Source organism: Natrix helvetica, assembly GCF_964273705.1.
Source record: "Natrix helvetica genome assembly, chromosome: 4".
Lineage (NCBI taxonomy): Eukaryota > Metazoa > Chordata > Lepidosauria > Squamata > Natricidae > Natrix > Natrix helvetica.
This window is the reverse complement of record NC_138550.1, coordinates 15,703,208-15,847,386: the sequence shown is the minus strand read 5'-3', so window position 1 is coordinate 15,847,386 and position 144,179 is coordinate 15,703,208. Positions and strand designations below refer to the sequence as shown.

The following is a 144,179-nucleotide window of genomic DNA, read 5'->3' as shown; positions in this document are numbered from 1 at the left end:
CAATGCATACAGGGAGGTGCAGCTTACCTCGGCCCTCCGCAGAGGAAGAGGCCGAGTCTACCAGCCATTCTGGGAAAGCTGCGTTGGGGTCACCAACGGTGAGGGAGTTTTGACGCCGGGCAGGCATACGAGCAGTAGCGCGTGGCGGCTGTGGAGGTTGTTGTGAAGGCCGTCAGTCAGTAGGTGTGGAACGGCAAACGGCGGCAAGGTGTCCTTTTCTGCCGCAGTGGTGGCAGAGCGCGGCTCTAAAACGGCATTGGGAGCGTTGGTGGCGGCCGCCACAACTGAGGCAGGAACGCGCATCTCTAGTTGACAGTGATTGCAGGCGGTCGATGGCGTGATCCACTTCAGTTTGGAACGAGGAAGCTGTAGATGGAGCATAGGCGGAGGCATTAGCCGCATAGGAAGAGGGCGGCAGATAGGCAGATGGAGGTAGGTGGCTGAGGTGGCTGAAATCCGGCGTGGATTGGTCAGCCATTTCGTAAGCCCTGGCGTCGTCGACTGCAATTTTTAGGGTGAGCTCAGGGCGAGCCAGGATCCGTCTATGCAGTTTGACGTCGCGGAGGCCGTAAATAAATTGCTCTAGCAGAGCATCGTCGAGATCGCTGAATTCACAATGTATAGCCTCCGCACGGAGGGCTGCTATATACTGAGCGATGGTTTGGCCGTCCTTTTGGATGCAGCGACGGAAGTATTGACGGCGGGCAAAACGAGATGGGGCGGGCTCGTAATGGTGTTTGAGGCGGAGAATTAGCTCGTCCCACGGCAGTGCGTGGGCAGGATCCGGGGAAGCTAGAGCCCGGGCTGTGGCAAACATTTCTGGCCCGCAATAGTTCAAGAAGATTCCTCTCTTCCGTTCCATGGATAGGCTAGTGAGGTCGTGGGCGATGAGGAAGCATTCAAATCGTTCGAGAAAAGCTTCCCATGCCTCAGCCTCAGGGCGGAACGGGGAGAAAACGGCGTTGGAAGCCATTGGTGGCACCGTGTGAGGGTCCGTGTTGTCGCCCGTCCTCGTCGCCAGTGTTAGATTCTCAATAACGAGTCTGAGGCGGCTGTCAGTCCAACAGGTTTTATTCTGCAAACAACTAGCTGACAGGAACACAACGCGGGCCGTCTGACAGCTATTTATACTTGCAGCTGTCAGACGGCTTAACCAATGAAATCTCGACAATTCTCCCGCCGGCTGGAGCCGCGCCTTGGCCAATCAGAGGGCTCCCTGAACGCCCTCTGCTGGCCAGGCTCGGCAGAACTCAACATATGTAACCTTTCCTCTATACCTACAGGTGTCAAACTCGATTTCATTGAGGGCCGCATCAGGGTTGTGTTTGACATTGGTGGGCTGGGGTGGGTGTGGCCAGGGTGGGCATGGCCAGCTCAACATCACTTGTGTCTGATACATCTGTGGTGGCCCGAGTGCTCTGCCAGTGAAAACAGGGTCCATAGTTCAGTTTTTGGCTGCCACGGCCTCCTGCAACCTTCTGCCAATGAAAATGGAGCACAGGAGGGCCCTCCCAAGCTACATTTCTATGGCAGAGGGTTGCAGGAGGACATAACAGCAAAAATGGAGCTTGGGACCCTGTTTTTGCTGGCAGAAGCACTGCGGGCCAATCCTTCACTGTTCCCAGGGAGGCCCCAAGGGCCAGAACTAAGTACCCCATGAGCCAGATCCAGCCCCCAGGCCTTGAGTTTGACACCCCTGTTCTAACACATCTGGGTTTGGAAAGATTGAAACTTTCAAACAGGTAATTATGAAACTCACCCACAACCAACTCACAATTTTCTTCAGAGGCAATTAAAAAGTTTGCAATGGTAGCAACTTGATCCCTGCAATAAAAACATTGCTCAAGGCAGTTGACTTAGTGCTGGAGAAAGAAAAGTTTTGCATTTTTCCCTACCAACACTGATTGAATTTGATGGGGGAAAAAGTTTTCTTTGCTTTCAAAATTCAATCAAAGAAGAAAATATTTTGGAAGTACTTCCCAGGGCAAAATGTAGCGATGTTAATGCATTTATGAAGTGGCTGAGATTTATCTGGAATGACTGATTTTTATTTACAAAGTCTGTGTTTTTATTTACACAGTCTTCTCCAGAACTTCTCTGGCTTCCTATACGTCCGTTAAATCCCAGCTCCTAAGAGAAGTCGTCCCAATGGGCTTTTTCAGAAACAATTTGGCTATAACTGCTTGAGTGGGTCCTGCCCTTGAGAAATTATGGGAGAATATCATCTGGTCGCCAATGTCTCTCCATGATTTTGTTGGGAATTTGTTACAATCTCTTTGAAATTGGTTCTTTCCCCTAAGAGATGTTTATTCTTAGTTCTTCTCCATTCGTTTTCCATTAGAGTTCTTCATTACTTCTTCATCATCAGAGGTTTGTTCTTAGTTATTCAAAACAAAGGTGAGGAAATATTCTTAAAAACACGTATTTGTTTTTAAGCAGAAATCAACTGTTTGCCTAAAATGCTCTGTCATGGCATTCTTCCTCAAAACAAAAAAACAAACCAAAAACTAAAGACTTTTTAAGAATGAACCCTACTGAACCATTGCAAAAGGAGTAAGGCTGCTTATGTATATGATTGACTGATACCTTATTATTCTGGCCAAAACTATTACAGAATTATGGAGCAACAGTTTCCTTTAAATGTTTATAGTATGCTACCTCAGAAAATTGAGTCATGCAAGATTACAGTTTTCCCCCTCATGCCATCACTCTGCTGAAAACCTAATTCCCAGAGTATTGTCTTATATCTAAGGATATTTACCCATGCAGTATAGTTGTATTACTGTTATCCTTCTCATCTTTTCTATTCCAGATTTCACTGTCCCAACACAACTGACACTCCATCAAAGAAGGCTGATGGAGCAGCAAAAATGACTTTAATGTAATTAAATTCTTTTAGTTTGCAGATGTATATTTTTTTATAAATTAAAAAGGGATAAATGGAGTTTGTAGATAGAAATATCATAAATGCATTAACATCGCTACATTTTGCCCCTGGGAAGTACTTCCAAAATCTTTTCTTCTTTGATAGAATTTTGAAAGAAAGAACTTTTTTTCATCGAATTAATTGAGTATTGGTAGGAAAAAATGCAAAGCACTAAGTCAAAATAGAACTAAATCATATGCAGTTGTGAAATTCATTATTGTTGCTGCTGCTCCATTAAAAAATTGATATTTTGACTAAGTGCTTTTGGACTATTATTAAACCTGTAACTTCTGTATTTCACATGTAAAAGGAAAATACAGTGGAAATATTAATGCAGCCTCCCCTTCTTTACACATTATCCAGTTCCAAATGTTTCCACCTCGTCTGGCCAGCTCCCAGAATTTCCCAGCCAGCCATGGAATTCTGGGAGTTGAAGTCCACAAGTCTTAAAGTTGCCAAGGTTGGATAACCCTGGATTAGAGCTTTCAGATTATTAGTGCAGCTAGGCTAATGAAATTCTATTGGGTTTCAGGGTCAACAACTACCCTGAATCATAGGTAGTTCTTTTACATAGTTTTAAAGGAGCTTGTTGATTTCTTATGTGGGAAGAAGTACAGGATTCATTTCACAGAGTTAGCAAAATCACATGACAGAAGCATTAATGACATCTAGGCATCCTGATATCTTCTTAGATTGGCGGTCCACAACCCCTGGGACATGGGTCATTACTCGGCCTTGGGCCATTTGGAACTGGGCCACAGAAGGAATGGATGAGTGGTGCAAGCAAGCACACCATTTGATGATTGGAGAACTTTACCTTGGATTATCATCTCTACTTTATCAATCAAGAAAAAGCTACATAAGGGTGATTTAACCAATATATTTATTTGTTTTATTTATTATTTTATTTATTTTATTTGTTTTATTTATTATTTTATTTATTATTTATTTTATTTATTTTATTTAGTTTATTTATTTTATTTATTTTATTTATTTTATTTATTTTTTATTTTTTATTTTTTTATTTTATTTATTTTATTTTTTATTTTGTTTATTTTATTTATTATTTGTCAATAAGTACAAGGAAACAAGTATGAAAACACATGAAAACATGGCACAAATGTATATAAATTAGCAAAACATAGGCATAAAGACATAAAAAGAGTACATATAAATGGGACAGTAGGACAGGGACGGTAGGCATGCTCGTGTGCTTATGCATGCCCTCTTAGGGACCTCTTAAGAAATGTGTAAAGTCGGTAGACAGCTTAAAGTAAAAGGTATGGAGGTTAGAGGAACTAACAACAGGTTCAGGTAGGGTGTTCCACACGTTTACTACTCTATTGCTGAAATGGTTTTTCCTGCAATCAAGATTAGAACGGATTGCATTGAGTTTGTACCTATTGATAGCTCTTGTGTTATTGCAGTTGAAGTGAAAGTAGTCATTAACAGGTAGGATGTTGTGGCAGATTATCTTGTGCACTAAGCTCAGGTCGGAATCTGCATAATAATTAAACTCTACATGGACTTTGGATAAATAAATATTGTATTGAACATATTGAGCTGTTGAAGCTCTACAATTCTGTGGATGGATGGATGGATGGATGGATGGATGGATGGATGGATGCATGGATGCATGGATGGATGGATGGATGGATTTCTATAGCCACCCATCTCAGTAAATGACTCTGGTTGGCCACAGAAATAAAAGAAATAAATAAAATAAATGTATACTGACTCTCAATAATTCCTGGTAGATTACAAAAACATTAAAAACAAGGAAAAAATACAGATGAAAATGTCCACATTTAAGTGCCCAGGAATCTCCAGTGTATTTTGGGCAGATGTGTCAGAGTCATATATAAAGTGTGTTAGTTATTTTAACACAGTTATTTCAACCCTGGAGATTTTAAAGAAGAGATTGGACTACCCTTTGTCTGAAATGGTATAGCGTCTCCTGCTTGAGCAGGGGGTTGGACTAGAAGACCTCCAAGGTCACTTCCAACTCCATTGTTCTGATCTGTTAACATGGTTTAATCATGGTCTTTTTTAATTGAAAAGACAGATATAATCAGATAATTCATTCTGTTGCTTTCACCTCTTTAGGGAAATGGCATCATCATTCTACAAAAACAACTTTATTATTTACATACAGTAACAGCTCGTCATCTGCAATTGGTTAGATTATCCCCCTCTATAAGGGCTACAAATTTATGTATATATTACCCCCAACCCCAGCTCAAACAATAGAAGTAGGTGAGAGAAAAGAAGGAAAGGAAAGAGAAAAGGAAAGAGGAAAGGAAAGGAAGAAGAAAGGAAAAACAATGTTTTAAAAGACATATTTTTTTCTGAAATTTGGCATGTTTCAGACTCTTAAAATAATCTTCAGTTTGTCAAAATAAACTTAAATGATGACTATGGAAAGGACACAGAAAGACCTTGTAACCAATCGACACACTGTGTGTAGTTGAAGAGGCTTTATGTTATATGTGTTGTGTGTTTGTGTTTGTCTGAAAATAAAAAAAATTATTTTAAAAAAATCTCCAGTTTGCCTGCAAAGTCCATCCCATTCTGCTGAAAAAGCAAATAACAAATTCATGAATAAATAAACAAATAATCGCCATTTGTTTTCTCCTGACAGTCTGGCCATCTTTTATCAGTCTCCAGATACAGTGTGATATCAATCTCCCTCAGCTGCAATCCTGACTAAGTTGGGAATTGGGCCCCAAAGTTAGATGAGATCACATCTGTGCAGCCTTAGTTTGAAGATGATTAAGAGTCTGTTTCTTCTTCAAAATAAAAGAATCCCCTCATTTGCTTCCTGTAGTGTAATGTGACATGCTGCTCATCATTTTCCTGATCTTTCAGTCAACACCAACTTTCTTCGTGACTTCCAAATATCTCAATTTAGGTTTGTGTGGTTCTCCAAGGTCTAAAACAAAAGCATGTCTTTGTATCGCTTTCTCGTTCATCATTTTAATTGGTGATACTGGCAATCTGCAATATGCCTTACAACAGAGCTTTGGTTGGGCCTCCTGTAGGGAAAAATCTGGCTTCATTTCCATTTAGAATTTAATTTTGTAAAAAAATATCCACAAAAATAATTGCTGCAAACAAACAAACAAGCAAACTAACTAACTAAGAAACACTAGAGCTGCCTGCAAGAATTGTTATCTGCAATCTTATTTTGAAGACTCCTTACTCCATTTGGGGGCATATTTTGCCCTATTTTTGCTGGTGAGTAGATCGAACACTTTCAGGCATTGTGTGCTTAGAAAGAGTTGTCTTTATTGCGTTCATAGATTGAAGGGGGCTCTACTCCCGTGATGGCGAACTTATAGCACACGTGCCAGAGGTGGCACACAGCTTCCTCTCTGATGCCACATGAGCCATTGCCCCAGTTCAGTTCCTCTGGGCATGCACACATGCCTCCCGCCAGCCAGCTGGTTTTCGGGTCTCTGCCGAAATGGATGTGCGGAGAGTGGATCGCAGGGTTCCATCATACTGGAAGGGGAATATAAGAAAATTCCAGATGAAGAGCAGCTATATCAATGCAAGCTTGATCTTATTGAAACCATAGCCATTTTCCTACATTATATTCTCTATAACACGGGTGTCAAACTTGATTGCATCAGAGGTGGAATTCAGCAGGTTCTGATCAGTTCTGGAGAACCGGTAGCAGAAATGTTGAGTAGTTCAGAGAACCGGTAAATATACCTCTGACTGTCCCCGCCCCCATCTATTTTCTGCCTCCTGAGTCCCAGCTGATTGGGAGGGAATGGGGATTTTGCAGTATCTTTTCCATGCCACGCCCACCAAGCCACACCACACCCATCAAGCCACGCCCACAGAATTGGTAGTAAAAAAAATTGAATCTCATCACTGGATTGAATCTTGTGATTTATTGCGACATATCACCACTTTTTTTTGAGTTTGCGAAGCCCAGGTGGGCATTGCGTGTGTGTGATGCATATGGCCCACAGGCTGCCAGTTTGACACCTCTGCTTTATAAGGAACAGTTGCACAATGTAATGTGTTTCCAAGATTTGTTTTGTTTTACTATCACAATGACTTCTCTTTTTTTCTAAGTTCTGCTATATTGTCTGCAGAATGTGTACAGCCAGATTATCTAGTTTTTAATCTTTGTTGAAGTTGACCTTACTTAACTACAATAAATAATTAATACTATTTCTCAGAGTCTTATCTTACCAATGAACCAATGTTGTTCCATATTTCCCGAATATGTCAAACCTATCCTACATCAATGGCACTAGGCAACTAAATAGTTATTTGCTTGTCATTAACAGTACTGTGCATTTCTTCTTCTTTTTTATCTTTGATTACAATAAATAACTAATACTATTACTTTACCACTGAACTATTCCATATTTCCTGAACATGTCAAATGTATCCAACATCTATGATACTATGCAACAATTACATCATTATCATTTGCTCATCATTAACAGTTGTATACACTTTGGCTTTTTATTTTTGATGACAATAAATGACTAATATCATTTCTCAGGGTACTTACCTTACCATTGAACTGTTGTGCCATGTTTCCTGAACATGTCAAACTTATCCAATACCAATGATCCCATGCAACAACTACATAATTATCATTTGCTTGTCATTAACTGTTTTGTACATTTCATCTTTTTATCATGTCCAGTGGCTTTTTGAGGCGTCTGTTTATAATTCCCTTCCTTTAAAAAAAACCAACCCCTTGTTGTAATTCATTGTTATAATCTTGCCATTCCCATAATTTGTAGCTGCTTATAAATGAATTTTAACATGTCTTTAAAAAAAGAAAAAAAGCACTTGACTCATTCTTGAGAGCAGCCCAATAGTTCCACGAAAGATATGAGATACAAACAGGATGATAAATAGTCATCCGGGGATATTAGGATGTGGGATACATTGCCCCATTTTGCAATTCTCTGATTTTTATTGCAACTCTTGTGAAATTCCCAAACCAATTTTTGCAGAAGTAGGCAGAAGTCTACCGTCAGCTAGCTATATATCCAAAGGTTGTACCAAAAAGAAAGCATGTTGTGCCATCATTGAAAAATGATGCTAGCAAATGTTCTACACCAGCGAAAATAGCGAAAATGTTTCTGGACTGTTCACTGGATTGTTGGAAATGTAGCCAGGCCCACGGAACATTCTATCATATGTGGTGGACGTGTACAGCAGCAAAAAATATTGGAGAAGAATAAATAACTGGCTGGAAGAGATAACCACCACAATCAATAGAACCAATTATGGATTTAATCTTTTTTAACTTTTGGGATGTGTGTTTTTTAATGTTGTATGCCGCCCTGAGTCCTTTTGGAGAAGGGCGGCATATAAATCCAAATAAACCAAACCAAACCAAACCAAACTAAAACCAGAACTATTTGTATTAGGGATAACTACAGGGAATTATAAGAAAAAAATTCAATATTTAATACTATATGTAATAACTACAGCAAAGAATCAAATACGCACAAAATTGGAAAAACAAAAATATACCAACAGAAGAAATTGTGATTTTAAAAAAAGTATTAGAATGCATTGAAATGGACAGACTTACAAAAGAAATAAAAGACAAAGGAGAATCTGAGTATTATTTAGTATGAAATTTATGGTAGAAATGGCTAGAGGAAAGGTGCAAAGAATAAGAAAGCATTAAAGGAAAAAAGATTAAGAAATTAGAAAACAATCATAAAACCACATAATTAATAAGAGGGGGAAATGAAAAATAGTTATAAGAGGAATATACATCCCTGCGGCCAATACGCTCACACAGGGAGGGACTTCTCCTGGTGCCGTCCACTAGGCAATGCCGAGGAGTAGGGCCTTCTCTGTGATGGGCCCAACCCTCTGGAATGACCTCCCCCCTGACATTAGAACCACTTCTGACCTCCGCTCCTTCCGGCAAAAACTGAAGACCCACCTGTTCCGACTAGCAGGCCTAGCATAATTCAACTGTCCCTCCTGGCAAATGTATTATATCTGGTTATTTTAGGGGTTTTTTAATTTACTGTATTTGTTTTTAGGGGTTTGAATTTATCTTATATCTGCTTTGTACAGTTCTTTTAACTACATTTTAACCTCCTCCATGTCAATTGTCAACTGTACCCACCTGTTCCGACTAGCAGGCCTAGCATAATTCAACTGTCCCTCCTGGCAAATGTATTATATCTGGTTATTTTAGGGGTTTTTTAATTTACTGTATTTGTTTTTAGGGGTTTGAATTTATCTTATATCTGCTTTGTACAGTTCTTTTAACTACATTTTAACCTCCTCCATGTCAATTGTCAACTGTACATATTTAATTTAATTTTATTGTATCCTGTTATATTTTGTATGAACTGTACACCGCCCCGAGTCCCTTGCGGGAGAGGGGGCGGTCTAGAAGCATTAAATATTATTATTATTATTATTATTATTATTATTATTATTATTATTATTATTATTATTATTATTATTTAGATAGATATAACATGTATTGTATAGAAATTAAGTACATTGAAAGAGTAATATGTATAGGAAAATATAAGTATAAATTACCATATTAGTAGATGGTGTGTGTGTGTATGTGCGTGTGTGTGTGTGCGTGTGTAAAGGTACACATATACGGATAAAATGGAGGCTTACAGATGTGGAAATGTTGCAAAGATGATATTTGTTTAAAAAATGGGGAAAAAAACTGTTTAATAAAAACATTTTAAAAGAAAAATGATGTTATTGGTTTGAAGTAAAAAAAAAAAATTTGCTCGCCTGTTGGCAGGAATTATGTTACTTAATTTGACCAAGCCACTAAATCGTATTTTATCTTATTCATTAGTTAGAACAGGGCAAACTTTGTGGTTGCCAGAAATCTCACATAGCATTTGGGAGAAGTCCTTAATTTTACAAAATGGACAAGGCTACTACCATACCCCTAAAAACAGATCAGTTTGAGGCTGGATTTTAAGGTTTCTTTGTTTTGTTAATATACTTATTTGATGGATTTCAGATATTTTCCTTATCAAAGTAACAAGCTATTTTCAGTAGTCAATGACAAAGAGGCCTCGGAAGTCATATAATGGGGATGGAGGAGTAAACAGCATTTTGAACTTTTAAAAAATCCAAATTATTGAGGAGGAGCCAACGTCGTGACGATACGGACATGCGGTCTCGATGCTCCAAGACCGCAGCCGATACTTTTGCTGTGAACAGGAAGAATATGTCTTGCTGATCTCAGGGACATCGCAAAGTCCCTGATTGATCCCAGAGAAGTTCTTCAAGCCAGCGACAAAAAATCCAGCCAAGGCTGATGAAGTCAGGGCGGCTCCAAAACAGAAGGATATGGAAAGAGAAAGTGTTTCCAGCTGGTGAGGAATTTTTACCATTTTAAAAGAGACTGCCTATAAAAAACTTAAAATTAATTTAAATTGGAGAACAGAAGAAATAAGCGGCGGAATTAAGTTTGGAATGGTTTTGGAGAGTGGGTTATCTTACTTTTTAAATGCTATGTTCATGGATGGAATTTATGCGAGCCTTTTAAAATGGATTAAGTTTTCTTCTTCTATTTATTTCTTTTATTATTCTTTGTAACCTATGGACTAAAATTCTCCTCTTTCATTACTGTGGGTGTTTTTTGAACTCATTCAAGAATCAGACTTTTTTTTAAACTTGAAATACAAAAAAGAAACAAAAAGAAACAAAGAAAATTGCAACAATAACACTGCTACTTGGACCCTGGAGGTTTGTGTATTGGAAATGAAACACTTTTATTTTTCTTACTGATTATCCTGGCTTGGCACTTCAAGATCTCACTGCTTGTTTATGGAGAGTGATAAGAAGAAAAGCATACAGTTGTCCTTTTGAAGTATATCTTCAACCAGAGAAAAATGAAAATAAAACTTTATTGAGAATCTATGTTTAATCTTACAAAAACCTTCCAAGCTAGAGCAGCAGTGTTTGTTAGCTGGAGATAATGGCACAATTTCAACAGCAAAAAGAAACTTTAAGTCTGCAAAATATATTCTTAGAAATTCAGAAATTATCAAACACATTTGAAAGGACAGAGAAGAAGTTGGAAGACTTAGAGCATCTAACTGTAAAATATGATGAAGAAGCTGGATATGTTTCTCAAGTGGAAAAAGTGGAGGTTAGAATCCTAAAAACCGAAGAGGAAAATGACCATAAAGAAATTAAATTTGCTGATATTTATGGTGATTGTTTTATTTCTGGAAATGGAAAGAGTGGAATACTGAAAGAGGAATTAAATGGAAGGGAACTCTACCCCAGATGGCAAGACACAGAAGAAGAAGAAACAAAAGAATTTATGGATTTAAAGAGAGAAATTTTATTAGCAACATCATTGATAACATTACTGACAATCAAAGATAAGCTGATTAAGGAAATAGAAGAAGGGCATCGAAATTGCATGAGAGCTTCTATAAGCAAAGATTTGCTAAGAGGAGTCCATACAAATTTGATTAAGGAGATGATTAGAGGACTGACAGCACAAATGGCAGAAGACATGAGACTGTTTTGCTACTGGAAAGATACAGGTTGATAGATGGAAGGGTATAATTTAAAACTAGTTAAACTTAGTGAAATTTAGTGACAATAGATATAGTTAAATAAATAATTGATAATGATAATAATGTATACAATGTGTAGTGTTATGATAAGTAATAATTGGATATGAATATTGAATGGTACCCATGAAAGGAAGATTAGAAATCCTTTTGGATTATATATAAATGTTAATAAAAAAGAACTAAGTTAGATTCAGTTAAGTCAAATCAAATCAAATCAAATCAAATTTTATTTGCTTAGCCGCACCCTCTCCAGAAGGACTCGGGGCGGCGTACAATTAAAAACACATAAAATATACAAATATAAACAGTAACATATGCATGGAGGAGGTAAACAAATGGATAAAATAGAATTAAAATTTCAATTTAAAATCCCCTCAATTACGATACAAAATACACAATTAAAAACCCGTCAGGAGCGATATGATAAAACTATGGTTGAGCCAGGCCAGCTACTTGGAAGAGATGGGTCTTGAGCTTTACGCGGAAGGAGCGGAGGTCAGAGGTGGTCCTGATATCAGGGGGGAGGTCGTTCCACAGGGCTGGGCCCGTCACAGAGAAGGCTCTGCTCCTAGGTGTCGCCCCCCGACACTGTCTGGTGGACGGCACCTGGAGAAGTCCCTCTCTGTGCGAGCGAATTGGTCGCAGGGATGTACGGGGCAAGATACGATCCCGCAAGTAACTAGGTCCTGAGCCATGGAGCGCTTTGAAGATCGTTATCAAAACCTTGAAACGCACCCGATAGACCACAGGAAGCCAGTGCAGCTCGCGCAGGAGAGGTGTCACATGGGAGTACCTCGTACTCCCCATAATCACCCGCACGGCCGCATTCTGGACCAACTGGAGTCTCCGGGTGCATCTCAAGGGAAGCCCCATGTAGAGAGCATTGCAGTAGTCAAGGCGAGACGTCACCAGCGCATGAGTGACTGTGCGTAAGGCATCCCGGTCCAATAGGGGGCGCAATTGGCACACCAGGCGAACCTGGTGGGACGCCCCCCCTTGCCACAGCTGTCACATGGTCATCCATGGACAGCCGGGCATCCAGGAGGACGCCCAAATTGCGCGCCCGCTCCACGGGGGCCAGTTGTACGCCCCCAATGGCCAGAGATGGAAATAACTGGTTGAACCGGGGGGGCGGAACCCACAGCCACTCCGTCTTGGAGGGGTTGAGCTTGAGTCGGTTGTCATCCATCCAGACCCGTACGGCTTCCAAGCACCGGGACATCACTTCGACGGCCTCGTTGGGGTGGTTCGGGGTGGAAATGTACAGCTGAGTATCATCAGCATACAGATGATATCCCACCCCAAAACCACGAATGATCTCACCCAGCGGCTTCATATATGTGTTGAACAGGAGCGGTGAGAGGACCGACCCCTGTGGCACCCCACAGATGAGGGGGCTTAGGGTCGACCTCTGCTCCCCTCCCCAGTCTTGATTATTAGGGGGGGGAATGTTATGATACAGGATATAGTCAAATAAATGAGGGATAATGAATATGTATGGGTACAACATAAGGAAACTGGATGTAAATTGTAAACAGTGATTTGGAAAGGAGGATTAGAAAATTTTGTTATTAAATATTATGGATGTTTAGCTAGAATAGGACATAAGGATTCAGTGTTATTGGAGGATTTTAGAAATAGTAAATGAAATGCCAGTATGTGTTTATGTATTAAATCTTGATATATTTTATGATGAAGGACGTTTAAACAATTATAGTCAAATTAAAATGGAGGTATGATGATGGTAACATGTATAAATATCTGAGTTAAAATACTTGAGTTAATATGAATTATGCTTGATGACTGTGGAAGAGATGCACGAAAGCCTTTTGTAACCAACTGATACACTTTCTACAGTATGTAAAGAAGGAAGATTTTATGTGTTGTGTTTGTTTTGAAAATAAAAAAAATATTTAAAAAAATAATAAAAATCCAAATTATTAAATGGGAACGTTAAAAAGAAAGGACAGTTCAATAGTAGAATTTATAATTTTCAGGCAAATGTATACTCTTCTAAGTAAAACTATGAAAGGCGAAACTTTAACCTTATATAGCCTTCAGCTGTTTGTCTCCTGGAAATGAATTCAATTTAAGAAATCTGTTTCTGCATTTCAGTTCCTTTCTCCACTTTTGCAACAGTGACGGCTTGGTGTTTACGCAGCCCTTAATTGCTAGATTCCCCTACTTCTTTTTCCCTCCAGCCTACACCAGGAAAGCCAGTGCCAATGCTTTCCGTTCTAAAGGCAAGTCTACATATTTTAACAGCAGCCAGGATTGTATACGCCCAATACTGGAAAAAGAAACCCCCACTGATTATAATACAATCAAAAAAATTCTGGAATGTGCAGAGATGGATAGTTAACCCTAAAAAACAAAGAAGAAGACTCGAAATATATTTATGATATGGGAATTTTTTTACAAATGGCTAGGTGATAGATATAGAGGTTAGGTGAGTGGATTTATATGAAAATATGGACTACATGGGAAAGAAAAACTGATTAGTAAATACTTTGATGGCTATACAATTGATGTCAATATAGAAGATAGTATATTTTTAACAACTATCAATATTATCAAATATATGTTGGTATGTTGGTATGATTATGATGATTATGATGATGTTTATATTTTAACACTTTGGATACCTAGAAAACGCACTGTTCAATATAGAAATGGAATTTGCGATAAGGCAAGTCTTATGAGGATGGGTTTAAAAAATGAAAAAGACAAGGAGAAATAATAGCTGCAGTTTCATTGCTCTTTCAGTTGCCAAGGCTAGGAGGGAAACTCGGCAGAACTCGGTCAATTTTACCCCATTAAAGTAAACAAAGCAAAATAGTATGAAAAGACCATCAAAGATGGAGAATGGACACTGTTGGCAGGATTGTCGTGTTTAGGGGAGAGATGATAGAGGTATTCCAATATTTGAAGGGCTCCTAAAAGCTGAGGGGGGGCTCAAGCTATTTTCCAAAGCCAGTAGTACCAGTAGTAAGACAAGAAACAATGGATGGAGAGAAACAGCCTAGAGCTAAGGAGAAATTCCCTTACAGTGAGAGCAAAAAACCAATGGAACAGCTTGCCTTCAGAACTTGGGAGTGCACCATCACTGGAGGTTTCTTTTAAAAAAAGACTGGACAACTGTTGGTCTGAAATGGTATAGAGTCTCCTGCTCAAGCAGGAGGTTGGACTAGAAGACCTCCTAGGTCCCTTCCAATTCTGTTATTTTATGATTCTAGGAATGAAGGGGACATACCAGTGGTGGGTTTCAAATCCCTTTCAAACCGGTATGGTTGGAACAGGTCTCATGGATGCGCGCAGTGCATGTGCACATCCACACAGTTCACACATGCGTCTTAGCGCCTTCACGACGCTCCAACTGCTCCATGGAGCGTTGCACAAGCGCTGTATGTAGCATGCACTTGCGCAGAAGCGCAGAAGCCTTAAAACACAGGTAAGGAACTCAGGCGGGCGGGTGGGCCCCTCCGGAGCACCTTACTGGAACTGTATCCGGTGCTCCGGGCTGGCTCCAGTACGCCCGTACCGGGGCGTACCACCTACAACTCACGTATGGGACATACGTATCTGCCAAGGCACAAATGAGCAAAATAGAATGGAGACATTTGCAGAAACAGAATGAAGCTGAGCAAGCAGACCAAAGTCTCCTGCTTGTGCATAGGGGATCAGAGGCTAAAACATATGAAGAACGGTTGCAGGAACTGGGTATGTCTAGTTTAATAGAAAGAAGGACTAGGGAAGACATGATAGCTGTGTTCCAATATCTCAGGGGTTGCCACAAAGAAGAGGGAGTCAAGCTGTTCCACAAAGCACCTGAGTGTGGAACAAGAAGCAATGGGTGGAAACTAATCAAGGAGAGAAGCAACTTAGAATGGAGGAGAAACTTCCTGACAGTTAGAACAATTAATCAATGGAACAGCTTGCCTCCAGAAGATGTGAATGCTCCAACACTGGAAGTTTTTAAGAAGAGATTGCACAATTGTTTTTCTAAGCAGGGGGTTGGACTAGAAGACTTCCAAGGTCCCTTCCAACTTTGTTATTCTATTCTATTCCTTCAATATTACCTTTCAAGTGGAACTAAAAATCTGGGCAGTAGTTACTCTCCCAGTTAGCTAAGGAGTGGATTGAGGATGACATCACTCACTTCTGCTCTCCCACAATGGTAAATGGCACGTTCTCATGCTGGCATCAGCAGAAGGAAGTGTGGATCAGCTCCTAGTCATTGGTGCTCAGTCGTGTTAGATAGACAGAAAGGTCAACCACAAAACCTTCAGCAGCCATATCCCAAAGAGGCTTTTTTCAAGAGGCAACTGAAGTTTTCCTTTGAAGACATTTCACTTCTCATTCAAGAAGCTTCTTCAGCTCTGACTGGATGCTGGGGAATGGAAGGATTTATACTCCTTGCAGACAACTGAACATTTGCATTCTTTTAGAGGGTCATTAAGTCACATGGAGGTTTATCTGTGTCCTCAGGGTCACCTGAGTGGTGCAAATGGGTGTGGAGCCTTCTTGGAACTGTTGAACGGACTTTGTTGTAGATTGGAGATAGGTGGTGTCGTATCCCTCCTCCTCTATTGAGAGAGGGCTGTTCAATTTTGACATCAATGGTCTCTTTGAATCCTCCATGGTAGAGAATCTCCATAGACCTTCAGCAGCCATAAAAATAAAGAGAGACTGAAAAGTGACACCAACATGCGCACACGGTTCTATAAATAAATGGTAAAGGTTCCCTGCACATGCCTGGTACTCATTTCCAGCTCTGGGAATGGTGCTCATCTCAATTTCAAAGCTGAAGAGCCAGAGCTGTCCGAAGACATCTCCGTGGTCATGTGGCCGGCATGACTAAACGCCGAAGGCCAACAGAGCACTGTTATCTTCCCACCAAAGGTGGTCCTTATTATTCTACTTCCATTTTTACATGCTTTCAAACTGCTAGGTTGGCAGAAGCTGGGACAAGTAACAGGATCTCACTCCGTTACATGGCGCTAGGGATTAAAACCACTGAACTGCCAACCTTTCTGATCGGCAAGCTCAGCATCTTAGCCACTGAGCCACCACATCCTTTTTTATACATATACATATTCCCAATTGCTAGAACATCACCGTCCTTTTTCAGATTTCTTTAGCAAGATTTGCATGGAGATTAAATCAACTGCCTCTTCTCTTACCCAAATCACTAGGAATGGAGAAAGTTGAGTTTCCACCATGTCCCTAAAGCAGTGTTTCTCACCAACTTCAGCAACTTTAAGACCTCTGGACTTCAACTCTCAGAATTCCCCAGTCAGCATGAAGTCCATATAGCCACAGGTCTTAAAGTTGCTGAGGTTCACGAGAAACACTGCCCCAAAGTAATAGGATTAAGTGAAATACTGTCTGGTGGGGAGATGGCTAGAAATATTCAGCTGCTTGCAGTGTAGGAATAGCCAATGTTGTCCCTAGCACAAGTGACAACTGTACTTCTGAATGACACTCCCTCTTCCTCTCCTCTTGTAACATTTGGACTTCAACACATAACAATGTAGTAAGATTCCTGCTTATTTGGATAGGCCTAGAAGTAGATCTAGAATAAAAAATTTACAAGAATGCTTTTTTTTCACTTAGCACCCAAGAACTAGAAACAAAGTAAGGTTCTACATTTAGGCAAGAAAAACAAAATGCACAGGTACAGTATAGGTCACCAACTGGTGGTCCATGGATTACTGGTGGGAGAAAATTTTGGTGGTGCGGAGAAAAATTATTTGCATTTTTACATTGCACTAAATACTATTTATCTTTTTTTTAATTCTTATTAGTGGTCCGCGTGATTTAAAATTATGAATTTAGTGGTTCCTGAACTCCAAAAGGTTGACAACCCCTGGTATAGGTGGTACCTTGCTCAACAGTAGTAACCGTGAGAGAGATATTGGAGTTCCAGTGGACAATCATTTAAATATGAGCCAGCAGTGTGCAGCAGCTGCCAAAAAAGCCAACACAGTTCTAGGCTGCATCAACAGAGGGACAGAATCAAGATCACGTGAAGGGTTAATACCACTTTATAATGCCTTGGTAAGGCCACACTTGGAATACTGCATTCAGTTTTGGTTGCCACGATATAAAAAAGATGTAGAGACTCTAGAAAGAGTGCAGAGAAGAGCAACAGATGATTAGGGGACTGGAGGCTGAAACATATGAAGAACGGTTGCTGGAACTGGGTATGTCTAGTTTAATGAAAAGAAGTCTAGGGGAAACATGGCAGCAGTGTTACAATATCTCAGAGGTTGCCACAAAGAAGAGGGAGTCAATCTATTCTCCAAAGCACCTGAGGGTAGAACAAGAAGCAATGGGTGGAAACTAATCAAGGAGAGAAGCAACCTAGAACTAAGGAGAAAATTTCTGACAGTTAGAACAATTAATCAGTGAAACAATTTGCCTTCAGAAGTTGTGAATGCTCCAACACTGGAAGTTTTAAGAAGAGATTGGATAACCATTTGTCTGAAGTGGTGTAGGGTTTCCTGCCTAAGCAGGGAGTTGTACTAGAAGGCCTCCAAGGTCCCTTCTAACTCTCTTATTCTATTCTATTCGCTACTCACCAAAAGTCAGCTCCGATTTTAGCTTGTCGGTGCAACATCATATTTAACCACAAGCCTGCAATAAAGTTCTTTTTCAAATGTGTTTCATTTTAACTTCACATTGAAGGCAGACAATAGACTTAAAGTATCCTGTGCTAGGAATGCAGAAGTCCAGAAAGTTTCAAACCCCAAGGCTCAGTATCAAAACATACTTTATGAAAATAAAAATTTCCTCTCGGTTAGATTTTTCAACCTAGGCATTAAAAGATCCCTTCATGAATGTTTACATTCAGTAAAACTTTTATCTTGGACGCAGCCCGCAGTAGGAAGGATCATCTTCCCAAAGTAGGCAAACAAACAGTATTTAAGTAAGTAGAGCCTTAGAAAAATGCCTGCTGACATTTGTTTTTCACACTCCCTGAGTATCAGACAAGATTCAGCAAGATTTTTTTTTTTTTTACTGCCAAGGAAACTGAACCATCTCTTGAACTCTTTTGGAAATAACAACTGTATAAAAATCCAAATGGACACCCAGCAAAGTTCTGCTACTGATTTACCTCTTTCACACTTAACTAGTTTAATATATAGTCCAATGTTTGACTCTGTTGATCTAGATGTTGCTAATGCTATAACTCTCTCTCTCTCTCTCTCTCTCTCTCTCTCTCTCTCTCTCTCTCTCTCTCTCTCTCTCTCTCTCTCTCTCTCTCTTACACACACACACACGGACACGGACACATACACACGGACACGGACACACATGGACACACAACTCTACCTCCCAAAGAGAACTTTGCAATCTTTGTTGAACCTCCACTTTACTTGAAAGTAACAAGACATGAGAATGCAAGCACTCACAGACTGCGGAATGGGACAACTCGCCACAGACAACTCCCCACAATCCACTCGCCACAGGACAACTCACTGCAGGACAATTCAACAATTCAATTTAATTACTTAAAATAGTTTTAAAAAATATGTTAATTTTTTTTCATTCGCATTTTGTTTTATCCCTCCTTTGGCATCCTTTCTTTAACGATTCTGTTCCTCTATTTCTTCATTATTGTAACTCTTGTCCTGTGGCAAGTTGACCTCGGCAAGTTAGCTGTGGTGGGTTGGCTGTGGTGAGATGGACATGGCAAGTTGGCTGTGATGAATTGTCATAGACCCCACAAACCAGTAGTGGGTGGGGTGGCCATGCACGTGTGTGGAAGCACCAAAGACTTAAAAGACCGGTGAGGAGCTCGGGCGGATGGGTGGACCCTCCAGAGCATCATACCAGAATGGTATCCAGTACTCTGGGCAGGCTCCAGTACGCCCATACTGGGGGTACCGCTTGCAACCCACCACTGCCACAGACTGAAGGTATTCTTCATCTCACTCTATCAAAAGATAAGGCTAGGATTAACTAAAATATCAAGCTTTTTTGTTTGACCCAATTCTGCTTTCTCCACCTCATCAAAACTTTCTAAAAAGATAAGCCTTGCTTGAGCTGGCATGACTCCAGATGGCTTCATGGACATATCCATGTTGTTTTCTCAGTACAAAATAAGGTTGCTATTTCATGGTTCTGTGTTGGTTTCTTAATTTTCTAGTCTAATCGCCAGTCATGGCAAATGTGCTCTCCCAAATATTAATGCCACTTCCTGTAATCATGCCTCTTTAATATTTTGTTCCTATGCAATCTCTTTACAAGTTATTTACAGAACTGGTGGGTTTTTTTTTCCCAGTGAGATTTTGATGGTGCAGTCATTCTCATCTGCATGTGTGCTCAAATGCACAAAATCTAATACTCCTCTGCTCATAATAGAATCCCTTATGCCCCCAGGCTCGAAATTTTGAGCTTAGACAATCTGGAACTACACCACCTACGGTCAGATCTAACCATAGTACACAAAATTATCTGCTACAACATCCTGTCAACGACTACTTCAGCTTCAACCTCAATAATACACAGGCAAACAATAGACAGAAACACAAGGTTAACCACTCCAAACTTGATTGCAGAAAATACAACTTCAGCAACAGAGTGGTCAATGGCTGGAATGATCTACCTGACTCCATTGTTACATCCTCAAACCCCCATAGCTTCAACCTTAAACTGTCTACTGTGGACCTCACCCCATTTCTAAGAGGTCCTTAAAGGGGGCATGCATAAGCGCACCAGCGTGCCTACCGACCCTGTCCTACTGTCCCCATTTATTTGTACTCATTTCCTTGTTCATGTCCATGTTTATACTTATACCTGTTATCTTGTACATGTTCGACAAACTAAATAAAATAAAATAAAAAATAAATAAAAATAATACGTTTTTCACTGAGCATTTTCTTTAATTCCAAACAGGAAAGTTGCTGATTTTACAAGAGGTTACATAATCCCAAATAAGAGCAAAAGTTATAAACTCTTCTGATGTGTAATTTAACGGTTGAAGTGTTGGAACAGAAGCAGAGAAGTCCAGCACTGAAGCTCACTGATGATTTTAAATCAGTCCTTTTCTCACAATCTACCTTTATAGAGGTGCTGGGAAAATAAAATTAGGGAGGAGCATAAAACCAATACATCGTATATGTCACCTGGAGCACCCAGAGGAAAGTCTGTACCTGTGCATAATAAATCAGCAAAATATTCATTGTGTGCGAGTACAAACACGATACAGGAAAAAACACTTTTCTTAATTTTGGTTTATTGAGCAAGCAGAAGCATTTCGGATAATTTTTCTCAAGACAGCTGAGTCACAGCACAATTCATAGAAGAGAAGAGATGTTCGGCGGTAAGAAAGAGACACTTTCTGACACACAAGTTCCTTCCAGATATTGCAGTTGTTGGCAGTGTCGCGCTGAATATATGGGCAGTTATTGGGCAGTTCCCATTTCTAAGGCATTGTTCATCATTTGGTTCTTATACAAGTCTAATTCTTTCAGACAACCTCTCACTTAGCAATTTGATATGACTGGAATGTTTATTTCTATTTTTACTTCCCCATGTCTGCTTCCTTCACCTGAGTTTATTAGTAATCTTATAAAAAATAGCTTCTTAGAGAAATATTTCTCCCTGGCAGGAAACCAAGTAGTAGATGATGGAAGTAACAGTGGCCAAACCAGGCTCCTGAGGCTGTAAAAAACTGGATAGTGCATAATTTTACTGTGGTCTTTCCCCCCCCCCCCAACCTAAATAACCTCTAAACCAGCAGTGTCTTTGAAGTCTCCCTCTGCACATCAAATTCCAGCAGTAAAACCCTAATCTTGAAATAAAAATCCAACAAAATAACCTTGTAAATCCCAGCCTCACATGTATCTTTAGGACAGGGGTGTCAAACTCAAGGTGCTTAGATCTGGCCCACAGGGCTGGACTGGAAATAGCAAAGGACCGCCCTGCGGTGCCTCTGCTAGCAAAAATGGGAGAAGGGGGGGCACCTGTGCCCCATTTTCTGCCTGGATGGCCTCCTGCACCACTCTGCCAGCAAAAACGGGGGAAGTGGGTATGTGCAGCCCAGTGGTGGTTTTCCATTTTTTATTACCGGTTCGCTCGTAAGGAAACTCGCATGTATGTGTGATGCTTTTGCACATATGCAGAAGCATCCGGCAGGTGGGTGGAGCCTCCCACTACCGCTACTACCGGTTTGCCAGATCTGGGCTGGACCGGAAGCAACCCACCACTGGTGCAGCTCCCCCATGCCCCATTTTGTCTGGCAAAGTGCTGCAGGAGACCATCCAGGTCGAAAATGGGGAGCGGTGAGGGATGCGCACATCCCCCCTCGCTCCCTGTTTTGGTTTTGGCCAGCAGAGTGCTGCAAAAGGCGTCCATCCCATCTCCCCTACCCACCTGCCTGACCCACAGAGGACAACTAATCTGGCCCTTGAAGAAATCCAGTTTGACATCCCTGCTACAGAGAAAGCAAAGGAGAATCAGAGTGACTCAAGCAGAAATGTGGCATCGCAACACAAGGCCCACCCTTTCCTATACGCCTTGCAACATGGCACACAAGGCCCAATGGAGTTGGCAGCATGATACATCTTCCTCATTTTGATAAAAACAGCCTCAGCATGATGCTCACATATATGATACTGCTGCCTTATCCTTTCAATGCTATGCGGTCTTCTCCCACCTAAAATTATTAGATGCTGCCATCAAAATCTTGGTTGTCTATCTTACCCTGTCCTGATGTAAACATCGTATTTATTCCCTAGGGTGCTTTTTCAAGAGGCAAATGGACTTTCTGGTTTTTCTTTGAAGCTTCCTTGAAGCTTCTTCAGTTCTGACTGGATGGTGGGGATTGGCTGGATTTATACTCCTTGCAGACAGCTGGACATTTGCATTCTTAAAAGAGAATTCAAGGAGTATACATCCTTCCATTCCCCACCATCCAGTCAAAGCCGAAGAAGCTTCTTGGATGAGAAGCGAAAGGTCTTCAAAGGAAAAACCAGAAAGTCCAGTTGCCTCTTTAAAAAGCACCTTTGGGACAACCTTGGATGACTGAGAATATCCACAGACATCATATTTACTCATTTGTTTGTTCATTTTATAAGGCTGCCCCTCTTGTTAAACTGACTTAAACAAGTGACCTTAACAAATGGTATACTTAAATAAAATATTAAAGGATTAAAATAACAATGTAAATATTAGTAAAAACTAAATAAACAGCCAAGAAAACTTAAAAGTAAAAAAAAATGCCAAATCAAACAGACCTCACTAACTAGCCAACTCCTATGTCTGGGCAAACAGCCAGGTCTTAAGTGTTTTCCATAAAATCAGCAGAATGGGAGCCAATATGAACTCAGATCCAGAGGGCACCACAAAGAAGAGACAGACTTCCTGGGATCTGCTAGATGGTGCTCTTTAATTGATGGACCCCAAAGTATTATTTAATTACTCTGTCTTCAACTGAGATTATGTTGGACCTGGATAAGAGCATGTCACCTTTCCGAGACTGGTTTTTGCACAAAAATGGAAAAATAAAGAGACTCCCTCAGAACAAGACATAATAAATAAGATACTGATGTGCGCAGAAATGAATAGACTGACTAAAGAGCTCAAAAACAAGGGTGAGATGGAATATCACGAAATCTAGGACAAATAGTACCGATGGTTAGAAATGAGGGAAAAAGGCCAGGACACAAAAACACAGACAAGTTAAGAATTGGAAAATATGGTATTAAGAAGGTGTGATAGGTAGGAATTGGATATGTATTTGTATGGTTAGTAATTATAAAAAAGAAAGGATTAATGGACAGGTAATCTACACATACTTATGTAAAGGATCTAAAATGTAATCGTTGTAAGATCCAATCACTATATGGGAACGTTTATGCCAGAAATGTCGCACTATGTCCAATGTTAATTGATGGGCCCCAAAGTATTATTTAATTACTTTTAAACAATTCTGCTGCTTATCAAAGTAAGTTTATAATCACTATTACTAGAGGTGGGCATCACATAAAGTAACAACCGGTTTGCCCAGAACCAAAAATGTGAGCGCATGGCTCCCAAAATGCGGCATTCAGAGGTGGGTTCCTACCGGTTCGGACCGGTTCAGCCGATTAGGTAGTAACTTGGCCTGCCACGCCCCTGAACCGGTTGTATTGGCGCTGCCATAGGCACTGCTATCTTGTTTTTTGCTTATGTGCAGAAGCATTTTTATAGTGCTGTGTGTCACTGCATTAACTGAAGATTTATTGCGCAGGTCATAGGCCTTATCAGCAATGATTTACTGTGCATGCTTCTTAACACGTTTCTTAATACATCACACATTCCAGAGACTTTTGATCTTCTGTTCGTCTGCCAAGAAGGTGGACGACAATTGCTCTTGCCAAAATGTAACAATTAGATCGATTTGTTTATTTTTATTTTATTTTTTATATTAAAGTTTGTTTTCATTAGAACTTGTTATCGGGTTTTATTTTCGCTTTTTCTGAAGATATACTTTTTAGGAAAGCCGACGGTCTACACCTCATTAGCTCAGGGTGAAATTTCCACTGACACTGTGCTTGCGCATGAAGCGCACATCAAGCGCATGTGCGCAGGATGTCCCTGAGCAAACCGGCAGTAGCAGCAGCCGGAACCCACCCCTGACAGTGTTTATATGACATGATAGTGCTGGGGCAAGTAGATGGAGCCAGCCACTGCTCGGAACCAGTCCGAACCGGCAGCAGCCCACCTCTGACTACTACAGTTTTGGGGGAAATGAATGCTTTGTTAAAAGATATTATTTTAAGGTATCATTGATGCTATCAATTTGCAAGTTGCACAGAGATGCCAATGACCACATAACAGGAACATCAATAATGTCACAACAGATTACCTAAATCAAATGTTGAATTGGAACTCTAGCAGCAAAGAATGCTGGCAGCTGTAGTTCAGCTACAGTTTAGAGAGTTAGAGATAGGGCCAGAGGTTAAGGTTAGGGTTAGGGTTAGGGTTAGGGTTGCTTTAGGGTTAGGGTTAGGGTTAGGGTTAGGGTTAGGGTTAGGGTTCCAGGTTCAGAATGGTTCAGGGAGAACCGCTAGTAGTAATTGGACGTGGGTCGCTGAATCAGTAGTGACGGCTGGCGGCTGGCTTGCTACAACCCCAAACCAGTACGCTCGGACGCTCACCCTGCCTCGCCTTTGCCACATGCATCAACACAACTGCCTTCTCCTGCCTACATACAGGTAAGCAGCATTCATGCTAGCCTAACCTAGCAACTCCTGGCCCTTGCACAGTAAAGAAAAACGTCTCTCGAGGGGAAATGGGAGCGACTGGCGAAGGGAGGGCAGAGGTAGATAAGTAGAAATTTCAAAAAAATTCCTACCTTTTCCTGTGGGCGTGGCTTGATGGGGGGGTCATGTGACTAAGTGTGTGTGGGCATGAGTGATGTCAAGTTGGACATGCCCACTGAGTCACATGCCCCTCTCATAGACACGCCCACCAAACCAGTAGTGAAAATTTTTTAAATCCACCACTGGACAGGACCATGAGTTTTTCACACTTTTTAAGATAAACATTTGTGGTTTTTATGAGTCTTTCTGCAAAGTGCCTTGATGGAAACAGTGTGGAATAAATATATAGGAAGCAGTGTTATATAAATCAGATCAGTGGTCTCTCCATGTCAAAGAATAGGCAACCTTCAGACTATTTACACTATTTTTCGGAGTATAAGATTTTTCCCTCAAAAAAGAGGCTAGAAGTCTGGGTGCATCTTATACACTGAATACAGCATTTTGTGCCTCCTGAAACCCCGCCCCCTTTGCAAAAATGGCTGTGCATAGCCTTTAGGATGCTTTCAGTGTGCTCCTGGGGGCTGGGGAGGGCAGAAATGCTCAATTTTGCCCCCCACCCCGCCAGCCTCCAGGAGCACTCTGAAAGCCTCTTAAAGGCTATTCATATCCTTTTTGGAAGGAAAAAACGGGCCCGTTTTCACAAAAAATGGACCATTTTGGGGGGGTCTGCAGAGTGCAAAAAAAATTTTTTTTAATTTACCTCTTCAAAATCTTGGTGCATTTTATACTCCAAAAAATACTGTAATTATGATTGGGGATGGGCCATAAATTTCAATATGATGAATATACCTATTGTCAGGTTCCATTCAGGCAAAGAAAACAAACAAGACGAATAAGCAGTAACGACCGGTTACCAGTTCTATGATCGGCAGCGCCATCTTGATTTTCTGTTCTGCAAATGCACAGAACAATCTTCATTTAAAAATGTAAACTTTTATTCATTTTTTGTGGTGCGCATGAACAGACGGTTTTAAACTAAAATGTGCATGCAAGCGGGTCAAAAACTTTTACTACAGAACTGGTAGTAACCCACCCCTGATACAACTGTATCAGAATGTAACTATGATACATCAGTCAAGGCCTAGCTAGAATTGAATCTTCCCAAGCAGTTGGGTCATGGAAGGGGCCTATTACTGCCTCCCCCCTCTCCCTTTCTTATGAGACACATGGACTATGTAACACACTCCCCAGTAGTGGCCCCAGATCAGTGGTGGGTTTCAATTTATTTTACTACTTGTGCACTCGTGCGATGCTTCTGTGTCCCTGCGCAGAAGCATCCGGGTGGGTGGGCGGAGCATCCGGGTGGGTGGGCGGAGCATCCAGGTGGGTGGGCGGAGCATCCTGCTGCCGCCACTACCGGTTCGCCCGATCCAGGGCAAACCAGCAGAAACCCACCTGTGCCCCAGCTATTATGCAGTACTTCCCCATGGAAATATAGTTGGCCCCATTTCTTTGGCATTTCACAAACTAAGAAAAGCATTTGGCCCTTGATTTACTTAGCTGGGTACCTGTGAAGTTTTTTTTTAATGGTTCATTGAAAAATTTGAAGGAAGTATATTGCTGTTTTTTGCTTTAGACTTTCTTGAACAATATTAAGGTTCGGCTGGTATTAGAGCATGCTACAAATAATCTAACAAATAAATAAAGAATGAATAAGTACAACAAATATAAAATATATTTTTAAATTATATTTTTCTTATACATAGCACATTTTAAATTTAAACAATTATGTCCAATGACAAGTTTGTTTGTTTTGTCACAAAGCAATTGGCGGGGAGGGGGGTTGTTTGATTGTTTTCTCCTTGACTTTTTCACCCTCAAACTTTGATCTTGGTTTTGAGATATGATTCTTCACCAACTAACTCTTTTCGCTTGCATCTTGCTGATTTTTCTTGAAATGTTAACTAAAATAGAATGGATTAGTAACAACTCAGGCTTATCTAGGTTACAGAGAACTGGATTGTATTTCCTTATTTGGTATAATAACTCATCTCATTCAGAGTGGGCATTACCAGAGGTTCCTCAGATTTTAACTTCAAAAGAACAGTGAATGAGGTAAGTACTATATGTTAACATACACTATTATAAACATGCTGTACTCACTTTCTTCTGCCAATCTAGCTGTTCAAAAGCATGTAAAAAATGCAAGTAGAAAAATAGGGACCACTTTGGTGGGAAGGTAATAGCATTCCATGGGCCTTCGCCATTTAGTCATGCCGGCCACATGACCATGGAGATGTCTTCAGACAGTGCTGGCTCTTCAGCTTTGAAAGGGAGATGAGCACTGCTCCCTAGAGTTAGGAACGACTAGCACATATGTGCGAGGGGAACCTTTACCTTTATCTTTTCCTCACTTTCACTGGTTTTTTTTGAAAAAAATATTGTCAGGCATCCTAGTACATCCTCTTCTTCATACATTCCGAAATAGTGTTCTAACTGTTTTTGTCCAACGGAACTTGACTGAATTAGGCCTCACAACTCAGAATGCCAATAAACTACAAAGAATGTCTTTCTTGGCAGCTTTCTGAAAGCAATTGATCATCACTTGTTTTGAACATGCCTTGAGTCTTTCTAGTCCACCCGCCATTTTCCAAATAGTCTCCTTCCCAAGGACTAAGTAAGATTGAGCCTGTGTAGCATCCAAGATTAAACAAAATTGACTAGTTGTTGTTTTTTTTCCAAACATCTTCAGACCCAGCTTAGGTCATAAGGATAACTTCTTCTGCCATCTCTTCTCCCCCTTCCAAAAGGAGGACTTAATGTCGTTCTAAAACAAGACTGTCTTCAGAAAAGGCTTCATTGATTTTTGCTTTTCCCTACAGCCCTTGATTTGAATATCTTGTTGTTAGTTGCGTAGTCGTGTTTGACCCATTATGACCCCATGGACAATGTTCCTCCAGGCCTTCCTGTACTCTACCTTCCTCCGGAGTTTCATTTAAGCTCACGCCTACTCCTTCGGTGACTCCATCCAGCCACCTCATTCTCTATCATCCTGTTCTTCCTTTGCCCTCAATCTTTCCTAGCATTAGGTTCTTCTCTAGTGAGTCCTTCCTCTCATTAGATGGCAAAAGTATTTGAGTTTCACCTTCAGGATCTGCCCTTCTAAAGAGCAGTCAGGGTTGATTTCCTCTAGGACTGACTGGTTTGATCGCCTTGCAGTCCAAAGGACTTGCAGGAGTCTTCTTCAGCACCATAGTTCAAAGGCCTCAATACAAAGGTGGGTTGCTACCAGTTTGGCCCAGATTGGGCAAACCGGTATTAATGGTGGCGGAAAGCTTCACTCACCCACCCAGACGCTTCTGTGCATGCGCAGAAGCATCGCACATAAACCAGTAGTAAACCGGTAGTAAAAAAAATTGGCAGCCCATCACTGCCTCAATTCTTTGGTGCTCAGCCTTTCTTATGGTCCAACTTTCACAGCCATGCATTGCAACTTGAATATCTTTGGGCACATCTAATCAGGTTGTGCAAAGCTTCAAAGGAAGGTTTTGCTTTGGTCAAGGTTGGTGTGAAGCAGACCTTCCACACTGCTTGATAAAGCAAACAATGCAGCCTCTCAAGCAAACAGACTTTTGGTAGTAGCATGACTGAAGCTCCACCCCTTTCTGATACCCACCAGGTATCAAAGCATTCTCATGGTCTCCTGCACTGGTGTTAGCTTGGTAAAGAAACATATGCAAGCAAACAACCGAGCACAGAGAGCACCAAAATCTTCACAGTTCAACCCCTAAATATTCTCTTCTATCAATTATCCTGTTCATATTTCTCCCAAAAGATAGCAAAAGCTGAATCCCCTACATTTTTGGATAATCTCCTTGATTGTTCTGACCGAGGTTTCACAAAATCCTGAAGCAGACTCCTTATCCTGACAAAGCCCCTTTTCATTAAGCTAATGTGAATTCCTCTCATTCACTTCCAGCAAAGTCTCAGCAAACAGTCTTTCAAGGATGAATTTACAACCACAAGCCTATGAGGCTTGGAGAGCTGCCAGGCCGATATCTTCCAAACGCAATGCTGTACAAGAAAATAACTGTCAAGGAATCTCTGAGGGTCACAAACAAATCTTCACACTAATTGAAGGAACTAATCATCTCCTACAAACTCCGCTCCCCTTTTGCTCCTCTTTATTGCCTATGGGAGGGGCCATTCACCATCTACCTGTGCCTTTTTGGCCAGATTGGCCCTTGTTCCTTAACTGTTCCTTTCTCCTGGCAGCTCTGCGCATGCATACATCGGAAGCAGGCTCCAGCTGTTCTTCTGCCCCACTGAACTCTGACTCTGAAGGCAGCTGATAACTGTCAGATGGTCCTGGCCCTACTCTGCCTCCATTGCAGAGCACTCATCAGAGCCTTCCCCAGACTCCAGGACTGTTCCTTGTTCCTCCCCAACCGCCTCACTGTCTGAGCCTGCCACCAACTCCGCTGGCCACTGGCAGGCCATAACATTGACTTGTTATGTAAATTGAATACCACAGCATTTATTATTATCTGTTAATCTCTTTCCTAGAGTAATGTCAGGTCCCATAGGTTCCTATAGGGATGCTGTCATTCTTGAGGGAGCAGGCAAGTTTGGCAGGATCTCTGTATGGGGTTTCTGTTTCTATTTCTTGCTTTGCCTTGCTTTAACTTTCGGGACCTTGGGAGGAGGGGAAAGGAATGTGCCTCCAGCCAGCTGCTTTATCTCGTCTCCAGAGAAGAGCAGCAGCGTTGCCATGGAGTTTGGCCTTTGTCACCTTCTCAGCCTCAGTTTCGCATAACATTTTCACACATCGGGATTGGCTGGATGATGAATTGGACTTTGGGAGGGGCTCTGCCTGCAATGGTTTAATCTAACCATTTGAGTGGGAAAGTTTAGTTTCTGCCTACATCTCTTGCTGTAACAATCTTCCAATAAAAGTTTCCTTTTGAAATTTTGGGCTTTTGAAATTTCAAATTTTCATTTGAAATTTTGGGCTTGGACAACCTGGAACAATGCCACCTACGGTCTGACCTAAGCACAGTACACAAAATTGTCTGCTACAATGTCCTACCAGTCAATAACTACTTCAGCAATAAACAATAGATACAAACTCAAGGTAAATCGCTCCAAACTCGATTGCAGAAAATACAACTTCAGCAACAGAGTGATCAATGCCTGGAATACTCTACCTGACTCCATTGTTATATCCTCAAACCCCCACAGCTTCAACCTCAAACTGTTTACCGTGGACCTCACCCCATTCCTAAGAGGTCCGTAAAGAGGGTGTGCATAAGCGCACCAGTGAGCCTTCCATCCCTGTCCTATTGTCCCCATTTATTTGGACTCATTTCCTTGGTTTATGTCCATGTTTATACTTATACCTGTTATCTTGTACATGTTTGACAAACTAAATAAAATTAAAGAATAAAAACAAATGGCTTTTGTTTCAAGAGTTCTGCTTTCTTGTAGAAGACGGGCAAGACAGGACCTTACAAATAAATAGTAGCCTCAGTTACAGTACACCTGAGTTTCCCACATCCTGTTTCAGTGCAATAACTCCAATATCCAGAAGCATTAGTATGATACATTTCATTTCCTATATATATATTCTAACAGTTTTTTTCTTTGCTAAAGAATTTAAGAAATCAAACGAACACAGAAAAATTAACTTGATTCAATATTAAATATTAAGTTCATTAAGCGAAGAACAATGATTTCATTTTCTCACAGTCCTTTGCGGCAAACATGGTAAAACATAACATGAATGTTTAGAAATTGGCATCCTCAGCCACAGTTTCCTCATCCGGCTTTCTTGAAATGACAACTTCTGCTTCTTCCAGTCTTTCACAATCAATATCCGCGAAGCAGTTTTACAAGTAACGTGATTCCCATATATTCCACCTATTTTAGATTCCACCTTCAGTATTTAATATTGGCCAACTCATTCTTGAAGCACCAAGTACCAGATTTGATCATTTCAGATGCAGAGCCTTTATCCAATTGTGCTTTTCCATGGAACTGCAAAGCTAGAATGCCTACTTCAGCATATGACCTCACTTGATTTCATGAATGGGATAAGTGTTAAAAAAGGAAAGTGATTAAGAAACTGGATAGACACTGTTAGTGTTAGATTCAGGGGTGAAATCAACTTACCTTCGTTACCAGTTTGCAAATGTGAGCGCACGGGCCAGCTTCCACACATGTGCAGGACCTTCTGCGCATGCACAGAGCATCAAAAATGGGACATGATGATGTCCTAATGGGTGGGCAGAGCCTCCCACCACCACCGCAACCGGTTCGCCCAAACCGGATAGAACCGGCTGAATTTCACCACTGGTTAGATTCTAGTAGAGATTATTTGTTTAGTTGACAGTTAAAGGTTAGTTTATAAAAGTTATTTTATATTTTTCAAACCACTACAACAACTGAAAGTATTTTAAATATTTTATTAGTTGTGAAATAGTCCTATAAATTGTGCATTGAGGTTCAGCAATAATTAACAAAGTACATTAAGAAAAAAAAACTGTCAAATGCATATATATTCATTAGTACAACATACCCAAAAAATTGTTGCCAAAAATAAGTAGAAGTGGATCTCTGGTGACTTTGTGGACATATCTATGTAGCATCCTTGGCCACTAAATAGAAATAATTGGCCATTATTCCTCTCAAGTCTTATCTATCAGTACACCTATCCAGATAGTGGGCATCCCCTAGGCAGTGGTGAAGTCACCAGCTAATCCTTCCAATTTGGAAACGTCTCAGTGCCTCCAACACAATTGTAATGCAGTGCAATCCAGATATTTGAGTTGAGTAGCCTTCCAAATTCCAGTTGAGCAGCCTTCCAAATTCTCCCAAAGCCAGCTATGTATTACCTTCAGCTGAGGAAAAAAATTGCAAGATTGCAAACAAAAATAAGCCTGGAGAAATGGGCATAAGACAATGTGCCTAAAATCTTTACAGTGAATATTTTTTTAAAAAAAATCTCAAATGCAACCAACTGAACTTGAAATATTCACCAAACAGTGAAACTAAAAAATTGCGTACTCTAACTTTCTTCAGAATCTCAAAAACGTACAAAAAATTAAAGCTATGGTAGCCCACAAACATGTTTGAATGACATTATGTATTCAAGAAATAGTAAACTATATAGTCAATTATAAATTATTGTATTTGGCTGCCAACATTATTCTCTTGGAAACGTAGAGCCACATAATGGGAAGAAATTCTGAAGATCATCTAAGCAATTCTTAATTAGCATTATTAAATTAACCATAGTTTAATATGATAGTGTAAGCAATCCAAAGGCATTTAGTTGTTCACAAATCGGAAGGCTTCCAATATTTAATTTTCTAACATGATCATGTAGAAGAGGGGTGTCCAAACTTAGGAACTTTAAGACTTGTGGACTTCAACTCCCAGAATTCCATAGCTGGCTGGGGAATTCTAGGAGTTGAAGTCCCCAAGTCTTCAAGTTCCCAAGTTTGGATCCCCCTGATGTAGAACAATACATGTTAATACAGAGAAGGGTCACAGTTTCATGTTCAGGGACTGCATCTTGTCTTTCATTATATTTCCCCATGGATTTCCATGAGGTCATTGCTTGTTCTGTGGCAATCAGATAAAAAAAATTGGATGCTTAGAAGAGGTTTAATCGGGGAGGCCAGTGAAGAATGACAAAAAATAATTTGATTTGTTTTTATTTCATTCCATTAAAAGATGTGTTATTTTACAACAGCTTTAAGCTGCTTAGCAATGAAATAATACCTCAGGAGTACAATCGACACTGATGTCTTTTTTTAAAATTGAAAGTGAGAAAAAGTGAAACTGAATAATCCTATTACATTACTTATATTACCTTTGCAATATTCTCTTTGTTTATAGATACAAAGTAGTAGGACAACTAAGTGGGCCCTGGTCCTATACCAGTTTCTTTATCTCACACAAACCTAAGTCCTATACCATAACAAATATGTTTACCTATGACTATCAAATTTTAATCTTTCTGGCTGCCATCTTGTGATGGTTGCAGCCGGTTCTGTTTATGACTTCAGCCCCTTCCTTTCCTGGTAATGTTTCTTGAATGTTCCTGTCTTGTATTTCCACAACAACAACCATTATCTTGTGAAGTGGGTTGGACTCAGAGAGCTCAATGCATTTCTTCCTAATAAAGAAATATCTCTAGCTCAAGGAAGTCGGTTTTTCTGTGTTTGCAGTGACATAAAGCAGAGTAATACAAGAATGATGTAGATGGCTTCCTGAGTTGGGCTGACATTAGTGGTGGGTGAGGTTTTCACCTACTGTAGACTTGTTTAAAATATTACATAAACTGTTTAAAATATTGCATACATTCACAAAACCACAGACAGTGCAATAGAATGAGTCACTAAGGAACTAGCGGCAAAGCCTATGGGTATAAATCGCTATAAACACAGCATGTGGTCCTTTGGGTGGCAAGCATCGCAGATCCAAAGTCTTCTCCTTTAGCACTGAGTTTGCAATTAGGGTCATTATGAAGTACATCCTGATCTGTGCCACAATTTTACTTCCATCTTTATTTGCTATCCCAATAGATTCCGGTGCTGAAGATGGACCAAGTGCTGAAGATGCAAAACGTCTACAAGTAAGTTCCATCAAAACTTCATGTGATGTATGGGTTGATTGATTTTGCTGCTATCCTGAATTTTATTATTTTAAAACTAATTATTTACTTAGGGAATATAACTCTGTATTGTGCATTCATAGTGTGTTATTTCTGCATCCATAGCATTGCTTTTTTCCCCCCATCATGCTACTCAAGTTGATACGTGTTGGTTTCTATGGTGGCATTCCATCCATGTGCTGACTTAGCCCTTGCTTTCCTAATGAAATATTTCCATCTTGATCCGACTCTTGTAATCGTTTAACTTCTTTCCATTGTTGTTTTTGAAGTACATAATACCATATATGTATATACAGGTGAAACTCGAAAAATTAGAATATCGTGCAAAAGTTCATTTATTTCAGTAATGCGACTTAAAAGGTGAAACTAATATATGAGATAAGACTCATTACACGCAAAGCAAGATAGTTCAACCCGTGATTTGTCATAATTATGACGATTATGGCGTACAGCTCATAAAAACTCCAAATCCACCATCTCAGAAAATTAGAATATTCCATGCAATCAATAAAGCAAGGATTGTACATAGAACAATATCGGAGCTCTGAAAAGTATAAGCATGCATATGTACTCAGTACTTGGTTTGGGCCCCTTTTGCAGCAATTACTGCCTCAGTGCGGCGTGGCATGGAAGCTATCAGCCTGTGGCACTGCTGAGATGTTATGGAAGACCAGGATGCTTCAATAGTGGCCTTCAGCTCTTCTGCATTGTTCGGTCTCATGTCTCTCATCTTTCTCTTGGCAATGCCCCATAGATTCTCTATGGCAGCGATGGCGAACCTTTTTTGGCTCGCGTGCCATAAGTGGGGGGAGCGCAGGTGGGGGCGTGTGCAGGCTTGCTGCTTCCATAATGCAATGTGCGATCCCCCCAGTGCGCATGTGTGCACTACAGGTGTGACCCCCCCCATTTTTGCATGCTTTTTTCACCTCCCCAAGCTCCAGAGGCTATGAAGGAGCATAGGGAGAGTGAAAACAGCCTCCCCCACCCCCCGGAAGCCCTCCGGAGGCTTCAGGGACCTTCGGGAAGCTTCCCTGAAGCCTCCGAAGCAGTCAGAATGACCCTCCAAGCAAACCGGAAGTGACTTCTGGTTTGCTCGGAGGGTCGTTTTAAGCGCTCCAAAGGCTTCAGGGACCTTCAAGAGGCTTCCCTGAAGCTTCAGAGTATACAGCACCATTTATTAGTATCAAGTCTGTAGCAGGATAGAGATACATAAATACATGACAGTTGCCAAGCGACTGGTTTTTGTTCGCATGATCAATGGGGCTGCAGCAATGGTCGTAAGTGTGAAAAACGGTCATAAGTAACTTTTTCAGTGCCATTGTAACATTGAGCAATCACTAAATTAATTGTTGTAAATCAAAGCTATCTGTACACCACCTAGATTAAGCATTCCTTTCTGTGCATTCAGAGAAATAGCATGGTACACAAGATGCATGAAACATTTATGATTCCCCTTTTTCATAATCCAGGTTTATCTAGACAAATTCTTCCCAACATATCATAAAGATGGCCGCAGCCTGCAAGAACGGATCAGAGGAATGCAGAAATTCTTCCATTTGGATGTCACCGGGAAAATGGATAAAGCTACCTTAAACGTAATGGAACAGCCTCGGTGTGGGATGGCAGATGTCTTGGAAAGACAGAGACCTCAAATAAGAATCTGGAATAAACAAGTCCTCACATACAGGTTAATTACCATTTCAAGGGGTTTGTTTTTTTAATTAAAATTTTGTATTGGTTATATGATTTCTTGCATAGTAATATTTTGTCGTTCTTTTGTTATTCAAAGGATTAATAATTACACTCCGGATTTGCCAAGAAGGTTGGTCAATGCAGCCATAGCAAAGGCATTCCGTGTTTGGAGTGATGTAACTCCACTGAGGTTCCAGAGGGTTTACATGCCTGCTGACATTGAAATACTTTTTGCATATGGTGGTAAGACTAGCTCTCAAATCAACTTGCTCTCAAATATGCATATGTCCCTTTCTGAAGCATCATTTAAATCCTCTCCGCTTTCACTGATCACATAGGCTGACTAGAGCAGGGGTCTCCAACCTTGGCAAGCTTAAGACTTGTGGACTTCAACTCCCAGAATTCATCAGTGGCCAAAACTGGATGAGGAATTCTGGGAGTTGAAGTTCACAAGTCTTAAACTTGCTGAGGTTGGAAACCCCTAGACTAATCCAGAGGGTTTCTTTCTCCCTAGAAGGGCTGATGCTTAAATTGAAATCATGCATGGAAAATAGTAGTTCTATTTTAATCCCTATTGGTCAGACCCCAACTCAAATGGTCATCCAGTTGTAGACTCCATTAAAAAAAAAAACTTCAGATAACTGAAGAGCCCTGGATGGTGCAGTGGTTAGAATGCATCATTGCAGGCAAACTCTGCCCATCAACTGGAGTTCAATTCTGACAGGGCTCAAGGTTAACTCAGCCTTCCATCCTTCTGAGGTAAAATGTGAATCCAGATGGTTGGGAGCAATATGCAAATAATGCTTATATTGTAAACCACCCAGAGAGTGCTGTAGAGCACAATATAAGACTAAATGCTATTGCTCTTGCTAACTGGAATAGGTTCACAGAAAGATTGCTGAGATGATGTAAAAAATTTAAAAATTGTCCTGTGAGGAGATATTGATGAAACAAGATATATTTCATCTTGAGAAGAGGGAGAACATCTTTCAAAAAGCTCAAAGGATGTCACACCAAGTTGAAGGAAGGCAGATTTTGTTGACCATATCAGCAGATAAATAACAATAAGTGTGATTAATTAACCAAGGTGGGAGGTGGGATACCCCTTTTTCCTGCATCTGTTGAAGCAAAGGTTATGGAGTCATTCAACGAGATTGTTTCAATGACTGAAGAGTCTTTCCACTTCTGTGCTGGCTTCCTTTTTCACCATTTCTTCAGATCATTTCACAGATATATTAGCCCAGGCTTAAAAAAATATTGCTGTTTTGACATCACTGCAATGTCCTCTTCTTGTATGAAATGATTGATGGGTGTGATTCAGACTGCTTGCTCCTCTCTGTGAGTTCTCTACTTGGATCAAATCACTAGCTATAGTTCTGCTATCCAAGGTTCAGATGACCACTAGAGAGAAGCAGAGAGTTACCATTTATGTAAAGTCTTTGCTGATATCCACTTGGATTCTTTTTTTAAAAGTTTTTTTTTATTTTAATTGAACAAAAACACAAAAAAAGAATCATCCTTCATTACATCTTGTAGAAAGCGTGTCGATTGGTTGCAGATAACTTTCGTGCATTTCTTCCACAGTCATTACTTATAGTTCATATTAGATTATACACTTTAAATCAAAAATCTTTGTATATCTTACTATCAATGTACCACAATTCTCATTTGACTACAATTATTGGAACGTGCTTTTACCTCAAATCATTCATACTTAAAGACACAACCACAAATTGGCATTCATTAGCCATTTCAAAAAATCCTCCAATAACATTACACCTTTATGACATCTTCTAAGTAAAAGTCAATTAATAAAGTTTCTAAACCTTTTTTTCTCACTTTTTTATCTGCTTGGATTCTTGCATCTGAATATGATGTTCCTAAGAAATATTGGCCTTCTCCCTCCTTAAAGAATAAACATAGGAGAAAATCTTTAATCAAAGAATATCTCTTAGTTAATGTAAATTAGAGATATTATTCCATTTTAAAATTATACCGTATTCATTAACAAATAAGTAGCTTGGGAAAGATTACCAAATGATTAGTTTGGTTAACATTCCAATCTGCCTATCTCTCCCTGCCGAACCATCATTCACACCTTGAGAGATGGTTTGAGGTCATGATTTAAGCTCAGAAAGTCTTGTACCTAACCCAGAGGTTATCAATACATCACTGTCACCATGAGCCCATATTTCATATTGCATGATTATATGGATAATGAAAGTCCAAAAAAAGGAAATAGGTTTACTTAAGGGTATGGAAAATGGCAGCATAATGCTCCTAATCTACCATCTTATTCATTGATGGCTTATATGTTATATTTCAAATTTAGCACATAATGATCTTAAAGCGTTTGATGGCCCAGGAAACATTTTGGCTCATGCTTACTATCCTGGAGGAGGACTTGGGGGAGATACACATTTTGATGAAGCAGAGCAATGGTCACAGTATGACAGAGGTAAGTCACTCATTAACTATTTGAGGTTATTGCTCATCTATCTTATAATGAAAATTATTCGCCAAGACCATTAACGTCATAAACAAAGAGTAATCGATCACAACCTGGCAACCAGGTGATATCTGAAGACCTCTGAAATATTTGCCCCTGAATTGTAGTGTTTCTACAACTGGGAATATAAATTACAGTATATTTTATATTATACTTAGATTAAATCCAATTTTATTTTTGCCTTGGCCCCTGTTATGAGAGTCAAATGGAGTTCTAACCCTAAAAAGGCAGTAAGTGTAGCCTTGGGATATAGGTGGCCATATATCGGTTTCTGCTAATTGACACGTTTTTCTTCTCTTTTGTTTTAGAGGTCAACCTGTTCCTTGTTGCTGCCCATGAATTTGGTCATTCTTTAGGACTTTCCCATTCTAATGTCCCGGGCTCTTTGATGTTCCCAACATATAGCTACACAAACCCACATTACTTCCGTCTCCCAACTAACGACAGGCGAAGAATCCAGAGATTATATGGTAAGTATGGTATGAAGTTTCTAATTCTTATGGTGAAGAACATTTTAATTGCTCTTCAATTTTTGGCTCTACTCATGTTCTAATGGGTGCTCTTGTTGGCTAGAGGGCACCTTTAACTGGTACACACATACAAAAAATTCTAGCCTGCTTTTTCTGTTGGAGTGCATGGTGTCTTACAAGGGGAGGTTTCCCCTAATTTCATTTTGTCTCCAAAATACTGTTGCAGTTTATAATTAGGGCTAAGAGAACGTAAGCAGATTGAAACCATCTCCTGAAATCTGTGGATGAAAGGGGACTTAAACGGCAGTCAAAGTCCAACAATTTAGCCACTCATTACTCTGTACATATATTGGTTGGCTTTTTCACTGAATTTATTTTTCGCCATACCATAATGGAGGAAAATCACTATGAAACAAAAGAGAGTTATAAATATCAGTTGCCCCTGCTCGTTGCCTTACAATTGAAAAAGTACAGCCCATGAAGGATAAGAGATAAGAGATGAGCAAAAAAGAGGACCAAATAACTACCTGGCACACCATTTTTAGGTTACAAGTTCCAGTTCAGATACTGTGATGGGTTCACTACTGTCAGGTAAGTGATACTTCAGGGAAAAAAATCAGAGGAAGGGGCCTCGCAAGAGAGATCTCTCATTTCTCCTGTTGCTATCAGTCTTTGAGGTAGCATCTGGAAATGTCAGGAAGCTGCTATTTATCTAAGTAAGAGAATAACTGATTTAAAAGTGACCTTGGAGATCTTCTATCTAGCCCAACCGCATGCTCAAGGAGGATACCCTATACTCGTAATGGTGAACCTATGGCATGCGTGCCACAGGTGGCAAGTGAAGCCATTTGTTAGGGCACGTGAGGCGCTGCTCTGTCAGGCTGACTTCAGCCTTCTTTTGAGGCTATTTTTCACCCTCTGGAAAACGTGAAAAAATGGCCCTATGGGCAAACCGGAAGGTTGGAAACTGACTTCTGGTTTGTCCGTAGGGCCAGTTTTCGCCCTCAGAAGCCTTCAGGAGACTTCCCTGAAGGCTCCGGAGGTCGAAAATCGGCCCTAAGGACAAACTGGAAGTCACCATTCCCAAACTTCTGGGTTCCCCATAGGTCCATTTTTCACCCTCCGGAGCCTTCAGGGAAGCTCCTAAGGCCTCCGGAGAGCATCGGGGGGCAGGGGGCGGGGGAGGCTGTTTCTGCCCTCCCCAAGCTCCTAGAAAGTCTCTGGAGCCTAGGGAGGATGAAAAAAACGTGCCAAAAGTGGGGCAGGTCGCTGGTTGCGCACTCATGCACGGAGGGGTCACGCGCATAGCATTAGGGGTATGACACACCTACGCACGACCCCCCCTGCGCTCCCCCCCCGGTTTTGGCACAGGAACCAAAAAAGGTTTGCCATCACTGCCCTATACCATTTCAGACAAAGAATTTTCCAACCTCTTCTTAAAAGCCCCCATGATGCAGCACCCCAACTTCTGAAGGCATGCCATTCCACTGGTTAATTGTTCTCAACATTAGGAATATTCTCCTTAGTTCTAGGATTGTTCTCTTCTTCATTAGTTTTCATCTAATGTTTCTTACTAAAGCTTTATTGTTCTGTAGGGAGAACGAGGCAGATAGGAACTGAGGCAAGGCAGGTTGAAGCTAACACAACCTTTATTTACACAAGACAACAGCTCAAAATCACGGCAAACTCAGTAAGGCAAAACAGCAGGGCAAATCACAGCTGACAGGTCTTTTATACTCGAGCCGAACAGAGGCTGTCCAATCGGGAGGCTGAATTCTCCCGCCGGCTGGCTGGTGCATCTTGGCCAATCAGGAGAGGCCAAGTCAAGTCTATGGCAGAAGGCTTCGCAACAAGTAGCAAGCTAGAGAAAGCTAGGAACGCTTCAGTAATGCAGTTAACAAGCTAGTGAAAGTGAAGAACGTTTCAATACACAACATTTATAAAGCGGCATTAATACTTCACATGATCTTGATTCTGTCCCTTTATTAATGCAGCCTAGGATTGCGTTGCCTTTTTTGGCTGCCGCCACACAATGCTGCATTATATTTAAGTGATTGTCCACTAGACCCCAAGATCCTTCTCGCAGTTACTGCTATTGAGGCAAGTTTCACCTAATCTGTGCCTGTTTGGCTTTTCTTGCCTAAGTTCAAACCTTACTTTTCACTAACTGAATGTCATCTTATTAGATAGGACCCAGTATTCAACCCATTTACAATGACTACTGGCATTTTCAAGCCCTAACAGACGTAGACTTTTCAATTTTATTCATTTAAAAGATTTGTCTGAACACCCATCTTAAACACTGGGTAGCTCACGACAACAACAAAACCCAATAACTATAAAACCATAAACCAAAAACTTGGTGGCTCCACCATCACCTCAGGACACAGATAGCAAACCTTTTCAGCACTGAATGCCCAAACCAACATGGGTGTGCATATGTGTTTGTGCGTGCATGCGCGTGCCAGAGCACAGGAAGACCAAGTGGCCATGGTGCACATGCCTGTTTTTGTGGTGTTTTTAGCCTGTTTTCAGGCTGGTTTTTGGGGGGCATTTTCCAGCACTCCAGCCCCCACAAAGACCAGCTGGCTGGCATGCCAGAAACCAGAAGAGCAGCTGGCGACGAAGCATGTGCCCACAGAGCGGGGTCTGCATTCCACCTCTGGCACGCGTGCCATAGGTTCGCCATCACGGCCTTAGGATGTCGCACAGCCAGCTCCAAATATCCTCATTCTGTTTCTCTCCTCTTCCTCTTATACCCCAAAGATGCCGGGAAGAGCCAGTCATGTTTTTCTGATATTATCTTGTTTCCCAGATTTAAAGAATGTTTCAGCCCCTTTTGCTTATATAGCAGTCCTTGCCTATTTCTTCAAACTCATCTCCCTGATTCCCCACAGTAAGGTTGGCACCAGGTTTCCTAGACAAGAGCCCACCATGGATTTATTTCTTTTCTGATTCTGTCCTAACCAGCCTATTATAGTGGACCAAAAGAAGTTACCGTATTTTTCAGAGTATAAGACACATGGGAGTATAAGACGCACCAAGATTTTGAAGAGGCAAATTTAAAAAAAAAGTTTTTGCACTCTGCAGACCTCCCAAAAACGGCCCATTTTTCACAAAAACGGGCCTATTTTTTTTTTTAAAGGGGGCATGAATAGCCTTTAGGAGGCTTATAGAATGCTCCTGGAGGCTGAAGGGGGGGCAAAATTGAGCAAAAAAGGGCCCGTTTTTTGCTCATTTCTGCCCTCCCCAGACCCCAGGAGCATTCTGAAAGCCTCCTAAAGGCTATGCATGACCATTTTGGTGAAGTGGGCAGGGTTTTGGGAGGCAAAAAATGCTGTATTCAGTGTATGACGCACCCAGAGTTTCAGCTTCTTTTTTGAGGGAAAAAGGTGCGTCTTATACTCCGAAAAATATGGTACTCTTCTTTTCACTGAGCAAAACTGCTCTGGAAAAACAGCAGTGTACCTATAGTATATTTTGAGGAGACAGCATATTCACACTGTTATACAAGCTGTATATTCACTACTTTACATTGTAGCCAAGTGTCATTTCTTCAGTGTTGTCACATGGAAAGATATATTTAAATATTTACAAAATGTGAGGGGGGGGTTACTCACTTCTGTGATATATTGTATGTTTATCCTATTTGTTCAGACATTCATATTTATTTTTTTTCACTCCCTTTAACAATATCCTTCTTTTTCTTTCTTAGGACAAAGGAAGTGAAACCATTGCAGAACCCGCTGCATTTAAATGGCATGGAAGATTTTATATTTCGCACAGATCAAATCATTATTTCAGCTAAGTTTATAGCATAGTAAAAACAGCAAAGGTTTGGTTGCCTGCTTAATAATGGGGAAAGACCAGTGAACTGTTCTTTGCTATGGAAGCAACATTGGTTGTTGTTTAGCTTCCTGGTCCAATTCAAGATACAGATTGCCAACTGCAAAGTGTACAAGTTCTGTAGATGCACTGTAGATTCACTTGGAAACAGTGTGTCATCAAACCAACACCAACCTTCATGCCAAGACCTATCTGTACCAGAAAGTCTTTGGGGATTGATATATGTCAGATTCCACCTCTCAGTGATTAGTTTGGGAATCTAGTTATTTTTCTTTTCCTTGCAATAATTCCTTGTTATTTTTTTGTAAGCCACTGGAGATGCTTTGGGAAATGTACCTATGCATAGCTAATAAATAATCCAACCTTTTCATGTGTTGTGGTCGTAGGAAACATTTGTATTTTCTTCTGTGTGTAATGAAAGCCTATGAAAGTCTGATCAGTGCGGAAGTGGGTGTTATCTTTGCATACATGTGTGTGAATTTGTGTGTGAATCAGTTTTTCCTTTCCTCTCACCTTGGGTCTCTATCTGTACCTGTGGTGGGTTGCAGGCGGTACGCCCCAGTACAGACGTACCGGAGCCTGCCCGGAGCCCTGGGTACAGTTCCAGTAATGTGCTCTGGAGGGCCCACCTACCCACCCGAGCTCCTTACCTGTCCTTTAAGCCTTTGACGCTTCCGCGTACGTGCATGGCACGTACGGCGCCTGCGCGACCCTCCACCAAGCAGCTGGAATGTCACAGAGGCGTTGCAGGCATGTATGATGCATGCGCGCCTCACTCGCATGTGCATGCGCACTGCGCATGCCCATGTGGGTGACGCCGGACCCGTTCCAATTGTACCGGTTGGAACGGGATCCGGAACCCACCACCGATCTGTACTGGGAAGCTGTGTGTGTGTTTAATCCAAGACATGAGTGATAGAGCTTTTCTGGCTTGTTGAAGGGAATGGGGGGTGGTGAATTTGGCAAAGTAATTGTCAGTTTCTCCAAGGAGGCTGACTTTCAAATACCCTCCAATTCAAGGGGCTAGACTAGATGATCCCAAAGGTTCTTCCCAAACTTGCTTTCCTTGATTCTATGAAACTGAGAATGTCAGAAACGATCTGGTGGGATTTTTCTAATGCCATCCAAACTGGAGAGCAAGACGATTTCTACTTTGCACTGAGCATGTGTCAAAATCTCAAACGTAGGCAAGCAGATAATCTATATACTACTAAAACTTCATTGTTATGAGCTTTTGACTTGGCAAAATGGAGCATCCTAGGGCAGCAATTTTTAAACCAAGGGACCTCCTATCGGCTAATTTACAGAATATGTCCAAAATTTAGTACCCAGGACTGCCGAGGGAATGAAATTTTGGAAGCTGTGACTGTATCAGTGTTACCGGCTTCTACTGCACTGCCAGGTTACTGCTGCAGTCAGCATAATTTTCATTTTCAACATTTCATAATAGCAATAGCACTTACTTATATGCCACTTTACAGTGCTTTACAGCCCTCTCTAAGCAATTTTACAGAGTCAGCCTCTTGCCCCCAACAATCGGGATCCCCATTTTACCCACCTCAGAAGGATGGAAGGCTGAGTCAACCTTGAGCCTGGTGAGATTTCAACTGCCAAATTGCAGGCAGCCGACAGGCAGCAGAAGTAGCCTGCAATACTGCATTCTAGCCACTGCACCACCATGGCTCATAATAGCTTCCCAACCAGACTTGCAATCTCTCACTCCCTTACCCACCTAATAGCAGCCACTTACTTGCCTACTAGGATGGGATAGGAAGGGAAGGGAAGGGAAGGGATGGGAACAGTGGTGGGTTCCTACCGGTTCGCACCGGATCGCGCGAACCGGTTGAAGACCGAACCCGGAAGTAACCGGACCCGGAAGTAACCGGGAACCGGCACCGGTCCTGTCACTTTATCCCCCTTGCCATCCCAACGGAGCTTGCTCGCTCCCCCGCCCGTCCGCACTAAGCTAGCTAGCCCAGCTAGCCGCTCATTGATTGGCTGGAGTTCAGCCAATCAGTGAGCGGGCTGGAGGCGACCCGTTTAAAAGCGGGTCGTCCTCCATTTCAAAACTCCCTTCTCTTCGCTGGGAGCTTGCTGCTTCCCTCAGGTAAGCAACTAAGCACAAGGGGGGGCGGCGGGAGGCTTGCTTCGCCGAGGAAACGCCTCTGGGCCTTTCCGAGACGAAGCGCCATGCTCGCGTGGGCGACGCGGCCGGCGGGAGGCTTGCTTCGCCGAGGAAAGGCCTCTGGGCCTTTCCGAGATGAAGCGCCGTGCTCTCGTGGGCGGCGCAGCCGCCCGGAGCTTTGCATCATCTCGGAAAGGCCTCTGGGCCTTTCCAAGACGAAGCGCCATGCTCGCGTGGGCGACGCGGCCGGCGGGAGGCTTGCTTCGCCGAGGAAAGGCCTCTGGGCCTTTCCGAGATGAAGCGCCGTGCTCTCGTGGGCGGCACAGCCGCCCGGAGCTTTGCATCGTCTCGGAAAGGCCTTCGGGCCTTTCCGAGATGAAGCGCCGTGCTCTCGTGGGTGGCGCAGCCGCGCGGAGCTTTGCATCGTCTCGGAAAGGCCTTCGGGCCTTTCCGAGACGAAGCGCCGTGCTCTCGTGGGCGGCGCAGCCGCCCGGAGCTTTGCATCATCTCGGAAAGGCCTCTGGGCCTTTCCGAGACGAAGCGCCGTGCTCTCGTGGGCGGCGCAGCCGCCCGGAGCTTTGCATCGTCTCGGAAAGGCCTCCGGGCCTTTCCGAGATGAAGCGCCGTGCTCTCGTGGGCGGCGCAGCCGCCCGGAGCTTTGCATCGTCTCGGAAAGGCCTTCGGGCCTTTCCGAGACAAAGCGCCGTGCTCTCGTGGGCGGCACAGCCGCCCGGAGCTTTGCATCGTCTCGGAAAGGCCTTCGGGCCTTTCCGATACGAAGCACCGGGCTGGCGTGGGTGGCAAGCCTCCGCGAGGCTAGGCCAAAAGCCCCACCCCACCCCTCTCCAGCCCTAAGCAGTCTTAAACATTCTTACCTGTCCTCCTGCCTCTCTGCCTGTCTGCTGCCTGTTGCATCGGAGAGCTGCTGATTCTGCCTGCTGGTAAGTAACCTGGCTTTTTTTCTTTTATTTTTTAAATGTATTTTAAAATAATATTTTATTTATTGTGCATAGAATTTTTTAAAATAATTTTACTTAAAAGTATTGAGTGTAGAATATTTTAAAATGGTTTACTTCAATTTATTGTGTCTGGATTCTTTTTTTAAAATTGTCTTAGACTACTTAAAAAAAGATTCTATCCAAAATAAATTAAAATAAACCATTTTAAAATATTCTATACTCAATACTTTAAAATGTATTGTGCATATAATTGTTTTAAATTGTTTAATTGTAGTATGGAATATTTTTAATGGTTTCATTTTAAATTATTGTGTGTGGAATAGTTTGAAATGGTTACAGTATAAATTATTGCTGGTGGAATAATGGTTACAGTTGGTACAATACCTTAAAATAGTTATAGTATAAATTATTGCTGGTGGAATACTTAACAATGGTTTTTAAGGATTTTTTTTTATTTATAGAATATCTTTTTTAAATTATTGTTTGGGAATTTTTATGTTTTAATTGTTTATAAAATATATTTACTACAAGAAATGTTATTCCTTTTTGCAAATGTTTTATTTGTGATGCAATATGTTGCTTTTAAGTGTACAGGTTGGTGTATGGTATGTGTCTCAAGGTGGCTTCTTTTCTATGGGCAGGCCAGGTTGGTGCAAGGCAGCTTTGCCAGATTTTGTGTGTTTCTGTGTGATACCTGGTTGTTTATGTAATTGTGATGTGGTTGCTGGTTCTGTGAGCTTCCTGGCACTGTCCTTTATAATTTCCCACAATGCCTTGATGGTTTTGATTCCAGTGGCTTTGTCTTTCCTGTCCTTAGGGTTAGGGGGGCAAAAACACTGGTTTCATTTGCAGTCTTTGGGGGGGGGGGACAAAAAGGAGAAAGAGGGAGGAGGTGGGAGAAAGTGGGATCCTTGCTGCTTTCTGAGCTTGGTGGTTTTTTTACAGACATTTCACTACCAAACTAGGTAACATCATCAGTGCTAGATGGGGTTGTGGGGAAAGGAGGAGGAGGAGAAGTCGAAGGACAAAAAGGAAAAAGATAAGGAGGGAGAGGACTGTGGGGTCCTTTGGTGTTCTCTGAACTTGGTGGTTTTTAATTATTTTTAGGGAATTTTTATTTATTTATTGTTTATAGAAAGTTTATTACAAGAAATGTTATTCCTTCTTGCAAATGTTTTATTTGTGATGCAATATGTTGCTTTTAAGTGTACAGGTTGGTGTATGGTATGTGTCTCATGGTGGCTTCTTTTCTATGGGCAGGCCAGGTTGGTGCAAGGCAGCTTTGCCAGATTTTGTGTGTTTCTGTGTGATACCTGGTTGTTTATGTAATTGTGATGTGGTTGCTGGTTCTGTGAGCTTCCTGGCACTGTCCTTTATAATTTCCCACAATGCCTTGATGGTTTTGATTCCAGTGGCTTTGTCTTTCCTGTTCTTAGGGTTAGGGAAAAAAACTGGTTTCATCTGCAGTCTTTTGGGGGGAAATTGTTTGTGTGTGTGTGTGTGTGTGTGTGTGTGTGTGTGTGTGTGTGTTTTCCTGGCACTGTCATAGTTTGTGTTTGTGGGTATGTAATGTCCCGCAGTTATCTACACATTAATAATGATCAAGTGCTAATAATATTTCCTTATACATTTTAGTGACCTTTCCTTTCATAATTGGTGTTTTCTTTCATACTTTTAGATTTCTAATTGCTGTTTTTGTTAGTTAGCAATTGATAAAACAAATTCCACGTGAAAAAGTATTCAAAGCCTTCTTGGTTTTAATTGTCAATTTATTCATTCTTGCACATTCTAATATTTATTCATTTTCATATCTTTGTTTTTTCCACTGTTGTGCAAACACAATTCCAACAGCTGTTAACATGTGTAAAATTAAATATGTATTTATTCTCTTTGAAATACAAGTAGTAAGTAGTAAGCTACTTACCTTCTGTAAGTAGCTCTTTTATTGTTTTGTGTACTTATTTTAATCTTATTTAAGTAGTAAGTGCACAAAATAATAAATTTCCTTTTTTATATCTTCTTTTTGTAGATCATTCATTGGGGCAAAAAATTCAGTGACATCGTCTTGGCCACTCCCATCCGGTCACATGACTGCCAAGCCACTCCCACCCGGTCACATGGCCGGCAAGCCACTCCCACCCAGTCACATGGCCAGCAAGCCACTCCCACCAGGTCACATGGCTGGCAAGCCACTCCCACAAAGGAGGCTACACCCACAGAGTAGGTTCCAAAAAATTTTGAAACCCACCACTGGATGGGAAGGGATGGGATGGGAAGGGATGGGATGGGATGGGAAGGGATGGGATGGGATGGGATGGGATGGAATGGAATGGAATGGAATGGAATGGAATGGAATGGAATGGAATGGAATGGAATGGAATGGAATGGAATGGAATGGGAAGGAAAGAGAAGGGAAGAGAAGGGGATTTCTGATTCCTGCCAGACTCCCACAGATGAACTCAGTAGGGAAGCTGGCAGGAAAAATTGAAAGTCACTCCTGCATCTTCCCACTGCATTTTTGTCCTCCCTTGGTCATAATGGTTTTCAGTTTAGGTAAGGAAATATCTCTGAAATGATGACTCGACGGGGCATGAGTAGTCTAGTAAGTAATAATTTTAGCTAGGCTGAGTGTAGTAATTTTATTTGTAATAGTGTCAGCATATGATGGTTCTCTTGTTTTCTCCAATACTTTCCTTACTTTTTAAATTGGGAAATTAGCAAAGCACTGCTGTCCCTGTGACACACCTTAATAGGAGAGAGAAAGTATTAGTTGTGCAAGATCACCCAAACTCAAGAGAGTTGCTCATAGATGCCTACTGCTAACTGCAATTGAGGCAGGTGGGAGAAAAGGGTCAAAATATTACATGGGTATACAGTCACACACACACACCCCTCAGGCTCTAAGTTCTTACTAGTTTTTGAACATTAAATACCCACTTCTAATATGCATTTGTATTAACCTTTATTTTAATTCTTCAGTGTGTTGTAACGAATATTAGCAGAACAGAATGGCAAAATGCTACATAGGAGGGGCACAGGAAGACAAATGTGGGTGTAAGATAGGACAGAGGTGCAAACTGCCAATAGCTTAAGAAATCATAGGAACTTCTCTTTTTGTTTTTCTCTTTTTGTATTTTTCCTATGTAATTCTCTTTTTGACATGTCATGTTTATCTCATGCATAGAAACCCCTTACTCAAGCTGTTTATCTCATGTATGGAAATGTCTTACGAACGCTTAGTTTGAAGCAAGGTTTTAAACTAATGTCTTGAGCGGAACCCAGGCAGTTCAGACTTTGGTGTGTGAGCACTCTGAACTCGATGCATCAATAAACCTGTAACTCTTTTACCTTCGTGGTCTCATGTCCTGTTCCTATGATTGATATGTAGTAAAAGCTACAGGCTGCCTCTACATTTCTGGTGGAGTCAGAAATGTAGTTCCCTTTTCTCAGTTGTTGCAGGGGCCCATTTTCCCTATGCTCTGCCCTTTTTCTTACAGGGTTTGTCAGATAATTGACTTTTAGATGTTGGGATTGGCTTATGGTTCCGTCCCCAAGCATAAATGAAGCGCTGTTGACGGGAGCGGACCTGTTCCACATCCTGTAACTTGATTCCACCCAGTTCTCCAGGATTTTTAGCATACTCGGATCTTTCTTGAAGAGCAAGAAAGGGGGTTGCTCGGGTATTTTCGCAACATTGGGAATTACTACTCAGGATGTTATCACTTAGCAAGTCCTTTGCCAATAACAGCCAGAGCGACAAAAAAAAGCTCATAATCATCCCTCACGCAAAACATCTCCTAACAATTCTTTTAGACTAATGAATCACCAAGTCAGGGAGAAGGCAAGGGTTATATATAGTTTGAGGAAGGGCAATATCAGCTTTGGGCAATCCACAAAACCAAATCTTATTTGCTAAACATATCACCCACAATCCAAAAACTCCTATTATACTGCAAAGAACCCATTCCCACGGTTCCTCAAACATAAGTGTCATCAGAAGATTCACACTCTTCTTTGTCACAGTCAATGATTTTAGCCTCAGCAGCTGTCTTCCTCTGGAGGGGGCAATTCCTGAGGGATGAATATGCAATACAACAAATAAGTACATTCACTAAAGCGAGAGATAGTGCAGTTATGGCTATGAATACTTGGCTTGCCATTTCCTGACAGGTGCTCAAACTTTCTAATACATCTTATATCTAATAAATGAAACGTTGTCTTCCTTCTCCAAATCTTCAGCCGTACATTGAGAAGTCAGCTTCCAGGGGGTGACTTCAATAGGGCCTCTTCTGCCCGGTATATTCTGCCCGTTGCCAGTAGGGCAGTTTTTTAGGGGGCGTTTCTTTAAGCATATCACTAGAGGACGGGCTTCATCCTGGTCTGCCTCCCAATACTCATCAGCAGCTGGCTTAACTCGAGTCCAGTGAATCCAAAACTGGGATTCCAACACTTTTACTGCAAGTGGAGAACACATGACCACAGTATACTGGCCCTTCCATCTAGGTTTCAAATTGTCCCCTTTCCAGTATTTTACCCATACTCTGTCTCCCACTGGAATATTATGACTAGAGGTGCTCCGAAATGGTGGACTGAGGGACACGCCGTATTTTTGGATTTCTTGTATTTGCTTGTTTAATTCTCTCACCATTTGGTTCACCCATGAGGCCCCTATTTGACCTAGGTGCCCTATATGATTTCTCAAGTTAGCACTTATAACTGGGGGTCTCCCAAACATCATTTCAAAAGGAGATAGCCTAATTCCCTTTCGTGTAGTGCATCACACAGACCAAAGTGCCAGTGGTAATGCATTCACCCATTTATGACTAGCATTGCCTTATATTGCCCACACTTAGGCATGTCTGTGAAATCAATAACTAATGAATCCATGGGATAATATCCTTTGGGTTGACTTCCAGGAGGGAGTCTAGGTCCTTGCCTTGGGTTTACTTGAGCACACATGCTACACCTTTCACTTCCATGGGCCCACAGTGTGTGTAAGTGGTCAATGCACTAGTTGCTCTTCCTTTCCTCTGCTATTAAGAGTCCTCTTTCAGCATGGACATGTAATGTGAGGATTGCATATTTAGAACCTGTCCAAATATTAATACCTCCATTCTGTGCCCTTTCTAGTGCTCGTATGAAAACCCATAACTCTGCTACTTGAACACTAATGCGCTTTGTATCTAATACTCCATGAATTGCATGGCTAGTAAATAGAGTAATTGGCTGCTTAAAAGTCAATGTTTTAGTTTCCTTGATCAGAAGAGCAGTTTGTGGGCAGGATTTTAAGGCAATGTGCTAACCCCCCTTTTGTGGCCACTTCCCTTTTCTTGAGTCAAGACTCCAAGTGCTGTATTACTCCACATACAAATTGAAAGATTTCTCAAGGTTGGTAAGTTGAGACAATGCTTACTTTGAAATTTCAAATGCCTGTTTTTGTTCCTGTGTCCAAACAAAGGGTTCTTTTTCAATCCCCACCCCCCCCTTTGTGGATTGCATATTTATGGTCAGGTCATAGCATGCCCATGGATAACCTCTGCTTTATGAACTGCACTGTTTATAAATCTTTAAAGGGACATTTCTCTCTCAGCTAGTTCACTGTGCTAACCAATGCTATAATCTATTTTTCAGCATCTGCACTCCATGCCACATATATTTATAGATTTTTAGAGGTCTAATTATGAAGTTTTCCTTCTTGTTAAGATAATACAATACAATAGCAGAGTTGGAAGGGACCTTGGAGGTCTTCAAGTCCAACCCCCTGCCTAGGCAGGAAACCCTATACTGTTTTAGACAAGTGGCTATCCAACATCTTCTTAAAGACTTCCAGTGTTGTGGCATTCACAACTTCTGGAGACAAGGTGTTCCACTGATTAATTGTTCTAACCATCAGGAAATTTCTCCTCAGGTCTAAGTTGCTCCTCTCCTTGATTGGTTTCCACCCATTGCTTCTTGTTCTACCCTCAGGTGCCCTGGAGAATAGTTTGACTCCCTCTTCTTTGTGGCAACCCCTGAGATATTGGAACACTGCTAGCACGCCTCCCCTCCCTTTTCTTTCTATTAAACTAGTCATACCCAGACAAAACATGAGACATTTTAAAATCAATACCCCCAGTATGCTAATGGCATAACTTTTTGAACCTCACAAATGTTCCCAAAGTTTAATGATTGTAGTAGAAAATATGACTGCTTGTTCATGCAGATTTGTACTTCACTGATGTTTATGTCTCAATATCTATGTCCCTACATCTTTTCTCTTCTCTTATCTACGTCTCTTTTGTGGATTCATACAGTGGTTTGGCTAGAAGGGCAAAATTCGGTATCCATATTCTACAATACCCTGCTACAACCAAAAACCCTCATAATTGTCTCCTATTAGTTGGTTTTGTCATTAAATCAAATCATTAAATTTTTCAACACCACTACTCTGTGGAGAATAGACAGCATGAAGTTTCCACTTAATTCCAAGAGCCTAGGAAACAGTTTGTGCCACCTGAGCTGTGAAGTATGGGCCAGAATCTGAGGCCAAATACAAAGGCACCCCAAATCTTGGCACAATGTCTTTTAGTACACACAAAACCAAGAGATCTCTAAATCCCAATTTCTGGGGAAATTGTGGGGAAATCTATTTGCCACATAGCACCTGGGAGCCATGTAGAAGGACTTCCAAAGGAAGTTTCCATCCTGTCTTTGGGTTGTTTTGTCACAACAGAGACAGGCTGCAGCAACCTGATTAACATCATATGTGCCTCTAACTACCGATCCCCGCAAACAACCTCATCGACAATTATTCCGGCAGGTCCCCTGGCCTCCCTCTCTGTCTAAGAGCCTTGGCGAGAAAAAAATGTGTTTCCTCTTGCCTTTTGAAGTTCCTTCTTCTCTGAGGTTTTGAGCCCTAAGTAATCTATGCTTTTTATGCTCATTCCACAAGTTCAGAGGTGCCTTTCCTGCCCCCCCCCTTTTGTCTTCTGTAATTTATTTTTACCCTAATGTCATCTGCAGAGTGACCAATGAAGATCATATTGACCATTCTCTTATTTTCTTCAACCTCAGGATCTAATGTATCTAAAGATTTGATAAATGCATTCTAAGAATTCCCCTGAATTTTCATCCTTTTTCTGTTGAATTTGATAGACCTTCCCTAAGTTCTTAACTTTTTGTTTGAGTCTTAACAAAACTAAGGTCCAATAGTTTTGCAGCTGAATGGACTGAGGTTCCCAATCTGGTTCCTCTCCTTAATGTGGCCATGCCCTGGGGTGGTGTATAAGGTGGTGGATGGGGGAGTTCCTCTGGGGCACTAGCAAATATTGGTGGGACCTTCTTCTGGCTCTTTGGAGGCATGGTCTGCATGAGCATGATCACGCAATGCTTTGTTCTGCATTTCTTTAGCCAGCCTGGAGGTCTCCTAAGCAGGTTGTACCATACGTCAACGTAGGGGGCCTGATCGGAGTGTCTTTTTTCAGGCTGAAATACTAACTAGTGAACTTTAAGAGCTATATTGGGATCAAAAGTGCCTTTTGTCGGGCCATCCAACCCCGAAGGTGGGCCATTCTCCCTCACAAAACTTCCTGACATCATGTCTGCTCCATTCAATGCCATAGTCCTGGGACATATATCCTGCCTTAAAATTCTGTAGCATACACTGTGTTAAGTATATCTCCTTTCGGAGATTAGAGTTTAGTAGCAGGAGGTAGTAACGAATGTGCCGCTGAATAGTCACTCACAGCCACCGAAAGTAAAACAAGGATAGCTTTACTTTAATTAACAAAAATAGGATAAACAGTCTCCAAAGCAAGCTATAAGTAGTCTTGAATTATATACAATAATACAATAGTAGAGTTGGAAGGGACCTTGGAGGTCTTCTAGTCCAACCCCCTGCCTAGGCAGGAAACCCTATACCATTTCAGGCAAATGGCTATCCAACATCTTCTTAAAGACTTCCAGTGTTGGGGCATTCACAACTTCTGGAGGCAAGCTGTTCCACTGATTAATTGTTCTAACTGTCAGGAAATTTCTCCTCAGTTCTAAGTTGCTTCTCTCCTTGATTATTTTCCACCCATTGCTTCTTGTTCTACCCTCAGGTGCCTTGGAAAATAGTTTGACTCCCTCTTCTTTGTGGCAACCCCTGAGATATTGGAACACTGCTATCATGTCTCCCCTAGTCCTTCTTTCTCTTAAGCTAAACATACCCAGTTCCTGCAACCGTTCTTCATATGTTTTAGTCTCCAGTCCCCTAATCATCTTCGTTGCTCTTCTCGGCACTCTTTCTAGAGTCTCCACATCTTTTTTACATCGTGGCGACCAGAACTGAATGCAGTATTCCAAGTGTGGCCTTACCAAGGCATTATAAAGTGGTATTAACACTTCACATGATCTTGATTCTATCCCTCTGTTGATGCAGCCTAGAACTGTGTTGGCTTTTTTGGCAGCTGCTGCACACTGCTGGCTCATATTTAAATGGTTGTCCACTAGAACTCCAAGATCCCTCTCACAGTTACTACTATTGAGCACGGTACCACCTATACTGTACCTGTACATTCCGTTTTTGTTGCCTAAATGTAGAACCTTACTCTTTTCACCATTGAATTTCATTTTATTAGATAGTGCCCAATGTTCAAGTTTGTCAAGATCCTTCTGTATCTTAAGCCTATCTTCTGGAGTGTTGGCTATTCCTGCCAGCTTGGTGTCATCTGCAAATTTGATGAGTTCCCCATTTATTCCCTCATCTAAATCATTGATGAAGATGTTGAAGAGTACTGGGCCTAAAACAGAGCCTTGAGGTACTCCACTGCATACTTCCCTCCATTTAGATGCAGTTCCATTGAGGACTACACGTTGAGTGCGGTTGGTCAGCCAGTTTCGAATCCATCTGGTGGTAATGCTGTCTAACCCACATTCTTCTACTTTATCTAGTACTAGGTTATGGTCTACCTTATCAAAAGCCTTACTGAAGTCCAAGTAAACTATATCGACGGCATTTCTCTGGTCCACTAATTTTGTCACATTATCAAAGAATGCAATAAGATTAGTCTGGCATGATCTGTTTTTGACAAATCCATGTTGGCTTTTGGCTATTACTTTGTTTGCTTCTAGGTGTTCGCAAATTCGTTGCTTGATTATTTTTTCCAGAACCTTTCCTGGTATTGAGGTCAGGCTGATAGGTCTGTAGTTTCCTAGATCTAATTTTTTCCCTTTTTTGAAGATGGGAACCACATCAGCTCTTTTCCAGTCCTCTGGTAGTTCCCCGGTGTTCCAGGATCTCTGAAAGATATAATTCAGTGGTTCTGAGATCTCGTCTGCTAGTTCCTTCAGAACCCTGGGGTGTAATCCATCCAGTCCTGGTGATTTGAACTCGTCTAGGGTAGACAGGTGCTCACTTACCATTTTCTTCCCTATTTCAATTTGTGTTCCTAATCTGAGTTTTGTGGTGCTGCTTTTGATAGGTTGGACTGTTTTATCCCTTTGTGTAAAGACAGATGCAAAACATGAGTTAAATAGTTCTGCTTTCTCCCTGTTGCTTGTCACCTTCTTGCCACTTTCTCCTAGCAATGGACCAATTGTTTCCTTAACTTTTTTCTTGTTTTTAACATGTTGGAAGAAGCTTTTTTTGTTAATTTTTACTTTTGTGGCAAGCCTTTCTTCATTGTGTGCCTTAGCTTTCCTCACTTCATCTTTACAGGCTCGGGCTATTTGCTGATATTCTGCGTTAGTTATGTCCCCCTCCTTCCACTTTTTATACTTATCTTTTTTGTCTTTCAGTTTGTCAGATAGTTCTTTATGCAGCCATGCTGGTTTCTTTTAGGAGCTGTTATTTTTCTTCTTCATTGGTATTGTGCTAGACTGGGCTTTTGTAATCTCATTTTTCAAAATTTCCCAAGCTTCTTGAGTTGTTTTCCCCTTGAGGATTCTCATCCATGGAATTTTTCCCAAACTCTCTCTAAGTTTATTGAAATTAGCTTTCTTAAAGTCCAAGACTCTAGTTTGACTTTGTTCTACTACTTGTGTTTGGATAATGTTGAATTCCAATATTGCATGGTCACTTGCCCCGAGGGTTCCTATGGCTTCAACACCTTCTATCATTTCCTCTCTGTTAGTGAGAATTAAGTCCAATATGGCTAATCCCCTTGTTCCCTTCTCTACTTTTTGGAAAACAAAGTTGTCTGCTAGGTTTGTTAGGAACCTGTTGGATCTTCCACTTGGTGCAGAGTTTGTTTCCCAGTTGATGTCAGGGTAATTAAAATCTCCCATTGCTATTGTGGTGTGCCTCCTACATACCTTAGTTAGCTGACTAACAAAAAGTTCATCTACTTCCTCTGCTTGGTTGGGTGGCCTGTACTATAGACCTATGGCAATGTCATTTCCCCCACAACCTTTAATATTGACCCAAATGCATTCAAGATTGTTCTCATCATTGCTGTGCTCTATTTCTGTAGAGACGTAGTTATTTCTTATATATAGTGCAACTCCACCTCCTCTTTTATTTGGTCTATTTCTTTTAAATAATTTAAATCCTTCTAGCTGTATGTTCCATTTGTCAGTTTCATCCCACCAAGTTTCTGTAATGGCAATAATATCATATCTGCCCTCTTTTACTTGAATATACACAGTCTATGATACAAGACGTTGATTTACAGATGCTCAACTCACGATTCACCATGTAGACAGATAATTAATATACAGAGTAGCCACCATCCAATACACAGTATTCAATCCCAATACCAAGCACGGAGAACATACAGGAACAACCAGGAACAATCAGGAGCAAACAGTAATAGTTCCTACTTCCTTTTATGCCTGCTTAATGCAACAGCATCCAATTACATCTCACTTGCATTTAAAGTAACAGATACATTGTTACAATCATGGCTTATGCATGCATGCATGCATATGTATGTATGTATGTATGTATGTATGTATGTATGTATGCATTTATATATATATATATATATATATATATATATATATATATATATATATATATATATATATATATATATACATACATACATACATACATACACATACATACACACACACACACACATATACATACATACATACATACATACATACATACATTGCCAAGCCAAGACTAGGGTTACATTCCTAATAAACTGTAAGGGTGTAAGGGGCACATTTCCACCACCTCCCATGTTCCCCCCACCAGAGCACCAGACATGGCAAGTAGGGAAGGGGATGAGAGGAAGGTAAGGGGTCCTTTCCTCTCGAGTTGACATGAAGGAATTTCACACTCACACGTCCGACCCAGGGAGCCAGAATATCACGGTATCCAATGGGAACTGCGAATGCCACACACTCGCTACTGGCCTAGGGTGCCAGAGCTCACGGTCACCATAGGAAACCACAGCAGCCTCACACTTCAAACACACTTGACAATCCTCCCACAGGTACCTTTCCATCAGGCCTCACCTCTGGCTCATCAAGGATCCGGGTCTATTACGGGTCCCCACAATACTTGCCTGTTGGGGTCCCTCCTTCTCACGGTGTCCTGGTCTCTGGTCCTTCTCCCGTGGTTCTTGGAGGTGTCAGCCACTGCTGCCAGAGCCCTCAGTCACCAGGAAGTCCCTCGGAACAATTGGTCCATTGGCACCAGGGAGGTTCCTCCTGACAAGACAAGGCCTGACACTGGGGTGGTCACTCCAGAGGGTCCCAAGACCCCTCAAAGTCCCATCTGGAGTGCCAGAAAATGTAGCAGCAGCCAGTAGCTTTTACTTTTACCACATATCAATTATAAGAATGGGACATGAGACCACGAAGGTAAAAGAAATCAGGTTTATTAATGCATCGAGTTCAGAGTGCTAACACACCAAGATCTGAACTGCCTGGGCTCTGCCCAGGACGTTAGTTTTATACTGTGCTCCAAACTGAGCTTTCTCAAGGCATTTCCATACAAGATACAAACATGACATTTCGAAAAGGAGAAGTTCATTTTGGAATGTTACAAACAGAGAAGTACATAGGAAAAATACAAAAAGAGAAATTCCTATAATGTCCTAAGCTATCGGCCATTTCACCTCTGTTCTATCTTACACCCATGCTTGGCTTCCTGTACCCCTCCTTTGCAGTGTCTTGCCACACTGTTAGAGTAATATACGTTAACACAAACTGAGTAAATAAAATCAAACTTAATAAAAGTATAGATTAAGTATGCATTAATGCTTAGAAGTAATTAACAATTTAGAGCCTAGGGGCTCATATACCCAGGTGATATTTTCGCTCATCTTCTCCCACCTGCCTCATCCCCCCCTTTTGAAACTTCACCCTAATCAAAGGATTAATATGTAGTTTCATAAATGTTAGGGTTTTGTTCATACCCACTCCTTTTCAACCAGTATTTCCCTTACGGACTTCATAAAGAGTTACTTAAGTAGGCGTATTATGCAAAGGAGAAAGGCTTAGCTTGCAATCCCACATATCAAAAGAAACAGTCTTTGTTTAATCCAACCTGTTCCCGGTAGCCAAGAGAACCATTCATCTGTCCCTTGCATTCTTTGACCAAATGAGGAAGCTCGATCTCGTAGTTCCTTAACCACCACTGCCCCTGATCTATTCATATAGAAACAGCAATTGTCTCCCAGGAATACACCCTTTTCTGAACATGTCCTAAGAGGGGGACTGGGAGAGTGTGTTCTCCACTGACAATGCCCATTTTCAGGATAAGATGTACCAAAGTGCATGTCCCCATCTAGTTACTTGGTAGGCATAAATATGCATCTTTCCCACATAAGAAGAAGACTCCATATTCCCCTACACACACTCCTATGTTCATAGAAAAGGCATGGGCTTTGAGGTTCCTTTCATTAGTCCAGACCTGTAAGGTTTCTGCTAAGTACATACCAGACTCTCTCCACAAGTCTCTACACCTGGGAAAGACGGCATTGGCCAAGACTTTGTCACGAGAGGTGTACATTGACAATATCTCTAGCCTAGCAGCCAGTGTATGTGCCCAGTGTCAGATTTGTGTGGCTAACAACCCCCGTCAGGGCCCCTTGCTCCCCCAGAGACATCAACCAAAGGGAGCCTACCCTTTTGATTCACTTATGATTGATTTCACCGACATGCCACGCTCTGGCCAATATATGGCAATGCTAGTCATTGTCTGTACCTATACGGGATGGCCTGAATGTATTCCTACAACAACCAAGAAGGCTTTTGAGGTTACAAGGGCCTTATTGCACCTTATCATCCCTCGATATGGGTTGCCGTCCCATATTTCGTCAGATAATAGTCTGGAGTTTATACACAAAACTATCCAAAAGATTGTCCAGATATTGGGCATAACCTGGAAGCTATGTTCCCTCTAAGGTGGGAGGGAACACACATGGCAAGCAAATACCGCGCAGCAGTTTCTCACTGCCGCGCAGTGTCATTTGCCGGACACGGACTGCAGTCTCTGCACTCTGCAGAACAGCCGCAGAATCGCGAACGAAACCCCCTCCAGCTAAACAGGAGTCTTGACAACATTTTTTAAAAAGTTTGGGTGGAATTGGTGCGGTTTATTATGCGGTTGCATGTGGGTGGCACCTCCTGATTCTCTGCGCTTCGGACCTGTCAACAAAGCTTTTCGCTTGCGTGCAAGCCGGAGCCCTAAACGGGGCTGGGTCCGGTCGTCTCTTCCCTGCCTTTCCTTCCCTTTTTATGTCCTGTCTCGGACATACGGGTGGGCATGTGCATGCTGTGGACACGCCCGCTTAGACGCCGAGGTTGCTGCGTGCTTAGCTGCGTGCGTATCTCCCAATGTTAAAGGACGTCCCGGCTCCCCTGCCGCCGTCGCCTTAGTCGCTTTCCCAGCCTTTGTCCCACCCGCAGCCCTATGGAGGTCGTGCTTCTGCCTGGCAGCTGCTTGCTGAGAAGCCCGTAGAGGAGCAGGCAAGGGGCACTGTGTCTCCCCCAGGACCGAAAAGCCCCCTTTCTGCCTCTGCCTTTGTCGACAGCTGCACTGAAGCCCCTTAACTCCCGGACCTCCCTCCCCAATATCTGGACCTTCTGTGTGCTGGGAAGTTGCAGGGGGAGGATGGAGAAAGCTCTGCCCATCTTCGCTCCCCAAACTACAGAGAGCAACACTCAGAGGAGGCCACGTTTCCTCTGCCTTGGGGGAGATTTAAAAGAGGGCAGCAGTCCAGGTGCGGGGGGGGGCTTCCGTTTTGTTTGGGATGAGGTGGAGACGGTTCTCCCCGTCCAGACGTCCTGCATGCGTATCTCCTCCTGGTTTTTTTCCTCTTACGTGCCTCCTTGGTGCAGTAGGCTAACACCGGCCAAAGGAGTGGGGCAGACAGGATTTTAATCCTATTTAATTTTTAATGGTATCAAATTTAGCTATAAAGTGGCCTTACCTACTTTTTTTCCCCTGGGCCTGCTAAATTCTGGCCTGGATTTCCTATTGTGCAATTTGTGTCATGGACTTAATCATTTTAAATTCCATTAAATGCCAGTACACACCCTTTCTGCCAAGAGATCAGAAAAAACAATGCTCTAATCTTCTGATATTTAAATGATTTATAATGTTGTTTAGATATATAATTTGGATTACATTTGAAAGCTCTGCATTGATTAAATACTATGGAATACAATCCTACAGCAGTTCTTCTTTCTTTTTTTGGTTTTAGAAAAGGATAATTCCCTTTTTAGCCAGGCTTTTTGAATTAGTTTATTGTGATGTTAACACTAGTTTTTAAGTAGATTTCAATTTTTTTAAAAAATCTGTTAGCTGCTTTGAATGCCTTGGAGATGAAAAGATGGGGTACAAAACTGAAATAATAAAAAATTAGTACATTCATTTTGAAAAATAAATGCAATAGTTGATTAATTTTATATCTTTATTCAAAATAGTTTTGGCAAGGGGGAGAGTTTCATGATAAACTATTTTATTACATTTATATTGCATTTATATATTATATTTATTACATTTATACTCCACATTATATATTTGTATTGTTATTTTAGTGTTTATTGTCAATTTTGATTGATATTATATTGATATATCAATACTGATTTTAGTCATACTAAATAACAATGACTGCTATTATTTATCAGGATTAAACATTTACAGTTTTTAATATTGACTTAGTCATCTTTTAGAATAATAGGATTATCGTTTAATAGGATAATTGGCAAAATCTAATTCAGATGTGATGGATTGCATTCCAAAGGAATGTGAGAGGACAGGTTATCTGCAAAATGCCAGGGCCAGGCTGTTAGTGCCATGTCTCTCTCTAGCCAGTCTAACAATGTAAAAGTTTAGCAGAGTGGCTTTTTTTTTCAGTGTGACCAGAAAAGTATAGTGTTTGAGCGCCACATTTTCATGCCTGGCATTCATCAGGCTGAAACCTCACTCGCAATTGGCAGTTGACACTTGGAATGTTGCGCAAATATCCAGCAGACGTGACAACAGTTCAAACTGTTGCTCTCTTAGGTGCTCAGGCATGAAAATGTTCCGCTCAAACACTATACTTTTCCGCTCACACTGAAAAAAAATTAGAGGGAACATTGCCTGGAAGCTTCATTGCGCATTTCACCCTGGTTGGGAGGCAAGGTAGAGAGAACTAGCCACACCATTAAAGAAAAACTAGCTAAAATTTGCCAAGAAACCACCTCAAATGGCCCGATGCCCTTAGTATGGCCCTGTTGGCAGTATGCTGTGCCAACCAAGGAGCTAGGCCTCTCACCGTTTGAACTTATATATGGGCGGGTGCCCAATATTCTTGCTCCCCAACCGGTAACTACTGCTCAGATAGTGGACTCAGTTAAAGTCAAGCAATTACAAGCCCTCAATGCCATAGTCCACCAACTGTAGAAATATGTACTTTCGTGTCGACCCCATGTCATAGTCACCCCTACTCATAATATCCACCCAGGCCAAGAGGTCTGGGTAAAAGATTGGAAAAAGGAGCCTCTGGGCCCTAAATGGAGAGGACCATATACTGTTGTCATCTGTTCTTCCCTTGCTGTCAAGGTGTCTGAGATTAAGCAGTGGATCCATTGGTCTCGTGTTAAGTTGGCTGCCCCTACCCAGTGACAGGCCACCAGTGTTCCTACCAAACCCTTGAAACTGACTCTCAGAAAGATCGGACGGACTGTCACCCCTTCTGACGACACCCCAGAAGCAGTCTCTCTACGAACGGGTGACGAAGACACAGCGACCCCTGCAGGTGTCACTCCGGATGCTGACACCCATCGCACGGGCAACGTATAGCGTCTCCCGTGGCGCTTGCACTTACACGCCACACCTAGGGACCACCATGGAGAACAATCAGCGAATGAGGCAGACTGCGTGTATTAGAAAGGGCCTGATGCCCACCATTTGGGTTATGGTTGTACTTCTTCTCATCTCTATTGTCATTAACTCTCTTTATTTGTATAAGGTTCTCTTTAAGAACAAACGTAAGGAGGCCATGGAGGAGTCGGGGCCCCTGGAGGACCATAATGACTTCCCTCCTTACACCGCTCCAGCCTGGGAAAAGGGGAATGACGTAACACCCTGGGTAGAGCCAGAGAATGATGATGATCCAGGAGTGGCAACAAATGAAGTTATGGGACCAGGTCCCTTTCCCCCTTGCCTGAACTGTTTCTATTTGCCCACAGGCCCCCATTTCATGCATGGCAAGACAAGATTCCCTGACTGCCATAGGGAAGCAAGTCTTCCACCGTGTGAATATGGGGGGAGGATGTTTTGGCAATGCAGAGTAGAGGCTAATTCCTCTACTTGGGCCCCAAATGACCAATATACTTCGACTATAATGTGCCACCTCATGCGGTCTCGGAAGCAAACCACGAGAAGGACAAGGGTAACCCACCGAAAACGTACAACACCCTCTTTCACTCTCTCTTTAAACCCCATCTATGTTCAGGTGAAGCCTAGATCAAATGTTACCTTAAAATGTCGCATTGAGGGTAACATAGGAACTAGGTGGCATCTGAGATGGCTGAAGGGAGGAAAAACCATTTCCACCTTGGCCAATAGACGGGTTACTATGGGGCTCTCTAGTAAGTCCAGCAACCTGACACTTCAGGCAGTGACAGCTCTGGATGCTGGGCACTACCAGTGTCAGGCACGTGATTCCCAGACAATAAAAACAAGGGAAACTGAAATTTCCATCCTTGAGTCAGCCCCAAAAATTGTTGAAATTTCTCTCTTTGATTCTGCCCCTAACCTTGAAGGCTCCACCCATGGTTCGGCCCCTACCTCAAGCGTGGCCTCTCGCTTGCATGTCAAGAGAGCCACATCAAGGGGAATCCCTCCAAACCTCCAGCCGTGCACCCAGTGCATTCAGGGTCCTAACAAAAATACCCTGAAATTCAAAATGGGAAAACCCAAGTCCTGCTCCCAATTTGACCTTACCAACTGTACATTTGGCCAAGAAAACCCCCAAGTATATAGTAGATGTAATGGGTCTGAAGGAATTGTATGCTATCTGCCCCAAGCCCTGGGCCTAGACGAATGCGTGCCCTGCCTCACCAACACCAGGGTTGGCAGATGCACTGTTATGACCTTAATATACCACATTCAAGCCCCGGCAGATTGTACCCCTCAAGCCAAGACTTGTGTATACAATGGAACTATGTATAACTACTGCCTCCAGCAGGCCAATCTTGTTTGTTATCGCCCTGAGACTCCCATCCGACTTAACATCTCTGTATGGGCTGGGTTGGGTCTAGTCACAAAACCCAAGGACTCATACCTCTACTTTCTAACGTCGGTGGTAGTTTTGAAACAAGGACAGCAGCCCCCCACAGTAACCATTGACTTCTGTGATGCTATGGACAAAGTAGCACAGGTAACGTGTGGGAACAGGGCTTGGAGGGACACATACCATTCCAACCATAAGTTCATATGTATGCGAAATCTTAATTGGGCCTATGGAAACCCCGATCAATTCATTCCTTGTGGAGCACGAACTGACTGTACAGGGTGGGGCTGTGTTTGTGATTACACGAGGGGTGGGTATACGGGATGTGCCCATGTCTCTGATTTCCATAGGATTCCTGGAAGCAATAAGGTGTCATTTCAGGCCTCTAGGAATCACCCCTCCCAGGTTAGTTATGGAATTGGAATTGATGGTACAGGGAGGGACCCTTCCACTTTTATCACTGTCCGCATCCAAACCATTCGGGATGGAGAGGTTAAATCCCTTGGATGGCCTGTGTATGACAATCTTAGAAAACTGGAAGAGCCCCTATCCCTTAGTCCTCGGGCAGTTAATCTCTTTGTGCAACTGGTCGAGGAGGTGGCCAAAGCCCTAACCGTGAAGAATTGCTTTGTGTGTGGAGGAATGAACACGGGGGAACAATGGCCATGGGAAGCCCTGGAAGCTAGCCCTGAGGTATATAATAACATGTCCCTGACAGGGAACATTACTCAAAGGACACGCTTCTCAGGTGTTGTGTGGACCCTAACCACTAATTTGGTTGGTCGAAATTGTTTTGCAAGAAATGGCACTGTGCCCGTCGGACACCTGATCTGTTTAGGGTTATGGGACTCCTCCTACATCACCTGGATATCCCCTGCAAATCTGACCCAACCTCCTAAATTTAACAGATCACTCCTAATGTTCCTCAATGACACCTCCACCGCATGGATTGCCCCAAATAATATGTATTGGATTTGCGGTAACCTAGCCTATGAGACTTTGCCCCACGGTTGGTCCGGCTCCTGCGTGTTAGGATGGATCAAACCATCTTTTTTCCTCCTGCCTATTCAATCAAGGCAGGTATTGGGGGATCCTGCTTATGAGCCAGTCGGTCCCGACAGGCGGAAAAGGGACATCGACGAGATCGACGAGACGGGAGCAGTCATAAAACAGTTAACCACTGAAATGAGGCAACTTACTCGCTTTGATGGGCAAGATTGGAAAGGTTTTGATCTTGCTGCTATTTTTAGCTCATGGTTCCCCAAACCTCTGGGATTGCAGGTCATCGTCGCTTTGATAGGCCTGATAGCTGTTGGCTATCTGTTATGTATTATTCTGCCATGCATCCTCCCATTCTTTGTGTGAACCATAACCAATACCGCTTCCTTGCTCGTCGAAAAAACGGCGGCTACAAGGGCTCTGGCAATGTGGGAATATACCGTCCTCGCTACGGACAAACAAAACCCTAACATTTATGAAATTGCACATTAATCTTTTGATTAGGGTGAAGTTTCAAGAGGGGGGACTAAGGCAGGTGGGAGAAAAGGGTCAAAATATTACATGGGTATAGCAGTCACCCCCCACACCCCCAGGCTCTAAGTTCTTACTAGTTTTTGAACATTAAATACCCACTTATAATATGCATTTGTATTAACCTTTATTTTAATTCTTCAGTGTGTTGTAACGAACATTAACGGAACGGAATGGCAAAACGCTACAAAGGAGGGGCACAGGAAGACAAATGTGGGTGTAAGATAGGACAGAGGTGAAAACTGCCAATAGCTTAAGAAATTATAGGAACTTCTCTTTTTGTTTTTCTCTCTTTGTATTTTTCCTATGTAATTCTCTTTTTGACATGTCATGTTTAGTTCGTGCATAGAAACTCATTACTCAAGCTGTTTATCTCATGTATGGAAATGTCTTACGAACGCTTAGTTTGAAGCAAGGTATAAAACTAATGTCTTGGGCGGAACCCAGGCAGTTCAGACTTTGGTGTGTGAGCACTCTGAACTCGATGCATCAATAAATCTGTAACTCTTTTACCTTCGTGGTCTCATGTCCTGTTCCTATGATTGATATGTGGTAAAAGCTACAGGCTGCCTCTACATTTCTGGCGGAGTCAGAAATGTAGTTCCCTTTTCTCAGTTGTTGCAGGGGCCCATTTTCCCTATGCTCTGCCCTTTTTCTTACAGGGTTTGTCAGATAATTGACTTTTAGATGTTGGGATTGGCTTACGGTTCTGTCCCCAAGCATAAATGAAGCGCTGTTGACGGGAGCGGACCTGTTCCACATCCTGTAACTTGATTCCACCCAGTTCTCCAGGATTTTTAGCATACTCGGATCTTTCTTGAAGAGCAAGGGGGGGTTGCTCGGGTATTTTCGCAACATTGGGAACTATTACTCAGGACGTTACAGGCATGACCCCCCATTTTTTGCATGCTTTTTTCACCCTCCCCAGGCTCCAGAGGTTTTATAGGAGCCTGGGGAGGGGGCGAAAACAGCCTTCCCCGCCCCCTGGAATCCTCCGGAGGCTTCAGGGACCTTCAAGAGGCTTCCCTGAAGCCTCCGAAGCAGTCAAAATGACCCTCCAAACAAACCGGAAGTTGCTTGGAGGGTCGTTTTGAGCGCTCCGAAGGCTTCAGGGACCTTCAGGACGCTTCCCTGAAGCCTCCAGGGCAGTCAAAACAAACCTCTGATCAAACCGGAAGTCCCTTCCCGAACTTCCGGTTTGCCCATAGGGCTGGTTTTTTGCACTCCGGAGGCTTCAGGGAAGCTCATGAAGCCTCCGGATGGCCTCTGGGGGCAGGGGGCTCTTTTCGCCCTCCCCAAGCTCCTATAAAGCCTCTGGAGCTTGGGGAGAGTGAAAAATGGCTTTAAAAAAGGGTGAAGTCAGTTGGCCAGTGCGCACATGCACGCTGGCCAGCTAACAGGGCAGCGCCTCAGTTGCCCTGACAAATGGTCCATGTACCACCTGTGGCACGCGTGCCATAGGTTCGCCATCACTGGTATATGCAATTGCATGCCAATATGGAAGGAACAAGAAAAGTCATAGGATTAATGACTGGACACATTTTGTTGCGCGTCTTCCTTTTTTCATCTCAATGATCTCAATGTTTGTCTCACAAACATCAGGAGTAAGATATTCAAGATCTCGTGAGACTTGTGAAGTATCCATATAACATATTGGTTTATCTGATCTTCCTGCTGTTTGAGAAACCAGGTGTATTTTGATTTAGCACAAAATGTTAAACAGGATGCATCTGTTTAAAATACACTCCAGGTTTAGCTGAAGGATCCTCCAAATCAGTTTATTTTTATTTTTATTAAACCAATTTCCTGGTTGCTTAAACTAGTTGGTTTGGATGTGTTTAGCATAATCTTAACATGGAAGAAGAAAGAAATCCAGAAAGGTAAAAATAATCTGAAATTAATGGAAGCAAAGCACAGAAATAATACAAATATTGATTTCGAACAAGAGGTGCTTCACAAAGAATAACATTATGGAGATTTGCTCAAAAGATCATCAATGTCTTCTCCTAATTATTATTTCTAGACCAAAAAATAGTCCCTACCTGTCATATTATGCCCCTTTATTTTGCATTTATATCTGTCTCCATGAATGCATAAATACGCTTTATTGCAAAGGATAGCTTATACATGACAAGTTAGCTATTATACTTCAGTCTTCTAACACATGTACCAGATCCAACAGAACTAACATCAAGATAAAGTAATGCAAAGTTGGAAGAATTAATATTACCCAAGTGAGAATTCAAAAAGATGCTATGAAATGGCAAGGCCAGTTTTGGGGAACTGTTTCACCTGGTGGAAAATGATTCTGAGGAGAGTCAAAAAAACAAGATATCTGGCCTCACAGTCACGTCAAATGGTGATAATCAGTGGCAAATTCATCCTGTTCTGAAACAGCTGAAACTGGTTGTAGTTGACCTTTCATTTCAACTTAAGGTGTTATATGCTTTATTGTATCAAGCTTTTCATGGGTGGGCTATTGATCACACTAAGGGGGTCATAGACACATCTACTCTTCACTCTTGGATTGTTTTTTCCTCTTTGTTTTGGATATGGAAATACAGAAATGTGTTCTGACCCCCCTTCTTCCCTCGCCCACACGCTCCGGAACAATACTACTTTAACAGGATTTATTGCACAGACAGACAGAGAGATCCTTGGCAGTAAATCACCACGACAAGGCTCACAGACACGAGACACGATAGCAGCTATCCAGCATGCTATGTTTCCAAGACCGAACTTCTTCTTTTTTTAATAAAAAATTTTTATTGGTTTTTCAACATTTATAGGGAAAAGGGTAAATGGACAGGTATACAAATTTTGGCAGTTGCAAAATGTGGCAGGCGTCCCTCCCTCCATACTCATAGTATACATTTATATATAATGCATTGGTATATAATTGATTACAATCAGCATATTAGTTCTATTACTAAATTCAATCAGATTAGACATTACAGTATAAAATCCAGATATAATTCCATTATCACTTTCGGTCAGTTTATAATAATATGGTTTTCTTGTTTATTTTTGTGATCTGAGTCTTCTTGCTATTGCCCCTTCTCCCTCCACTGGCAGAGCTCTGGCCCCTCCCGTGTCCTGTGTGTCCGTTGTAGTGTCTTGTGTTTTTTCTAGGAGTATTTTGTTTTTTTCCATAAAGCCTGCGCCTCTATGGGTGAATTGATTCTGATTCTTGTCTCCTCCCAGAATATCAGCATACCTTCAGGCATCAACCATCTAAACCACACCCCTTTCTGGTATAATTTATTCGCTAATTGCGAATAATTCTTCCTTTTTTCTCTAATCTTCTTAGGGATCTGCTTCAGAATGGTTATCTCCATATCATGATATATCAATGCTTGCCCCCTTTGTACACCCAGAATTTCATCTCTTGTGGTTTTTCTAAGAAATTTAATATGAACCTCCCTGGGTACATTGTGTGTTCTAGCATAAGCTGAGTTCACTCTATAAACCAGGTCTATATCCCACCCCATCTGTTGTTTTTCTTTGTGTGTGTAGTCAGCCAGGATGTTTGTCATGATGTCCCTTATGTTTTCCCCATCTTCTATAACATTTTGAAATCTAAGATAATAGGACATTCTCTCAAATTCTAATTTCATCTGTTGGATGTCAAGATCTTTGTTCCCTTTCTGCACAGCTTCCACCACCCCCCTCACCTCCTCCACCCCCCCTTCCACAAGATTCAGTCTTTGTGAGTTCTTATAAATTTGGGCTTGATTTTCTTTAATTTCATCTTTCATTTCCCTTAGCTGTTTCTTGATTTCCTCCTGGCCCTGTAGAATTTGTTGAAGCATTTGTTGAAAGTCCATCTCTGTAGTCTTAGGTTGCATCAGTTCTGATATCTTTGACTGTGTGGCTGGACTGGATGTTGCGGATGTTGGAGCAGAAGTGGCAAAGCCAGGTTTTCCAGGAGGTGGTCTTTTAGATGCCATCCTTTATAATGTTAGAAGTTCAGTCCATATATAAGATAGACAGTTAGAAAAGAAGGGTAGCCAGGTGAGTCTCGGGAGCAGAAGAGCCAGGCAGAGGAGAGTCTCTCTAATAAGTCTGGCAGTAGATAGAAAGTTTCCCCTAGGAAGTTTAAAAAATACCAATCCACAAGAGATTCCTCTGGGAGACACGGAGACAAAGACCGGAAGCCTGAATTTTAAAGGTGGAGTCAAGTTTCACAGTTCATAAAGACAACGGAAGTGTGCCATCTTGCCCTGCCAGTTTTGGGCACAGAGGCATAACAAAGTTTTAAAAAGTTCCAAAAGTCCTCAAATCACAGTAATATGTAGAGATAAGTTGAAGAGAAAATCATCTCAGCCTGGGTGAGGCTTCATTCGTTGGCTCTCCCCCCTCCTCCTTCCCCGGGGGCTGAGAGCAGAATTGTTCCTCGCCGCTTGTCCAAGGGGGGGGGGAAACCCCTCCCTCCAGCCGCGCCTCCAAAATGCTCCGAAAGTAAAAATCTTTTTAAAAAGCTGAATAGTTCTTCATGCAAAGTAGGGAATGAAGAGAGAAGCAACCTCACCGCACTGCAGCCGCTTCCTTCTATTGTTGCATTCTCCAGTCGGCTTATAGCGAGGCGCGAGGCGCAGAAACGCGAAGCGCCCTCCGAGCTTGCTCCCCGGTGCCTTGGGCGCGCGAGAGACCTCCCGCCGGCCGCCGCCGCTGCAGGAGTCCTCCGCGATGCCGCCCCTCCGGCAGGACCCCTCTGTGGGGTGTCCTGTGCCCCCCAAGGAGTGGGGAAGCCCACCGGGGAGCTGGAGCGGGCAAAGAGCTGCCCCTCGCCGCCGCCGCCGCCGGAACCGGACCAAGACCGAACTTCTTGAATAATTCTTTTGTTGACTTCTGCAAAGGGCGTATGCTCAGTCAATCCTTCTATAGCCTGAAGGGGAGTCTACTTATCAGCAGCTGAGAGCCCTTACCGCCGATAACTGCGTCCTTGCTCCCTGCGTCTGTGGGTGCGGCAGTAACAAGCATCCAAGAATTCCCTGCTGATCTCTGATTCACTGTCCCGTGACTCCTCCCCACTGCTCCAAGGCATGGCATCAGGAGCCCCCTTCCTTTGGCTCTCACCGCTGCTCCATGCCTCAGGCGCCTCCTGGTGGCCGACCAGACTCTCCGATCCCTGCTCAGAGTCAGAACCCTGCCCAAGGTCCTTCTCATTCTCCAGAGCCGACTCATAGGGACCCTCACTCTCGGAGTCTGGTGGCAGCTCCAACGGCTCCTGCTGGGCCACAACACAAATGTATCCTGAATAACTTTAGTACAGCTTTGTCAAAAGGGCACCTTTCATATATACAGTATTTGGAGTTTAATTGCCAGAAAAATACCAATAATTGTGGAGGGGTTTGGGGGCTGATAAAAGATGATCAAATGATTATCATTTATATGATATTAGCAGATCAGAGAATTTCTGTCCCCAGTTCCTAAATTTCTTAGACAGGGAGGCACACGTAGCAATAGCAATAGCACTTAGGCTTACTCTGTTTCCCCAAAAAGAAGAGCTTCCTGGATAATAAGCCCAATCGGGCTTTTGAGAGTATGCACTAAAATAATCCCTCCCCTGAAAATAAGCCCTCCTCGAAAATATTGCAACACAGCAGCAGCCATGAGGTGACCACGCTCACCATCTCCTGCACCTCAAAAATAATAAGACCTCCCCGAAAATAAGGCCAAGCGCTTATTTTGGGGGTCAAAAGAAAATAAGACCCTGTCTTATTTTCAGGGAAACACGGTGTATATCACTTCACAGTGCTTTACAGCTCTGTCTAAGCAGTTTACAGACTCAGCATATCGCCCCCAAAAATCTGGGTCCTCATTTTACCAACCTTGGAAGGCTGGAAGGCTGAGTCAACCTTGAGTCAGTCAGGATCAAACTGCTGATAGTCAGCAGAGTAGCCTCAATACTGTATTCTAACCACTGCTCTACCATGGCTCTTTCATATGCATGGAAAAAGTGATAAGGCTTCTATCATGGCTACTAACTTGACTTTCTTTTTTCTTTTTTTTTCATTTTTACCCTTCTGGTGCTAAATAAGCTCCAGCATGAAAGCCATGGACTCAAACAATAACAAAGAAGGAAGTAGTCGATATGTCTGCCTCATATCAACGTAAGAAGAGCATAAAAGAACCCAGTTCCTGATTGCTCATGAATTGTGAGAAGTTTGCTTCAATCCTGAGTAGCTCGCTTACATCATTAAAATAGAACTGAGTCACTGGGCGTGGAAGGTGCACTAACTCACGCACACAAAAGAAAACGCAATTACCTAGTGCAGAGTGCTTTAGATATATAGGCATACCCCCGTCTTGTCCTGGTCAACTTCCTTTCATGTCCTGCCAACTAATTCCTTTCATGACATGTGAAATACTTCAGAATTAGTCAATTTTACTTACTCCTCAGCATGAAATAATGTCTCAGAGATGAAAAGGAGAGCCTTTATGTTTGTTACTTTACTAAGTTTTCAATCACCCCAAAACTGTATTTGTTAGTTGCAAAATCATGTCCTACCCATCACAACCCCATGGACAATGTTCCTCCAGGTCTTACTATCCTCTACCATCCCCATACCAATACTTTGGTGGCCAAAGTATTTGCGTTTCATCTTCAGGATCTGGCATTCTGAAGAGCAGTCATGGTTGATGTCCTCTAGGACCGACCGGTTTGATCGTCTTGCTGTCCGAGGGACTCGCAGGAGTCTTCTCCAGCACCATAGTTCAAAGGTCTCAATTCTTTGGTGCTCAGCCTTCCTTATGGTCTAACTTTCACAGGCATACATTGCAACTGGCAAAACCATAGCCTTGACTATATGCACTTTTGTTGGCAGGGTGATGTCTCTGCTTTTTAGTATGCTGTCTAGATTTGTCATGGCTTTCCTCCCCAGGAGCAACCATCTTTTAATTTCTTGGCTACAGTCCAGGGGTGGGTTCCTGTACCAGTTGGTACCGGTTTGCTGCACGCGCACTTTGCATGCATGTCACATGTTGCTCACACATGCACAGTTGACTGTACATTGTTCTGCGTGTGCAAAGAGAAGTGAGATGGGACCAACATACTACAGTGCCTTGTCTTCAGGAGGAAAAAAAGCATTTCTTTTTCATGAGCCACGGTGGCACAGTGGTTAGAGTGCAATACTGCAGGCTACTTTTGCTGACTGCCGGCTGCCTGCAATTTGGCAGTTGAAATCTCACCAGGCTCAAGGTTGACTCAGCCTTCCATCCTTCTGAGGTGGGTAAAATGAGGAGCCAGATTGTTGGGGGCAAGAGGCTGACTCTGTAAAACTGCTTAGAGAAGGCTGTAAAGCACTATAAAGTAGTATATAAGTCTAAGTGCTATTGCTATTTCAGGAAACTTGAGATGTGATGAGGCAGGTGTTTCTATCCATCCACCTGCCTAAATTCCAAATTGGATAAAACTTTCTTCTTAGTATTTTCTCTGAATCTGAAGTTAACCAAAGACAAAACCTTTAAAATCCCTGTGGTACCGGAGGATCCTAGAACATGATGGTAGTTGAAGCCCTTTGAGCAAAAAAAAAAAAAAGCCTGAATTTCACTGTTCTGACCTAGGCTTCCCCAGCAGCATGAAGCCGAGTACTCATCTCAATAAACCCCTTTTATTTAATTTACAATGAATTCCTCTCCAGCAAAGTCTTTCCTCTCCCACTGTCTTTCAAGATAGTTCACAATTACCAACCTTTATCAGGCTTGGAGAGTGGCCAGGCTGATATCTTTCAGATGCCAAAATGCTTGGCAAGAATACAGGAATGAACTAATTGTCTCCTGCAAACTCCACTCCCCTTTCGCTCCTCTATTATTCCCTATGGGAGCGGCCATTGACCATCCACCTGTGGCCTTACTCCCAAGTCAACCCTTGTTCCTTGGCTCTTCCCTTCATCTGGCAATTCTGTGTATGCGCACTGGGAACAGGGTCCAGCTGTTTGTCTGCCTCACTGATGTCCGACTCCGAAGGCAGCTGATAACTGTCAGCCCTGGCCCCCTCTCTGCCTCCAACACAGAGCCCTCATCAGAGCCTTCCCCAGACTCCAGGACTGGCCCATGTTCCTCCCCAACCTCCTCACTGTCCGAATCTGCTACCAGCTCCGCTGGCCGCTGGCGGGCCACAACACTCATTACGAAGGGCCCTGTATCCATGAATCAATACCTTTCAAGGGAAAATATGAACTTGGCAGTTGGCAACCATGCTTGTTGAAGGGAACATGAGTAGAATTCATCACTGTGGAATTTTAACGATCACCATGGTGGAATTTTAATGGCTTCGTACAAGACTTAAAAGCATATGAGTCAATTCATGAAACAGTTTAGTAATCAATTAATGGTGATCTGTTTGCCTTTCACTTTCAAAAAGAGACATCGCAGAATGGTGCAAAATTACTTCCCCTTCTTAAGTGATAGAAAGAGAATTTCCCAAGCTCAGAAGACTTTGCGGTTACACACTTCTTCACTGTTTGGGTAGTCTAAGTTATATAAGCAATACTGTTTTGGCATGTGTGTCTTGTGTTAGAGTCAGCTTGAAACTAACAAAAGAAGATGGTTTCTATCTAGTTTCCCATGAACCTTCAATTATTTTGAAGTCCATCATTCAGTTTAGACAACTGGCAGCATTGTACTTTTGAATAGAATAGAATAGAATAGAATAGAATAGAATAGAATAGAATAGAATAGAGTAGAGTAGAGTAGAGTAGAGTAGAGTAGAGTAGAGTAGAGTAGAGTAGAGTAGAGTAGAGTAGAGTGCAGAGCAGAGCAGAGCAGAACAGAACAGAACAGAACAGAACAGAACAGAACAGAACAGAACAGAACAGAACAGAACAGAACAGAACAGAATAGAATAGAATAGAATAGAATAGAATTCTTTATTGGCCAAATGTGATTGGACATACAAGGAATTTGGTGCATATGCTCTCACTGAAACATAAAAGAAAAGATACATTTCTCACGAATCATAAGGTACAACACTTAATGATAGTCATAGTGTACAAATAAGCAATCAAGTCTTACTAGGAAACAATCAATATAATTCTTGACTTCCAACATTCACCTATAACTAAGATGTATTCACACATGGTAAACTTTACAATGGTACACTCCCCAAACTATTTTTATAAATAGTTTTTATAGTGATCTATTGAATCATAAATTAAATAGCAATTTCAGCAGAAACTGAAATTTTGATGTTCAGTTGCCCAGATTCCACCCCGTAAGGGATTATGTGGTCATTAAGAGGAGATGATGATGATAGGCAATCCGCCATAGCTACTTTTACAAACTATAATTCTTTCTACTCTTTTAAATCAGAAACATAACCTGTGAATGGCTCTTTTGCTTTTTATTTCTCTGTGTACAAGGTCTCTGCAACTCTTCATAGAAAACAATGCTTGTTTAATCGTTTACTTCATTTGCATGCTGTTTAATCCCAAGGGCTTTAGGGCAGCTGACAATCTCATCCTAAAATTAAATGACACTCACAAAACAACGAAAGGACAAAAGAGAATAACTTCAAAAATGCATATTAAAATACTGAGTCTTTGGTGGAGAAAAAAAAGATTGGGCAAGTCAAACCGCATTGGGTCATACTCAACTGTTCTGGGCTGAATTTAGAAAAGTCAACTTCCCTTTAGCCTGTGGTTTAGGGGATTGAAGAAAAAAATGGAAGGGGGAAATAACTGAAGTTACCTCTCACACTGATATGACTTGGAAATGTCAAGAAGGAGAAACAAACAGGTGTCAAACTATGTTTCCCAATAATATTTTAAATTTCTGATACTTGAACAAGAGTCTTTCAGAAATATGGATTTAAAATGCCATAAAGTGAGTTACCTGGAATTTTACTAAATGGATTTATAAAAGCTGGGTCTCACTTTTATATGGTGAGGACTAGAGACCTGCTTCTTTAAAGCTATTTGAAAAATTCTACGGAACCATGATGAAGCACTTGATAATCCTCAGTGCTTTCATGCTGCGGCCAGGTAACAATGCAGCATTGCCTTTCCACTTCTCAATCCCTGATCTGTACCACCTAAAACCAAGGATCTAAAGTTTGTACAGGTGTGTAACCATTCAGGTCTTGGAGGCCATAGAAATGCAGAATTGTTTTGCTGTTGACTTCTGAGAAAAATTTACATTTTGAGAATATGCCATGGAACAAATGCAATTCATTAGCAATGCAATAACGCATGATTCCATTTATGGGTGCAGTCAAAGAATGCAAGAAAAAGAAAGCAAGAAATTCTATCCTAAATTACATTTGCGTGCAGGGATTAGTTGGGTGTGCAATGAGCTGGAAAATTCTTGTTTCACATCTTGCCTATTTTAGGGTTTTTCAGCCTGTTTGAATAACAGTAGACTAAGATGGGACGGGGTGGCTCAGTGGCTAAGACGCTGAGCTTGTCGATTGGAAAGGTCGGCAGTTCGGTGGTTCGAATCCCTAGCACTGCATAACGGAGTGAGCTCCCATTACTTGTCCCAGCTTCTGCCAACCTAGCAGTTTGAAAGCATGTAAAAATGCAAGTAGAAAAATAGGGACCACCTTTAGTGGGAAGGTAACAGAGTTCTATGCACCTTTGGAATTTAGTCATGCCGGCCACATGACCACAGAGACGTCTTCAGACAGTGCTGGCTCTTCGGCTTAGAAACGGAGGTGAGCACCGCCCCCTAGAGTCGGGAACAACTAGCACATATGTGTGAGGGGAACCTTTACCCTTTTCCTTTATCTAGAATAAGATTGTACAAAATTAAACTCCAGTCTTATTCTGCTATCTTTTTCATACACTTAAGCCTGCAACAATTCTATTTCTAGTTTGTTTTTTTATCTATACATTTCTGCCCTGGTGTTCGCTTTCTATGTTCCTATTCCTGGGTTAGCACTATCTTTTCTTATCTTAATTTTTTTTTCTTCTTTAAAACTTTCCTTTTTTCCTGGGTTTTTTAAAGCCAATTTCACTTGTATGTGAAAACCCTCTTTATAGACCTGTTCGAGGAGTGGGAGTTTATGAAGTTTATTCATTTATCAGGCGTAGGACATTAGCACCCACCCCCCTTCTAGAAAAATGAAATATTATGGGAAATATTAAAAAGGCAGAATATTATATTTCCCTGGATGAGAAATGGGGAAACATGTTTTTAAAGACAAAGCAGCTCTCTGCCCCCCACTTCAGCTCCAGGGTGATGGGATTGACCCAGGGTGATGGGATTGACCCAGGGTGATAGGCCCTCTATCCTGGAGGGCCAGAGATAGGGGCTGTTCCTCTATCCTGGTCCTATTAGATCTCTCGGCGGCGTTCGATACCATCGACCATGGTATCCTGTTGCACTGGCTAGAGGGACTGGGAGTCAGGGGCACCGTTTTACGGTGGTTTGGCTCCTACCTCTCTGATCGGACGCAACGTGTGTTGGCAGGGGAGCAGAGTTCGACCCGGAGGCCACTCACATGTGGAGTGCCACAGGGATCGGTGCTCTCGCCTCTCCTGTTCAACACATATATGAAACCGCTGGGCGAGATCATCCGTGGTTTTGGGGTGGGATATCATCTGTATGCTGATGACACTCAGCTATACATCTCCACCCCGAACCACCCCAATGAGGCCGTCGAAATGATGTCCCGGTGTCTGGAGGCCGTACGGGTCTGGATGGATGGCAACCGACTAAAACTCAACCCTTCCAAGACGGAGTGGCTGTGGCTTCCGGCCTCCCGGTTCAACCAGGTGTTTCCATCTCTGGCCATTGGGGGCGTCCAACTAGCCCCCATGGAACAGGTGCGCAATTTGGGCGTCCTCCTAGATGCCTGGCTGTCCATGGATGACCATGTAACAGCCGTGGCAAGGGGGGCGTTCCACCAGGTTCGCCTGATGCGCCAATTGCGCCCCTTATTGGACCGGGATGCCCTACGCACAGTCACCCATGCGCTAGTGACGTCTCGCCTGGATTACTGCAATGCTCTCTACATGGGGCTTCCCTTGAGATGCACTCGGAGACTACAGTTGGTCCAGAACGCGGCCGCGCGGGTGATTATGGGGAGGACTAGATACTCCCCTGTAACACCTCTCCTGCGCGAGCTGCACTGGCTTCCTGTGGTCTACCGAGTGCGTTTCAAGGTTTTGATTATGATCTTTAAAGCGCTTCATGGCATAGGGCCTAGTTACATGCAGGATCGCATCCTGCCCCACACATCCCTACGACCAATTCGCTCACACAGAGAGGGACTTCTCCGGGTGCCGTCCGCCAAACAGTGTCGGGGGGCGACACCCAGGGGCAGAGCCTTCTCTGTGATGGGCCCAGCCCTGTGGAATGACCTCCCCCGTGACATCAGGATTACTTCCGATCTCCGCTCCTTCCGTGTACAGCTGAAGACCCACCTCTTTCAATTATCTGGCCTGGCTCAATCCTAATTTTCTTATTCCTCCTAACTGTTTTTTAAATTGTCTTTTAAACGTTAAATTTTAATTGCATATTGGGTTCTTACAATTGGGGTATTTTAATGCTGATTTTAATTGTCTATATGATGTAATTGGTTACCTCCTCCGTGTCCGTGTCCGTGTATGTGTATGCGTGTTTTGTATGTATGTATGTCTATGTGTTTTATATTTCTTCCATGTTTTATATGCTCCATTGTACGCCGCCCCGAGTCCTACTTGGAAAGGGAGCGGCTAATAAATTCAATTTATTATTATTATTATTATTATTATTATTATTGACATATGTTGTTTTTATGTTGTTTATTGGATTTATTGGATTTACATATGGCCCTCAAGTCATGACAGGATTAGCCCTCTACAAATCTCACCATAGGGCACCTGGAAGATTATATCACCCAGCAAGGCTCAACCAAGCCTGGGACTCAGGACAACCTACAGAGTTGCCCCTGCATGGCCCCATGGGAGTCTGATAACCAATCAGAATAGAAGCTCAAATTCAAAAGACCAGAGAGGGTATGAAACCAGGGCACTCTCAGCATCTCTTCCCTTCCCCCCCCCCAACCAGGACCTCAAACCATGTGGTCCTGTCCGCCAATAAAGAAAACATCTTTCCAAGCAGTCTTCCAGTGTCTTTCTCCCCGCTTGGAACTGAACCCAGAAGGACATTTCTTCCAACACAAGCAAACAAGCAAGCAAAGGAGATCCTATTTGTTCACTGCACTGATCTTCGCTTTAAAAGGTCTGTCTCTGATTAATTCAGTGATGCCATAAAGTCTTGGCTCTACTGATTGCAACCCCAAGTTACCGATAATAATATTTAAGAAGAATATAGTGTTTAAACGTGGATGGAAGACTGAACGGATGGGCAAACACACAAAGACTATGCCACCAATACCCACATGTATTTAAATAAATTGAAATAAATTTAAATGTTGAACTAATAAATTGGGGTGTTTAGTAATACTCTACAGTGTTATGAGTCACTGTGGCTCAGTGGTTAGTGTGCAGTACTGCAGGCTATTTCTGCTGACTGCTGGCTGCCTGCAATTTGGAAGATTGAATCTCACCAGGCTCAAGGTTGACTCAGCCTTCCATCTTTCCAAAGTGTGTAAAATGGGGACCCAGATTGTTGGGGCAAGAGGCTGACTCTGTAAACCGCTTAGAGAGGGCTGTAGAGCACTGTAAAGTGGACTATAAGTCTAAGTGTTATTGTTATTGCTACAGATAGTATTCAACTTACAACAGTCCATTTTGTGACCATTCAAAGTTACAGCAGCACTGAAAAACTGACTTGTGACATGTGATCAAAATTAAGATGTTTGGAAACTGAGTCATCTTGACGATGTAGAAAGGGGGAATAACAGAATCTTGAAAACTTGTTGAAGTTTCTCTCTATCCTATCTTATACTAACCAACATCAATACAGGGTCCCTTAGAGTTTCTTTCTCACCGTTCCTTCCATCTCTGGACTATGTCAACTTTTCTGCAATTCTTCTCTCAGTTTCTTCATTCTTATTCCCAAGATCATCTCTAATTTTTTATGCACTACTGCATAGAAAATATCATCTGGTCATTATTTTACTTGCTATGAAAAATATTCCTAACCTTTCCCAAATTATTCCTGTGAAAAGCTATGTTGCCCTTGATTCTGCTCATATTGTTCCTCCTTCTCCATTGCTAGATCCTTGGAAGAAGAGGCCTCTACCCTGGTGACGTAAGGACCATCTGATGATGACTTAGATATCACCAGGCAAGTGGTGAAACCTGGTGACAACTTCTACACAAATAGATCCATTGGTTTAGTCATGAAAAGGGTGAAATCATTAGAACAGACACTTAAAAGAATGGAAACTGTTGCAAAGTGGAACATAATTCCTTGGGGAAGGTAAAATAAATTACAATAGATTGCAATTTTTGTTTATTTATTTATCAATCAAATCTATATAGTCAGCTATCTCACAATTTATATCTCACACCACCCTGCCAACAAAAGTGTGTATGGTCGAGACTATGGTTTTCCCATTTGCAATGTATGGCTGTAAAAGTTGGACCATAAGAAAGGCTGAGCGTCAAATAATGGAGGACTTTGAACTATGGTGCTGGAGAAGACTCCTGCGAGTCCCTTGGACTGCAAGGTGATCAAACTGGTCAGTCCTAGAGGAGAAATTTGCCCCATTTTATGACCTTTCTTGCCACAGGTGTCAAAATCACCACCGTTCCTAAGTTAGTAACACAAATGTTAAGTGAATCATGTCAACCTTCCCACGTATGCTAGACAGGAAACATATTACATGAGCTACTTCTATTTGAGGCTACATTAACAGCATTTTGCAAGCCTGAATGTACAAATCTCCCAATTTCGGTTATAGCCTGGGAAGTTAGGGAGGATCCCTTCCAAGCAGTGGTGGGTTTCAAAAATTTTTAGAACCTCTTCTGTAGATGTGGCCTGCTTCATGGGAGTGGCTTGCCGGCCATGTGACCGAGTGGGAGTGGCTTGGCAGTCATGTGACTGGGTGGGCGTGGCCAACTTGTAAAATGTGGTGAAACTCACTTAACAACGCTCTTGCTTAGCAATCAAAATGTTGGCTCAGAAACTGTGGCATTTGAAGCACGCAAGTCTTAAAGCTGTCAAGTTACAAGACCCTTGCACCCCTAACCCTTTAGGCATAAAACCCCCAGGGGTATTAAAAATTGACAGCTTTAAGACTTGTGGACTTCAACTCCCAGAATTCCTCCTCCAGTCATGTTGGCTCAGGGACTCTGGCATTGAAGTATGCAAGTCTTAAAGCTGTCAAGTTACAAGACCCTTGCACCCCTAACTCTTTAGGGGAAAAAACCCCAGGGGTGTTCAAACTTGACAGCTTTAAGACTTGTGGACTTCAACTCCCAGAATTCCTTCTCCAGTCATGTTGGCTCAGGGACTCTGGCACTGAAGTGTGCAAGTCTTAAAGCTGTCAAGTTACAAGACCCTTGCACCCCTAACCCTCTAGAAAAAAACCCCAGGGATGTTCAAACTTGAGAGCTTTAAAACTTTAAGTTTTAGATAAGACTCTTAGAGGCGGGAAGGGCGATTGGTGAGCCAGCCAATCAGTGAGCGGCGGGCGGGGCAAGCGTGGTGCTGACGGGCAGGGGAACGGAGCTGGAACTGGTTCTAAACGGCATGGTAGATTTGTGGAACCTCTTCTACAGAAGAGGTTAGAACTGGCAGGAACCCACCCCTGCTTCCAAGCCTCTTTCTCTATCCGTTATGCAGCTGCAGGCTGAACCCTCTCTTATCTGATCACTTCCTTTGCAGTATCTCTTTCCCACATTTCTCATAGTTCTTTTTAATCTACCATTCAGGGGTGGGTTGCTGCCAGTTTTACTACCGGTTCGCAACCCACGAGCATTAGGTGCATGCTTGTGCACGTGCGCTGTTCAATGTAAATTGTTCTGTGTGCATGTGCGCAGAAAAATTTACATTGAACAGCACACATGCAGTCACTGAAATTCAAAATGGCAGCAGCCCGGCAGCGGCGAGGAAACTGGTTCGTGGGCGAGGCAGGCCTGGATCGCTGCCAGTTCTGCACCCCAGGCCTGAATTCCACTACCGGTTCAACCAAACCAAGCCAAACTAGCAGCAACCCATCTCTTTACAAACTGTTGTAAATTGAGGATAACGTGTGTTTTGTATGAGTTCAAAAAAGTTTAATTCAATATCATGGCTATAATAAGGCATCCATGTGTTCGATCCAGACATATTAATCTAAGGCTCTCCAAACTGGCCCTCTTCAAATACATGAGGCAACATATCCAGAGACCAGAGGTGAGTTGCTACCAGTTTGGACCGGTTCAGCCGAACAGGAAGTGGTTTTCCTGGCTGGATCACTGGAACTTGCCTGGGTTTCAGCGACCCATGCCTGCTATAGCCCCTTACTGGCTCCCGGTCTCTTCTCCCATTGTTGGCATGTTTCTGCGCATGCGCAGAACAGTTTTCAGTAAACTGCACATGCGGAGCAATGTGTGGCCTGCACATGCATGCAAAAATTTTGCGTGCACATAAAGTGCCCTCTCTCAGCGAACTGGTAGTTAAGAACCCACCACTGCCAGGGACCACTGAAGTCTGAACATCAACATGACATGAGGGGTGGGTGGGTAGGTCCACCTGCAAGATCTGCCCCAAATTCATTGAATCCAGCACCCTCTTTAAGATGTCTGCAATCATTAATATTTTCAACTTTAATGATTAATGTTTTCCTTTTGAAAACAGGTGTTGCTGAATAGCGATCGTTGATCATTTTCAAGTAACTTTATCTAGCCAAACTTCCTCATAAACAAAGGGATTTTCCAAGTTCTTGCACACATGCTAAGAGGCTGTGAGTAGATAAAATAGTCTGGTTCTCACAAGACCATTTCGGCACCAAACGCAGAGTCACTCTTCGACTTTATCTCTATCATCATGAGCTTGTTCTGAAACGGGGGCGGGTGTGAAACTGACCGGACAAAGTCCTGTCTTGATTCATATCTAATTTTAACTTCTTGATGTCAGCCCGATACTCTAAAAGTTATCTTAATGTGAGTTGCATTTCTCTTTTTTAAAAAAATCTTATTGTATCTTATTGTTTCTCCTTTTTATCTTATTGACTAGTTTTGCACAGCATGCTGGACTGGACTAAAGCATGATAGACAGAGGTGCTATTCAGCCGGTTCGGATTGGTTCGGGTGAACTGTTAGTCGACCGGCATATGCACCCCAGCTCTATGTCGTCCTATTTAGCTATGTTTATGAAACAGAGTGCATGCATGCAAGCCACACACACGAGCAAAGTGCATGCGCGGAAGGCACGCACGCTCACAAAGCAAGTGTGCCTGTGCATGGTGAACGGGTGATAAAGTTCTGTGGAACCCACCTCTGATGATAGAATCATTTATGATTCAACACAGGGGGAAGATTGAGCTCTTCTTAGCAGGTTGCAGAATCAAGCTATCATGTGAAGGCATTATGTGTGTTTGTTATATAATCAATTCATCAGAACAGAGCTGAAGAGACCTTGGAGGTCTTCTAGTCCAGCCCATTGCTCAAGCATGAGATTCTATACCATTTCAGAAAAGTGACTGTCCAGACTCTTCTTAAAAACCTCCAGTGATGAAGCATCCACAACCTCTGACAACGTCTGTCCCACTAGTTAATTGTTCTTTCACTAGACAATATAAATCACTAGATCGCAATATGTATACCTCGATTTACAACGGTTCATTTAGTTACCATTCAAAGTTACAATGGCACCAAAACAAGGGACTTATGACCATTTTTCACACTTATGGCTTTTGCAGCAGCATCGTGGTATGTGATCAGAATTTGGACACTTGGCTATTGGTTTACATTTAAAATAGTTGCAGGGTCTGAGGATAGCGTGATCAGCTTTTGCCACCTTTTGACAAGCAAAGTCAATGGGGAAGTCAGATTGATGTAACAAGTGTGCGTTACTAACTTAGCAACTGCAGTGATTCCCTTAAAAACTGTGGCAAGAAAGGTCATAAAATGAGGCAAAATTCACTTAACAACTGTGTCGTTAGCAAATCAAGTCAAATCAAGTTTATTACAGTCAAAGACCAGAGACCAGAACAAATAAAAACACTCAATGAATATCCAGTTAAACATTCTAGAATAAAATAATAAACAACAGATAAAATCTATATTAAAATCACTGTTGTCTCTTTAGCAACAGAAATGTTGGACTCAATTGTGGTTGTAAATCAAGGACTACCCGTGATGTGGAAATTGTTCTTCTCTTTTTCTCAACAATATAAGACAGAAAAGGAAGAAAAAGAAGAGGGGAAGTTAGCATCTTTGATGAAACTCCACTGTAACTGGATGCGGCTGAGTCGCAAAAGAGATAAAATTTTGGTAGTCTGAAGGTCTGAAGATTGTTCACTCTGGGACGTCTGAAAAGGACACACAATATGGTAATATTCCACAAATGGCTGCACATCACTCTGTGTAATCTGCTTGCCTGCTTTGAAAAGTCCCACGACTGGTAGATGAGAGAGTAATGAATGCTTGACAGTGCAGCACAGAGGCTGCTGGACTGTCACCTTGGTCCCATTCTTTCTTCAGTTGAGGTCCTACAAATGATGAAATGGCTGAAGACCCTCCCGGTAAAGTCTTGTTACAAGCTAGCAGGGAAAGTAATTGAAATCATATAGTTTTAAAAAGTGGAAATGTAAATACAGCTAAGGAGATAGGATTCTGAACACTTTTCAACAGAAGATTCGGTTTTCAACAAAAAATGCTGACAATTTTCAACAGTGTTATAAGTCATCCACCGTGACTACATTTACAAGCTGTAACTCTTCGTGCTCTTAAATTAGAAACATAATATGTGAAAGGCTCTTCCGTTTTCATTTCTTGGCATACAAGCTTTCTGCAACTCTTCATAGATAATAGGATAGGATAGGGTAGAGTAGGGTAGGGTAGGGTAGGGTAGGGTAGGGTAGGGTAGGGTAGGGTAGGATAGGATAGGATAGGATAGGATAGGATAGGATAGGATAGGATAGGATAGGATAACAGAGTTGGAAGGGACCTTGGAGGTCTTCTAGTTCAATCCCCTGCTTAAACAGGAAAACCCTACACCATTTCAGACAGGTGGTTATCCAATTTCTTCTTTAAAACTTCCATTGTTGGAGCATTTATAACTTCTGGAGGCAAGCTGTTCCACTGATTAATTGGTCTAACTGTCAGGAAATTTCTCCTTAGTTCTAAGTTGCTTCTCTCCTTGATCAATTTCCACCCATTGCTTCGTGTCCTACCCTCAGGTGTTTTGGAGAATAGCTTGACTCCCTCTTCTTTGTGGCAACCCCTGAAATATTGGAACACTGCTATCATGTCATCCCCTTTTCATCAAACTAGACATACCCAACCATTGGGTAACCGTTCTTCATATGTTTTGGCCTCCAGCCCCCTAATTGTCTTCGTTGCTCTTCTCTGCACTTTTCTAGAGTCTCCACATCTTTTTTACATTGTGGCGACCAAAACTGGATAATGCTTGTTTGTTTGATTGTTTACTTTACACTTGCATGCTGCTTAATCCCAAAAGCTCTGTGCAGCTAACAATCCCATCCTGAAATTAAATAACATCCACAAAACCAAAATGGGGAAAAGAGAATAATTCCAAAAATACATAAAATAAACATATCAAAAACTGGAGCCTTGGTGGCAAGCAAAAAAAAAAAAAAAAGATTGGGCAAGTCAAACAACATTGGGTCATTCCCAATTATGTTGGACTGAATTTTGAAAAGTCTACTTCCCTTTAGCCTGTGGTTTAGAGGATTAAAGAAAAAATGGAAAGGGGGGGAGAAATAAAGTACCTCCTGCACGTATACATTCGTGGAAATGCCCACAAGGAAGGAAAAAAAGATATCAAGCTATGCTTCCTGATAATATTTTGAAATTCTGGCACTTGAACAGAAATATTTCAGAAACAAGGAGAAAAAAGCAGACGACGCCATAAAGTGAGTCACCTGGAATTTTATATGTCACTGTTCACTCTCAGACTTATATAAGCCGGTGTTCTTGAGCTACAAGACATTGAGAGCTAAAGGGTTGCTTCTTTAAAGATAGTTTGGAAGCTCTATCATGAATCATTTGATGATCTTCTTGGGCACTTTGATGCTGTGGCCATGCAGCATTGCCAAGCCACTAATCAAAAGCCAGTCTGCACTATTCTACACCAAGGACCAGAAATTCATTCAGGTATGTATGCACCCTGATCTTATCTCTGATGCCATAAGAAATTCAGAATGGCTCTGCCACTGACCTCGGGTTTCCATGTTGAGAATATATCATGGGATAAATGTTGTTTATGAAGAGTACATGATTCTTTTTACAGGTGCAGTCAATACATTCAATATTCAATATATTCAAGAACTATGCAAGAAAAAGAAAGATCTGTCCTAAACTACATCTGTAATGAGGCTTTAACAGGCTGTGCAATGAGCTAAAAAAAAACTTTCACACCTTGACCTATTGTTTGGCTTTTTCGTAATAACGATACAGATATAAAGATTCTTATTTGTTTTTCTCACACTACGCTGTTTTATTGTACAATATTAAACTATTGTATTCTACTTTCTTCCTAATGCTCTTAAGTCTAAAACTGTTCTATTTCTATTTTTAATCCATACATTTATAGAATAGAATAACAGAGTTGGGAGGGACCTTGGAGGTCTTCTAGTCCAACCCCCTGTCTAGGCAGGAAACCCTACACCACTTCAGACAAATGGTTATCCAACATCTTCTTAAAAACTTTCAGTGTTGGAGCATTCACAACTTCTGGAGGCAAATTGTTCCACTGATTAATTGTTCCCACTGTCAGGAAACCTAGTTCTAGGTTGCTTCTCTTTATGTTTTGGTGTTGTCCTTCTACATTCCTATTCCTATTCCTATGTTAGCCAATCTTTTCTTAATTTTTTTTTTAACTTTAAAACTTTCCTTGAGTTTGTAGTCATTTTAGGTTCATTTGCATGTGAAAAACTTTTCTGTTCTTTATATAGAAATGGGATTTTCTCTTTCCCCCCAGCACTCATCAGTCCTCTGTTTCAGGAACTGGTTTGTAAAACTCTATAGGAAGTGGGCTTGCTTGTTTTTTTGGACTCTGGTGGGACTCTTTTCCTCCGTGTCTCTCAGCTCAGATTCTCAGAGGTCTTGCAGGTCCTAAAATTGTGGTTTTGCCTAGCTGTCTGAAGACTACAGTACTGCTGTGCCTGCTTGGTTGAGTTTCCCAAATCTCTGCTATGAATGAATGAATGAATGAATGAATGAATGAATGAATGAATGAATGAATGAATGAATGAATGCATGCTTTATTTGGCAAAGTGTGATTAGAATAGAATAGAATAACAGAAGGGACCTTGGTGGTCTTCTAGTCCAACCCTCTGCTTAGGCAGGAAACCCTATACCGTTTCAGACAAATGGTTATCCAATATCTTCTTAAAAACTCCCATTGTTGGAGCATTCACAACTTCTGGAGGCAAGCTGTTCCACTGATTAATTGTTCTAACTGTCAGGAAATTTCTCCTCAGTTCTAAGTTGCTTCTCTCCTTGATCAATTTCCACCCATTGCTTCTTGCTCTACCCTCAGGTGCCTTGGAGAATAGTTTGACTCCCTCTTCTTTGTGGCAACCCCTGAGATATTGGAACACTGCTATCATGTCTCCCCTAGACTTTCTTTTCATTAAACTAGACATACAAGGAATTTGTCTCTGGTGCAGAAGCTCTCAACCTACATGCAAAGCAACAGAATAATAATCATAAGAATTATAATAATAACATCAACAGGATTGGGAAGGAAAGAAGATAACAGGAAGGATAAATAATAATACAACAGCCAGATTACATGGATAAATACACATAGACGTTAGACAGCACTGTGAGAATTAGGCATTGATCAGAGTGATAGCACAAAAGAAAAAAACTGTCCCTCTGTCTAGTTGTTTTGGCATGCAATGCCCTATAGTGCCATTCCAAGGGAATGAATTGAAAAAGTTTGTGTCCAGTATGTGATGGGTCTGCAGATATCTTGTCAGCCCTCCTTCTGACCTACACAATATGCAGGTCTTCCATGGAAGGCAGATTGGTTGCAATTTTGCTTCCTGCTTATTTTGTTCTTTGTTTCTGCAAATTGATAAGAAACATAAATAAAATAAACTATGCTCGAGCCCTTTTTTTATTTAACATGCAACCATGCCACCTCATTATTCATTCTGATCTCCCCTGAATCAGTTTGTTACTTCCTCAGGAAAACTGGGCACTGGATGCATGCAATTTTGGGGCCAGGAATGTGTTTCAAATCCCAGAAATGACTGTGACTCACAAGTTGTTCCTACAAGGAGACAAATCATCCTCTATCTCTAGCTTCATTTCCGTTTTATGATGCCAAGGGAAGAGGGATCCTTCTGTTACTGCAGTGCCTTGAAATCAATACCTTTTGTCAATCTGCTAGTGGGTAATCAGATCTATTGATTCTGCTATCTGCTGATTCTATTCTTACTAGGTAGCCGCCTCTTCCTCCTCCTCCCTCCTCCTCCTCCCTTTTTAACCCTCAAATATATGCAGCATCTTGCTCATCTTTAAAAGCTTAAACAACTTGGAATCCAGGAAAACCTTTTTCCCAAATGAACCTGCTCACAATCAAACTCTAACTTCGAAAACAGATTAGGGAAGCTGCAACTCTGGATTCTTTGTTTTTGGCCTGAAGAAACCCAGAAATAATGTCATCCCATTTGAACAAGAATGTACCAAACAACCATAATTCTATTTTTGGCAAAGTTCCCTGTGTGTTGGGGAGGGAGAGAAAATGAAGTGTATTCGTTTATCAAGAAAGCAAACAAGCAAGGAAGACCATAATTGTTCACAGCACTGATTGTCACTTACGAAAGCCTAGCTCTGCCTATTTTAGTGATGCCATAGTGCAGGAGTCCTCAAAAGTTTCAAACAGGGGGCCGATTCACGGACCCTCAGACTGTTGGCGGACCAGACTGGGTGGGCGGGAGTGGCTAGGGGGGGTCATGTGACTGGGTGGGTGTGGCTAATTTAGCAGTCCATTTTCCATTTGTCCTTGCTGTACCTGCCCCATCCCTACTCATCCACCAGCTCTGGATCACATGGCTGTGAAAAACATCCTGAAAGGCTGTTTTTAAAGCATTTTTAAAGACTTTTAAAGCACTACTTTACAAGCTGGCAGTTGCTTTTCAAGCCAGCAGCAGCCCCTCCCCTACTCACCCACCAGCCCTGGATCACGTGGCTACATTGGAGAGGTCACCCGGATCCTCCCCCACACCCTTCGGCCTTACCTTTGGCAGCAGTGGTGTGATCAGAAGTGCAGCTTAATTGGTTGAATCCCACCACTCTGCAGGCTGGATACTTTGCATTGGTGGGTCATATCCGGCCCGTGGCCCGTAGTTTGAGGATCTATGCCATAGTATCTACACTAGTGCTTGCACTCCTAAACTACCAATAATAATAATAAGAATGTTCAAAAGTAGATTGAAGAATGAATGGATGGGCAAAGACACAAAGAGTATGGTCACCAATACACACATGTATTTGTATCATTATTTGAGATGCTTAGTAGTACAATATATGTTCTAATTCCTTCCATTCTTGGTTAATACGCAGGCTTACCTTGATCGTTTTTTCCCGCCAATTGATCAAGCAATAAAGCAAACCTTAGAAGAACGGATCAAAATAATGCAAAAGTTCTTCCGTTTGACTATAAATGGTAAGATAGACACCGAAACCATGAAAGTAATGGAACAGCCCAGGTGTGGAGTGCCAGATGTCTTGCAATATAGTACATTTCCAGGAGGACCAAAATGGAATAAAAATATATTGACTTACAGGTAAGTTATATTTCCATTTGATTTCTAAGAGAGAGAAGGACAAAGGAAAAAGGCTACTTCCTAATGGTATGTATTGTATTTTCCCCCGTTACTCAAAGGATTAACAACTACACCCCTGACATGCCAAAAAACCAGGTGGACAGAGCCATAGAAAAAGCTCTGAAAGTATGGAGTGATGTGACCCCCCTCCAGTTTAAAAAAACCACTCGACCTGCTGATATTGAAATTCGTTTCGCAAGTGGAGGTAAGCTTAACTCAGCTTGTTCATTCTTATATCTCACACATCTGTCAATGCATGGGTGTTGACACCCCTTTACATTAGGCTAGTTCAAGAAACAGACCCAATATTTGTTGTGGTTGAATGTTATTTATTGTAGGTAGATAGAATAACCAAATCTTGAAATGCTATCAGTTTCTCTCTGTCCTATTTTATATTAAACAACTAATTCCCACAACACTGTCATATTACCTACTAAGACTGTATTACTATCATTCTTCTCTTCCTTCCTAGTACCTATCTCTTATGACTATCCACTAATGACTTATCATATTATTATCACTTAATAATAATATTATCACTTATTACTATCCACTTATGACTTCAACCATGTTGCTTGTATCTTTAAAATGTGTATTGTTTTATTTGTTTCCTATTATAATTTGATTGCTTATTGGTAACCTATGACTATTACGAAGTGTTGTATCTTATGATTCTTGATTCTATTTTATTTATCTTTATGATCACTGAGAGCACCTGCACCAAAGACAAATTCCTTGTGTGTCCGATCACACTTGGCCAATAAAGAATTCTGTTCTGTTCTATCAAGACAGGATTCTATAGAGTTTCTTTCTCACCATTTCTTCATCTTTGTACTATATCATTATTTTCTGAAGTTCCTTTCACAGTTTGCTCATTCCTTTCCTGTCCCCAAGGTCAGCTCTAAATTCCTTTTTACCACACCATATAGACAGCATATCATCTGGTTATTATTTTACTTGCTATGAAACGTATTTCCAAACTTTCCCTTGTTATTCCTGTGGAAAGCTGCCCTGTCTTTGATTCTGCTGCTTCTCCATAACTAGATCATTGGAACAAGTGGTCTCTACCATGCTGATATAAGGACCATCTGATGATGACTTAGCTATTGCCAGTAACGTGGTAAAAACTGGTGACAACTTCTACACAATCAGATCCATTGGGTTGGTTTAGTCATGAGAGGGGCGGAATCATTAGAAGAGACATTTTAAAAAGTGGAAACAGCCTTAAAGCTGAAGATAATTATTTAGGAAAGGTAAAATGAATTGAACTAGACTGTAACCTTCATTTATTTATTTATTTATCAATCAAAACTAGGTAGCCGCTTATTTCATGATAGGTTTAACTCATTTCTTCAGCTTCTCGTAAGCAAATTGTGTTTTGAAGGGCAATATATGTTTTAGCATAAATAAATAAAACTAGGGGGGAGAAACATTTTTCCTATAAGAGGGATTAATTTGTATACCACCCAGATTTTGTCTATGAGAGAGATGGGCAGTTTCTAAATATGATGTGTAAAATAAATAAAATTAATTGACATTAGCTAAGCTTAACACTTCAAATAACATCAAAGTGTAGTCCACTGTTTTATTTAATTAAAACTGGGTCCTGCATGTACTAATGAAGCCTATACATGTACAAAAGTTGCAAAACCAAAGACTGCTAAATTTTTCAAAATGCATATGTTTTGCTCCAAATGGAAGATAAAATGGGGCCCTTTCAAGAAGATTGCTTTGAACATTTCAGGAGTCTTGAGTTCAAAACATTGGCTAGTTCTTTTTATAGGATGCATTTTGCTTGGTTTTATCCTTTTTAAAAAAAAAATCTTTTGGGTTAGTTCCTTTATTGGCCAAGACAAGATGATGGAGTAAGGATAAAAATAGGGTGAGGGTGGGGGAAAGGAGGAAGTACATTTAGAAAGAGATGCTGGTTAAAACAGCAAACCTTAAATCGCCTGAGTCATTCAGATAGAAATGTTTGTATGTAAATGGTGTATTTGTGAGGATTATTCAGAAGTATTTGTACTACTTGCTCAATAAGTGTACTTGCATTTTTTTAAAAAAAACTGCATTATATTATAAACTATAAATTATAATTCATGGGTTTTGAGCATATTGTATATCAACATTAGGCATATGCAAAGGTGTGGTTTGTGTATTTATGCACAATGTTTTTGACATTTTCAGGCCATAAAAGACTGGTCTATTTTCTGAAAAGACTTAATGAACTTAAGTGTATATATTCTTCATGCTTATGTTTTTATTAAACTTTAAAGCTGCATGTTATATACAAGGACGAGCTATGAGCACATTTTCAGGCCACTAGCCAGGAAATTGTAATTGTGGCTACTGTTTGTGGTATGTGCACAAAGTGAAACAAACTGTGTATTTCCTGGGTTTCCGTAGCCGTTTATATAGATAATTTGGAAAATATGCTTCAATTGGCACATCTTTTGGCACCTAACAGAACTTTTAAAATCAAATAAAACCCAGGAATTAGTCAGAGAATTCTTAGTTCTCCACATAACGTAGGAGGGCCAGTTGATCAGTTAATGTTTGTCTTTCTGACAATAGCTTCTCTCTCCCAGGTAGAGAGTTATATATTTGTTTAATTGCTTTTTAATTAATAAAAAAATGAAAAAGAAGAAAAGAGCAAAACCAAAGGTAACAGCAAAACGAATTAACAAGCAGCCCCTACTTGGAATTTACACATTGTTTTAAATGGCTAGAAATCCCTGGTATTGCTGATAACACTTTGATTCTTTTCCATTTAGAACATGGTGACAATATTCCTTTTGATGGAAGAGGGAACGTCCTGGCACATGCTTTTGCTCCTGGATCAGGTCTAGGTGGTGATGCTCACTTTGATGAGGATGAGATCTGGTCAGACATCAATAAAGGTTTGCTATAAGAATATGTGCACCAGAGCTCTGCTATGCAATGTATATACCTACCTCACTTTCATTGGCCACATCAAGTGTTGCATGGAAATAAAAAAAGAATATAAATTTACATAAATCCCAAATTTCAGGTGATTCTCATTTAAGTGGGACTGGGAGCGCTTTTGCTAAGTGACATATTAGGGTGCCAACTTACCAGGGTATCAGTTGCTGTCATTCAGCAAGGCCTGCAGCGTTCTGTTACATCATTACAGCACCCTGTAGTCATATGGTCACCATTTAGGAATTCCTGCTGGCTTCCCCATTGTCTTTGCGTGTCAAAAGCCATTAATGAGGATGGCAAATGGGACTTACGTATCTGCTAGGACATGGCAATGTTCTAATTGCAAGCCGCTTGCCAAGTGCCTGAATTGCAACTGTAGGGATACTACAATGACTGCAATTCAACTGCCATGTCTCCTGTGTAACTTCAAATGGTCACTGAAATGAGTGGTCATTCAACAAGGACTACGGGCATTGCATTGTTTATAACTGACGGATCCATGGAGTTCAGTGCTGCCAAATGTCAAAGCAACCAGTTGCTTAAAAAGATAAAAATCTATTCCCTTCATGTAAGGACCTCAAGGTTTAAATGGAATGCAACTGATCATTTTTACAATGGGAGACTACTAGCTTTATATCTATGGAGATTCTCAGTCATCCAAATGATGGGCTGCTTTTTTCAAGAGGCAACTGGACTTCCTTGTTTTTCTTTGAAGATGCTTTAAAGAATGCAAATGTGCAGCTGTCCGCAAGGAGCATAAATCCTTCCATTCCCTACCATCCAATCAGAGCTGAAGAAGCTTCTTGGATGAGAAGCGAAACGTCTTCAAAGAAAAACAAGAAGGTCCGGTTGCCTTTTGAAAAAAGCACCTTTGGGACAATAGCTTTACAGTTTTAATACATTTTGTCATATGTGTGTATTACATGAACATTTGTCCCATGACATAAGTGGAGCACATTTTTCACACTATAAGACGTACTCCCCCCCCCCCAAAAAAATGGGTGGAAATGTCGGTGTGTCTTATAGAGCAAATGTTGTGGCAGGGGGGAGGGGGGTTGGTGAGGTGACGCCGTTGCCAGAAAATGCTGGAGCCTTCACTGCCGAGAAGGCTGCTGCCGCTAGCTATTGCTGCCCATTCACCATGCCCGTTCGCTGCTGCTTGTTCACTGTTGCCCATTCACTGCTGCCCATTCGCCACCGATTGGCGGTGGCAAACAGGCGGTGGCAAAAAGGGAGCGACGATCGGCAGTGAATGGCCGTGGCACGGGTGGCAGTAAACAGGCGGCAGCGATAGGCAGCGGCAATCCCTGCCACCTAGAACAGCTGATTGGTGGTATTCCAGGAGGCCAATCCAATTGCCAATCAGATGCTCAGCAGCAAAGGCTCCAATGTTCCCTGATGGCAGCAGCTTAGCTCAGTTGACCAGTGGTGGGCACAATGGAGTGGAGCCTTGATGAGCCACATGTGGACTGCGATAATGTGCTGAAGCTGACCAGGCTGTTTGCTGTTTGCTGCAAGGATGCTAGCCAGATGAATATCGGATGGATGCTGGGAGGCAGAGGCAAATTTTGTTTTCTTGTTTTCCTCCCCAAACTAATATGTGTCTTATAGTCCGGAGCATCTTATAGTGTGAAAAATACAGTACTTTTATTTACTCTTCCATATTCCTTAAAGCCCAACTCATACAACTTCTTGCAGCTTTGTGACGTAACTGGTTGTATATGCGCATCTCTGAGAAACTAATACTTATAATTCACCTACTCATTTTCTGTGTTTTAGAAAGAAATCTCTTTCTTGTTGCTGCCCATGAATTTGGGCATTCCCTGGGGCTAGCTCACTCTAATGTTCCTGGAGCTTTGATGTATCCTACCTACTCCTACATGAATCCAAACACATTTCGTCTTCCAGACGATGATCGCCGAGGGATTCAGAGTATATATGGTAACTTCACTGAGAAAAATCTTTTCCCTATTTAGAATAATGCTACAAAGATAGATAGCTAATGTGACTCTTCCACTTAAAAATTCAGTGTCTAGCATAAACTAAAAAAAAATCCAAAATGGTTTTATCCACAATCTACAAAACCAGTGGTATATTTCAGAATCAGATTTAGCTTTCTTTAGAGATATTTCCATCAATTCAGCAATTAATCCTGTCAGGAAAACCTATGGAATGTGTTATTTGATAGGAAGAAAATAATTAGGAGTTATAATGTAAACCATCATAGCTCCAAAATGGATAATTTAGTGGTGATAGCATAGTATAAATCACCCTGAGACTATACAAATATCAGTGTATCGGAAATACCAGACTGAATTCTGGATTTCCTGAAAAGATATTGGCCAGATGTGAAAATTGATCTAAAGCATGATCAGTGGCTTTGGGTTTTATTTCATTTTAAAACTATAGAGTCTATCAGATATGGATTTATTGCTGACATTCATAGGTTCTCCATTTCTAGAGATTTTTAAGAAAGGTCTAGTTAGCTATCTCTTACAGATGGTTTCATTGGTTTGCCTGCATATTGCAGATAGATGGATTAGATCGGGGTGTCAAACTCGATTTCATTGAGGGCTGTATCAGGGTTGTGTTTGACCTCGGGGGAAGGGAGAGGGGCATGGCCAGCTCACTTGTGTTGGGGGCACTTATATTGGCCCCAGCGCTTTGCCAGCGAAAACGGGCTCCCAAGCTCCATTTTCACTGGTAGAGGCACCGTGTGCCAGGCCTTTGCTGTTTCTGGACCACCCTAAAGGCCAGATCTAAGCACCCTGTGGGCCGGATCTGACCCCCGAGCCTTGAGTTTAACACCCCTCGATTAGATGATCCTTGTAGTCTTCCAATTCTAATACTCATTTAATAGGCAAGAATATGTTAATTGGAGATATAGTCTATTTAAAAAAATGTCTATTGTAACAAGATATCTCCCCTGCCAGGCAACCTGTTAAACTGAGATTATATCAGTGATAGAAGAAGAAGGGATGAGATACAAATAAGGAAGAACGTGTGTGTGTGTGTTTTTTTTTGGGGGGGGGGTAACATCAGTCTAATTAAGATTTATTTAGAATGTCCTTTTTTGTAACACCTTCTTTCCCATTTTGTTTCATTTCTGAGGTAATCTATTTGAGTGTGTTCTTACTTCCTTTTTGTTCCTATTTCATTCATCCAGGAAGGAGGAGGAATAATGGAAAAAAATAGAACAGCCCATTTAGTTCTCCTTCAAGTCTGAGATTGAACAGCTGTCTGTCTGTCTGAGATTCTCAACTGATCCCTGCACTGAACAGGGGATTGAACTGGATGACCTCGGGGGTACCTTCCAACTCTGTGATCCCATGATTTTACCTATAAAAAACTTGCAAGGATTCATGCAATTTTGAAGCAAGAATTGTGAATGACAATATTGTGAACTGTAATAATAAAGACTGAATGAATGATTCTAATCGTGTTTTCAAAGTAACTTACTTTTCCATGTGTTTAAAAAGCATGTAGTTTTTGAAACAAAGGGTGTTGAGCAAGAAAAAGTTCTGAGTTATAGAATTTCCTTCGAGTTTATTTAGATACCAGTTTTCTATGAATTACATTGAATATTTTCAGTTTTCTGTCATTCCCAAACCTTAGGAATAAGCCTATATACATCTATCTGATAATCTGGAGTTGCCCTGGTATTTATTTATGCTAATCCATACATTTGTCCTCAAAAATAATCCCGACCAAACATAATTTCTAATGTTGGATTTTCTCCCTTACCAGAGGGAGCCCCCTTCTGAAGTAATGTGAAGCCATTACCATGGCAACTCCACTGCGCTGTACAGTAGAAGCCATTTTGTGGCAGTATAGTAGAATCCATTTTAAGGCACAACAGGCTGTATCTTAACAGAACACACACATCGAGGGTGTTCGGGTGTCTTACCCCCACAGTATTTGTTTCCAGAGAGTAAGTCATCTGTGTACCAAGTTTGGTTGAAATTGCTGGAGGCATTCCAGAGTTATGTTGGAACATACACACACATACACACACACACACACACACACACACACACACACACAAATAGATAGATAGATAGATAGATAGATAGATAGATAGATAGATAGATAGATAGATAGATAGACAGACAGACAGACAGACAGACAGACAGACAGACAGACAGACAGACAGACAGACAGACAGACAGACAGACAGACAGACAGACAGACAGACCTATAGTTGCACTTCATAGCTGATCTGGATGTCAAAAATCCTGATTTGGCCTTAGATTTTTTTTGCCGTAGAAAAGTGATGGAAAGACAACTTTACAGATTTTAGTAGCAATGTCCTTGCTACTTAATTTTTCTCTCTTTACTTCTTCTAATATTTAGCATCAAGTATTGAAAAGGATTAGTGTTAGATCAACACTGATAAAGCAGTGCCAACTTTGCACCTGTTCTGGGGACTTGTTGAAATATTTTGGTTTACAAAAGGATTACCAATTTCCCTGTTTCCTGATGATGAAATCATTATTCAGTTTCAAAACCTTTATTGTTTTACATCCTGACCTGAAATCTATAATGCACATAAACTCTAATAAGTAAGTAAATATTAGGTTAAAAGAACAACAAGAAAAGAAATACATAAAAGGAACAGTGGAACCAGTAAACATTTTTGCTGAGCCAGGATTCGAGGGGGAGCAGATTTTCTTTATCCAAGTTTAACAAGTTGAAATCAATTCTTATTCCGTTTCTGAGCCTCAGCAAAATTCAATTCCCAACCTCTTTTGGGAATTCACTCTTCACATGCTGTGAACAGTGATACCTTGACAACAACAGACAGATACAAGGACATATAATGCTGGCCTGCAATGGTGGGTTTCAACATTTTTTAGAACCTATTCTGTGGGCGTGGTCTATTTTGTGGGCGTGGCTTGGAGGTCATGTGACCGGGTGGGAATGACCAACTTGTAAAATGTAGTGAAACTCATTTAACAATGCTCTTGCTTAGCAACCAAAATTTTGGGCTCAATTATGATCATAAGTTCTCTTTCTGTTTCTTTCTTTCTTCCTTCTTTCCTTCTTTCTTTCTTGTGTCTCTCTCCCCCACTTACTTACTTACTTTCTTCCTTCCTTCTTTCTTGTGTCTCTCTCTCCTTCTTTCTTTCTTTCTTTCTTTCTTTCCTTCTTTTCTCTCCCTTTCTTCCTTCCTTCCTTCTTTCCTTCTTTCTTTCTTTCTTGTGTCTCTCTCCCCCACTTTCTTTCTTTCTTCCTATCTTCTTTCTTGTGTCTCTCTCTCCAAATTTCTTTCTCTTTGCTCCTTTCTCTTCCTTTCGTTCTCTTTCTATCTTTTTCTCTTTTTTTCTCTCTCTCTCTCCCTTCCTTCCTTCCCTTCTTTCTTTCTTGCTCTCTCCGCAACCCTCTCTCTCACACACACATACCTTCCAGTTGGCGAAAATTTCTGTTTTGCCAGCTGGGACGCTGGCAAAGAAGCCTCAGTGTTCCTGCTACCTGCAGCTCTCGGAGGAAGGAGGCAGGGAAGGAAGCCCCAAGGCCTCATCTCCGCCTCCTTCCTCAAGAGTTGGCTTCGGGGACGGCCAGCCTCTCCTGCCACTGTGCCCTTCACTCACCTTCCACCCGGAGGCTCTGCTGGTGGGGTGCCTCCCATTTCACCTCCCACGAGATTGGGTATGGCGGAACATACAGCGAAGATGCATCCATGTCTACTATTACTATCACCAGCAGCAGCAACAGCAAGGTAGCGACGGCAGCAGTGGCTGGCCTCTGCTCCCCGTGCTTTGCAATGTGGCTGGAGATAACCACCGCTGAAGTGGCACTTCACTTGCTGCAGCTTGGATACCGGGGGAGGCAAGAGTAGCATTGTCCAGGTTTGTGGAAAGGAGAATCTTCTTCTTTAGGTGTCAGCGGAGCATTGGCTGCAACAGCCCGGCCCCGGCCGCCTTTCCCCAAACCTGGACAGCGCTACTCCCGCCTCCCCGGTGTCCGAGCTGCAGCAAATGAAGTGCCACTTCAGCGGCAGTTATGTCCAGCCAGGCTGCAAAGCACGAGGAGCAGAGACCAACCACTGCCGTCGCTGCTACCCCACCATTGGTGGTGATAGGCCACATGACCACGGAGTCATCTTTGGGCAGCACTGGCTCTTTGGCTTTGAAACGGAGATGAGCACCGCCCCCTAGAGTCAGGAATGACTAGCACGTATGTGTGAGGGGGAACCTTTGAGATCAGACCACCACTGATCTTTCTCATCATGGTTGTTGGAGAAAGAGTTACGGAAGCTTCAGTGCTGAAACTGTTTATCTTTCTGACTGCTTGGGTGATCAGAAGTTGAGAGAGGAAATAAAGGACATCGTATTTGTCTCTCCTTTGTATTAATTTTCTTTCCCTTGTCTAGAAGATTAATATTCTTAGAAGCTCCCTTTCAGCTTCCCATTTTTTTAAAAAAAAAATTGCTTCTTCTACTTCGTTCCATCCTGAGGACAAAAGAGATGCTCATTTGAAACTCCAACACATAATTTCCATAATAGATTTTATTTTATTACAGATTTTAGTACCCATTTCTAGATAATCTCTGTGAACAATCCTACTCACATATGTATCCTGTGCTAAATAAAGGTCCAGAAATGGTATCAAAAGATTCCAGAATTCCATGTTCTCTTTAGATAAGTTTTCTCTAGGTAGGAAGGGAGATCTTGAGAACTTGGACGATATCTTAATCCTACCATTTGTTTCATCTTATTGTCACCCATTTTTTTACCCTGAACATTGATTGTATGTCATATTTTGTCAACTGCATTACATAGCTGACCTGTTTCAATGGATAATTTATTTTATGGGGGGGAAACAATGAGCTACTCCATCTATTTCTTTCCCAACTCCAAACTATTAAGTCTACAAAATGGGCATTATTGCATACAAACACCTCTTCCCAGTTGTACAATTTCCCACAATAGTAGCTGATGTTGCTGAAAATATTACACCCTGCCTCAGAACAACAAATCAAAATTATGAAATAACAGACTATAAAGAAATATAGATCACCCTTCTAAACATCTAGCTTGTCTGCTCAAATATCATCTATCATCTATATCTGTCTGTCTATCATTTCTCTATCATTTATCAATCTATCTTTCTATCTTTCATCTATTTATCATCTATCTATCATCTAGTATCTATTTTTTGTGTTTTTCTCATTGGAGTTCCTTTTTTCTTAATATTACTCTGGATCCAGATATCAAAGTAGGCTGGACTATTTCTGGAGCTCTGGAACAGAAATCCAGTTTGGATTAGATTCTCTCTTCATGTCTTTATTTTAGCAAACATATTTCAAGATAGAATCTTAAGTGCCACGTACCTTCATTACTATTGTGGATATTTCATCTGCATCATAAAATTGAAATGCCAATATCTATAAAAGTTAATTCCAAGGATTTCAAAAAGAAAAAGGACCCTAAATTGATTCTGTCAAAACCAAGTCCAGTAATACACAACAATAGAAACTTTGCCTTTCACTTCCTAAAAGGAAATAACCTATTACCTCTTGTTTTGTCTATATCTTGAATAACACAAACATTCTTTTCATGAATGGAAGTTATCAGAATGATCCTCTGACATGCATTTCTATGTCTTCATTAGTGGCTGCAAACTATATACAAGATAGAATATTTATTTATACTAATTATTGGGAAATTTTACATAACTACATATCAGTAGAATAATAGTCATGTTTGCATTACCTCTTGCCTAGCTGTGATGCAGCTACATATAATATCAAGGGAGGGAAGAAAAGAAAAAGGGGGGAGGAAAAAGAATAAGAGGAGGAGGAGGAGGAAGAAGAAGAGGGAGGAGGAGGAGAAGGGGAAGGGGAAGGGGAAGGGGAAGGGGAAGGGGAAGAAGAAGAAGAAGAAGAAGAAGAAGAAGAAGAAGAAGAAGAAGAAGAAGAAGAAGAAGAAGAAGAAGAAGAAGAAGAAGAAGAAGAAGAAGAAGAAGAAGAAGAAGAAGAAGAAGAAGAAGAAGAAGAAGAAGTAGTAGTAGTAGTAGTAGTAGTAGTAGTAGTAGTCAAGGACTGATAAAAGAAATCTCTTGGCTGCTCTTCTAAAAGCAAAACAGCCTCCAAAGGACCAGATTCCACAACCTGGAAGGCCCAGGTTCTTCTCAAATCTCTTCCTGCCATCTAGTGGGCAAAGCAGTTCAGAAACAGATAAGAAGAGATTTTCCCTGAGTTTTCAGAGGAGGCAACCAATGAATGAAAAAAGAAATTTTAGAGCCATGTGCACTTCTGACGCTACTCACTCTCGTCCTACCGATTTTATTTAGTTATTTACATTAACTACCTTGCCACAATCCAAATCAATTATTTTAAAAGTTTTTTTTAATGTCTACTTTTGTAGCCAGTGAATTTCAGAAAACAGGCCTGCACATCAATACAAATATATAATGTATTCATTACAACTGATTCCATCCACCCATCCATCCTTTTCTCCAGATGTTTTTTCTTTTTATTTGATACATACAAATGCAGCCCTATAGAATAGGTTGTGCTGTGAGTGAACAACACAAAGCTACCCAATGAGAGTAGAGTAGAGTAGAGTAGAGTAGAGTAGAGTAGAGTAGAATAGAATAGAATAGAATAGAATAGAATAGAATAGAATAGAATAGAATAGAATAGAATAGAATAGAATAGAATAGAATAGAATAGAATAGAATAGAATAGAATAGAATAGAATAGAATAGAATAGAATAGAATATTCTTTATTGGCCAAGTATTATTGGATAAACAAGGAATTTGTCTCCGGTGCATAAGCTCTCCGTGTATAAGCTCTGACTTTGTTTGTTTGTTTGTTTGTTTGTTTGTTTGTTGGATGTACACCCTTCTTAATTACATGACTTTGGGTGGCTAACAATGCTTAAAATCATAATAAAAGCAAAATAACAAAATGATAAATAACATAAATGGCAACTTGGGGAAAAACAAACCACACTAATTAATATAACCAAATAGGCTCTTAAGGGCCCCAAGCTAGGCAACAACCCAGGTCTTCAAGGCCTTCTAGAAGGTTCAGAGCAAATCTGATCTCCAGGGGACTCATGTTCCAGAGAGTAGATGCCATGACAAAAAAAAAAAAAAGCTCTCTTCCTAGCTTCCTCCAGATGACACTCCTTGATTCACAGGACTCAGAGCATGCATCTCCTGACAAATATAACAGGGCAAGATATACAATCAGGGAGAGACAGTTCCATGCTTGAGGATGAAGCTGGATCCTCCAGTCTTGTTCTTAACACCAGTTAAATATGAGCCAGCAATGTGCAGCGGAAGCCAAAAAAGCCAATGCAATCCTAAATTGCATTAACAGAGGGATACAATCAAGATCAAGTGAGGTACTAATACCACTCTATAAAACCCTAGTAAGACCAAATATATGAAGAACGGTTGCAGTAACTGGGCCTGGCTAGTCTAGTCAAGAGAGGGACCAGGGGAGATATGATAACAGTCTTCCAATATTTGAGGGACTGCCACAGAGAGGAAGGGGTTGAGCAATTTTCCAAAGCATCTGAAGTCCATACAATTGAACAATGGATGGAAACTGACCAAGGAGAGATTCAACTGGAAAGAAATTTCCTAACAGTGAGAACAATCAACCGATGGAACAGTTTGCCTTCGGAAATTGTGGGAGCTTTATCACTGGAGGCGTTCAAGAAGAGATTGGACTGCCATTTGTCAGAAATGGTGTAGGGTCTCCTGCTTGGGTGGGAAGTTGGACTAGATGACCTACAAGGTCTCTTCCAAATCTGTTAATCTTTTAACACCTTCTTTTAATTCCCAAATCTTTTTTTTTAATAACGTGTTCCCAAGACAAAGCTCACCATTTGGGGAAACTATATTTGTCCACACTTAATGACCATATAACTCACTCAACGACTGCAATAGAAATGGTTGTAAAATTGCTCCAGTCATGTGATGACTCACCTATAATCACTGCATCATTAGTGACCAAAATTCTAGTCCCAACTAGAGGACTGTACATTTTAGTTTAGCATATGATGGGAATCCAACCCATCTGGTTTGTTTATTCTTCAGGGTATCATAAAAGTAAAGCTGTAAATCAAGTAAATCATGACCAGCTCTAGGGGGCAGTGCTCATCTTCAAGAAAGCCAGCGTTGTCCAAAGACACTTCCATGGTCATGTGACTAGTGTGGCTATACGCCAAAGGTCCATGGAACGTTGTTACTATTAAATTCTTAATTAGAATTAATGTGCATGAGGCGATTCGTAAAGAACTTATATTTATTTGAGACTCAACTAAGTAACAGCATAACAAGAACAGAGAACTCCGGTTTGACAGCTATTTATACAGCCACTGTCAAACTGGCAACCAATCAGAACTAGGTTAGCTCCCTCTGGTGACGCCTACTGGTATTGACCAATCCAGACTTTTGGTGGGTGTTGAGTGACACCTTATGTTTGCTGGCTTTGGACACAACAGTTACCTTCCCACCAAAGTGGGTTCTATTTATCTACTGGCATTGGTGGTGCAGTGGTTAGAATGCAATACTGCAGGCTGCTTCTGCTGACTGCAATTTGGCAGTTTGGATCTCACCAGGCTCAAGGTTCCATCCTTCCGAGGTGGGTAAAATGAGGACCCAGATTGTTGGGGGCAATAGGTTGACTTGTAAACCGCTTAGAGAGGGCTGTAAAGCACTGTGAAGCAGTATATAAGTCTAAATGCTATTGGTATTGGTATTTGCATGTTTTTGAACTGCTAGGTTGGCAAGAGTGGAGTAAGTAATGGGAACTCACCCCATCGCATGCCACTTGGATGTGGAACCGGTTGGCAAAGCCCAGCAGTTTAACCACTTGTGTGTCAGTCAACCTGTTGGGAATTATCAGGAAGTGTGATGGCATGGCAGAGAGAGGGAAGAAAAAAAGGGAGGAGTGGATATTGCAGAAGGGAAAACTTGATAACACTTTTTTCTGGGGGTACCAATAGCAAAAACACAAATTGCACTTGATCAGTTCATTTTAAAAAAAAACAGACCTTTGTAAATGGATATTATTGCTTCTCAGAAGGATGGAACTCATCAAAATTGCTCATCACTACAATTCTGCAACAGAAATTAAATCTGAATACATTTGGGCAACAAAGTTTGTTCTCTCATACAAGAGAAGTGCACAGCAAACGATGAGGAAAAATACTCTCAAATGTTTAGAAAAGACTTGTTAATTATTCTGTAACCCAAAATCGTCCACCTATTTCACAAAATGGGAAAAAAGGGAAGGAATATTTATTTATGGTTGAATTATGGGAGGAAAAATAATTAAAAACTACAGCACCAGGCGGCAGCAGAGTTGACATTTTCATCAACCCAGACTTTAATGAATTTCTGAATTGCATGTGCTTTTAAAACAAATCTATCAGTTATATGTTTGCAAAGTTGCAAAGTTGAGCTACTTGATTCCTCTGTGTGTGTGTGTGTGCGTGTGTGTGTGTGTGCGCGCGCGCATGTGTGTATTTTCTTCCCCAAAATTTTTTACAAGCACTGATAACCAAGAAAATTATCTTACAAAGGAAAGGCTCAACCTTTCTCTTTTTTTGCATACAAGGAGTACTAAAAAAGAGCACAATTTGTACAGTGCATGATTTGTTAGGAAAAACGCCCCATGTTCTGGAATAGGAGCATGAGAAGCTGCCTTACGATAAGTCTAGTCCTAGTCCAGTAATGCCGAACCTATGGCACGCATGCCACAAGTGGCACGCGGAGCCATTTGTCAGGGCACGCGAGGCGCTGGCCAGCTGAGTTCATCTTTTTAAAAGCTATTTTTCGCCTTCCCTAGGCTCCAGAGGCTTTATAGGAGCCTGGGGAGGGTGAAAAGAGCCCTCCCCCCCCCCGGAGGCTTCAGGGACCATCCCTGAAGCCTTCGGAACACTTAAAACCACCCTCCGACTTCCGGGTTGCTCGGAGGGTCGTTTTAAGCGTTCCGAAGGCTTCAGGGACCGTCCGGAGGCTTCCCTGATGCCTTCGGAGCCCTTAAAACGACCCTCCGAGCAACCCGGAAGTCACTTCCGGTTTGCTCGGAGGGTGGTTTTAAGCGCTCCGAAGGCTTCAGAGAAGCCTCTGGATGGTCCCTGAAGCCTCCGGAGGGCCTCCGGGGACCGGGGGAGGCTCTTTTTGCCCTCCCCAGGCTCCTATAAAGCCCCTGGAGCCTGGGGAGGGCGAAAAAAGCATGTAAAAATGGGGGGGTTGCACGTTGTGCGTGCATGCGCACTGGGGGGGTCGCACGTTGCATTATGGGTGCAGCACGCCCGCACTCGACCCCCCTGCGCTCCCCCCACTTGTGGCACGCAAGCCAAAAAAGGTTCGTCATCACTGTCCTAGTCCAATGTTTCTTAACTTTGCTGACTGGGGAATCCTGGGAGTTGAAGTCCATGTCTCTTAAAGTTACTAAGGTTGAAAAACACTATCCTAGACAACATAGGGACACTGTGAGAAATTGAGCAGGCTGAGCTGAAAGGTGGGGGTTAAATGTATCATCAGTTTGGAGTTATTGCATTCCCACAAGACACCTAAGTCCAGCTCTCTGTGAATTTCACTGACCCTTATCTAAAGCCAATTTAGCTTTGACTATTAGTTGACCTGGTTCTTGTGTATAGGTAGAAATAATAAACTCTTCGATGTTTTGCTGGTTATTTCGACGCACAGAACAGAAAACTATTGAGCAGCAATGAGCTTGCATCATTTTTATACTATCAATCTTTTTTTTTAAACAGGTTACTGATTACAATCATTGCATTATTTCAATTCTATACTGTGCTTGTCCCTGGCAACCATATTTATTTTCCAAATGGTCGCACAGTATCAAAGTTCAGGTGCTTCTAATAGTTCTAGAAATCTAAACAATCTACCACTGAGAAACTGGAATATTTCCTTTGCCTTTTTCTCCCCTTCAAAATGTAAGCCTGGAATCCTCTGTTACAAGCCACAGTATTGTCCAATGTGTCTCATGACATCATTGCGGGACAGAGAAAATGGCTTGTCAAAATTTTTGTGATGATGTCATCATAAATAAGGTGTCGCTTGCCCCACCCTACCCTACCCCCCCCCAAAAAACCCTGTTTGATATTTAGTCATGATCGTCCTAAAAGACTCAGATTCTAATATTGGTCCCTGGATGTCTGAATGAAGACAATCAAACTGATCCTTAATCCAAATTTAGCCAGAAGAGTTTCCATCTGTCAAAATGGAGGATCAACATTGCAGAACCTTTGGAGAATAGGTGGAAGATATAAACTTAATAAATAAAGTAAGTAAAATGCTTTCCCTGGCTTTTTCTACGCCACGGGGTCAAACTCGTCATGTCACATTGCCGTCACATGATGTTTCGCGATGTTTTTGGAGCTGGGGTGGGCATGTGAAGCATCCAGCCCACGGGCCACCAGTTTGACACCCCTGTTCTACACTATGGTCTGCATACAAGAGACTGGATTTTAAATAGATCTTTGCAATAGATGAGAAAAGCTCATTTCTATTCTAAAAAAAGGAGAGAAGCAAGACCTGAAAAAAATCAGAGAAAGCTTGCATATGTATTTCTTGAATATACTAGCTGTTAACCTGGCTTTGCCTGGCTATTTGTTTCTCCCAAACCTGTATTAGACATTCACAAATGTCCGGGCCAAACATAATTTCTAATGTTGGATTTTTCCCCTTCCCAGAGGGAGCATCCTTGTAGAGAACTGTGAGACCATTACTATGGCAACTCCACTGTGCTGTACAGTAGAAGCCATTTTAAGGCAGTATAGTGGAAGCCATTTTCAGGCACAACGGGCTATATCTTCACAGAATTTGAATCCAAAATGCACATTATCACAATCAAATGTGCTTTGATTTGACACTATAGATATAATTCATTCCTTTTCATTTCAGCGGCCCAGGCGTTCCAGAGTTATGGTGGAACACAGACACACACACAGACACACACACTGCGGGGTATTAGGGTGTCTTACCCTCACAGTATTTGTTTCCAGAGAATAAGTCATCTGTGTACCAGGTTTGGTTGAAATTTCTCAAGGCGTTCCAGAGTTATGCTGAAACACACACACACACAGAAAGAGAGAGGGGGGGGAGGGAGAGGGAGAGGGAGAGAGCGAGCCATTTAGGTAGGTAGGTAGGTAGGTAGGTAGGTAGGTAGGTAGGTAGGTAGGTAGGTAGATAGATAGATAGATAGATAGATAGATAGATAGATAGATAGATAGATAAAAAATAGATAGATAGATGATAGATAGATAGATAGATAGATAGATAGATAGATAGATAGATAGATAGATAGATAGATAGATAGATAGATAGATAGATATAGATGATAGATAGATAGATAGATAGATAGATAGATAGATAGATAGATAGATAGATAGTTCCTGAAACTGCTCCAGTCCGTAAATTGCATCAACCTTCACTTCTCCCTCCCCAAGTATTTTTCTTGCACCACACTCCATACTCCTTTGTAAATTTATTCTACATCCCCCCAACCCCACCCCCAAACAGGAAAATAACAATCTGCATTAATTTGCTGGCCCAGCACAACTCGCACACAGAAGGAAATGTCATTTCCCTATTTTTTACCGGACGCCAAGGGAACAAGAGGCCAGTCCTGGGGGGCATTTTGACCATAAGACACAAACCACATAGTTCAACTTAGTGCATGATTAAGGAATCAAGAGCACTCAGATTTGCTGACCACAAATCCCATAATGCTTCATTGATGGCTACTGAATAAATTATTTCATTAGTAAATAATCAATTTAGAAAGTTTGGCCTAACAAAATGGCTGCAGAGAGGTATCGATGCCTTTTTGGAAGTAGGATGTGCCTTGGGATCAGTGTTAACTCCTAATATTGTCTAGCGCCTCGCCTGCTCTGGAGCAGGCCTGCCCTCAGTTCACAGCCTGCTGAGGAAAGCCCAGAACGCTGGGCAGGCCACGTTGCCAGGATGCCAGGCCACCACATCCCTAAACAACTCCTCTATGGTGAGCTGTCTCAAGGAAAGCGACTGCACAGGGGACAAAGGAAGTGATACAAAGACATGTTGAAAGCCTCTTTTCAAGTTCCTGGATATCGACACCGCCTCCTGGAAAATCCTGGCACAAGATCCATTGACGTGGTGCACGTTGATCCACCAAGGCTGCCAGATGTGTCAAGACAGAAGAACAACGATACCACAAGAGAAGTGAGCACTCGGCAAAGCCAGAGCTGCAACCTGTCTGCCCAACATGAGGCAGAACATTCCATGTCCGTATAGGCCTTACTAACCACCTGCGGACCAGCGGTGGGTTCCGGATCCCATCGCAACTGGTACGCTGCGACAGGGCCGGGCGTCCACCACAGGCATGCACATTGCGCACACATGGGCACCCACCGCCCTGCGATGCTCCAGCTGCTCGGAGGAAGTTGCACAGGTGCTGTACGCTGTGCATGCATGCGCAAATGGCCCGGTTAGCTCAAATAGAAGTAAGGAATGAGGGCAAGCGGGTGGGCCCTCCAAAGCACCGTTTCGGTATGGTGGCCGCTGCTCCCAGCTGCCACCGATACGCCCGTACTGGGGCGTACCAGCCGGAACCCACTGCTGTGGGCACACCGTGGACAGCCCACAAGATCCTTTTTGAACACGATGGACAAACATCAACTCCTAATAACTGTGTGGACTAGTCTTTGCAGGGTCTTTTGGCCAGATTTCAGAAGTTGGTTGCCATTGTCTCCTTTATAGGACTGAGAGAGGATGACTGGCACAAGGTGACCTGCTGGACTTCATCCTAAAGCAGAATTAAGACTCTCAGGTTCTAGACTGGTGCCTTAAACATTAAACCATACTGACTCTTCAGTCATATGACATACAAACAGCTTACAAAGAGGTTGAAACTGCAAACTCAGGGTTTATGTTCTGGAGAAGTCTGTTCCTTGTAGGCTCATGACTGCTACTCAAGGCTTGCTGAGCACACAAATCAAAGGGTAAACATACTGTGTTGTTTTGATCGTGGGTTTGGATGGCTGTCACTAAGGGGTCATTCTGCCTTTCCTGTAAAGAAGACTAGGAAGTCCTTGACGTACGACCACAATCGAGCCCAACATTTCTGTTGCTAAGTGAAACGGTTCCATGAGGTTTGCCCCCTTTTACAACCTTTCCCTGCCACTGTTATTAAGTGAATCGTTGGCGTTAAGTTAGTAACACAGCTGTTAAGTGAATCTGGATTCCCCGTTGACTTTGCTCGTCAGAAGGTTGCAAAAGATGATTGCATAAAATATGAGTCAGTTGCCAAGCCTGTAAGTTTTGATGCTGCAATGTACAACCAGCCTGTAAGTTTTGATGCTGCAATGTAAAAACTTATGACTATTTTTCACATTTACAACAATGTGAAAAATAGTCATAAGTTTTTTCAGTGACTTTGTAATTTCAAACGGTCACTCAATGAATTTTTGTAAATCAACCACTACCTGCATGCAGCTCAATAAACTCAACAGGTGTTGGTCTCCTTTGTCCATTGAGTCTGGGGTAGTTTTTCCCCTTCACTATGCTGGCTGGGGTGCAACAAAGTTGTAGCTCATAGTATGGGTGTTGTGGCCCACCAGCAGCCAGCGGACAGTGTGGAGGTTGGGGAGGAACATGGGCCAGTCCTGGAGGCTGGGGAAAGTTTGGACGAGGGCTGTGCATTAGAGGCAGAGAAGGGGCCAGAGCCCTATGCCAGTTATCAGCTGCCTTCAGAGTCAGACATCAGTGAGGCAGATTGTTCCCAGTGTGCACATGCACAGTTGCCAAAGGAAGGGAACAGCTAAAGAACTGGGGTCAACTTGGGAGTAAGGCCACAGGTGGATGATGAATCTCAGAGGAAATAAAAGAGGAGCGAAGGGGGAGTGGAGTTTGCAGGAGACAATTAGTTCGCTTATTTGGATCATGACTCTCCAAGACTCCTTGCCAAGTTTTGCAGATATCAGACTGGCAGCTCTCCAAGCCAGATGAGGTCTGTGACTGTAAATCCTCCCTCGAAAGATTTTGCTGGATGTGAATGAGCAGAATTCACATTAAATTAATAAAAGGGTTTTTTTGTCAAGACAAGGAGTTTTCTTCACGCTCTTGGGAAGCCTCGGTCAGAACAGCGGGGAGACCCCACAATTGCTTATCCCTTGCCTAGCAAATGGTAGGAGTCCAGCCCACGTGGTAAATTTGGGGTTTCGTGTGTCATAGGAACCTAGAAGACACAAGTCAACACACCATGGGTCAGAATTAGGCATAAGGGCTTACGGTAGAAACAAGCCACACTGTTCAATCACTGTAAAAAGTGAAAACGAAAAAAGGGAAAGCTGAGAATTCTTAAAGGTTCTTTTTCAGGAGGCAACTGGACTTTCTTGTTATTTCTTTGAAGTCATTTTGCTTCTCATCCAAAAAGCTTCTTCCGCTCTGACTGGATGGTGGGGAATGGAAGGCTCCACCATTCAGTCAGAGCTGAAGAAGCTTTTTGGATGAGAAGCGAAACGACTTCAAAGAAAAACGAAAGGAAGTCCAGTTGCCTCTGTAAAAAAAACAAAAAACCACCTTTGGGACAACCTCCGTCAGGGAATTTAAAATGGGATCTTCTTGGATTTGATTTTTTTTTTTTTTTGCTTTTTAAAAACATATATTTTATTTATACATTTTTTTTCTTTAAACCACACAAGTACTTATTATACAATACATAAGTGCATTGTCTTACTTCGGGGGTCAAAAGAAAATAAGACTCTCTCTTATTTTCAGGGAAACACTGTATATAGATTACTCTACTATGTATTGTATATATAATTAAAGTATATATGTGTGTGCATATATATATATATATATATACTTTAATTGTACAAGTACACTTATAGCAAAAGTGTACAAGTATAACAATATTTACATATATATTCATTTCTCTTTCCTTTCGATATATATCTTACATATTCTTTATGCATTAACTTAGTTATATGTACATAACTATTATGACGCACAAAACTGTGTACTCAGACGACACACTGATTAATGAATGATGAAATGTTTGTTTTAAAAGGGGGGGGGACTTTTGCAACACAAAAAAGGGGGGGCAAAGGAAACCTCACCAGCCCAGCCAGGGGGACGGGGAGGGGGCGCCTCCTAACCCCACAGAGCCCACGGTTCGCCTCCCGGTGCGTCCCCCCCCCCCTTTACCCAAAACGGGGACCTGCGATCCCGCCTCCTTTGCCCTGCATCACGTGGGAAGCTCGCCCCGGGGTCCTAACCGGAGCAGCCGCGCCTTGGAGGGGGGAAGTGCCGCGCGGAAGAGTGAAAAGCGTGGGTCGTAGGAGTTGTTCTTCGCGGGCGCTTCAACAGCTGGAGGGCAATCGCGGCTCCGGATTCCAGCTGAACTTACTTTTCCCCGCCGAGGCCACCATGGATCTGAGGTTGCTGCCGTGGCTAGTGCTCCTTGCCCCCTTGTGCCTTTCGGGTAGGTAGGGGATCCCGGGAAATAATAGCCCCCCCTCCCTGGGAAGTAAGTGACAAGGGGGCATCCCGCCCCCCCGCCCCCTCCGAAACACTTTTCCCCTCTTCGACTTTCCCCTTCTTCCACCTTTCCCCGACTCGGGGCTCTCCGAGGACGGCGTTTCCCACCGTTCCCCTCCGCCGCCAGGTTTTGGGGAAACAGAGGGGGGTGAATCTGGGGTGACTCTCCCAGCTGCGGATCGTGGGGTTCAAAGGGACTTTTGGAGTTCTTTTCACTCGGAGGAAGGGAGAGCCGCGTGGCTCGCGATCCCTTCGCTCCTTCCGCAGCCGTGCCAAAAACCAGTTTCGCTTCGGAATCAAACATGCCTGCGCTGGAAAAAGAGGTCATAAAGTTCCCCTTCTGGGCTCAGGCTGGCGTTGGATCCGGTCTGGGGGGTGATCCGAAGTGATCCGAAATCCAGTCCAGGCTGAATTAGGGAAGGTCAGTAGACGACTTGAGGCCATCTAGTCGCTCTCAGCCCAACCCTCTACCACTCCGTGTATGTTGCTTTGAACTCCTGGTTCAAAATGAGATCTAAATAAAATAAAATATTAAAACCGTAGATAGATAGATTAGGTACACAGGCAGGATAGGGTATGTAGGTAGGTAGATAGATAGATATAGATATAGATAGATGGATGGGTGGGTGGGTGGGTGGGTGGGTGGATGATAGGTAGGTAGGTAGATTGGTAGATAGATGATAGATAGATGATAGATAGATAGATGATAGATAGATAGATAGATAGATAGATAGATAGATAGATAGATAGATAGATAGATAGATAGATGATAGATAGATAGATAGATAGATAGATAGATAGATAGATAGATAGATAGATGATAGATAGATGATAGATAGATAGATGATAGATAGATAGATAGATAGATGATAGATAGATAGATAGATAGATAGATAGATAGATAGATAGATAGATAGATAGATGATAGATAGATAGATAGATAGATAGATAGATAGATAGATAGATAGATAGATAGATAGATAGATAGATAGATAGATAACAGGTAGGTAGAATTCTGTATTGGCCAAGTGTGATTGGACACACAAGGAATTTGTCTTTGATGCATATGCTCTCAATTTACATAAAAAGAAAATATACCATATATTGGTCAAGAATTATAAGGTACAACACTTAATGATAGTCATTGGGTACAAATAAGCAATCAAATCATACTAGGAAACAATCAATATAAATCGTAAGGGTATATAATAGGTAGGGCAGTTTATGGACAGCTGCTTCCCTTTTTTTAAGGGAAGGCAGAATCCATCAGATTATCTGTCCCTCGTTTAAACCTATTTCTTTTCCAACTTTCTATTTATTGCTTTTAAAATAATAACAGAAGAAAAAAGAAACAAAATGCATCTTTATTGCTAAGTGTTTTTCAAACTTGGCCACTTAAAGAGGTAGGGACGTCAACTCCCACAATTCCCCAGCCAGCATGCTGAAGTTGCTGGGAGTTGAAGTCTTTGCATCTTCAAATTGCCAAGCATGAAAAACACTAGTTCAAAATATCCTGAAGTTTGCAAAAGTTTTTTGTTGTTAGTTGCGAAGTTGTATCTGACAACGTTCCTCCAGGCCTTCCTGTCCTCTACCATCCTCTGGCATCCATTTAAGCTCATGCCTACTGCTTCGGTGACTCCATCCAGCCACCTCGTTCTCTGTCGTCCCCTTCTCCTTTTGCCCTCAATCTTTCCCAGCATCAGGCTCTTCTCCAGTGAGTCCTTCCTTCTCATTAGGTGGCCAAAGTGCAAAAGTTATAAAGGTTTGGTTTTTTGGAGGGTTTTTTTGGGAGGTGGGGGGGCAAAGGCCAACTAATGGAGGAATCCAGAGATGACATGAATATTGACCTAGGAATGCTGGTGGCTTGTTTGGAAAGAAACTGGAAAGACAGGTGGGGATTGGGGGATGAAACAGGAGGGAGGGAGATACGGTTGATTGATTGGAACAGAAAACAAAATGTACCTACCACATTGTAAATTTTTCTTTCACACTCCATTTATCAAAAGAGATTGTTCTGTTTTCTCTAGAGCCTCATTTTTGTACAGATAACTAATTTTGTTCTGGAACTCTCATTGTCTCTTGTAAATGCTCCTGGTTCAGCAAGGCTGTACTTTTTATTATTATTTTTCCAATGCTCGGGTATTTGCATTGTTTGTTTGTTAACAGGGTTATTATATAATCATAATTACTGCAGCATAATTTGAAATGCGTTAGAACACACAGCAATGTTGTGTTTTGCCTTTTCTTCCACAACTGTCAGCGGTGGAGGGCACTCTTCCTAAAATGCAAAGCAAGCCGTGAACAGAGCTTGCCATATTGAGTCAAAACACAGAGAAGGAAGCGAGGCTCATCAATTGCTCGACAACTTGGTTCTTCCAAGTAAGGCTATAAATCTTAAGCCTGGCTGCTAATCCAATCAGTCCTGTTCAAACTTGGATAAACCTTTTTGCACCGTGAAAAGCTACATTCTGCAAGCGTGCCGGAAGCTGTACATATCTGCAACAATATGAAGTGGACATGGCTGCATATATACAAGCAAATATAGTCACATATATCCCGTTCTCTCTGTTACTTAGTGCATTTTCTCCAAATGGACACTAGGCAATAAAAGAGGGGAGGATTGGGGAAGTAAAGAAGGAAGGAAGGAAGGAAGGATTCTGGTGCTCCTCGCCAGCTTCTTTGGCCTTGTGGACTTCATTTACCTTCAATGCAGCGGTAGGATTCACTTACCTTCCCTACCGGTTTGCAAATGTGAGCTCATGCACCATGTCTGCACATGCATGCCACCTGCGCATGTGCAATGCTCACACATTACGTCGGGACGTGTGGGCAGCTGCCGCTATCAGTTCGCCCCAAACCGGAGAGAACCAACTGATTGCCACCTCTGCTTCAATGATAGAAGGTTCATGATCCCTGATTAATTAGGATAACTCCTAGTGATGCACAGTATAACTAACAATGGGTTTTGTCAAAAGTTCTATAATATTAGCATATTGCCCAATTTATTCCATAATATTATACATCCAATTAATGATAGAGGTACTCCTCGACTTACAACTGGTTGCTTAACCAGTTGGGCTTTCGGCAACTGGCCTGCATATATACCTGTTTGCAGAATCTTGCTGCCAAAAGCCCCAAATTCACATTATTTTTGCCAAAAAATAGCATTTACCTCCGTTTTTTTTGACAAAAGAACCCCGTAGCAAACAACGGGTTCGCTTAACTATCGAATAGTGATTGCCAATGAAGCTAGAAATTTTTATGCTGAAATACTTTTCTGCTGCCCAAGGATAGATAGGCAGCCCTTTAACTCAATAGTCAAGCCACATCACATCCAAGGCAACTAATGAATGGTTTGAAGTCTGTTACTATATAAGGGTGGGTTCGCCTAACGGCTACCATAAAAAGGTCATTAAAATGGGGTCAGTCACCCAGGTGATCTGCTTTACAACATCTTAACTTAGGATGGTAATGGGCAGGCTCCATTGAAGTCCCGAGTCAAGGACTAACTGTTAGTACTTGCTATCTGGCTGTTCCTTTAAATGGGATCATTCAAGGAAGAATAAAGCCAAAAAGGAAAGTAGCGTGTAAGAAATCATAAATGAAGAAAATAAGAGTAAAAAAAAAAAGATTTGTTTAGCTTTTTTATGAGCCTCAACCTTATACATACAATAGCAGAGTTGGAAGGGACCTTGGGGGTCTTCTAGTCCAATCCCCTGCCTAGGCAGGGAACGCTATAACGTTTCAGACAAATAGTTGTCTAACATCTTCTTCAAGACTTCCAGTATTGGGGCATTCACAACTTCTGGAGTCAAGGTGTTCCACTGATTAATTGTTCTAAATGTCAGGAAATTTCTCCTCAGTTCTAAGTTGCTTCTCTCCTTGATTAGTTTCCACCCATTGCTTCTTGTTCTGCTCTGTTCTGCTTTGGAGAATAGTTTGACTCTCTCTTCTTTGTGGCAACCCCTGAGATATTGGAACACTGCTATCATGTCTCCCCTTGTCCTTCTTTTCATTAAACTAGACATACTCAGTTCCTGCAACCGTCCTCATATGTTTTAGCCTCCAGTCCCCTGATCATCTTTGTTGCTCTTCTCTGCACTCTTTCTTAAGTCTCCACATCTTTTCTACATTGTGGTGACCAAAACTGAATGCAGAATTCCAAGTGTGGCCTTACCAAAGCATTATAAAGTGGTATTAACACTTCAGGTGATCTTGATTCTATCCCTCTGTTTATGCAGCCTAGAAATGTGTTGGCTTTTTTGGCAGCTGCTGCACAATGCTGGCTCATATTTAAATGGTTGTACACTAGGACGCCAACATACTATTTTTAATATTCTGGAAAAAGAGCAAGGAGTGTGACTGTATTCGTGGCCCACTCCATAAAGCAGGGGTGTCAAACTTAAGGCCCGTGGTCTGGATCCAGACCTTGGGGTGCTTAGAGCTGGCGTATGGGGCCACCCTGGGAACCTTGAAGGACCAATTTGCGGTGTCTCTACCAGCGAAAATGCAGCTTATTTACAGCTTACTTTTGAATTTGATCTTTGAATTATATTATTGCCATTGACACAAACTATATGAATATTGTGTCGTTGTTGTTTCCATATAGACCAGTGGTTCCCAACCCATTTTTTTGGCCATGCCCCACCTAAGCATCTCTAAAACCCTGAGGCCTCTCCCACCCCACTGACATATAATTTTTACTTTACTCAAAAAGTGAACTCTACTCACGCAGAGGAAGCCTAAAAGGAACATTCACTTGGTTTAAACAAGGTTCAAATTGCCCCCATTAAAAATCAAATTGCCCCCTGTGGGGCATGGGCCCCATGTTGGGAACCACTTATATAGACTGGTTGGCTAAGGCTAATGGAAACTAAGTCACATCTGGCAACAAAATGGGCAGACCGCCTTCTGCCTTAGGAAAGTATTGTAGGATGCAAACACACAATCTTTTGTTGTGTAAGGGCTGCATCTCCCCTTTTGAGTGTCATGCTTAAAAAATCACATGTCCAACACTGGGTGGAAATATCAGGCAGTTAAGATTGTTCTCTTCTGTCATCTTAAATATTGAAATTTGATAGTTGATGGCAGATATTAGAGGCGTTGCTGTGTAGAAGAATCCAGAGGCGTTGCGTTGTTGTTTTTTGTATTGCTTGTTGCTGTCTCACTTTCATCTCCAGTTGAGCAATGTGTTTGCACGATTAATATTTCCAATTACACAATTGGGCTTGCTAAAATTTATGAAGTCATAATTACAATTTGCAGACTTCTTTTTGGACAGTATCTGAATTAAGAAATAGTAAAGGAGCCATCAAGAGTCCCTTGAAGGGAATGTTAAAAACGGTTAGAGAAACAATTAAGGCAGAAACATGTTTAAACTCTGGGAAAAGAGTTGGTATCAGGCATCAAGCTGTCTCCACTCTGACTTAATTGGAATATAAGAAAGAAGGAAAATAAAATACAGAGTTTCAACATTCTGTTACTATACAGGGAAAGCGAAAGGTTCCCCTCGCACATATGTGCTAGTTGCTCCCGACTCTAGAGGGCGGTGCTCATCTCCGTTTCAAAGCTGATGAGCCAGCGCTCTCCCAAGACGTCTCCGTGGTCATGTGGCCAGCATGACTCAACGCGGAAGACGCACGTTGTTACCTTCCCACCAAAAGTGGTTCCTATTTTTTCTACTTGCATTTTTACATGCTTTTGAACTGCTAGGTTGGCAGAAGCTGGGACAAGTAATGGGAGCTCACTCCGTTACGCGATGCTAGGGATTCGAACCGACGAACTACTGACGTTTCTGATCGACAAGCTCAGCGTCTTAGCCACTGAGCCCACTGAGATGTAGTCTTCCTATGGAGTGTGTTTCTTGATCTGACATACCACAGAGACATGAAGGAAATAAATTGTGGTCTGCGAGTAATTTCTAGTTCAAATAACAGCAGAAATCATAGTTTAAAAACTGGACTGAGACTGGACACAAGGTTGTATTGGGTACCACCAATACAGTAAATTAAAGTTCATTGGGTTGATTGTTGTATCTGAGCCACAAATCTCTTGATAGATCTCCAAAAATTGCATCCGTGCTATGCAGACTTTCGTTGAAAAGGATTTTCAAGAACAGCCAAAGTTCTCACCATCACTAACAATTTGCCTCCCAGCTTTTAAGAATATGCATGTGTGAGAGAAGCCTGTGCTTTATCAAGCCAAGGGGGGAAACATACTGTAGAGACTCACTGTGACAAGAGAGGCTTGTGTGCTAGCATTAAAATAAACATTAATCACAACATTTGAGCCACCATGCTCTCTGTAGCTGAAGATTTCTGCAGCTATATAGGGAATTCTGGGAATTAAAGTCCAGACACCTTCAAGTGGCCAAGCTTGAAAAACCTTGGACCAAAGAATATAACAAATATGAAAAGGACAATATACAAAAAAGGAGGGGATGCATTTTAAAGTAACAAATACACCCACCTTGCTAGTATAAGTGGTCCTCAACTTATGATAAGTCACTTGGCAACCATTTTACTGCAAGTTATTTTCAGTTTTCAGCAAAGCCATGACATAGCGAGCAATGGATTCTTAACAGGTTAACAGAGTTGGAAGGGATCTTGTAGGTCATCTAGTCCAACCCACCCACCCCGCCCAAGCAAGTGACCCTACACCATTTCTGACAGATGGCAGTCCAGTCTCTTCTTGAAAGCTTCCCGTAATGAAGCTCCCACAACTTCTAAAGGCAAGTTGTTCCATTGGTTGATTGCTCTCATTGTCAGAAAATTTCTCCTTATTTCCAGGTTGAATCTCTCCTTTGTCAGTTTCCACTCATTATTCCTTGTCTGGCCTTCAGATGCTTTGGAAAATAGCTTGACCCACTCCTCTCTGTGGCAGCCCTTCAAATATTGGAACACTGCTATCATGTCTCCCCTGGTCCTTCTCTTCGCATGGCAACCGTGGCGTTCATTTAAAGATCAGTGCAAAACAGGTCATAAAATTGTATTGATCACAACATATGACCATAATGGGCAAGTTCCATTGCGGCCGTATGTCGAGGACCACCTTTAAGCAGTCAGAAAGCTCTGCAACAGAATTTGTCATTAGCTAAGTTGGATTTGGCTTTCTCTCTGCCCTTCTATACCTTTTTATCCATTGCTTCCAGTGTTGGATGGGTTGTTTTGAAATTAGGTGCTTAAATACCTCATTCTACATAGACCAAGAAGGTTTTTTAAAATATTGCCTCATGTACAAAGATATCCTAACGTAATTCTGAAACATTATTCCAGAAACAGCAACCTGTTAATGTCTCAATGCTTTAGGCTACATAGAAATTTAATTTAATTTCTAACCACCCTTTTTCAGGCGTCTCTGCTAATATATATGGCATTCAAAAAATCTCCCTCCACCCTTTATCTCTTTGGCTTCTCTTCCATTTTTACCCAGGAATTTCTTAATAGTTTTTTTTTTTAAGTGAGTGATTTCTGGCTCTATATATTCTATAGTAAAATGAAGATTTTTCTCTTGTACAAATTCTGACTTCAGAATACTCCCGAGAAATGGATGGATGGGGGTGGAAGTTGGTCATATCATCCTCCTAATAACATGACACAGACTTCAAAAATAGTAATGGAAAGGAGTTTGTTGCGAAAAATGAAATCTACCATTGTTTGTAAGCTACCACAAGCTCCAGCTATGATGATGACACTAGATTCTAGCAGACAAATCCCATCATTCGACGTTGCAGAAGACTTAATGTATCCCAATTCCTTGTCAATAAAAGAGCAGGGTTAACATGAGGTGTCCTTGGTGCTCTGAGTTTGGTTGTTTTCTTGCAAACATTTCATTACCAAACTAGGTAACTTCATCAGTTACATGGCTTAAATTTAATTGCTTAATTAAACTGAATAGAGATAAGCTGCTTGCTGTTATCCCCCATTTTAAAATTCTGCTGTGGATTTTGCACTGCCTGAAATATTTGTCATTTATGCTACTATCTTCCCTCTAGGGCACGGGTATCACATTCAATCGCATCGCGTGACGTATTGTGATGTATCGTGATGGTTTTTGCCTTTGTGGAGCTGGGGTTGGCTTGGCATGCCCATGACACGTCGGGGCCCACGGGCCATCAGTTTGATAGGCCTGCCTTAGGGGGAAAGCAAAAGGCTGCCTCCAGAGGGGTTTGAAAACCTTTCAAATATATATATGTAGTATTTAGGAGGTGCAAAATATTTTGGGTCAACCTTCGCTTTTTTTTCATTGGAGAGAATTTTCTACATCCCCACATTTATTAGAATTTTTTTCACTGCAGTCATTCCACTCTGTGCAACGTAAAATCATAAAACATTCACAATAGGTACAATATCATTGCATAGTGAATACAATAATAACATCAATGAAAAGTCAACCCAAGAATATGAAATGAACAATCTTATTATATTATATTACGTCAATATTGTGCCACTCTCATTGCATCCGCGGAGAACCGCCCTGCCGCCCTATTTCGGGTGTCCCGCTCCCTCTTGTTTCAGAGGCCGCGGGAGGCCCCTCTACAGGGCAGGGCAGAGGAATTTGGTAAATATCTGCAGGATAAAATCGCTCAAATCCGGAGAGACTGGGTTCCTGTCAGTGATCCAGTGGAGACGCCCATGGCGAGTCTTGAGGTTTCTATCTGGGAGGAGTTTGACTCGGTTGCCATCGAGGATTTGGACAGATTGCGTGGACGACTGCGACCCACCACATGTTTATTGGACCCGTGTCCCTCCTGGCTTGTACTGGCATCCTGGGAGGTTACACGAGACTGGCTCCTGGGCCTAGTGAATGCTTCGTTGGGAGAGGGGTCTCTCCCGGCCGCCTTGAAAGAGGCGGTGGTGAGACCCTTGCTCAAGAAGCCTTCCCTGGACCCTTTGGAGCTGGCTAATTATCGTCCTGTCTCCAACCTTCCCTTCTTGGCGAAGGTTGTAGAGAGTGTGGTGGCCTGCCAGTTCCCACGACATCTGGAGGAAAATGATTATCTAGACCCGCGCCAGTCCGGCTTCCGCCCCGGTCACAGCACGGAGACGGCCTTGGTCGCGTTGGTAGATGATCTCTGGAGGGCCAGAGATAGAGGTTGTTCCTCTATCCTGGTCCTATTAGACCTCTCGGCGGCTTTTGATACCATCGACCATGGTATCCTGCTGCGCCGGCTGGAGGGGCTGGGGGTCCGGGGCACCGTTTTGCGGTGGTTCGGCTCCTACCTTTCTGACCGGACGCAGCGTGTGTTGACAGGAGAAGAGAGGTCGACCCTACGCCCCCTTACCTGTGGGGTGCCACAGGGGTCGGTCCTCTCGCCACTCCTGTTCAACACATATATGAAGCCGCTGGGTGAGATCATCCGTGGTTTCGGGGTGGGATACCATCTGTACGCTGATGATACTCAGCTGTACTTTTCCACCCCGAACCACCCCAACGAGGCCATCGAAATGATGTCCCGGTGTGTGGAAGCCGTACGGATCTGGATGGATGACAACCGACTCAAGCTTAACCCTTCCAAGACGGAGTGGCTGTGGGTACCAGCCCCCCGGTTCAGCCAATTAACTCCATCATTGGCCATTGGGGGCATCCATCTTGCCCCCGTGGAGCGGGCGCGCAATTTGGGCGTCCTCCTAGATGCCCGGCTGTCCATGGATGACCATGTGACAGCCGTGGCAAGGGGGGCGTTCCACCAGGTTCGCCTGGTGCGCCAATTGCGCCCCCTACTGGACCGGGATGCCTTGCGCACAGTCACTCATGCGCTGGTGACGTCTCGCTTGGACTACTGTAACGCTCTCTACATGGGGCTTCCCTTGAAATGCACCCGGAGGCTGCAGTTGGTCCAGAACGCAGCCGCGCGGGTAATTATGGGGAGTACCAGGTACTCCCACGTGACACCGCTCCTGCGCGAGCTGCACTGGCTTCCTGTGGCCTATCGGGTGCGTTTCAAGGTTTTGATAACTATCTTTAAAGCGCTCCATGGCTTAGGACCTAGTTACTTGCGGGATCGTATTCTGCCCCATACATCCCTGCGACCAATTCGCTCGCACAGAGAGGGGCTCCTCCAGGTGCCGTCCGCTAGACAATGTCGTGGGGCGGCGCCTAGGAGTAGAGCCTTCTCTGTGGCGGGCCCAGCCCTGTGGAATGACCTCCCTCCGGATATTAGGAATACCTCTGACCTCCGCTCCTTCCGTATTAAGCTTAAGACCCACCTATTCCAAGCAGCTGGCCTGGCTCAACTTTGATTTAACCATATCGCTCCTGACGGGTTTTTTAACTGGGTATTTTAATTACATTTAATTTCTAGGGGTTTTAAATTACAGTATTTTAATTGTTTTTATTAATCGATCTCCTCCTTATATATATGTATGTATGTTTTAGTGTATCTTGTTATATGTTAGTTTTGTTTGCATATTTATTTCGAATGTTTTGTTGTACGCCGCCCCGAGTCCTTCGGGAGAGGGTGCGGCTAAGAAATAAATATATTATTATTATTATTATTATTATTATTATTATTATTATTATTATTATTATTATTATTATTATTATTATTATTATTATATTATATAACTAGTTTAAAAAGAGAAATATTGCTATTTTATTTAGGTCAAGACCAATTTAATACAATAGTAGAGTTGGAAGGGACCTTGGAGGTCTTCTAGTCCAACCCCCTGCCTAGGCAGGAAACCCTATACCGTTTCAGACAAATGGCTATCCAACATCTTCTTAAAGACTTCCAGTGTTCTGTCAGGAAGTTTCTCCTCAGTTCTAAGTTGCTTCTCTCCTTGATTAGTTTCCACCCATTGCTTCTTGTTCTACCCTCAGGTGCCTTGGAGAATAGTTTGACTCCCTCTTCTTTGTGGCAACCCCTGAGATATTTGAACACTGCTATCATGTCTCCCCTAGTCCTTCTTTCTCTTAAGCTAGACATACCCAGTTCCTGCAAACGTTCTTCATATGTTTTAGTCTCCAGTCTCCTAATCATCTTTGTTGCTCTTCTCTGCACTCTTTCTAGAGTCTCCACATCTTTTTTACATCGTGGCGACCAAAACTGAATGCAGTATTCCAAGTGTGGCCTTACCAAGGCATTATAAAGTGGTATTAACACTTCACGTGCTCTTGATTCTATCCCTCTGTTGATGCAGCCTAGGACTGTGTTGGCTTTTTTGGCAGCTGCTGCACACTGCTGGCTCATATTTAAATGGTTGTCCACTAGGACTCCAAGATCCCTTTCACAGTTACTACTACTGAGCAAGGTACCACCTATACTGTACTTTACCTATACTGTATTTACAGGAGAGGGCTATTCCACATGTGGGCCATGACAGAAGAACATCTGCTGACCTCTAATTTCAGAGCAGGAAGCAGAGGTGGGTTGCTGCTGGTTCGCCCCAGATTGGGCGAACCTGTTGTGGCGGTGGTGGCAGGCTCCGCCCACCCATCCGGACACTTCCGCGCATGCACACGAGCGAACCGGTAGTAAAATTAATTGCAACCCACCCCTGGTAGGAAGTAATTGTTATCGTTACATTTGTATCATATGGATCAGTTCTAGTTGAAGAAGTCAGTCCTATTTTATAACCAATATTTTGATTTCTACCCCAAAACCTATTGGCAACTAATACAGGGCCTCATAGGCGAAATATCTTAATGGAATCTCATGTCAGTTAGCAAAGGGGCCATTGCAATTGGCATGCACTTCAGTTTCCTGTTGATTTTCAAAGTGATGTCCTTGATGCCCTCTGAGTTTGGTTGTTTTCTGGCAGATATTTCATTACCCAAATAGATAACATCAGCAGTGCTAAAAGGAAGTAAAGTTTGTTCTCTGTTTAGGTACAAGTGGCTTGCCTTGTCAGTATTGGTAGAAATCTGATTTTCTTCTTGGTAGTTCTTTGATGAGGCTGTTTACTGGTTGATTGTCAGCATTGGTAGTTCCTTGATTGGGGTATTGTTTAATGCTTGATTATTGGTCTGGTATTAATCCTGGTGTCAATCTGTTTATCTGGAGGTTGATTACAAGAGGTATTTTGGACTTTTTGTTTCCCTTTTTAGCTAGTAATTGTCTCCTTTGAATGGTATGTAGATGCTGTTTATCGCTATGTGCCTGTTGATGAACTGATATGTGTCAGTTCCACACTTCCAGGAATTCTTTGGTGTTGAGAATAGCGTTGGATTTAGGATGCTCAGTTTCCCAATTGGATAGTAAAATGTCTGCAAGTTACCCCTACTTGGGTATTGAAACATCTGCAAGAAAGCAACCAAGCCCAGAGAGCACCAAGGACTCCACAATTCAACCCTGAATTACAAATATTCTCTTGTGTTGATCTTTAAAGGCCATGCAGAGCACATTGTAGTTGGCCAGGCTATGCTGAGAGTTACTTCTGCAAGATCCCCTTGCTTCAGGCAGGTCTGTCTCAGTGCACAAGCGAAGGCCTTCTTGAATATGGTTTTCATCTGCCCGTCTAATGGTAGTTAGCTGCCTAAAATTATTACGTGTGTGGGAACCTAGGTTTGGTAACATTGCAAATATTGCATTAATATGTATGTGTTTTATTTCAGGGTCCATGCAGGGAATTGGCACCAATACCTCTCCTGAACATTTAAACCCGCCAACAATAAGTAATGTTTCAACAACAGGTAAACTTCCTTCTCCTTTCACTGCTTTGTCCCCCAAACCCCTTTCAAAACACATTTCAATTCTTCTTTTTCTACTTCTTCTTTTTCCAAATCACATATGTTATGAATAGTCACACCAGGAAAAGAGATGTTAGAGCCACCATTCAGGGCTTAATTAAACTGAATAGGGATAAGCTGCTTGCTGTTATCCCCCATTTTAAAATTCTGCTGTGGATTTTGCACTGCCTGAAATATTTGTCATTTATGCTACTATCTTCCCTCTAGGTATCACACTCAATCACATCGCGTGACGTATTGTGATGTATCGTGACGGTTTTTGCCTTTGTGGAGCTGGGGTGGGCGTGGCATGCCCATGACATATCCGGCCCACGGGCCACCTAGGTTTGGTAACATTGCAAATATTGCATTGATATGTTATCTGTTTTATTTCAGGGTCCATGCAGGGAATTGGCACCAATACCTCTCCTGAACATTTAAACCCGCCAACAATAAGTAATGTTTCAACAACAGGTAAACTTCCTTCTCCTTTCACTGCTTTGTCCCCCAAACCCCTTTCAAAACACATTTCAATTCTTCTTTTTCTACTTCTTCTTTTTCCAAATCAAATATGTTATGAATAGTCACACCAGGAAAAGAGATGTTAGAGCCACCATTCAGGGCAATTTCATTTTTGCTTCTTTAGGTCACATCATGGGACAGAATGTTATGTCCCCTCTGTCTTTTTTTCTTTCTTTCCAATTGAAAGATTGAGATGTAAACTCTATGACTTTTATCTTATGGGCAAACCAGTGGTGGGGTTCAATTTTTTTTACTACTACCGGTTCTGTGGGCGTGGCTGGTGGGCTTGGCAGGGGAAGGATACTGCAAAATCTCCATTCCCTCCCCACTCCAGGGGAAGGTTACTGCAAAATCCTCCTGATCAGCTGGGACTTGGGAGGCAGAGAATAGATGGGGGCGGGACCAGTCGGAGGTGGTATTTACCGCTTCTCCAAACTACTCAAAATTTCCGCTACCGGTTCTCCAGAACTGGTCAGAACCTTCTGAATACCACCTCTGGGGAAAACCCCTCTGGGGCAACCAAGGGAATTTATTGCACCGGCTTTCAAGAGCTAAGAGAAAGGGAAGTCTGTCACTGATTACTGTTCTTTCAGAGTGGACAATAATTCCTGGAAAAGAGTAATAGGAGTTGAGTACGAATTATTAGAACCGCATTTTCTCAATCTCAGAAACTTTTAAGATGTGTAGACTTCAACTCTTAGAATTGCCCCAGGCAGTGGGGGAACCTGAGAGTTGAAGCCCACACATCTTAAAATCATCGAGGTTGAGAAAATGTTCTGGGTAGTGCTACAGCTTTAGGAAAGAAGTTACAAAGTTCTAATGCTACCAGTAACCCTGCAATCATGCTTGAGCATTGTATGCTTGCTAAGATCTGTACGTGAGGCATAGAACTGGAGGTACAGGTTGCTGTTGTTACCTCCCTTGGGTGGAGGTTTGCTTACAAGCTATCAGAGAAAGAGACACCCGTGAGTTAATAGAGACACTTTCTGTTCTTTTCTAGCTTTATTTCCTGGAGCAAAATGACGGAAATAAAGAGGGTTATTCTTGTTTTCAGTAGGCGTAATTAGTCTCATCTCTCAAATAACAAGCATGTTCCTCTGAACAAGTATTTATAAAAGCCACAATGGCGCACAAACTACTGTATTTTTCGGAGTATAAGACGCAATGGAGTATAAGACGCACCAAGATTTTGAAGAGGCAATTTTTTTAAAAAAAGGATTTTGCACTCTACAGACCTCCCAAAAAAGGCCCATTTTTCACAAAAACAGGCCCATTTTTGTATCAAATAAAGGGCATGCATAGCCTTTAGGAGGCTTATAGAGTGCTTCTGGGGGATGGGGGGGGGCAAAAACGAGCAAAAAACTGACCCATTTTTCGCTCATTTCCGCCCTCCCCAGCCCCCAGGAGCACTCTGGAAGCCTCCTAAAGGCTATGCATGGCCATTTTTGCAAAGGGGAGGCGGGGTTTCAGGAGGCAAAAAATGCTGCATTCTGTGTATAAGATGCACCCAGATTTTCACCCTCTTTTTTGAGGGAAAAAGGTCCGTCTTACACTCCGAAAAATACGGTATCTTAAGGGCAGCAAAGCAAGCATAGACATCTTACCTATACAGGCAGTCCTTGACCTATAACCATTTGTTTAGTGACTGTTCAAAGGTACAGCAGCAGTGAAAAAAGTGACTAATGATCATTTTTCACACTTACGACCGTTGCAGCATCCCCATGGTCACGCATGCCATAGGTTCGCAGTCATGGAACTAGACTAAGACTAGGGAGACTATGATTTTAGTCCTACATTAGCCATGAAAGCCACCTGGGTGATTTTTGGCACACTCACAGTCCTAGCAAGGGGCAATGGCAAACTGAAAATGTTGCAAGAAAAGTGCATGGTCTTGTCCTTAGAGTCACCAGGAGTCAGGAAGGTCTTGAGGGAAAATTCAAGAAGGGGGGTTGCATTTTGCAGAGATTGACCTTATTCACCAACTTTTGGTACCTCGGTTCTTTTATAGCTTATGCTGAATGCAAATCAGGGAATAAGATTGATGAGCTACGGGTTCCTTAGTGCTCTCGGAAGTTGGTTATTTCTTGCAGAGGTTTCATTACCTGACTAAGTAACATAATCAGAACATATTGCCGCTTCAGACTCTTTCTTTTTTCTTTTCAAAGAATTTTTTAATTTTTTTATTCTCTTACATACTATTTTAAGTATACATTCACATAATTGTTATTCTTCTTTACATTTGTCATTCTTATGCATTTATTATTTCATTTAATAGGTTATAATGCACAGTTTGGGTGGCTTTATTTACCATCCCTTTCTCCTTTTGTAATACCACCTTGTTTTCCCTTTCTTTTCTCCCTCCCTCCCTTCTCTACTTTCTTCCTTCCCCCTCTCCTTCCTCTTCCCCTTCCTACCCTCGCTCCTCTTTCTCTCCCTTCCATCCTCCTCTACTTACCTCTTACTTCTTTCCCCCGTCTTCCTTTCATTCTCTCCTCCTCCTCCTCTCTCCCTTTCTTTTTCTATTGTCATTGGTGTCTATTTAAAAACTCAGTTTATGTTTCCTTAGGATGGTATGCTTCAGATTCTTTCTATACATGCATTGCTTGCAGTACATGAAGTCTATATAGATTTATTTAGGTTTTGGTTAAATGGGGGTGTGTCATTAACCATCAAAATATTTTCTGTTTCCATTCTACCTAAGAATTGCCTTTCAGTCTCTGTTTCTTCCATACTTCACAATGGAATATATGTGTTATGGGGGAGGGGAGAGGAGAGGAGAGTCTCCAATTTCCAAATTAAACATGTGGAAAAAGAAATGTTAAAGCTTCTCCAAATCATTTTCAATCACCCTGGTCAAAAATTGGACCTTATATTTATAGTAAAAGTGGTGATAATGTTAAATTTAGCTAGTGGCTCAGTGGCTAAGACGCTGAGCTTGTCGGTTAGAAGGTCGGCAGTTCAGCAGTTTGAATCCCTAGCACCGCGTAATGGAGAGAGATCCCGTTACTTGTCCCAGCTTCTGCCAACCTAACAGTTCGAAAGCACGTAAAAAATGCAATTTTAAAAAGAGAGATCACTTTGATAGGAAGGTAACAGCGCTCTACGCGCCTTCGGTGTTTAGTCCTGCCGGCCACATGACCACGAAGACATCTTTGGACAGCCCTGGCTCTTTGGCTTTGAAATGGAGATGAGCACTGACCCCTAGAGTCAGAAACGAGTAGCACATATGTGTGAGGGGAACCTTTACCTTTTACCTATAATGTAGTAGGGAAAAGAATGAGGTGATTATCTTATGTTTTAAAATCACACGCTCTAAAAGGAAAACAAGTGGTGGCATGCCTTGTTTATCAACATTTCAAGAAGTGAGCTGCACATTTATTGTATCTGTTTCTTTTGCTTCACAAAAGGATCATGTCATGAGGTAAGTATCCTTTTGCCCATGATTAATGTTGTCTTTAAATGATATTTGAGGCAGGGGGACATTGGCTCTCAAATGACAAGAAAAACAAGAAGTTCGGCTCGTTTCAGGAAGTTTCAGTTTAATCTTTGAAACCACAGCTGATTTCTTTGCAATGTGCTAAAGATAAAACCATTCTCCACAACTTCCGTTTGTAAAGGCTGCTGCAAAATCTCCAGAGTAGTTGTGCAAATGAGTGATATGTTTTGACCCCCTCTTTTCCCTGATGCAAATAACAATTCTGACCTAAGCATTGGTGGGTGGTTTTTTTTTACCAAATTTCAAATTAAAATATAACTCATGAAAGAAAACGGTAGCTGGATACTTCATGCATAAAAGGTGTTTAGAAAAAGACACTCGGAGCAGATTATTTGCGTGAAGAAAATTTCTCATTTATTTCCTATCCCTTTCTGGTTACGGATCAGCTGTTTTGTGAATAGGCAACTGTCAGCCATGCAGTAGATATACATGCAAAAATGCTTGCAGAATTCTGAAAAGTGTCTACTCTTGAATTGTTGGGGGATGGGGGAGAGAAATTTTATTTAATGATACTTGAAATTTAAATTTCTTGGGGCAAGGAAAGTTTGATACTGAAGCTCTTACTTAAAAGAGTGATGGATTTGCCCTTCTTGGAGATCCTGTTTTAGATGATCTACATCAGAGTTCTCCAAACTTTCCAGGTTGGCGGCTCGGAGTGGGAGGAGGGAGGAAAGAGGGGATGATTTTGTGGGAGGGGCAGGTGTATGTGTGCAGAGTCCACGTGCGTGAATTCCCATTTCTCGTCCGAGTGAGGCTGAGTGGGCTCAATGAATGGGGCCACAAGAGTGGTGGGTTGCAGGCGGTATGCCCCGATACGGGGATCCCGGAGCCTGCCCAGAGCACCAGATACCATTTCGGTACGGTGCTGCAGAGGGCCCGCCTGAGCTCCTTACCGGTCTTTTAAGTCTTCGGCATTTAGCGCACGGTGCATTCAGCACCTGCGCCACGCTCCGCTGAGCAGCTGGAGCATCACAGAGGCTCGCGGAAATGGTGAGACACGCGCGCTGTGCACATCCATGTGGACGACACCAGGCTTGTTCCAACCGGTACAGAATCCGGAACCCACAACTGGGCCACAACCACCCATGACATGGCTCGCATGAGTGGGGCCTCAAGCACCCATGACGACACTTGTCCTAGAAGAATCACGAGTGCCCACGACACAAGCATGTGCACGCACACCAAACAGCCACTCACAGGGCCTGGTGGCTAATAGGCCATGGCCGGGTAGTGGGCCGCAGCCCATAAGTTGGGGACCCCTTGATCTACATCAGGGTTGTCAAGTTCAATTTCACTGATGGCCGTATCAGGGTTGTGTTTGACCTTGGAGGGGGCATGGCCAGCATGACGTTACTCATGTCGAGGGCACCTGTGGTGACCCAAGCACTCTGCCAGCAAAAATGGGGTCCCAAGCTCCATTTTTGGCTGCGATGGCCTACTGCAACCTTCTGCCAATAAAAACGGAGCTTGGGAGGGCCGCAAACAGCCCTCCCCAAGCTCCATTTTTGCTGGCAGAGACACCGCGGGCCAGTCCTTGCTGTTTCCAGGGCGGCCATGCAGACCAGATCTAAGCACCCCGTGGGCCGAATCCAGCCCCTGGGCCTTGAGTTTGACACCTCTTAGTCTACATCAGGGGTGTCCAAGCTTGGCAACTTTAAGACTTGTGGACTTCAACTCCCAGAATTCCCCAGCCAGCAGAGCTGGCTGGGGAATTCTGGGAGTTGAAGTCCACAAGTCTTAAAGTTGCCAAGTTTGGACACCCCTGGTCTACATTATCTCCAACCCTGTGATTATAATAAAACATGACGGAGATGAAAAGCTGAGCCTGAACCGGGACACTCTTTTCCCATGTGTTGACTTTCTACAGAGAGAGGCCTTCTGCTTCCTTTTGAAAACACCCCTCTGGATTTGCAAACCAAATTGATGCAGACGGTTTTATCCCTTCTGTTCTATAACAGCTATAAACTCGAACATGAACTGCAATGTCCTGGTGACCGCATATAAATATTTGCATTCCTTTTTTCGTTGGGTTTCTGGATGCCGCACAGACTCTTCGGCAGAAGATGTTACAAATATTTCACTGCTTATCCCGTGACAGTGTGTCAGTGCTCTGTCTCGTTAAGGGCTAAGAGCGATTTATTTTAAACTGTGACATAACACATGCTGCCTTTCCTGTCCAAGAAGGTTCATTCCCTCCTACCACATTGTTATTGTCACAAGATCTCAATGGGTGTCGCTCTAGTCTGAGTGGTAGCAACTAAGGTAAAACTCAGAAAACTCTTGAGTTCTGATTCCACCTGGGACACAAAACCAACTGGATGTTGTGGCCTGGCAGCAGAGTCAGACAGTGATGAGGTTGGAGAGGAACATGGGCCAGTCCTGGGGGCTGAGGAAATCTCAGATGAGGGCTCTATGTCGGAGGCTGAGAGGGAGATAGATAGCAGTGAGACAGAGGAACAGCTGGAGCCTGTTCCCCAATTGTGCGCATGCGCATAGATGCTAGAAGACAAGAACAACTAAGAAAGCAGAGTCGAATCAGGAGTAAAGCCGCAGCTTGGAGGTGATTGACCCCTCCCATAGGAAACAAAAGAGGCACGAATGGGAAGTGGGCTTTTGCAGGAAACAATTCATTCATTCAGCCATTTCAAGAGTGGAAAATTCTGCTTGTGACTATAAGAGACTCTGTGCCAAGTTTTGCCTTGCCCTGCATTTGGAAACTAATTATCTGGCAGCTCTCCAAGCGAGATAAGGTTCGTGTGGATAAATATTCCTCGGAAAGACTGTTTGCCAAGCCTTGCTGACTGTGAATGAAAGAAATTCACAGATGTGTAAATTAAAGGGGTTTTGCCGGGACCAAGATTGTGCTTCTTGCTTTTTAAGGAAGCCTGAGTCAGAACAGCAACTGGCTCAGCATCGTCTAATGAGCTTTGCAATTTAATAGGAATTTGTACCTAGGTGTGAGAGCCAGTTTGGCGGAGAGGTTAAAGCATCAAGCTAAAAGCCAGAAAACTCTTAATTCCACCTGGGGCACAAAAGCAACTGGTTGAGTTTCAGCAAGTCCTTCTCAGCCCCAGAAAGAAGCAACGGGCAAGCCGCTTTTGAAATGTTTGTCAAGAAAACTGCAGAGACTTTTCCAGATAATCACCATGAGTCAGAATTGACTTGAAGGAACAAGTTTCCTTTTCCGTCCCAGTCAAACCTTTTGGTTTTGCTCTTTCTGCATATGCAACAAAATTATTTCACTTCCGTTTTGAAACTAGCAGAGAAGGACGCTGCTTCGGAGTCCTTTGACCAGGAGAGTTAATGAATGGGCCTTGTTCACCCGTCACTTTTTGATGGACAGTTCACACACCCAAGGCATTTGTTGACATGTATCCATTTTTGCATATTAAAAAGTACGCATTATTCTTGGGATGCAAAGTCCTGACTCAACATCCCCACTCAGTCCTTCTGTAAGACAGCCTATGATCATCTCTATTCAAAAGGGCAAAAAGAAAAAGAACACTATGGTCACTCACACAAGGACACTCTAAACAAGTACACACAAACAGAGTTGACAGTACAGGCGGGCACGTGTTAAAGTACAAGGCTAAAGAGAAAAGGAAAGAGAAAAAAATGTTTAGAATGGTAGAGGGTTTTCACGTGTCACGGCTAGTGCATAGCATGAGGAAAGAGGCAGAGATTCAGATGACAGAAATCCAGAAACACAACTCTGCAAAGCCATTGATCATTTTTAAGCCAGAACATAGGATATAGCTGGAGTACCACTTCCTAATATTTGTGTGACTAAATGAGGAATAGCAATAAAATAATATATCTCTGGTTTGTCCCACTATAACTGGGCTGTCAAACTTCCGTGGGTCGGATGCGTCACATGCTGGCCACACCCATGCCTGCTTTAGCGAAAGGGGGAGGAGGAATCCCAATAAGTCACGTGACACCACTGATAACATGAGTTTGACACCCCTGCACTATAATATTGCTGGTAGACTGCATTTAACTTGGTATATAGCAATTGTCTGCAGTCAATTTGAGGTGGATAATGTTTAAATGTTTTTTTTTAAAGTTAAATGCTGCCTTTGTTGGTAATTAATCTTGGAAACAGGAAGAAAAATGGATTACAGATAGTCCTCAATTTACAGCCATTTATTCAAAGTTACAACAGTACTGAAAAAGTGACTTATGACCATTTTTCGCATTTAAGACCATTGCAACATCCGCATGATCACATGATCAAAATTTGGACGCTTGGCAACTGGTGCCTATTTATGATGAGTGCAGTTTCCCAAGATCAGGTCATCACTTTTTGCAACCTACAGACAAGCAAAGTCAATGGGGAAGCCAGATTCACTTAACAACTGTGTTACTAACTTAAAAACCGCAGTCATTCAATTAACAACTGTGGCAAAAAAAAAAAGTCATAAAATGAATCAAAATTTGCACTTCCCTGCAAATGTTGGGCTTGATTGTCATACATCAAACGACTAGCTAAAGAGATTTAAATATTCCAAATTCCAGGAATTTCCCAATATATGAATCAATAATTCCCTCCGTGTAGAAATCATTTAGACAGGAAAAATATCGATCAATAAATCAGTTTATAAATGAAATACATGAGACCGGTTTCCATTCAGGATGTAGGAGTAGTTGTTTCTATTCTCCAAAATATGTGGTTCAGGACTGGTCTATTTTTGGTGTGTCACACCCTCGTGAATGAGATCAGTCCCCTCAATGGTGAACATGTAACTGCAGCAAAAATTGAATAGGAAGGAACTTGCATGTTTCTCATCCCCATAGCATGCTTGGTTTGCCAAGATGAAAACAAACAATGGAATGTAGTTTCGCAAGTTCTGGGGAAAAGGGTATTTTCCCATGACTGGTAAGCTACAAACTGGCCTGATGATTTCTATCAGAAAGAATTTGGCTATTGATTGCTAGGGAGATAAAAATATTGTAGAAACCAGCCACATGAAGGAACGAGTAGCATTTCCTCTTTGCAACCAAGTAATTTGCTGCTTGTGTAAGGGACGGTGTATTTAAGCTACATTATCCTTATTAGTGCTGTTGCTATTTAATCAAAGTTGTATTTTGTGGGGCGGGGGGAGGTTACCCTTCTGTTCAGACATGTTTCAATTAGAAGCTGCCTGGACAAGTCCATGTGGTTTTTCAGAAGTGGTTTCCCATTGCCTCTTTCCTAGGCTGTGAGAAAGTGACTGGTTTAAGGCAGTGGTGGGTTTCAAAATTTTTAGAACCTCTTCTGTAGGTGTGGCCTGCTTTGTGGGAGTGGTTTGCTGGCCATGTGACTGAGTGGGAGTGGCTTGGCAGTCATGTGACTGGGTGGGCGTGGCCAACTTGTAAAATGTGGTGGAACTCACTTAACAACGCTCTTGCTTAGCAACCAAAATGTTGGCTCAGAAACTCTGGCATTTGAAGCACGCAAGTCTTAAAGCTGTCAAGTTACAAGACCCTTGCACCCCTAACCCTTTAGGGAAAAAAACCCAGGGGTGTTCAAACTTGACAGCTTTAAGACTTGTGGACTTCAACTCCCAGAATTCCTCCTCTCTCTCTTCATCTTGATGATGGGCGGATGGGCAGGGGGAGGGAGCTGGAACCAGTTCTAAATGGCACTGTAGATTTGTGGAACCTCTTCTATAGAAGAGGTTAGAACTGGCAGGAACCCATCCCTGGTTTAAGGTCATCCAGATGTCAGGCCTGGAAGCCAGCTTTTACATTGGGCCTTCAGGCCTGCCGCACTTTCTATTGTGGGAAAATGGGAGGGGGGATTATATGGAGTATGGGAGAAATGTAGTCAATACAACATTCTTTTCTCAGAGAGTCAAGGACACTTTGCCCTGCAGATGGAGTGGCGTGACTGGGAGGCATCTTCAGTTTTGAATAGTGCCTGATTGGGCCATGTGATGGACGTGTGGGTGCTGGGCAAGGACTTGAACTTTCACATGAGTGGGGAAAACCTGGAAGCTTTCAGATTCGGGTTTTCCCAGATGTGCCAATATGACATGTCTAATAAAATGGAACTTTGAGGAACTTCAAGCCTCGGTGTCTTCTTTCATTGGGGATATTACTTGGAATCTTGACACCAGCTGGTTTTGTGTACAAGGTGGGACTAGAATTCCCAGTCTCCTGGTTTTTAGCCTGGTATCTCAACCCACTGCAGCAAATTTGCTTTCGTTTTTTTGGCTTACAGAAGTTCAAAACCTATTATTCTAATCATAATGAGACAACGCTCTGTATTTCTTTGGGACCTTAAAGATCTGGCCATTCCGGGGAAGGGGGTGTCCATTACTTATCCTGAATGCTGCATACTATCCCCTTTTCCAACATGTTTTACTTCTGGAAAACTCTAGGACAGGGGTGTCAAACTCAATTTCAGGGTTGCGTTTGACCCTCGGGGAGCCAGAGTGGGCGTGGCCAGCTCAACGTCACTTGTTTCGGGAGCACCTGTGGTGGCCAAGGGCTAAGGTAGGACTTACCTGAGACCCTTCCTCACTGTCATTATAATCTTCCATCTTTCCTTCCTTTTCTTCTTTTTCCTTCCTTCCTTCCTTACAATACAATACAATACAATACAATACAATACAATACAATACAATACAATACAATACAATACAATACAATACAATACAATACAATACCAGAGTTGGAAGGGACCTTGGAGGTCTTCTAGTCCAACTCCCTGCCTAGGCAGGAAACCCTATACCATTTCAGACAAATGGCTATCCAACATCTTCTTAAAGACTTCCAGTGTTGGGGCATTCACAACTTCTGGAGGCAAGCTGTTCCACTGATTAATTGTTCTAACTGTCAGGAAGTTTCTCCTCAGTTCTAAGTTGCTTCTCTCCTTGATTAGTTTCCACCCATTGCTTCTTGTTCTACCCTCAGGTGCCTTGGAGAATAGTTTGACTCCCTCTTCTTTGTGGCAACCCCCGAGATATTGGAACACTGCTATCATGTCTCCCATACTCCTTCTTTCTATTAAACTAGACATACCCAGTTCCTGCAACCGTTCTTCATATGTTTTAGTCTCCAGTCCCCTAATCATCTTTGTTGCTCTTCTCTGCACTCTTTCTAGAGTCTCCACATCTTTTCTACATCGTAACGACCAAAACTGAATGCAGTATTCCAAGTGTGGCCTTCCTTCCTTCCTTTCTTCTTTTTCCTTCCCTCCTCATTCTCCTTTCTTCTTCCTGCCCCTCTTTCCTTATTTGTCCTTCCTGGCTCTCTTCCCATCTTTTCCTTTGTCTTTCCCTTTCTCCTTTCCTGTCCCTTTTTGCAAGCTCAAATGCAAAAAGGGGAAACATTTCTCCTTTTGTTTTGTTTCTAGTTCGTTTTGCTAGCCCTCTGCCAGCAAAAATGGAGCCGGGGGGGGGGGGATGCGCAGCCCGCCAGGGCCCTGTTTTTGCCCCCCCCCCAGCTCCATTTTTGCTGGCAGAGGCACTATGGGCTGGTCCTTTGCTCTTTCCAGGGTGGCCCCGCGAATCAGATCTAAGCACTCTACAGGCCGGATCCGATTGAGTTTGACACTCCTGCTCTAGGAACATCCACAAAATTGCTGGACTGGCAGCTTCTTATGATGTTTCTGTTCCAAAAATGATAAGAATCACACATCTTTGTTAGAATAAATGTAAAGGTTCCCCTCACACATATGTGCTAGCCGTTCCTGACTCTAGGGGGCGGTGCTCATCTCCGTTTCAAAGCCTAAGAGCCAACGCTGTCCAAAGATGTCTTGGTGGTCATGTGGCCGGCATGACTAAATGCCGAAGGCGCATGGAACACTGTTACCTTCCCACCAAAGGTGGTTTCTATTTTTCTACTTGCAATTTTACATGCTTTAGAACTGCTAGGTTGTCAGAAGCTGGGACAAGTAACGGGAGTTCGCTCCGTTACGCGGTGCTAGGGATTTGAACTGGCGACCTTTCTGATCGACAAGCTCAGTGTCCTAGCCACTGAGCCCCCCCCCCCGCCGCTATTTGTTACAATACCTTTTGATATATTGATACATCTATCCTGTAATGTAAGCATTATTCTCAAAAGCTTATGTATCTTTCTAAACCAGCAAAGACCATGACTGCTAACCATACCACCCCAAAACCAGTGAAAACCACGGCTCAGCCCGAAGTGACTTCTAAGATCCCAGCAACCACCACCAAGACCGTCCCTGCTGCACCATCTACCGTTGCCTCCCCAACAGATAAACCTATACCGCCTGCCAGTACAAAGCATTCTCCGACTGAATCTGGGACGCACAAGAGCACGGCAGTTCCTGTAACTAAGCCATCGCCCGCTTTGGTCACAGGTATGTACCGACATTTCACTCCCTACTTGATCGTTGTCTAGAATAGCATCTGCAGCTCACCTCATTCCATTCATCATGATTGCCTTCGTTTTTAAAGAAACCTTGCCCGAATTTATAGAAATGAGGCACATCTCTTCTTTGGTTACTCTGAAAAAACAGAATATTATGGGGAATTGATTACATTCATGAGCATTTGGTTTGTTTCTGACGTACAACGCAGGGGTGGTATACACTTACTTTCCCTACCTGTTCACCATTGTGAGCAAACGCATGCGCTTGGCCTTCCGCGTATGCACTTTGGCTTGCGGCTGAAAATGGAGCCTCGATGAGTGACATTGAGCTGGCCATGCCCCACACACACACTGCCCTCCCCCCTCCCGAAGTTTAACACAACCCTGATGTGGCCCTCAATGAAATCAAGTTTGACACCCCTATTCTAGAGCATTCACACAGTTGTTATTCCCATTTTAGAATCATTGGAAACAATGACTCCCAAGTCTTTAGCAGTGGTGTGAAAGATGCTCTAGGGCAGGGGTGTCCAAACTTGGGAACTTTAAGACTTGTGGACTTGTGGACTGGAATTCCCTGGGGAATTCTGGGAGTTGAAGTCCACAAGTCTTAAAGTTCCCAAGTTTGGACACCCCTGCTCTAGGGATATTGAAAAGAGATTCTCAATTGTCCACTCCTGCTTCTCTTATCAGCCAAGAGAAATCCAGAAATTGGTCTGAGCTATGGTAAAGAATAGACTCTTCAGATAGGTTCCTGCAACCCAACATAATTCATTTAATTTTCCTGTTAAAGCAATGGTCTCCAAACTTGGTAACTTTAAGACTTTTGGACTTCAACTCCCAGAATTCAAATCCACAAGTCTTAAAATTGCCAAGTTTCGAGAGCCCTGTGTTAAAGGATAAGTCATCACTTCTAAAGTAGAATAAAGATTCTCTTGAGTTCATCCGGTTCTTTCCACCGATACAGTTTTCTTGACAGCATTTCAGATAGCATTTGTCGGTAGTTTCTTCCAGGAAATTGGTTGGGGTTTTTTTTTCTCTCTCTCTCTCTCTTTTTCAGCTTCCTACTCTCTTCTACAGACTGGTAAACTCCTGACCAAGTATTAACCATAGCCAGCCTACTTAGTTTCTCAAGATCAGCCGAAGTCAGCTACACGTCCTTAAAAAGAAATATGGTAAAACACGATAAGAATTAAAAGAGCAGGAACCAGCAAACAAGAGCTGTGCAATGTACACACTTATAAAAAATGAAAAATTAAGACTTCAGCCAAAGTGTATGAACATTGTTGTCTTCTTCTTTTTTAAACCATTACAGAAGTTTCAGCAATTCAAGGCAACTCATCGGGATTCAGTGCCGGCAGCTTCATTGGTGGCATTGTGTTGACTCTGGGAATTCTCGCCTTTGGCTATATTGGATGCAGATTCTATCGCACAAAAAGAGGTGTTCAGTATCGAACCATGTACGTTGAATATTTAATCTTTTTCTAAGTATAATACTGGACAAGGTTTGAGGGAGAATGTAATCTGCTCGAGCACTAGAGAATATGATACGATACAGAGTTGGCAAGGCTGACATTACCTTAAAGGTAAAGGTTCCCCTCTCACTTATGTGCTAGTTGTTCCCGACTCTAGGGGGTGGTGTTCATCTTCATTTCAAAGCCGAAGAGCCAGCACTGTCTGAAGATGTCTCTGTGGTCATGTGGCTGGCATGACTAAAAGCTGAAGGTGCATGGAAAGCTGTTCCCTTCCTGCAAAAGGTGGTCCCTATTTTTCTACTTGCATTTTTTTAGGTGCTTTCGAACTGCTAGGTTGGCAGAAGCTGGGACAAGTAACGGGAGCTCACTCCGTTACGCGGTGCTAGGGATTCGAACCACCGAACTGCCGACCTTTCTAATCGACAAGCTCAGCATCTTAGCCATTGAGCCACTGCCACCTTTAGTGGGACATTATCCTACTATTAAACTAATGCCAAGATGATGGAAGCTGTAACTTCAGACATGTTAGCCTGACAAGGCAGAGCAGACCAAGAAACCAGAACCCTTCTTAAACCCAGGCTGTCAGCATCATTCAGCCATAAAACTCACTGGTTGAATTGCTTGAAGCCAGCAGATAAATAATGTCAAAGACGGAGCCAAAGAAAATCTTAAACTAAATTGATCAATGATCTCACCTGGTAGAAGGAGTTTTTCTATTCTTTTGCAGATCGAGGTGGGCACCAAAACATTAATATATATTCTGCCGTTCTCATCCAGGTATACTTCTCCAACATTTTAATGCAAACTCGGGCACAATATTATACTCTGCTGCTAACTCTGTGGAAACTTAATTTTCCCTCTAATAATAATAGAATAGAATAAAAAATAACAGAGTTGGAAGGGACCTTGGAGGTCTTCTAGTCCAACCCCCTGCTTAGACAGGAAACTCTACACCACTTCAGACAAATGGTTATCCAACATCTTCTTAAAAACTTCCAGTGTTGGAGCATTTACAACTCTGGAGGCAAGTTGTTTCATTGATTAATTGTTCTAACGATCAATAAATTTCTCCTCAGTTCTAGGTTGCTTCTCTCCTTGATTAGTTTCCACCCATTGCTTCTTCATCTTCCCTCAGGTGCTTTGGAAAACAGTTTGATTCCCTCTTCTTTGTGGCAATCCCTGAGATATTGGAACACTGCTATCATGTCTCCCCTAGTCCTTCTTTTCATCAAACTAGACATACCCAGTTCCTGCAACTGTTCTTCATATGTTTTACCCCCCCAGTCCCCTAATCTTTATTGCTCCTCTCTGCACTCTTTTTAGATCTAACAGATTGGCTTAATTTATTTTGAGGGTCTTTTATCTACTCTGGCTCTCCGAAATTGGTAGCTAATGTGAATAACTTTGAATGAAAATGCTGCGGTCTCTTTAGTTATCGGAGTTCATTAAACTCTGAAAATGCCCCATCCAATAGTGCTTTTCTCTGCACTCTTTCTAGAGTCTCGACATCTTTTTTTACACCATGGCGACCAAATAGACTGAATAAACTCCGAGATTGGGCTCATCCTCCTAAGGAAATAGCAACATTTAAAAACGGGAAGTTACTAACTTGTCTGGCTGCTTTCATCTTAGCTCTTTTAAGTTTTGATTCCTCTGAAAGGCGATACTAACACACTCTTTACACAAGAGGAAACATCATCGTACTAAACCCTTTGTAACCCTTCCTAAGAACGAGAGTTCTTTTGTTTACTCTGTGATTATTTCTGTATCATTGGCTCAACATGGGTAGAGGCCAGGAGCTCTGCAACATCCCGTCTCTTGAATTATTTCAGCCCCTGGTTGGACCCTACTTTTTTCTGTTACAGCGGAAAGCCAATTCTCTTGCCTCCTGCTGTTGTTCACAAAAATAAGGGCGATATATTGGAGCACGTAGTTGATCCTAAGATAGAATAACTTTTTCTTCCGCCTTTTGAAGGAAACCACACTCTTTCATTTTGTGCTTCCTTGCCACCCGAGTCTAATTCCAGAATTTTGCTTCTTTGGTTTATTTTTAAGCGTCCAGTAAAAAAGGATGCATTTTCTTCCCTTCCAGTAAGTTCAGAGACTATTTTTGCTTTGTGGTGATTGTGGTTCCCAGATAGTGATTCTCCAGACAAGAAGCACAAGCAGAATCTTTATTGTAAGGTTCCATTAACAAAATCTCGTAAGAACGAAAGTAACTCTCACCTCCTTTCCTTTCATTCTCCGGAGGGCTAGGGTGGCTCCTTTCTGAAATGCTTATCACTTCACTTTATTGATTAGCCCTTGGGCCATATCAAGTGCAGAGTTCCAAATTATTACTAAACTCTAATGAAAACAATTTAGAATGGAATTGGATGAAGTACAATTTAAAATGGAATGGGAATAAAATACAATTTTAAATAGGATTGGAATAAAATACAATTTAAAACGAAATTGGAACAAAATACAGTTTAAAATGAAATTGGAATAAAATATAAAATACCATATTTTTCGGACTATAAGATGCACTGGTGTATAAGATGCACCAAGATTTTGATGAGGTAAGTAAGAAAAAAAAGTGTTTCTCCTCCCTGGCCCCCAGGAGCACTCTGCAGGCATCAGCAGGGCTGAGGGAAGGCAAAAATGTCCCTGTTTTTGTGAAAAATGGGTGGAAAATGGGCCATTTTTTGCAAAAGCAGAGGTGTGTTTTTGCCTTCCCTCAGCCCGGCTGAAGCCTGCGGAGTGCTCCTGGGGGCTGGGGGAAGGCAAAAATGCCTCTGTTTTGCAAAAAATGATCCGTTTTTTGCAAAAATGGGATGCGGGGGGTGGGGCTTTTTTGAGGCCAAAAATGGCTGTATTTAGTGTATAAGACGCACCAACATTTCCACACACTTTTAGGAGGGGAAAGGTACCTAAACTCTGAAAAATATTAATAGTAATATAGAGATAAATAAAATGATAAAATTATATTTTTGGGTGTCACCCTTATAATCTACCCCAAATCTTGTCCCACATATGCTGATCTCAACTGAACCATTTTGCTTAAGTACAGTGTTAAATGTTATTTTCAGATTCTGACCGCGCATAAGGTAAGTTGTTTTGATATGGGGATCCCAGTGGTTCATTTGTTGAGAGGTCTTTGGACAGTGCTGGTTCTTTGGCTTTGAAACGGAGATGAGCACCGCCCCCTAGAGTCGGGAACGACTAGCACATATGTGCAAGGGGAACATTTACCTTTTACTAAATGATGATGATGATAAACACTTAAATACTATGTTGATCAGTAGAACCCGGCTTGTTTGTGACGGTCTAACATTTTTTTATGCCATGTTACAAAAGATGGTCCAGAAAGTTTTGCATTTTTGTTAATCTCATTTAATCGTTCTGTAGCTCCCTGTGAAGTGTATAACATAGTTCCTTTTCTTTTCTTTTCCCTCCAGTGATGAGCATGATGCCATTATTTAAAGCCTGTGCTGAAAAGACAGAAGACAAACATCCACGCCTGTTACTCCTGCTATTAGGAACACTTTCTCTCCGGGAAAATATTATCTGATTTGCTATTGACTGTTTTGTCTCTTTTGACATGCATTGATCTGCAAATCTGGAGAACTCCGCAAGGACTTTGCATATTCAGAGTATCTTCAATGAAGCATTTCAAGGATTTGAAATTATACCTGGTTTTAATCACTCTCTTTTGAAAGCCTTTAAAGTAAGCATGGTTTGCTTCTTAGCTCTTTTCTACAGCTGACTGGAGAGGACAAGTCCACAACAGAACACAACTTCAAGTGTTGGATCCTGAAACTTTTTGTTTTATTCCCAAGTTTTTTCATTCAGGAAAACAGACCAGACATTGCTAGAGAAATAAGAGTAACCCTTTCCACAGAAGTCACAAAAACAGTATTTCCAGATTAACTGTGTAAGATTTGTGGAATATCATTGGAATATTGTTTCTTTACCAATCTGGGGGAAGCTCAAATATTCTACAGGTAGCCCTCGACTTAACAGCAGTTCATTCAGTAACTGTTCGAAGTTACAACAGCACTAAAAAAAGTGACTTATGACCATTTTTCATACTCAGACGTGTGAAAAACACATTCAGACATTTTGCAACTGACTCATATTTATGACTGTTGCACTGTCCTAGGATCACGGGATCACTTTTTGTAATCTTCTGGCAAGCAACATCAATGGGAAAACTAGATTCACATAAAACCATGTTACTTACTGAACAGCTGCAACAATTCACCTAACAGCTGTGGCAAGAAAGGTTGTAAAATGGGGCAAAATTCACTTAACAAATGTCTCCCTTAGCAACAGAAAATTTGGGGCTCAATCGTAAGTCGAGGACTACCTGTATTTGCCTTGTTGAATATTTAAGAAGTTTTATTTTTTACTTTAAGTTTAAGTTTAAGTTTTATTAGATTTATAGACCACCCCCTCTCCCCGAAGGGACTCGGGGCGGTGAGCCCCCCAAAAAAACAAATAAAACAGATAGGAGTGCAAAAAATGAATTAGACGCTTTTGAGGTGGAGGGATTTCGTTTTTTGAAAACATGATAAACATTTTAAGACATCTGAATAGGACTGTCTTGAAGAAGATTCATATAAAATTGGTGTCTTCTGATATTTTTTCCTGGAAAGCCAATTTCTTCCAATTTGAAGGCATTCTGAAATCATTCATTTAAGGTCCATGTAGTGCAGGGCTGTCAAACTCCCGGCCCGCGGGCCAGATGTGTCAAGTGCTGGCCACGCCCACGCCCAATTTAACGAAAGGGGGGGGAAGTCCCGCTATGTCACCGGACGCCTCGAGTTTGACATCCCTGATCTAGTGGGCTTCATTCTGTTTGAAGTCACCATATCAAAAAATTCACCAGATCGTATGAGTTAACTCTTAGACAAGAGGCTGTGTGACTTATCTGTTAAATGCAGGTAATTGTGTAATTATTCATTGTCTGTGTTTATACTTTCACAGAGAAATTGATTAAAGAATAAACATCCATAACATTTATACCAATAATTATTTAATAACATAGACAATTCTATGTGCTAATTATTCCATGCTGTCCAAAAGAGGTAGTATTCAGCCAGTTCGGACTGGTTCTGGCATACCGGTAGCGGAAATTTTGAGTAGTTCAGAGAACTGGAAATTATCACCTCTGGCTGGCCCCTCCCTCCCGCTCCCACCATTCCCTGACCTAAATTCCCTTGCCGTGCCTCAGCTGAGCTAAAACAACAGCTCAGTGCTGACATAGAGGGTGGTCTTTGAGTGCTGCGCACGTCTATAAAACACACATTAGGTGCGTGCATGCGCCCATAAAGCACTCTCTCATAGAACCAGAAGGAAAAAATTTGGAATCCCAACACTGCTGTCCAATATACAGAGTATATTTCTGAAATGAAACAAATTTGACATTGATCAGACATGGGGTACTTAAAGGATAAATATGGTTGATTAGATTCCCACTCAGTGGCTTCTCTCAAGGAACCCAACATTCAGAGGGCAAATATCAAAGCTACTCTCTAACCGTCTTGGAAACAAGACATTTTTCCTCCCTTTCTTCAGAAGTTATAAAAGTGGTCTCTGTTGCTGCCAATGGAAAGTATTGTTCACACAAGTTGTTGCAGGGAAAAGATTTGAATAGGAATTTATGTAAATTTCTGAAAGGTCTAACGCTCTTTCCAATGTTGTGAACCCCCAGTGCAACATTTTGCCTTATATCTTTCATTAATGACAGTAGATGATTACTAATTATAGAGTTGCTAAGGGAAGAGAGTGGCTAAGGGAAGTAAAGTAGTAGAGCTACTTAATGGAAAGTAAAGGGATAACTCGCCTCGCCACAGAACTACACTTCCCCCAGTCAGTCAAGTCTTAAGGTAGCCTCTACCATGATGGTTTAGATAGAGTTCGGTAAAAGTACTGTAGATGTTGTAATCAGAGGTTAGTTGCCAATTGTTTTACTACCGGTTTGGGCGTGGTGACACGCGCTACACTTCTGCACATGCTCAGAAGCGTCAGGACGGGTGGGCAGAGCCTTCTTCCCCAACCGGGGGCAGGGCTTCGGCTCAACGCTTGGGTGCCACCGCTATTACCGGTTCGTCCAATCTGGGCCGAACCAAGAGCAACCCACTTCTGGTTGTAATCTTCTTTAGTTGATCTTTGCTGAGATTCAAACACGGTTACAAGAAAGAGAAAGCTTACTGTATTGTGCTGCATTGTATTATATAATTAGCTCTCACTGGGGCGGGGAGTATATCTCTGTTGATGGAGTACTATGGTCTTAATACTACCTCTTCTTAATATGATCTTTGCTTCCACACTTCCTCTCAAAGCCCCATAATAATCAGATTTCTCTGGCCCCCTACACACATGACTTGAATAGGAGAGGCACGCAACAACCTTTTTTTAAAGTTTCCTTCACTGCTGTTTCACTTTACAGGTGCATATTTGGGGTGCATATTTCACAGCTGCAGAAGATTGGTGAGATAAATGTGCCTTTTCCTCTCTTTTTGATTCTCTCTGTTCGTTTATATCAAAGTACTTACGGTAATGGTCATGGTACTTGCTTTGCTCACTATAAAATGACTACTAATTGCATGTCCCTCTTAGGACTTCAGCCATATACCAAAGACGTAGCAGAGAATGGAGCTGTGGTTGAATGTATTCCTAACACCCAACAACTCGTAACTTGCAATTTTTAACATACGCCTTTGTCTCCAAAGACCAAGTCATGCATTGCTCACTCTGTAATACAATTTTAAAATTCAGGTGGGCCTTGACATATCACCTCTACTGAGATTGGAACTGTTGTCACCAACCGATGCAGTTGTGTGTCATTGCATGTCCATTTCCAATTTATTATTATTTTATTTTATTATCTTGGTAAGTAAAAGAAATAAATCTGGCATCCCCTCTTGATTTGACAGCCAGGAAGGCGATCACATAAGTCCAGGACATTGCAACTATCATAAACAGATACTGGCTGCCAGGTGCCCAATTCACAATCACATGCAATGTTTGTAAGTATGACGATTGGTTGCAAGTCACTTTTTTCAGCACTGTCGTAACTTCAAACAGACGCTAAGTGAATGGTCATCTGTTGAGGACTTGCTGCACTTTTATTTTTAAAGCAGAATCAAGATCACAGCAGTATGCTTGTGTCCCCCTCTCTCCATAATAAGCAAACAAACCTACTGTAATACAATCTCGTTATGGAATTTCGGAGGCAAAATCCTGTTTTTACCCCATCTTGAAGTCCAGTATTTTTTTTTACTTGGCTTCATATGAATATGCGAAATCAGAGGTGCCAAACTCGATTTCACTGAGGGCTTCATCAGGGTTGTGTTTGACTTGGGGGTGGGGGGCAGGGTGACTATGGCCAGCTCGATGTCACTCATATTGGCGGCAACTGTGGTGGCCTGAGCGCTCTACCAACAAAAATGGGCTCCCTGGCTCCATTTTGGGCTGTGACAGCATCCTGCAACCCTCTGCCAGTGAAAATGGAGCTCGGGAGGGCCGTCTGCGGCCTTCCCGCACTCCATTTTTGCCAGCAGAAGCACCATGGGCCAGTCCGCTGTTTCGAGGGCAACCCCGCGGGCCAGATCTAAGCACCCCTGTGCTATAGCAATGATCCATGCAGGAACATTACCACTTTCAAAATGTCTTGAGCTTGCCACTTCAGATAGAAGTCTAATTATTACGATAGAAATAAATCTGCGGCTCAGTTCACATGACACATCAGGCTAAACGGTCATTGACTATCATGAATCCATGTACAGGGCAAGTGTGCGAATGATGTGGATGAATTAAGCTAATACTGTATGTTCTATATAGTATGAATATAAGTTCATTGTTGGTCTCCTTTTAAGGAAAGGAAAAATAAAGGTCTAAAAAATGTCAGTTTTGTTCAATCACTATTTCTTGGGCCTGTAAATGGGATACTGGGACAGCTGCAGGCAGCCTGTATTTGAAGTGAATACCGTATTTTTCAGAGTATAAGACGCACCAAGGTTTTGAAGAGGCAAATTTTTTAAAAAAAGGTTTTTGCACTCTGCAAAACTCCCAAAAACGGTCCCATTTTTTTTCAAAAAAAGGACATGAATAGCCCTTAGGCGACTTGTATAGTGTTCCTTGCGGGGAGGAGGACAAAAACGAGCAAAAGGTGGTCGGT

General features: G+C 42.1%; 3 protein-coding genes across 6 annotated transcripts; all 3 read left to right on the top strand.

Moving 5' to 3' along the window:
- Positions 1-33,257: 33,257 nt before the first annotated feature.
- Positions 33,258-42,601, top strand: LOC309391494 (macrophage metalloelastase-like). Its single transcript, XM_081952007.1, has 6 exons — positions 33,258-33,405; positions 34,914-35,131; positions 35,234-35,379; positions 37,469-37,594; positions 37,954-38,115; positions 41,831-42,601. Exons 1-6 carry the CDS (start codon positions 33,295-33,297, stop codon positions 41,842-41,844), a joined length of 777 nt encoding a protein of 258 aa, XP_081808133.1. The 5' UTR covers positions 33,258-33,294; the 3' UTR covers positions 41,845-42,601.
- Positions 42,602-84,235: 41,634 nt separating this feature from the next.
- LOC309391493 (macrophage metalloelastase-like) lies at positions 84,236-94,423 on the top strand. The gene is made up of 6 exons (XM_081952006.1): positions 84,236-84,385; positions 87,809-88,032; positions 88,131-88,276; positions 90,843-90,968; positions 92,791-92,952; positions 94,178-94,423. Exons 1-6 carry the CDS (start codon positions 84,269-84,271, stop codon positions 94,204-94,206), a joined length of 804 nt encoding a protein of 267 aa, XP_081808132.1. The 5' UTR covers positions 84,236-84,268; the 3' UTR covers positions 94,207-94,423.
- Positions 94,424-109,175: 14,752 nt separating this feature from the next.
- TMEM123 (transmembrane protein 123) lies at positions 109,176-143,908 on the top strand. Of its 4 annotated transcripts, XR_014175153.1 has the most exons (7): positions 109,176-109,472; positions 122,084-122,161; positions 122,594-122,671; positions 134,290-134,529; positions 135,853-135,997; positions 139,453-140,411; positions 140,479-143,908. XR_014175153.1 is itself a non-coding variant. In XM_081950020.1 (6 exons), the coding sequence occupies exons 1-6, from the start codon at positions 109,418-109,420 to the stop codon at positions 139,475-139,477; spliced, it is 621 nt and encodes a 206-aa protein (XP_081806146.1). In that variant the 5' UTR covers positions 109,176-109,417; the 3' UTR covers positions 139,478-143,908. The 4 variants fall into 4 exon arrangements, 3 of the variants coding, with proteins under 3 accessions (XP_081806146.1, XP_081806148.1, XP_081806147.1); XM_081950020.1 differs by having other exon boundaries at positions 139,453-143,908; XM_081950022.1 differs by lacking the exon at positions 122,594-122,671 and having other exon boundaries at positions 109,178-109,472; positions 139,453-143,908.
- The last annotated feature ends 271 nt before the right edge of the window (positions 143,909-144,179 follow it).

What these genes read in the sequence shown, in the direction of transcription:
- LOC309391494 (XM_081952007.1), top strand. Translation starts at nt 33,295, where the DNA reads ATGAAGTACATCCTGATCTGTGCCACAATTTTACTTCCATCTTTATTT. An exon ending in AAACAAGTCCTCACATACAG is followed by an intron (nt 35,132 to 35,233) that starts GTTAATTACCAT and finishes TGTTATTCAAAG; the next exon opens with GATTAATAATTACACTCCGG. An exon ending in AATACTTTTTGCATATGGTG is followed by an intron (nt 35,380 to 37,468) that starts GTAAGACTAGCT and finishes TTTCAAATTTAG; the next exon opens with CACATAATGATCTTAAAGCG.
- LOC309391493 (XM_081952006.1), top strand. Translation starts at nt 84,269, where the DNA reads ATGAATCATTTGATGATCTTCTTGGGCACTTTGATGCTGTGGCCATGC. An exon ending in AAAAATATATTGACTTACAG is followed by an intron (nt 88,033 to 88,130) that starts GTAAGTTATATT and finishes CGTTACTCAAAG; the next exon opens with GATTAACAACTACACCCCTG. An exon ending in CTGGTCAGACATCAATAAAG is followed by an intron (nt 90,969 to 92,790) that starts GTTTGCTATAAG and finishes TCTGTGTTTTAG; the next exon opens with AAAGAAATCTCTTTCTTGTT.
- TMEM123 (XM_081950020.1), top strand. Translation starts at nt 109,418, where the DNA reads ATGGATCTGAGGTTGCTGCCGTGGCTAGTGCTCCTTGCCCCCTTGTGC. An exon ending in AAGTAATGTTTCAACAACAG is followed by an intron (nt 122,162 to 122,593) that starts GTAAACTTCCTT and finishes GTTTTATTTCAG; the next exon opens with GGTCCATGCAGGGAATTGGC. An exon ending in AAGTAATGTTTCAACAACAG is followed by an intron (nt 122,672 to 134,289) that starts GTAAACTTCCTT and finishes TTTCTAAACCAG; the next exon opens with CAAAGACCATGACTGCTAAC.